We start from the raw sequence: 124,711 nt of genomic DNA, 5'->3' as shown, positions 1-124,711 counted from the left end.
TGGAGGAAAAGTATATATTGAAGTTGAATCATAGCTTGTTAGGAGTCCTTTCACTGAAAGGCTTTTGCAGCCTCAATGTGCTTGGCCCAGAGCATGTCCAAGCTCCAATGAAGAACTGAAGGCTGCGTGCATGTGACTAGCTTTTACCTTGGCCTGTGATATATACACAGTAATGGATGGGTGTTGGACAGGTAGCTGAATCTATGACATTCTCTGAAGTGGTACATGCCTGCAACAAGGGAGTAGACAAAATTGTCCTCACAAAACACTTGAACTCATGGTTGAAAGACTGATGGAGAAAAAAAGATTTTGAGTTCAGTGGTGACTGAAGATGTACCTGAGAGGTTAAGGATCTTTACAAATAGGATGGTTTATATTCATAGAAGGAGGGTACTATGGTTCTTAACTTAGACCAGTATTTAAACTAAGAGATGGGGAAGTGCATACTGCTCTCCCCCACAAGCAAAAAGAGATGAGATAAACAAGCCTTGAAGGGATAAAAGCCCAAAATAAAGCATGCATCATACAGGAGACAGCATGGAAAAGCAGACAAGAGATAACTTCCATTCTTAACAATAATAAACCCCCCACCAGACAAAAAAGAGCAGCTCATGATAACCTCCTAAACCTTTCTTTGTGGTTATAACTGAAGAACCTACTTGAATAAATTAGTTTTCTCTAATTCTCAACAACATTGTGTTGATTCTAAACAAAGACAAGAGAAGGGGAGGAACAAATTATTTTGTTCCTCTGAGTATCAGGCTTACAGCAATCGTGTGAATACCTTGGTACTCAGTCGTCCAGCAGTATGTCCACACTTTATATATTCCTTAACTGACCAATCAAAGTACATTCAGAATGTTGTTTCTAGATAAGTATAGTCCATTTCATTTGAGAATGTATCAGGCCAATCAGCTAATGGGTCTGGGGTGTTGGCTGGCTGCATTCCAGCATGTAGGCTTGGCTGCATTCCAGCACGTACACTGGGTCCTCAGTGGTCTTAAACTAAAACTAGCATTCTTGAATACAGCAGAGATGAGGTACTTTAGAAAGTCAATGCACAATATCACATACAATTGCTTGTCAAGTGAACTTCAACAGGCTCCCATAGTTTGTTCACACTACTCCACATCAAACTGATATTTTCAGTTAACAAATCCATTTTCAGTCACTTCCTTCTTTCTTCCAATCTTCAAGAGAGGGAGAGCAACTCTTTCACAAGGCTTGTGCAATGGTATTTGATGCCCTAGGTGAAACTTACAGTCTCATAAGAACATAAGAAATTGCCATGCTGGGTCAGACCAAGGGTCCATCAAGCCCAGATTCCTGTTTCCAAAAGAGGCCAAACCAGGCCACAAGAACCTGGCAATTACCCAAACACCTAGAAGATCCCATGCTACTGATGCAATTAATAGCAGTGGCTATTCCCTCTTCACGTTCTCCCCTCTTCCTCTTGGAAGCACAAGGCCATCAGCAGCTTCCACCTTCAGCCCCCTGTGGCCGAAGGGACTCTTCCTCTTACTTTTCAGGCTGCGGGGGCTAATGCTCTGCATTCTGCTTCTACTGCTGATCATGGACTGGGGTTAATGCTGCTACTTTCTGTGGCAGGCGCGGTCACACTGCTGCTGTTCTTCCTGCTCTTGAATGCCACACAGGCCTGAAGCCAATACTACCTTTTTCTGCAGCAGGGGATACTATTACTACTACTACTTAACATTTCTATAGAGCTACACGACATATGCAGTGCTGTACAAACATACAAAAAGTCCTTGCTCAACAGAGCATACAATTTAATAAGAAAAACATACAGGACAAGAGACGGGATATTTCATAAAGCAAGACAATGGTTAAAAAGAAAAAGTTAGTTAACAAGTCTAAAAGCAATCAAGCATAAGATTTAAAATTGGTTTTAAAAAGGTGGGTCTTTAGATGGGATTTAAACACGGCAAGAGAGGGAGCAAAACACACCAGTGCAGGAAGGTAGAAAGCACAGTCTGGAATTAGCAGTAGAGAAGGGTACAGATAGGAGTGACTTGTCCAATGAGCAGAGTGCACGAGGAGGGGTGTACAGAGAGATAAGAGAGGAGAAGTAGTGAGGTGCTGCAGAGTGAAGGCATTTGTAGGTGAGAAAGAGGAGCTTGAACTGTATGCAGGAGTGGATAGAGAGCCACTGCAGTGACTTCAGAAGAAGAGTTATGTGAGCATAGTGACTCTGGCTGAAATGCTGAATTTAGGATGGATTGCAGTGGAGAGAGATGGGTTATATATACTGTGATCTCAGCTTGCTCTGTCTCCCTCTGCTGGCAGAAGGAGACAGATGTCTAACCAGAGATGTGAAACATTATGCAAAATTATACACGTCATAACTGCCAAATAACTTTTAAAGATTGTCACAGAATTTGCTAACTTTTGCAACAGAATCTTGAAAAATCTGGAGGATCCGAGTATAGTCCATTTCCCTCTACTGCTTCTGCGATTATGGTGTTTTTCAGTGGGTACATTAAAAGTTTTATTTTGACATCTTCCTAACAGAGGCCTGGATTTATCAAAATGCGAAAAATATCGCATGCGATAGGAAAAGGGGCATGTTTTATGGTAATAGGCAGTTTATCACAAACTGCACTAATACCTGTGTGTGTGAGTGAGAGCGAGCGAGCCTAGCCATAATGCCCTCACACTAGATAGATATTTATATCTCTATGGGAGGCCCACCTAGTAACTCAGGGTGAAGTTTAGGTATTAGTTTAGGGGTTAGGGGCCACTTTGACATTCAAAGTGAGACCTTCGAACAGCACAGTGCTTTCTTGTGAAGATTTGAGGACCTTCGGAGTGAGGAAACTCACTCAAAGATGAGATTTGTGCGTTCAGGTGGACTTCGCATAAAGATATAAATACATATCTAGTGTGAGGGCATTATGGCTAGTCTCTCTCTCTCTCTCTGTGAGCCCAGCCCACTCCCGACCCCCAGAGAGAGTAGCTGCGTGCTTAATAAGCACACACAAATACATCTACACTGTTAGAAGTTACCGTATCTCGTAATACCCCAGCGAAACACCTGAGAAAAAAAATTACAGGACACCAAAGAACATCTAAATTAATTACTTCCAAACGTAAAGAGCTCGCAGCTTTATACCGTCAGAAAAGCATAACAACCCCTACGTCGGTCAGCCTCTTGTGGATGGGTGGCTTACGTTTTGCTGGCTTGACCCCACGCTAGCGTACCATTCGCCTTCGCGATTGGGTGTTACAGTGAAGACACGCAACAGGGTTCTGCTCCGCCGCCCAATAGGAAGCTAAGACGACCGGCGACGGCGACCTTTGCTGGCGGGAAACTGAGAATTTCGCGCCACTTTTGTACCGTGGAGAAAGAGTTTATTGTCGGAGAGCAGAGCGTGTGCACCTTTTTTTTTTTTGCTTTTCTTTCGGTGGACAGGCACAGGGGAAGTTCCGAATATGGCCGCTACAGCCTTGTTAGATGACCGGGAGATGCGAGAAGCACAGAGAGATTATCTGGATTTCTTGGATGATGAGGTGATTGGGGGCCGTTCTGTGATGTCTTCGTGAAGTTGTGTAGGGGCGTCCAGGATCAGCTGTTGGCGGGGTTTTCAGTGCTTCGTTGTTATTTTATTACTAAAAATACCTACAGTACCTGGATGTAACTCGCCTTGAGCTACAATGAAAAGGCGTGAGCTAAAATACATAAATCACTAATACTTGCGATGTGTTTTATGCATGTTCATTTGAAGGCAGTGGTGTGGGGCGGCTCGGGAAAGTTTCTCCTTTTAGCAGCTTCTCAGGGTGAGGTGACTAGCACAAGGACATTATCAGCGCATTACTTCAGTTTTCCTTTCCTAGCTATAAACTGGATTAAGTGATCTTCCAAGAAGCTGAATAGAAGTTACAGCACGCTGTAGATCGTATACGTGAAGTATTGGTTAATATACGTGAAGTATTGGTTAATATAATTTTTAGACATCTTGATACAAAAATGTTATCTCTCGGGCCTTTATTGGGTCCTTTCGCTTGCAATATCCTATAAACTAGTGTTGCGTTTGGGGGAAAAGATTTCTTAGAAAACAGTCCCTGTGTAGCAGTATTTTGTTTCGAAAAGTGTAACGGGGTGATCGTTTTAAGAATCTGTTTGCTCCAGTTATTTATTTGTGTTGACATTACGAAATGAGTCTATGAAAAAAAATATGGGCGGGTTTCTGTTTTTTTTTTAAACAGAACTGGGATGTTTGTCGTTATTTTTATTTATTTATTTATTTATTTATTTATTTTACTGGTGACTAAAAAACAAATATCCTTGCCTCGGGTCATGCTCCACATTCTTAACTAAAAGATTTTGCAGCCTGTGCTGTACAGCTGATTGACAAGTCACTTAACACACAGCGCTCTTGTTTTAAGGGATCTGTAGTTGTGGCTCTTAATCTTCATCTTTATTGGCACATTGCAGCAAAGTTTTTCTGGCAAAAATATAAGGCTTATTATAGTGTTTGCATTTTTCCAGTGTACTTTTTTGGGTACCTCCTAAGATTTTTGAAACAAGGGTTCATACAAAACTGCTCAGTGGCCTGAATGGTTTACGTTTTTAGGACTATTGACTTAAGATCTTTAACAGTAAGACCAATGTTTATGTTGCAGGAAGATCAAGGGATTTATCAGAGTAAAGTGCGGGATATGATCAGTGACAATCTGTACCGTCTCATTGTAAACATCAATGATCTTCGCAGAAAGAACGAGAAGAGAGCCAGCCAGTAAGTATAAAGGGGGATTCCCCTCTCTCTAGTGGGGTACAAAAGAATTAAGTGCTGTTACTAGTCGGTGTTCAGTTGCAGGGTTGTGATAAACCATGGAGAGTGATACATGCCCAGGCAGGGCATATTCCCTCTTCCTATTCCTGTGCAAACTTGTTTTCATTTCACTTCAGCCGAACACAGTTATGAGACGCTGTGACCCCAGTACAAGCAAAGGGGTAACAAAAGTACCACAGCACCTACAAGTCTCCAACTTTCATTCTCTTGGGGGTGATTTAGCACATCTCAGAACTCTGCCAGACCTTGCTAGTTACCCCTACCCCCAGTTGGTTTCCCATTAACTTCACTGTGGTTGTTTTAAGTTTGTCTGCAGGAATAAATAGGAAAGTTGGCACTCTGGTAAAGCATCTAGAGAGAGCTTGGCATAGAATTGAATGGGGAGAGCAGAAAAGGTGGATTTGTGACTGCCCCATGATCACAAGCAGGTTATCATGAAATGACTGGACCTACAGTTTAAAGAGAGGCTTCAAATATGGATGTATAAGCCTCTTCCCTTCACTTGTATCCATACAGAGGTATAAGAACATGCCATACTGAGTCAGACCAAGGGTCTATCAAGCCCAGCATCCTGTTTTCAACAGTGGCCAATCCAGGCCATAAGAACCTGGCAAGTACCCAAAAACTAAGTCTATTCCATGTTACCGTTGCTAGTAATAGCAGTGGCTATTTTCTAAGTCAACTTAATCAATAGTAGGTAATGGTCTTCTCCTTCAAGAACTTATCCAATCCTTTTTTTAAACACAGCTATACTAACTGTACTAACCACATCCTCTAGCAACAAATTCCAGAGTTTAATTGTGCATTGAGTAAAAAAGAACTTTCTCCGATTAGTTTTAAATGTGCCCCATGCTAACTTCATGGAGTGCCCCCTAGTCTTTCTATTATCCGAAAGAGTAAATAACTGATTCACATCTACCCGTTCTAGGCCTCTCATGATTTTAAACACATCTATCATATCCCCCCTCAGCCGTCTCTTCTCCAAGCTGAAAAGTCCTAACCTCTTTAGCCTTTCCTCATAGGGGAGCTGTTCCATTCCCCTTATCATTTTGGTAGCCCTTCTCTGTACCTTCTCCATCGCAATAATATCTTTTTTGAGATGCGGCGACCAGAATTGTACACAGTATTCAAGGTGTGGTCTCACCATGGAGCAATACAGAGGCATTATGACATTTTCCGTTTTATTCACCATTCCCTTTTCTAATAATTCCCAGCATTCTGTTTGCTTTTCTGACTGCCGCAGCACACTGAACTGACGATTTCAATGTGTTATCCACTATGACGCCTAGATCTTTCTTGGGTTGTAGCACCTAATATGGAACCTAACATTGTGTTACTATAGCATGGGTTATTTTTCCCTATATACATCACCTTGCACTTATCCATATTAAATTTCATCTGCCATTTTGATGCCCAATTTTCCAGTTACGTCATAGTGGATAACACATTGAAATAGTCAGTTCAGTGTGCTGCGGTAGTCAGAAAAGCAAACACATTGTTGGGAATTATTAGAAAGGGAATGGTGAATAAAATGGAAAATGTCATAATTCCTGCAATTTATCACAATCTGCCTGTGATTTAACTACTCTGAACAATTTTGTATCATCTGCAAATTTGATTATCTCACTCTTATTTCTTTCCAGATCATTTATAAATATATTGAAAAGTAAGGGTCCCAATACAGATCCCTGAGACACTCCACTGCCCACTCCCTTCTCATTTTATCAAAGTTTCCCTTTTGAAAGTTTAGCACAAGAGCCGTGGATTTGCATACTGTTCCTCTTCTAGTCATTAATTCAAATTTGATCATATTATGATCACTATTGCCAAGCGGCCCCACCACCATTACCTCTCTCACCAAATCCTGTGCTCCACTGAGAATTAGATCTAAAATTGCTCCCTCTCTCGTCTGTTCCTGAACCAATTGCTCCATAAAGCTACCATTTATTCCATCCAGGAACGTTATCTCTCTAGCGTGTCCCGATGATACATTTACACAGTCAATATTGGGGTAATTGAAGTCTCCCATTATTACCGCACTACCAATTTGGTTAGCTTCCCTAATTTCTCTTAGCATTTCACTGTCCATCTCACCATCTTGACCAGGTGGACGGTAGTATACTCCTATCACCTATAATCTTCCCCGACACACAAGGAATTTCTACCCATAAAGATTCAATTTTGCATTTAGTCTCAAGCAGGATGTTTATCCTGTTGGACTCTATGCCATCCCGGACATAAAGCGCCACACCTCCTCCCGACTGCTCCTCTCTGTCATTGCGATATAATTTGTACCCCGGTATAGCACTGTCCCATTGGTTATCCTCTTTCCACCATGTCTCTGAGATGCCAATTAAGTCTGTCATCATTCACTGCTATACATTCTAATTCCCCCATCTTACTTCTTAGACTTCTGGCATTAGCATACAAACATTTCAAAGTTTGTTTTTTGTTTGTATTTTCATTCTGCTTTTTAATTGATAGGGATAAGTTAGAATTTTTTAGCTCAGGTGAGTTTTTAATTACAGGCACTTGGACTACTGTTCTTATTATTGGAACCTCTCTGTTGGGATCCCCTAACTCTAATGCTTCATTAGTATCCTTTGAAGATACCTCCCTCCGAACCATGCGCTGCTGAGCGATTGTCTGCTTTCCCCTTTGTTCTAGTTTAAAAACTGCTCTATCTCCTTTTTAAAGGTTAGCGCCAGCAGCCTGATTCCACCCTGGTTAAGGTGGAGCCCATCCCTTCAGAAGAGACTCCACCCTTCCCCCAAAAGGATCCCCAGTTCCTAACAAAACTGAATCTCTCTTCCTTGCACCATCGCCTCATCCATGCATTGAGACTCTGGAGCTCTGCCTGCCTCTGGTGACCTGCGCGTGGAACAGGGAGCATTTCAGAGAATGCTACCCTGGAGGTTCTGGATTTAAGCTTTCTACCTAAGAGCCTAAATTTGGCTTCCAGAACCTCCCTCCCACATTGTCCTATGTCGTTGGTGCCCACATGTACCACGACAGCCGACTCCTCCCCAGCACTGTCTAAAATCTAGGTGATGCGTGAGGTCCGCCACCTTTGCACCAGGTAGGCATGTTACCAGGCGATCCTCACGCCCACCAGCCACCCATCTATCTACATTCCCAAGGAAAGGTGGGGAAGCCTAAGATATATGTTCAATGTTAACATATATTCTTTAGCATTCGGACAGGTTAATCCATGACCAGTCTCTTATGCACCTTTACCAGCAGATGGAGACCGAGCAAAGGTGACGTCACGGTATATAAACCTCTGCACTGATACCAGCCTGCCAGTATTCTCCACAGACTATGACTGAGGAATTGGTTGGCGAAAAAATTTCAAAGTCTAATCTTACGAAATTGCCTTTTAAAGGGCCACTCTTGTTTTGGGACTGAGTTGGAAAAAAAATGGCCTATAAGCGGGCTGAGTCCCAGGCTCCTTGGTGACCAGAGGATCAAAAACAGACACTGCGCTTGTTCGGTGCGAGAGGTTGAGCTAAAGGTTTCAAACGTTTTTGATCCTGCAGAGGAGCGTCTTCTCAGAGGGCTTGACCTTGGGTAGGTTTCAGTCCTTTGTCCCAGGCAGCCCGGATGGGGTGTGGGCTTGAGCAGCGGTGCCCCCCAACCCCCTCAATGAGGATGTGTTGCCCCAGCCCCGGGAACAGGAGATAAGATGTCACCTGCCTCTTTTTTTTTTTTTTTTTTAATTGAAGTTGGATCAAGATCACGTCAGACTAGTGGGTTCTGGAGGTGATAAGAGACAGCTATGCTCTGGAGTTTCTCTGTGTTCCTCAGGATTTTTTTAATGGAGTCTCTCTGCAGCTCTCTGCAGAAGAGACAGGCAGTGGAGTGTACGTTGTCATGGCTCCTCAGCCTGCAGGCTGTGATCCCAGTGCTCATGTCGCAAGAAAATAAGGGCTGATATTCCATTTATTTCGTTGTAGCCAAGAAGGAGAGTTCCTTTCGCCCCATTCTGAATCTCAAGGGAGTCAGCCATCATTTGCCAGTGACTTGTTTCCACATGGAAACCTTATGCTTGGTGATAATGGCAGTATCTGCATTTTCCCATCCAGCTGGAGCATCAATGTTTTTCTGCATTTTGCTGTTTTGGGACAACATTATCAGTTTCAAGTAATACCCTTCAGTTTGGCCACCACACCCAGAACCTTCTCCAAGGTTATGGTGGTGGTAGCAACAGTGTTGAGAGAGGATGGCATTCTGGTCCACCCTTACTTAGACGATTGACTAATTCGGGCCAGGAGCATGAAAGAGAGTCTTCAGGCCTCGTGCAAGGTGATGTCTTTGCTACAGGAACTAGGTTGGGTGATAAACGTGGCCAAGAGCAATCTGCAGCCATCCCAGAGACTGGAGTAGCTCGGTGTTCTTTCTTGCTAGAGATCCGCATTTGGAAACCGATGATGCAGGTGCAACTATTGATAGAAACACTATGCCCGATGGTTGGTCTTATCTACAGGTGCTCAGATTGATGACAGGGTGCATATACGTCCTCTTCAGTGCACACTGCTAAAACTTTGGATTCCACAGTCTCAGGACTACTCGATATGGCTTAATTTACCGGTAGAGATCAGCATCCAACTGCAGTGGTGGTTGCAAGTGGATCATCTAAGGAAGGGCATTCCCCTGCTAACACCGCTCTGGCTAGTTCTCACAATGGATGGCAGGCTGATGTCAGTGCAGGGGTACGTATACCATGACGTCAGCCTTGCTTCGTCTCCATCTGCTGTAGAAATGTATTATCCACTGGTCATGGATTAACCTGTCTATTAAAGAAAAGGAAATTATCAGGTAAGTAGTAATTTCTCCTTCACTCATAAACAAGAGGTGGATATCCTTCAACAAGATATTATATCTTTCACTGCACAAATGAAAAATAAAGGGATGGTTGAAGGCTTTTTAGTTTTTCCATCAGCTAAGGGAAGTGAATTTAGTGTCTACGCATATAGTAACTATAAATACAATACAAAATAGGGCTCTAATCCCTACAAACCAGTTAAAACTATAAAAAAAAATAGAAAAAATAAAATATACAAAGCAAACAAAATTAATAAAAAAAAATGAAAAATTTACAAAACAATTACATACAGAATACTATAGGGTGAAGAAACATTTCATGTAGGAAAACACTAAAGCTATGCTAATGGTTCCCACATGACTCTGAAATTATCAAATAGTATCTGCCCAGTTTTAAAAGACTTGGGTAAAGAGTCACATCTTTGTTTCCTGAACAGAAGTAGGTCTTTTATAGAACTGAGATCTCTGAGAAACGTATTCCAGAATGAGGGGGCAGCACACACAAATTCTCTGTTTTATCCACCAAGTTGACTTCCCTTAGCTGACCCACTGCTGGACAGGTAACCAGTGGAGAGATTGCAGGATGGGTGTTATGTGGCCATATGGTTTGTACCGGTAAGTTAGTCAAGCAGTGGCACTTTGTACCAATTGGAGTGGTCTGATGGTACAAAATGCCGCTGCTTGACTACTTACTGTACTTGTAGTACAGCGTACCTTAGAACAAATACCAGTTCCCACAACCTCATAAGAAAAGGGGGAAGTGACAGCCGGGATCCAGATAACCCACTGCAGAAATATGGCTGTTCCCCAGCTTAAAAGACAAAGGCAGGCAGATTTGTCTAGTCACTGTAAACCTTTCCTATTGAGACTGAGTGGAATTTGGTAGTCCTGCACCATTGGACTTTTGCAGGATGGGAGTGAGTCCGAGCTTCTTTGCGTTCCCACGTAATAGCCCAGAGACGGTGCATCTGGGCTGTTAGGGTGAAACACTGAGAGAACCAATCAGCAGGCAAGAATTTCCTTGTGCTTTCCTCCAATCGGGACCTTTTGGTTTCAGTGTTCAGTGAATAGGTGATAGAACTGGGAAAAATAGGTTTGAGTTTGGGGCATGATGGTGCAATCCACTCTGTTGTATTGACACTGGCTGTTTTGTGTTTGTCCCTGTACCAGACTCTTGAGCAATGCCTTCGAGGAGCTGGTTGCCTTCCAGCGTGCGCTGAAGGATTTCGTGGCTTCCATTGATGCCACCTATGCTAAACAGTATGAAGAGTTCTACGTTGGCCTGGAGGGCAGCTTCGGGGCGAAGCACGTCACCCCCCGCACCTTAACATCTCGCTTTCTCAGCTGTGTCGTTTGCGTAGAGGGAATTGTCACAAAATGTGAGTTTGGGGGAGGGGGTGGATGGGATTTTAAAAGAGGCAGGAGAATCCCAGGTGACTGTTAGAAAGTCAAAAGCTATAGGAGATATAAAACCGGACATGGGGGCTGTGTGTTATACAGAAAACATTCTGGAGGGAGGCGATACAGGGGAGATGTTCTTAAATTTCTTGTTTCACATCAATGGTAAGAATCCAAGGCTAATTGTGGTATCAAAAAACATTTTGCCTACGTGACCACCTTGGTTTCTGCTATGAAGCTTTTGCCAGCACTGCTTTGTTTGGTGAGATGTGCTTAATTGTTTGAATAAAATAAGGGGCTCCTGGGCTCCCCCTGCAGCGACTGGCCGTCTGACCCTGGGCATTTGGTGGGGGTTAGACTACCAAAGTTAGGTGGAGATCCTGCACTTCAGTTGAATGTGAGTTTCAGGAATAAGACCTTGGTGTCCCGGTAAAAGATTTCCTGTTCATATCCAGATCAGTCCAGACTCCTGAGTTTTGCCTCCCTTCCAGCAGATGGAGACAGAGAAAGTTTCACTGACCTTGGCATATAACCTGGTGTGCCACCTGCATTCCCTCAGTATTTCTCTGTCTTCAGCAGATGGTAGAGGTGCAATCCCTGGGGGTGGGGGAAGAAATTCAGATAATTCTTTTCGGTGCTAGGCCCTGATATTGAGGAGATTGAGCAGAGGGCCTGTCTCTCTTTTGGCGGGGGGGGGGGGGTATAGCTGGTAGGGCCAGTTCCCTCCCCCCTAGGAGAACAGTTGGAGGCCCACAGCTCTTGAGCCACAGGGAAGTACCCTTGGTGTTTTCTTCATGGCTTTTGGCAGTTAAAAAAAAAAAAAAAAGGAAGCGAGTGGAGAGCGGCAGGGTTTTAGCAGCCAGGATGGCTGCGGGGAGACCTTGCACTGCTAGATAGTTGCTGGGAAGGGAGTTCTCAGATGGCAGAGCTGGTCGACTGTGCGGTGCGGCAGTGGGTTTGCCATGCTGATGGGCTTCTTTCGTGTTGGTGCAGCATTTGGAGATGGCGCACGGCAGTGCTTTCCGCTCATACGGCTTTCCCACTCTGGGCTTTGTTCCCAATGCCTCTCTGGTGGAGAGGATGCGTTGCGGCCGGCAGAAGCCATGCCGGAGCGGCAGCCTAAACAAAAGACAGGTGCTGGAACGCCTTTGAAGTTGGCCACCCCTCCCCTGCTGGTGCAGGAAAGGCAGCCAAGTTGTCAGGGGCTGAAGGCCCTTCAGGACAGATTTGGGGGTATGAGGATTTCCGCCCCCCATCCCCCCCCATTATCTCTGGTAATGCAGGGTTCTGCTAACTGGAGGGAGCCTGATTCTGACAATGAGGGGGATCCTTCTGTGTATGGATCAGAGGATCCCGCAAATGTTTTCATCAGAGTTCATCCTACTCATGCGTGAGGCATATTTGGCGTGAAAGGCAGCTGGGAGGCAGTTGGATCGGGTTCAGGGGCTCTAAAGTCTGGTTCCTGGCAAAAGACCTGTAAGTTCCAAGGGTCCGGTTCCACGGGATGAGGATGGATCCAGGCAGGGGACGGGGCTCCGCAGGTATCTGCCACTCCGGATCCAGCGGTGTCTGACAGTAGCCTGGATGTGCCAGACCCAGATGGAAGGTTGAACCAGGTGTCTGTTGCTGAAGGGGATGACCCAAAAGTGGTGTATCTTTTCCATAAAAAAGAGTTGTGGCCCTTAATCCCTCATGTTCTCAAGGAGCCAGGGAGCTATGGATCAAGGTTCCTCAGGAGGAGTCCGATGAAGAGGGAATGGACCTAGTCATGGACGGCCTGAGGGTCCAGTGAAAGTCTTCCCTTTTTACAAGTCAGTGAAAAAGCTGATGGTCAGGGAGTGGGACACTCCAGAGATGGGCCTGAAGGTAGGCCGGGCGATGGCGAAGTTGTATCCGTTGACTGAAGATACGCTTGAGCTGTTGGCGGTCACTAAGAAGACCTCCATACCTGTGGCTGGTTCAGTGGCGCTGAAGGATTTGCAGAACAGGAAGTTGGAAATTCATCTCAAGAAGATATTTGAGGTTTTTGCGCTTGGCATTTGTGCTGCTGTGCAGCAGCTTTATGCAGAAGGCAAGTTTATGCTGGGTTCAGCAAATGCAGGCTACAAGAAAGCTATCTGCGTTTTGAGGCAGCAGCTTGTGTCACGGATACCCTGTATGACATCATCAGAACTTCTTCGAGAATTATGTCTGCAGTCTCTGCCAGACGGCTTCTTTGGTCAAGGAACTGGTCAGAAGGTGTTTGGTCTAAGTCTCGTTTTAGGAGCATTAACTTTCAAGTGAAAGCTTCTGTGTGGCGAAGACTTAGAGAAGCTTGTGAAGCATCTTGGAGAGACCAAAGGGCTATCAGAAGATAGGGGCCTTTCGGAGGAAGTGACGTCACCCGAAGCGCATGGACGGGTAGCCTCCTAGCTCCGTGTAGCTGCGGGGAATAAATGTGCTAAAATACGGCGAAACGACCCGCATCACTGCCCCGAGGCGCCCCCGACTGAGAGTAAGCAGGCTGGCTACGAGGCGCAAGAACATAGACCTCTCCGAGTTTTCTTATGGAGGCACTGCCGCGAGACCGTCGATGGCGCCGGGGGAGGAGGAAGGCAAAATGGCGGACAGCACAGCGCGAGCATCGGGATCGACGGCGGAGGCTAGCGGCAGTTCTAGTGCAGACGGGCACGACATTAGAGCCTGGCTGCAAGAGGTAAAAAAGGAGATTATCCAAACCCTGAAGGCTGAAATTAAAGAGAGCATCGGGGCGCTGCGGACCGAGGTGGATGCTCTGGGAGAAAGGATCCACGTGGTGGAGCAGAGCTCCGACGAACAGGCCACCCTTCTCATGCAGCATACCAAAGAAATTCAATCTCTCCAGCAAGACAGGGAAGAGCTACTTAACAAAATGGAGGATCTCGAGAATAGACAGCGGCGCTGCAACATACGCATCAGGGGGATCCCAGAACAGGAGGGGACTATGGACTATGTAGAATTGGTGCAGGCCATCTGCAAAGCGGTGCTCAGTATGGAGGCCCAGGAACCCTATACACGGACTATAGCAATTGAAAGAGCACACCGTACCCTAGGTAAGCCTGCTAACAACAAACCTAGAGATATTATCGCCTGTCTGCACACATTTGCAGTTAAGGAGCTTATTATGGCTAAGGCACGCACGCTTCGCCAGATGCAGTGGCGGGGGGAGACGATCCAGATATTCAATGACCTCTCATCTGTGACCCTGCAGAAGCGCAGGGAGATGAAAGCTATCACAGATGCATTGCGCGCTGAAAATGTGCGCTACAGATGGCTGTACCCGCTCGGCATCTTGTTCACCATTAGCGGAGACACCTGTGTAGCGCGGCAGCCAGGGGAAGCGGAAAAGTTCCTACGACAGCGGGGCATCGAGCCAAAAGCATCGGAAGTAGGAAAACCAACAGGAAGAACAGGGCCGGGACCCCGATGGCAACGAGCGGGCAAAGGAGGAAAGCGCCTACGAAGGCAGGACGGCGCCAAGGAGGGACCTGGGTCACCTGCAGAGTGATTGATCCAGCAGACTTGAGCTGCTAAGCTCGGGCAGGGAATGAGTTCTAGGGTGGGTGCCTCTGCTGCGGAGGGTATACGGTGTCACCAGAGGGCATAGTTCTTGCCCATCTATATACCGCGCAGCATGGGGGAAGCATACGATCATATACAGAAAATGGCGGCAATGGTGTAGGGGGGGGGTCGGGACAGGGCGGGGGAAGTTTCTAAGAAGCAGTTGTAATTCAAGTCGTTACCATGTTGTTTCATATATGCTACACGGGTTGATGTTCTTGCTCCCTATTATTGAGGGTGAGGATGCATACCTCACTAAGTATGGTTGGGGATGGTAGGGGGGGGGAGGGGAGGGTGGGATATAGGGGAGGATATGGGGCACGAATGTATGCATCGCTACAGAAGGTAGTAAGAGGGGCGGATGACACAGAGGAGGGCAGGATCAAACGCAGCCAGTTCTTCTTTTTCTTCCCTGAATATGGCTGATTTACGTCTTATATCCCTAAATGTTAAAGGCCTGAATCACCCGAGGAAACGCCAGTTGCTCTTTAACGATGCTAAGGCGCAGCGGGCCTCCATTTATTTTGTCCAGGAAACGCACTTACTGAGAAAGGATGAGAAATTACTCCGGGATAAGGAGTTCCCCACTATATTATTGGCATCTAATGGGGATGGGAAAAAGACAGGTGGGGTGGGTATTCTGTTTGCTAAATCTCTTAAGGTGGAAATCCTGGCCCGTAAAAAAGATCAGCAAGGAAGATACCTTGCGGTGGTGGCTAAACTCGATAATATACTGGTAACTTTGCTTAATATCTATGCTCCCAACCAAAACCAAGGGGCGTTCTTCACCCAACTGGAACAAGGCCTGGATGGGTTCATTCAAGGGTCCCTGCTAATGGGCGGTGACTTTAATACTATTTTAAATCCTCAATTAGATCATAGTCAGTGGCCAGGGGGAGGGAGTAAAGAGCATAGGGCCAGGCTTAAACTGGTGATGGACCATTGGGGTCTCGTAGATATCTGGCGCCAACAACATCCACGGGGAAGGGATTACTCCTTTTATTCCAGAGTGCATGGAACATACTCGCGTATCGACATGTGGCTAGGGAGTAAGCTCTGGTACCGGGGATGTAGCGAGGCTACGATTGGTAATATAATATGGTCTGACCATGCACAGGTACAGGGCACATTTCGCTTGGTGCAGGAGGTAATTGGGACTAAATACTGGCGACTGCATAATGGTTTATTAGCGGATTCTCATTTCTGTGAAACGCTTTCACAAGATATCCAGGAGTACTTTGAAATTAATGACAATGGTGAAGTAGCCTCCCGGATGGTCTGGGATTGTTTTAAGGCTGTAATACGGGGAAAGCTAATCGCCAGAGCAGCGGCCAAACAGAAGGAGAGTAGGAAGACAAGGGAGGAGTTGCTCAGGGCTATTGAGATTTTGGAAAAGAAACATAAACAATGGGGAGGGTGGCGCACATTAAGAGATCTCGATAAAAAGCGAAATGAATTACGTATTTTACTGGACGGTGAAATATTGGATAAGCTGGACAGGAATCGGGGGTTCCGCTTTCTAGAAGGGAATAAGCCGGGACGCTTTCTGGCCAGGCAGTTAAAACAACAGATAGCCCAGAGCACGATCTTTAAAATTAAAGACCCCAAGGGAACCTGTATACTGGATAATGAAGGCATCCGGAATAGGTTTGCCCAATTTTACACTGAGCTATATTCAGCGGGGCCTCGGGTCCGACCGGAGCGAATTGAGGCCTATTTGCAGGAGACCCAGATGCCCACTTTAACAGCAACCCAATCCCGAATTTTAGATATGCATATCACCAAGGGGGAGATTTCTGATGCTATTAAAGACCTCAAACCCTTTAAAGCGCCCGGTTTAGATGGCTTTACTGGCCTTTTTTACAAGAAATTTCAGGATCTTTTGATCCCCCGGTTGCAGGTAGTTTACAATGATTTGCTCACTACCCACGTCTTGCCCACTACTATGGAGCTGGCCGGCATTACGGTGATCCCTAAGCCGGGGAAGGATAAGTCTGTGTGTGGCTCCTATAGACCCATCTCCCTCCTGAATTTGGACCTGAAGATACTGGCTAAGGTCTTGGCCCATAGGTTGAATATGGTAATACAGGAGCTGATACACCCGGATCAAGCGGGGTTTATCCCGGGTAGACAAGCCGGAGACAATATTAGAAAAGTGGTCAACTTAATATGGACTGCGCGAAAGTCTAACACTCCGGCTGTGTTAATAGGAATTGATGCCGAAAAGGCATTCGATAGGGTGGACTGGGATTTCCTGTTTGGAGTGCTGCGGAAGGTGGGGATAGGGGACAATTTTCGGGCCTGGCTTGCAGCAATGTACAGGTCTCCCCAGGCCTGCATAAAAATCAATGGCTCTTACTCACCTAGTTTTGCCTTGGGTCGAGGCACTCGACAAGGGTGTCCCCTGTCTCCGCTGCTTTTTGCACTGTTCATGGAACCCTTTGCGGCCAGGGTGCGCCAAAATCAGGATATTAGAGGTATAGCGAGTGGGGGAGTTCAGTATAAGATCTCACTATTTGCAGATGACATCTTATTTGCTATTGCACAACCACAGTTGACTTTGCCCATTTTGGTACGGGAAATGGAGGGCTTTAGTACTATATCGGGATTCAAGGTCAATATGACAAAAACGGAAATCTTGAACCTTACGCTTACGGAAGCCCAGAGACTTGGCATACAAGCCCATTTTCCATTTAAATGGGCCATCAAGGGCTTAAAATATCTAGGTATTACGCTCACTGAAGACTGGAAACAGTTGTTTTCCTTAAATTATGTACCTTTGATGCTAAAAACAGCAAGGGATCTAGAGATTTGGAGCCCCTACCGGCTCTCTTGGTTGGGGAGGGTGGCCACCATTAAAATGACGGTGCTCCCGCGTTGGCTTTATTTTTTTCAGACCCTACCCATAGAACTACCCACTACTTTTCTGAAAAGATTACATACTAGGATATTTCACTTTATTTGGAAAAGGCGGCCACCCCGCATTACTAGACAGGTCCTCCACAAAGCCCGGGAGGAGGGGGGACTGGCGGTTCCGGATTTTGGCAAGTACTATTCTGCCGCCCAATTACGGGTGCTACCGGAATGGGTGGGGGGAAAGGAATTGAAACAATGGGCCAAGATTGAACAAGAGACGGGAAACGGGGTGCCATTATCGCATCAAGTATGGGGGATGCCTAGGACAACCAAGATTGCGCCCACGGTTAATCCATTCACGCAGGTGACACTAAGGCTATGGCAGAAGTCCAGAGTGCGCCTAACCGGGTCGTTCCTGGTCTCACCCCTGTTGCCCATTGGTCTATATAAGTCTAATCAGTGGGTCCTGGGTGCGGGTGGACCGGAAGATCGATGGGGGAAATGGGGACTCTGGTATTTTGGACAATTGATAAAGGATAAACAACTGAGAACTTTTCGGGACTTACAAATCCACTATGGCCTACCTGAGACAGAGTCTTATTATTATTTACAACTAAGGCATTGTATGTTGGACTTACCCCAGCGGGATGATGTGCTTAGAGACAAAACGTCCTTTGAAGCTATGTGCTGTGCCTCTGCGGGCCTGAAGGGGAATATTTCCAATATCTACATTTGGTTGGGGGCTTCAGAGGGCTCGACAGCTCGTTATCAGCGGGAGTGGGAAGGGGAATTGCAACTCAACTGGTCTGCTACGCAATGGAAGCAATGTTTTGGATTTTTGCTACGACATTCCATTTCGGCGAATATATTGGAAACTAACTATAAAGTGCTGACCAGATGGTATCTCACACCCGTTAAGTTACATAAAATCTACCCCACCCAAGGGGCGCAGTGCTGGAGGCACTGTGGTCACGAGGGGACTTTTATTCATGTATGGTGGAGTTGTCCCAAGCTTGTGCCTTTTTGGAGACAGGTACAGGCTATGATACATCAAATGCTGAACATCAGCTTGGTACTGATACCAGCAGTATGCCTGCTGTCCGCATACCCGGACTCATGGAATGCGTTGAAACGGACTTTAATTCATCATATCCTTTGTGCGGCACGACAGGAGGTGGCGGCTTGGTGGCGGTCCACTGGGGTACCGACGGTGAATACTATGTCACATAGACTTTGGCAGATGCACTGCTGGCATTATCTTCGGGCACAACAACTCGATAAGATGGAGAAACATGTTTCGATTTGGGAACCCTATCTCCGTTGGTATAAGGACTTGTGAGTGTGATGTGACACTGGGACTGAGGAGATGTACCTCACAGCTAATGGAGGACTGACCCGGGGCTGGGGTTACCGGAGGTAGTTTTGAGAAGATCTCAGGGGAATATGAGAGGGAAGATAGGTTGTGCTGTGTAGTAGGATTGGAAGTGTCGATCCACACTGTCTATGTAGCGATACTATTTAGCGGGGGAGGGAGGGGATGGGAGTACTAGGGAACAAGGGGGGGTGGAGTGGGGGTATAATAAAATGGAGGCACTCAAATATTTTCTTTATAGTTTATTGTTCAATGTTTAATTGTTTTGACATCAATTCATGATACTGTAGTGTTTATTATACAATGTGCCAATAAAAATTTTAAATAAAAAAAAAAAAAAAAAAAAAAGAAGATAGGGGCCTTTCTAGTTTTGGGTGACTAGAAGGTTTCATCAGAGTGTAGGCCCTTGGTAGGAGTTCAGAGACAAGGCACTGGGAGGCAGCAACCCTGGAACCAGCCCTTTCGAGGGGGCAGAAAACCGAGCAGAGAAAGTCTTGACCAGGGCTCTGGCAGAGCAAAGTCCTCACAATGAAGTGAGGCTGGTCCACTCTCTCTTCCTCCTTTTGGAGGGCATATGACTCTGTTGTACAAGGAATGGACCAAAATCATGACAGACCAGTGGGTCCTCAGCGTAATAAGAGATGACTATGTGTTAGAATTCTCTCATCCACTGCGGGACTTGTTTATGGTTTCCCCTTGCACTCCGTTCAGAAAGAGAAAGGTGGTCTAAGGCACCATGGAGCGGTTGCAAGAGTTGGGGGCCATAGTTCCCGTTCCTATGGGGAAACAAAAGATGGGAAAATATTCCATATATTTTGTGGTGCCAAAGAAGGAAGGGTCCTTCAGTCCCATTTTGGATTTAAAGAAAGTGAATCTGTCTCTCAGGGTTCCTCCTTTTTGAATGGAAACTCTGCATTCAGTGATCGCAGCAGTGCGCAAAGGAGAGTTCCTGGCTTCTCTAGACTTGACCAAGGCGTACCTGCACGAAGCAGTCTGCCCGGATCACCAGTGGTTTCTGCGATTCATGGTCCTCGAGGGAAACCTTTTCAGTTTTGTGCTCTGCCATTCGGTCTGGCAATGGCGCCACATACATTTACTAAGGTGATGGTAGTTGTGGCAGTGACACTCAGGAAGAAGGGCATTTTGGTTCATCCATATCTGGACGACTGGCTCATTCGGGCGAAGTTGGAAGCCCTCTGTACTCAAGCAGTGGCACAGGTCTTACAGCAGTTGAGGTCTCTAGGCTGGATGGTGAATCTGGCAAAAAGTCTTCTCACCCAGTCTCAGGTTCTGGGGTTTTTGACCGCGTGCCTCGACACCGGGTTAGGAAATCTTTTCTTGCTGAAGGTTGCATTCTCGAGCTGCGGAAGCAGGTACGCGGACTGGATACGGCAGTGCCCAGGGTCTGGGATTACCTTCAAAGTATTGGGCTTTATGGCCTCGATGTTGGAGTTAGTTACTTGGGCCTTTGTGTACAATGAAGCCTCTGCAGAGGTCTCTCCTTTCCTGATGGAATCCTTTGTTGAAACAGTTTCATCTTCCGCTGTCACTCGAGGAGTCTGCCAAGTCCAGTCTTTCATGGAGGCTTGGCCAGGATCATCTAAGTTGCAGAGCGGACTTGGAGGTCCGCTCTGCAACTCATGCCAGCCTTTCCATCTGGGGGGCAGTTTGCCAGAATCAGTTGGCCCAGGGACAAGGTCCAAGGAAGAGGTAGCCTGGTCTAGCAGTCATTTGGAGATGAAGGTGGTGGGGTTCACGATACTTGCTTTTCTGCGTCTGTAAAGCGGCCACTCATTGCACATCTTGTCCGACAACGCAACCACGGTAGCTTATATAAACCGACAAGGGGGAACCAAGAGTCAGGTGGTGGCCCAGGAAGCTCAGGAGTCTTCTCTAGGTGGAACAGCATCTAGTGCTGCTAGCAGCGTCTCACATAGCGGGGTGGACAGTGTTCAAGCAGATTTTGTTAGTTGCCAGAAGAGGGATCCTGGGAAGTGGGCGCTGTTGGAGGCGGCAATGACTCTTTTGTGTCACAGGTGGTGTACTCCCTGCCTGGACTTGATGGCTTCGCACAGGAATGCTAAGGTGCCCCGTTTCTTCAGTCACAGAAGAGAGCACTGAGCAGAAGGAGTTGATGCCCTGGTCCTACCTTGGCGATGAGGGATCTTTCTTTACGTGCTCCCTCCGTGGCCTCGGAGTGGCCACGTCACCTGAGGTTCACGGACCTAGTCCACCTGGCGGTGGACAGTCTGCTGCAGCTCATCCATTTGCTGAAGCTTCTTCGTCGGGGTCCAATATTTTCGGATCAGGTAGATTGCTTTTGTCTTGCGGCTTGGCGTTTGAGAGAGAGGATATCCAGAGGATGTCATTTCCACTTTGTTGCAGGCTAGAAAGACTTCCACTTCCTTGTCCTATGTGAGGGCCTGGTGTACTGGTCAGGGAGTAAGATCTACTCAGGCCTTGATAGTTCATATCCTAGCCTTTTTGCAGAAAGTATTGGTGAAAGGCTTGGCCTTTAACTCTCTTAAGTTTCAGGTTGCGGCTTTGGTTCGAGCAAAATATATGGAATGTCCTTGGCTGCTCACCTGGATGTGATTTGCTTCCTTCGAGGAGCAAAACATCTATGTCCTCTAGTGCAGAAAATATGTCCCTCATGGAATCTTAATTTAGTCCTAAGAAGGATGTGAGTGGCACCCTTTGAGCATTTAAAAAGGGCAACAGTAAATGATCTTACTTTGAAGGTGTTTTTTTTTGGTAGCAGTTTGTTTGGCCAGAAGAATTTCAGAACTACAAGGTTTGTTGTGTAGAGATCCTTTTCTGAAGATCTCGGATTCTGGGATCTCTTTGTGGATGGTACCCTCTTTTCTCCCGAAGGTTGTGTCAGTGTTCCATCTGAATCAGACAGTAGAACTCCCGGCTTTCCCAGATTTGGATGCATCAGCTCTGCATGCTAGAGACCTGCAAATTTTTTTTTTCTTTGGATGTGAAGCTTTCTTTGATGCATTACTTCAAGTTCACCAATAACTTCAGGGTGATTGACCATCTCTTTGTGCTATGGAGTGGGCCTAAGAAAGGGCAGAAGGCTTCAAAGTTCACGATAGCAAGGTCGTTGAAGGAGGCAATACGCTCGGCTTTTATCTGTAAGGGGCATCCTATCCCGGTGGGATTGAGAGCTCACTCAGTTCGGTCACAGGCAGCTTCTTGGGCCGAGTGCCAGCAGGTGTCACCGCAAGAAATTTGTTGGGTGACTACTTGAAAGTCGTTGAATGCTTTCGCCAGACATTCTCGTTTGGATATCCAGGGGTTTCAGTGAGAGCGTTCTTCGAGCGGGACTCTCGCAATCCTACCATAATTAGGGAAGCTTGGGTACATCTCAGGAGTCTGGACTGATCTGGGTATGAACAGGAAAGGAAAATTGGTTCTTACTTGCTAATTTTCGTTCCTGGAATACCACAGATCAGTCAGGAGTTTCACCCCGCGTGAGGAGAAGAGTCTGCTTGTATTTCTGTTGTATTCCTATTGTGTATATAGGCGGCAGAACTGCTCAACTGCTCAGGATTTCAGGTTGTTCTGGTTTGGAATTGCAAACAGATTTTTCGAGAGCGGGATTCCGCTTTTCCTCCTGCTCGTTGTGGGAAGCTGTTGTCTATTTCGTTATAATTGTTATAGGATGAATCTTGGCTTGGGTACAGGTCAATACTGAGGGACTGCAGGTGACACACCAGGTGTTATGCCAGTGTTTGGTAAAATTTTCTCTTTCGCCATCTGTTGGAAGGGAGGCAGAACCCAGGAGTCTGGACTGATCTATGGTATTCCAGGAATGAAAATTAGCAGGTAAGAACCAATTTTCCTTTTAAGTGGAGACAAAAATTGCTTTCCAAATAAAATAACTTTTGTTTCAGAGTCTGTTACCTATCAAATTAGTAATTGCTATGTTACCAGTCCTGGCCCTTGGGGTGGGTAGGTAGAGTCCTGCATGAAGTTTTTCATCCGCTTTAGAAATGTTTTGGTATTCTGCTCCTGAAAGACTAGGGTGAGGTTAGGATAGGGTCACAGGTCACCCTTGCATTAGCTTTTCGTGTCTTGCATTTGAATAGCATGGGAAACATGTTTGCTGGTATTACTTAACAGGGCTTTCCATTGAAGTATTTTTCCCTTCACTTTGTGTTGCTAGGTTCTTTGGTGCGACCTAAGATTGTTCGCAGTGTCCATTACTGCCCTGCCACCCAGAAGACCATTGAACGGCGCTACACAGACATGACCAGCCTGGAAGCCTTCCCCTCTAGTGCAGTATATCCTACTAAGGTGAGCCAAGGTTGTGGGACAGGCATTCAGACACAAAGACTCGGAGGCACACTGACCTCTAAAGCATCTCCCCAGACCCTGCACGTTAGGTGATCGAACATTTATTCTTCCTTTTTAATCCTTGTCACTTTCTTCTTTGCCTTGAGGGTGTTTCATAGGTCACCCCAGGCCATTTCTGGCTATAACTGGGAGAAGCTGTTTTGGCTGGCTTTCAGGCTGCCTCCAGGGTTGACCCTCAGCACTGCTTGTAATAAGATGAATAACTCGGGCTGCATATACTGCCTGCCTCCCTTCCGGAGGTCTATGTACATCACCCAAATGACTTGCCACTGTCCCTGCTGTCCCAGGCACACATGAGGCCTGCACTGATGCCACATGTGTTGTGGCACACTGATGCTACCAAGCTCCGCATGCTGTTATGTAGCCAGACCTCTGAGGCAGTGGTGCTAGGATTTGATCACAGCCTCTTCCCAGCATTGTTGGGTAGAATACAGGCGATAACGTTTGCAGCTTTGTTCTGCACCCCCGCACGTGGATGCATCTGTGCTGCTCATGCTGCAAGGAGATTCATTTATTTCTAAAGTGCAATATGTAAAGCTCTATGCGGTGTATTAAAGAATCAAAATGATAAACAGATATACCGACCAAAACAGAGAATAAACACGCATGGCACATGTTATAGCTATCTTAATCAAACCAGCACAGGCCCTAATATCAGTCGCGCTGCACAATCACAAAAACCTATTTATGCCACAGCTTTTAGGCAGGTACTGTAAAAATTTTAAACTGGGGCTCAACGTGGAGCACACTTGGAAGCCCTACATTCAGTATCTCTAACCTTGCTACCCAAAAGCCCAAACAAATAGCAATGCTTTGAAGACGTTTTTTCAACAGTTGCCAAACAGGTCCCCGCTCTCAGATATTGGGGAATGGAGTTCCATAGTAAGGGGCCTGCAACTGAAAATGTGTTTTCTTGTGTCTCGGATAGATATGCACATTTCAATGATGGTACATCCACAGGATTCTGTAGTGATGTCTCCTTTCCAGAGCTGGAAGGGCACGACTGGAACAGAATTGACATGGCAAGGCAAAGCTAGGAGAGGGTCTCTCCCTGGTGCCAGAAGAGCATTTTCGCAAGGAGCGATTAGGGATTAAATAGGTCTTGTGAACTCTGTATTCCTCGGATGTTGAGATGTTAATGGTTGCTTATTCAACTGCATTTTAAATTTGGATGGCATGCTTTTATGCTGCACCCCTGATATGATTGTGATTTCAGGGACTGTAAGTTGTTTTGTTAATGTACGAACTTTAGCTTCCACTGGATGATTGAGATTCTTTTTTAAGTTCTTAGATTTTGTTTAAGATCACTATTGCTGTCCCATGATTGAGTTGATTTGATATGTAGTGTCTTACCCATTTCTTGTAGCTGTGTGTATTTTTAAAGTGCTTTGTCTTTTATTTACTCATGTTTCTGTCAAGGGCTCCTCCCAAAAGTTAATTTGTATTATTCTAATTATCTGTTATCTGTAAGGGCCCCACCCAAATGTTTTTGCTTTTTGTGAACCCATGCGATGTGCGAACGGATATCGGTATAAAAGAGACGTTAAATAAATAAATAAATAAAATAAGAATAATTTTTTTTCTTGGTTTAATAAAAAAAACTCTTGTGCTTCTGTAGGATGAAGAGAACAACCCCCTGGAGACAGAGTTTGGCTTGTCCTTATACAAGGATCACCAAACTATCACCATTCAGGAGATGCCGGAGAAGGCACCCGCAGGACAGCTGCCACGCTCTGTGGACATCATTCTCGATGACGACCTCGTGGATAAGGTGAAACCGGGGGACCGAGTGCAGGTGATTGGGACATATCGCTGCCTGCCTGGGAAAAAGGGAGGCTACACCTCTGGCACATTCAGGTAAGAGGATTGTTATTCTCTCCTGTTCCTGTATTTATTGGAACTTTCTAAGAGGAATGAGCCAGGCAGGAGATCGGGGCTCAATTGTCAACCCATCATCTGTGGATCATTTGATTCTGTAGGGTGTCCCTACTGTTGCTCCTCTGGCTGGTTCGAGGGTACACTTTGTGCCAAACATTTGCAGTCCTTGTCTATCTGCAAAAGAAGCATACATGCAATGGTTGAGCTGGTGCTGGAGGAGGTGGGAGGCTTAATTGGGAAGGAAAACCCAAGCTGCTGTGGCTGCTGAGCTTCCTGCCTCCCACCCTGTCTCCATAAGCAGCAACACCATGGGCTGAAGCAGGTTCAGTTTAACTGAAAACTCTGGAGAGTGTTTTGCCCAAGCAGAGCCTGAACTGGTGTGCATTCAATATAACAGTGCTCGGAGTTTAACGAGGAATACCTTATAAGAGGGGAAGAGCCTGATCAGACTCTTTGTACAGGTCTTCTTGGGTAGCTAATTTCTGAAGGCCTCGCTTTATTGCTTGTGTTGCAGTTGAGCACAGATATGAGATTACCGTTCTTTCTCCTCTACTGAAAAACAGTGTAGGATTTTTTTTTAAATATCCAGTCAGTGGGTGGGAGCTTGGGCTTAACATCTCGTCTGAAAGTTGGCACCCTTGGGGCACATCTAACCACAATAAATATGTAAGAGAGGCATTTGCATGCACTGCCTCCAGTGTAAACTGTAATATGTATGCAGATCAGTCCAGACTCTCCTGGGTTTTGCCTCCCTTCCAGCAGATGGGACAGAGGTGTGCCACCTGCAGTCCTTCAATATTTCTCTGTCTCCAGAAGATGGAGGTGCAAACCTGCAGTCTGTTAGATTTAAAAAAAAAAAAAAAGTAAACTTGGATTAGTGTAGTGAAGTTAAAGAAAAGAAGACTGGGAGATCCAAGATGGCACGCTAGGGTGAGGACGTATGGCGACTCTCTCTTCACTTACCTTCAGAATTTTTCCTAAATGCCTCATTCGGGGCGAAAGTGGAGGGCCCGCGAGAGGCTGGTTTTGGAAGCCTCATCGCCGGGTACTATTCGAGGGCAGATGGACGCCCATTTCCTCAGACGAAATGGCTTGCCGGGTGAAGAATCGCAGGAGGAACGCCGAGGAGACGTGCAGACATCCGGCATCCTCCATGACTCCTTGACATCATTATCCCCGGCCGAGAGAATAGCCCCTGAAAATCCGGTGGTGAGTCAGACAGCCAACCTGACTCATCTGGAGTCACTCTCAGATGACATCAGGGAGGGGGTCCTGCAAGGAATGGAGGTAGCTCTGACCAGAGCGGCGACACCAGGAGAAATCGGGCTGGAAGGGGAAGACCCACATAAAGGTTCTATAGGAGCTAATATTGGGGCGAAGCAGAGGAGAACTTAAAGAAGAAACACCATGCGAATCTGGACTGGAACTGACTCCAATGGTAAGACCTGAAGTCTTTACCTTTAGAAACAATATGGAAGGCAATAGAGACATTGAATAGTAATGTAATGGCACAAATTAGCCCAATAGTAAAGAAAGTGGGGCAAATGGAGGTTCAACTACAGAAATTGAAGGAGAAGCAAGTAGAAAATAAACGGGAAGTGGACTTATTTGAAAGCAAATTATGGGGATATGAAAAGTCAGTGTCAAGACCTGATGAAGGATAATTTGTATCTTTTAAGGAAGTTGGAAAATTGGATACTCAGCAGACAGGCAGAAATCTAAGATTAATTAACTTCCCAAAGAAGAACCAGTGTCCCCAACAGAGATGTGGACAAAGAATGCATTAGAAGTTCTGAAAATACCTCAAGCAACTTTACCACCATTCTCAAAGATTTTTTACCTTCCTTCAAGAAAACAAATACCTGTTGAAGGTAAAGAGTTACAACAGTTATCCCCATTGAATCTCTCAGAGATCTTTGAATCGTCAAGTGAAGAAGAGGCCCAGCCAGCAACTCTGGTTATTTCCTTTTAATTAGATTCCGACAGAGACTGGGTGCTCAAAGTATACTTTCGAAATCAGCGAGAATTATTCATGGGAATGAAAGTACAGATCTTTCCAGATTTATCCAAAGAGACACAGTTAAGAACGAAGCAATTCTTGGAGCTGAGATCTAGTGTAATACAATTGGAAGTGATATTTTTTCTGAAATTTCCGTGCAAGTGTGTGGTTAGGTTTAAAGATTTAACTTACACTTTTTTCCAGCCTTCTCAGTTGGGTAAATTTTATAAAAGATAGATCTTCTGTTTTGCTGGAGAGTAGTCCCGTATTAGAGCCTGTATAACCTCATAATATGTGGGTAAAAGTTCTCTGAATTAGAAACCGTTTCAGGATCCAGCACTTTCAATCAATTGTAATTGTTTTTCTTTTTCCTCTTAAGTATAAATAAGTCGTCTTTTGTGGTGGGTCTCCCGTATGGTATAGAGGGCTATGGATATTTATGACAATATTGTATTTTCTTTAAAAGATTTAAGAGGTTATGTATGTTGTGGAATGTCATTATTTTCTTTTCAAATGTATACAAATGTATAATTGAAAAAAGAAGTTAATAAACAGAAAATTTAAAAAAAAAATACTGGAGCTTCTAGAGGTGTTAGGCACCTTCATAGGCCATCTCTCTGGTCAAGCAGGGTGAACAGGGGGTTGGATATCCCTGGCCAGGCTCGACCCTTGTTTCCAGGGGGAGGAAAAGCCAGGTGTCCTGGTTCTCTCACTCCCTCTGAGGGTCTTCCTCCTCATGTGGCCTACTGCAGCTTCCTGGAGAGTATCCTTTTTATTTAAAAAAAAAATCATAATAATAATTAGACCAGAGAATTCCCTCCCAGGAGGTTGATAGGTCCTGGTGGGGCCATCCCTCCTGGTTTGAGGTGGACAAGCAAGGGGTCGGGGACCCTTGGTGCTCAATTTTTTCATGCCGGGAGGCAGGAAGCTGGTGGATCCAGTAACCACCTCCAGGAGCACTAGCAGAGCATGCTGCCAATCTTCGCTTCAGGGAAGTTCTTTATTTTCTTGTTCTTTTGATAAACTTCTCTTTTTTTTGTAACTTTATTTGCTTTCCTGGTTGGTGACGTTTGCACACAGCTGCCTTTGATAGGGGCTTTGCTCCAGCGGCTGCTGCTGGTGTTGTGCTTCAGGTGTCTGCTGTGTGGTCAGCGCAGGGCCACAGCATGCCACATGGTTGCCATGCACCGCATGTGGAGAGATGTGCACACGTCTCTCGTGTTCCGGACAGTGTTACCAATGTCTCTCTGGGAGAGAGGGCACATAGGGAGCGACCGCGGCGGATGTGACTCAGCAGTGTGGGCCTGGGAGGTCTTTAGCTGCGTCGGGGGAAGTGGCCGATGTGTTCCTGGTGAGTGCGGAAATGGTGACCATTTTGTATTCCTTTGCGGCTGCTACAGAGACTGCTGCAGGGGGGAGGGATCTCCCCCACCCCCACCCACCACCACGTTTTCTGGCACAGAGCCCCCGAGGAGGCCTGGGTGTGGGGCAGTCAGAGGACTTTTTCTTCTGATTTCGTCCTCTTACTGCACGGGGCTTATTTGACCTGGAAAAACCACGGGGCGGCACATTTCCGAACAAGGAGCGTCAGAAGGTCTGCTGCCCAAGAAGAGGTCCAGGCTTTCAGGGACTTCTATGGCTACCAGGGTTCGGCGTCCTGCCTGCGCAGGGAGCGACTAAGGATGACTCCTCTGACTATTCTGAGCATGGGAGCCTGTCTGGCGGAGGTTCCCCGGAGGCAGATCCTTCCCTGGATCTAAATGCGGAGTAGGGGAAACTCCCGGCTGTGGAAGGGGTTGATCCCAAAGTGATTCAGCTGTTCCACAGAGAAGAATTGGGACCCTTGATCCCCTATGACCTTGTGGAATTAGGCATAATTATTCTGCAGGAGGAGTCTAATCAGGAGGACATGGACCCGGTTATGGATGGCTTATAGGGTCCATTTTCATGCCTGCAAGGAATTGTTTATTTTTGGCTCCTCGACCTGAAATTTACCCCTTTGTTGACGACTGTGTGGCTGGGCGGGTCGGCTCATGGCGCCCCAAGTAAAAATGCCGACATGATGTGCGTGTGTCACGGCATCACAGGCCCTGGATTCTTTTTCCCTCTGTGCGGCCTGTACTTCAGGGCAGGAGGGAACGTCATTGGGAGAGAGGCCTGGCAGGCAGGGGCTTCGTTCCTCAGGGCCAATGCATCCCGCAGCAGAGGAGGAGGGCTCGCAGCGGAGGTCACAGGAGGAGGACGCCCCTCCCATGCTATCCCTTGTAGAGCAGGTTTGCTCCTTTGGGGATGACTTTGTGCTACTGGACCCCCCTCAGCTGAGGGGGGGGGGGGTGACGACTCGGGAGTTCTGTCCTGAGTTTGTGCTGCTGCTGCTGCACCAGGCATTCCTGGCAAGGAAACAGGCGATACTGAAGAGAGCAGCATGGCCGGACATTCTGTTGGAGCCTCCACCCAAGCAGGTATCCACAGGGCCTCCGGACCTTCAGCAACCTTCAGGGGTTCGGCAGGGGGCCCGAGTCGAGGATAGGCTGCCGTTCCTGCTCGGAGATACCACAGTCACCGGAGTAGATCAGGATCCGGGGCTCACCCATGAGAAGGGTGATGGGAACCAGAACGACCCGGACCCAGATGAGCTGCCACCCTCGGAAGATGATGATCCCAGCGTGGTGCGCTTGTTTAAGCAGGAGGAGCTCCAGCCTCTCACCCCCCAGATCTTGGAGGTCCTGGGGATCAAGGTGTTGCAAGAAGAGAAAGAGTTAACCCAGTCCTGAATGGGATTTGGGGACTGGTGACTTGGTTCCCGTTGCCAAAGAAGGTCCACAAGCTGATGACCTGGGAGTGGGACTCGCCAGAAGCGATTTTGAAAGTGGGTAGAGCGATGGCAAAATTTATCCCCTTTCGCAAGATGTTTTGGATCATCTGAGGGTACCCAAGGTGGACACGGAGGTGTCTGCCGTGACTAAGAAGACCACCATTCCCGTGGCCAGCGCTGCTGCGCAGAAGGACATACAGGACCGCAAGCTGGCCATTCAGCTTAAGCGAGTCTTTGAGGTCTCCGCGCTGAGTCTCCGGGCAGTTATTTGTGCCAGCCTCATGCAGAGAGCCTGCCTTTGTTGGGTCCAGGCGGCATCCGCGTGCTGATGGTGGTGGGCCCTTGCAGGCCGTGCAGTTGGAGGCAGGTGTTGCCTATGTTGCAGGCGCTTTGTATGATTTGGTTCGGACCTCAGCGCGTAGTATGGTATCCGCTGTCACGGCTCGTAGACTCCTCTGGTTGCGGAATTGGTCAGCAGATTTATCTTCCAAGTCTCAGCTCTGTAACCTCCCTTTTAAGGACAGGCTTCTCTTCAGGGAGGACCTGGATCAATTGGTAAAATTGCTTGGGGAGTTCAAGGGCAACCAGCTTTCGGAGGATAGGAAACCTTCAGGGAAGGTTTTTCCCCCTCAAGCTCGATTTCGGGACTCTCGCAGATTTAGCACTGGTAGGTCTTCAGCTCCTTCGGGGTCCAGGCTGGCCTCTGGGCATCAACAGTCCTTTCGTGGAGGTTATCGCCCAGGCAGAGAGTCCACGGGCCAGGATGCTAGACATGGAAAATCCTCCCAATGAAGCCAGGGGCACCCATTCCGTCGAAGAAGCTGACTGAGGCAGATTGTCTAACTTTTATGCAGAGTGGGCAAGGATTACCTCGGACCGCTGGGTCTTGGAAGTGGTCTGGGAAGGTTACGCTTGCTTGCGCCTGGTGCGGGAGGCCTTTGTGGAGTCTTGCGTAGCTTCGTGGGCCAAACGTGAGGCAGTGCAGGGGACCCTACAACGGTTTTCGACCTCAGGGCCATTGTTCCAGTTCCCCTAGTGGAACAGGACAAGGGACGGTATTCGGTGTACTTTGTGGTTCCCAAGAAAGAGGGCACCTTTCATCCCATTTTGGATTTGCAGAAGTGAACCGGTGTCTGCGAGTTCCTCGTTTTTGCATGGAGACCTTGAGGACAGTGGTAGCTGCTGTGCGCAAAGGGGAGTTTCTCGCATCCTTAGACCTCACCGAGGCGTATCTCCACATCCCGATCCGCCAGGATCACCAGCAGTATCTCCAATTCAAGGTGCTGGGTCAACATTTCCAGTTTCAAGCTCTTCCTTTCGGCCTGGCGACTGCTCCGCATACCTTCACCAAGGTCATAGTGGTCGTGGCGGCGTTCCTGCATGAGGAGGGAGTCCTAGTTCACGGGAGGACTGTGAGAGATCGGTCCAGAGGGTGAAGCTCACATTGCAGTTGCTCGGCTAGGTCATAAATGTCCAGAAAAGTCACTTGGAGCCCACTCAGTTGATGGTTTACTTAGGAGCGCTTTTCAATTCCTCTCAAGGCAAGGTTTTTCTAGCATCAGACCGTGTGACGAAGTTGCAAGATCAGGTCAAGGCCCTCCTTCAGAGGAAGGATCCGACTGTTTGGCATCACTTACAAGTCCTGGGACCATGGCCTCCACCTTGGATTTGGTCCCGTGAGTGTTTACTCATTTGCAGCTGTTGCAGTGTGCGCTGTTGTCGAGGTGGAGCCCAGTGTCGGAACAGTTCCATGTACCGTACCGTTGCCTCTGCTTCCAGAGTCAGTCTATTGTGGTGGTTTTTGTGCAGCAACCTGAAGCAGGGAGTGGATTTGTATCCGCCGAATTGGGTTGTATCTCCACAGATGCCAGGCTGGGGAGCAGTTTGCCTAAACAAATCCAGTGGTCCCCAGTGGAAAGATCCTGGTCCATCAACCGCCTTGAGACGAGGGCTGTCCGATTGGCCCTGCAAGCATTTCTGCCCCTAGTCGAGAACAGAATGGTTCGAGTGTTCTCAGACAACGCGATGACAGTAGATCACATCAACCGGCAAGGCGGGACAAGGAGTCTCATGGTAGCGCTGGAAGCAAGGCTTTTGTTCGCTTGGGTGGAGCGCCTTCTCAAAGGAATCGTTACGTCGCATGTCGCGGGGGTGGAAAATGTTCAGGCGAACTTCCTCAGCAGGCAACAGCTCGATCCAGAGGAGTGGGAGCTAGTTCCCAAAGCTTGGAACCTCATTTGCGCCAGGTGGGGCATGCCTCATTTGGATCTGTTGGCAACTTGGACCAATGCGAAGACAACGCTTTTTCAGTCATCTTTGAGAGGTGGGCTCTGTAGGATTAGACGCCCTAGTGTGTCCTTGGCCCACGGGAATTCTTCTCTATGCCTTCCCCCCTGGCCTCTCATCGGTCGGTTTCTCCAACGCATAGAGAGACATCCAGGCAGCGTAGTGCTGGTGGCTCTGGAGTGGCCGCTTCGTCCATGGTTTGCGGTCCTGGTTCGAATAGTGCTGGAAGGTCCCCTGCAGTTGGCTTATCTCCCACGCCTGCTCCGTCAGGGGCCCATATTTTCGGATTGGGAGGATCACTTTCTTACGTCTTGGTTTTTGAGAGGCGATGATTGCGATTGAGGGGATATTCAGAGCAGGTCATTTCCACTCTTCTTCAGCGCGTCGATCGGCTACTTATATGGCCTGTGTTAGGGTCTGGAAGCTGTTTGAGGCATGGTGCCTCCAGCGCTCCTTGGATCCATTGTCAATGGAGGTTCCCCAGGTGTTGGATTTCCTTCACAGGGGTTGGCTAAGGGGCTGGCTTTCAATTCCCCTCTGGTCCAGGTAGCGGCCATAGGTGCCTTAAGGGGCAGGTTTCACGGTCGTTCGCTGGCGGTTCACCCAGATATTTCACGGTTCCTCAAGGGAGTCAAACATTTACGCCCGCCTGTTATGTCTGGATTGGAGCTTGAATCTGGTGCTTCTTGGGCTTTGCGGAGCCCCCTTTGAGCCTTTACGCAGGGCTCAGATTTAAGGATTTGACCTTGAAGACTGTTTTCCTGGTAACTATTTGTTTTGCGTGACGGATTTCAGAGTTTCAGGCTTTGTCGTGTCGGGATCCTTTCCTTAGGATTTACGATGATAGTTTTGCTGCGCACGGTTCCTTCTTCGTTCCCAACGTGGTGTCTGCCTTTCATGTCAATCAGGCAGTGGATCTGCCAGGATTCCCACAGTGGTCCCGGGATTCCCCTCAGGAGAAGGAGCTTCATCGTTTGGATGTGTGTTACGCTCTTTTGCGCTATTTGGAGGTTACAAATGACTTCCGGCGGTCAGACCATCTGTTTGTCTTGTTCGGTGGACCTAAGAAAGGTGACAAGTCTTCTAAGGTGATGATTTTGCGCTGGATTAAGGAGGCTATCTGCTCGTCCTACGTTGCCCGAGGGCATCAGGTCCCCTTGGGTCTGAGGGCTCATTTCACTAGGGCCCAGGCTACCTCCTGGGCTGAGTGTCAGCTTCTGTTGCCACAGGAAATCTGCAGAGCGGCGGTTTGGTCCTCCCTTCACACTTTCACCAAGCATTATTGTTTGGATGTTAGGGCGCAAGATGAATCGTCCTTCGGTGAGAGTGTTTGTGTGCGGATCTTTCGGGTTCCCGCCCAGTATAGGGTGGCTTGGATACATCCCACTGGTCTGGACTGATCTGGGTATGTTCAGGAAAGGAAAATTGGTTCTTACCTGCTAATTTTTGTTCCTGTAATACCACAGATCAGTCCAGAGCCCCACCCCCAGTTCAGATTCCGAAAGACTGCCTTGAGAGATGATATTTTCCTGAAGAAAGAAAATTGTTCTATTGCAGTTGAAGGAGCAGGTTCCAAGGTGGGCTAGTGGTTTTGTTGTTTTTTCCGTTATGGGCGACGGGTTGGCTGTTGTGTTTTTGGGTTCCAACCCCCTTCACCCTTTAGTAAGGTTAGTTATTTGGGCTTGGGTACAGGCCAGTACTGAGGGACTGCAGGTGGCACTCTCGGTTATGTAGCAGTGCCCAAAGTTTTTGTTCTCTGACTCCATCTGCTGGTAGGAATGCACAACCCCACTGGGCTGGACTGATCTGTGGTATTACACGAACGAAAATTAGCAGGTAAGAACCAATTTTCCTTTCCAGGACCTCATACTATATCTTGGTGGGTTTTTAGGAAAGGTCTGTCTTGGGCAGCTTCAGAGGGCGGTAAGTGCAATGTATTTGGGAAAGGATTTGCCTACACTATTTCTACACATGACAGAAATTAAGAACAAAAAAATCTGTAGGTTTGGATAGGGTAGAATGTGGTTGGGGGGGGCGGGACAGAGAGCAGCCAGGATTATATGCTTTATGTTGTAGCAAAAAATTCAAGTTTTTTCTGGTACAAGATTCCATGGAGCCCCATCCTCCCCTTCCCCAGTTTGAGGTTTTGGCTTGGGCTGTGATAGATCTCTGCTGGTGTTACACCCTTTAGTGGCCAGTTGCACAACTATCTGCTCCCCTGTAACAGCTAGCTCCAGGTCTCTGCCCAATGCTCCAACTTCTTGCTGCTTCTCTGGGAATTCACCATATAAACATTTTTAAATGTACACAAAATGGAGCAAAAAAAGTCTAAAGTTCCCCATCCCTCCACCCTCTCTGTTGTGCAGGACGTAGTAAGGGGGGTGGTATTTTGGTATTGGGTGCGAGGGTTAATGTGGCTTTCTGGACCTTTTCCTAGGACCATCATGATCGCCTGCAATGTGAACCAGCTGAACAAGGAGGCGCAGCCATCCTTCTCTGCTGACGATGTGGCCAAAATTAAGCGTTTCAGCAAGAGCCGCTCCAAGGTACGGGATCTCTCCCCCCCCCCCCCTCCCTCCGAATCTCTGGACAAGTTGGGAACCCAAAACCAGAGTTTAGAAATGAGCAAGCTACTGCATCACGTTGGCTGAGTGCACATGGGAGATGCTGGAGGGAGAGGACACTGCAGGAAACTTTCTTTCTAGCCGTGTGTCCTCTAGAGGACCTGAATCATCTGGGCTAGAAGAAAAAAAAAAAGGAAAAATAAATCCTCCACCCTTATAAAATAAATGTATTTTTATGACCCAGAACAATTGGAGGGATTTTTACAAAATAGAGAGTAGCCCACTGAGAGTCCTGTTTAAAACCTTGTTGAGGTTTTTATACATACAAATAAGTTGATTAATCTTCTTTGACCTTTCTAATACTCCTCCTGCGCCCCCCTCCCCCCCCCCCCCCCAGTATTTGTGCTCTCAAAGAATGGGGATTATTTGCTTTTTATCTTTTTTTTTTTTTTTTTTTTTTTTTAATGTTGTGCATCTGATTTTCTTTTTAACCCAGTATTACTTGAATGTAAAGGTTTGCTTGACCATAATGTTGAAATATTATTTTTTCTGCACTCGGGCAGACCAATCTGCACGAGTAGGTTATGCACGTCTACCAGCAGATGGAGACGGAGTGAAAGCTGATGTCACAGATGCATAGCGCTGCTCCGATATCAGCCCGCCAGTATTCTCTGTCTCCAGCAGATGGTGGCATGCATTTCCCTACTGGGGATTGCCTGTTTAAAAAATAAATTTTAAAAAAGACGACAATGGACTATTTCTGAAGAGATGAGCGATTTGGATAGCACCACTTGCCTCCTGAGGTGATACCGATGGGTCCCTCCCTCAGTTGAGAGCCTTGAGTCCGGTAGCCTGGTTCTGGCATGGACTTAAAAAAAAAAAAAAAGTGGTTAAAGGCTGAGAGAGGCTCGGCGGTGAAGGCTTTCACCACATTCCTCCCCCCCGGAGACCTGTTCCTACTTGCAGCTAGGGGAGGGCTGAACTCAGGTTAAACAGAAAAATTTTATTTTAAGAGAGCAGTTTTAGAGAGGCTCTCCTCCTGCCTTTCGAGTGGTCTTCAAGGCATTGGTGTTTGGCATCCTCTGTTCACTTCTCTGGTGAGTGTAGTGAGGTGTGGTAGCGCAGGCTTGGTGGATTGAGCTGCCTTTTGGGCTAGGCCCCGCTTCCAGGCTTCCTTTCGCTGGCTGCATGGTAGGTTGCAATGGTCCTTTGTGTGTGACGGTGTGTGCCTGTGTGCCTATTTCTGCGTCTCCTGTTGTGCAAGTACCTGGGTGGCCTATCAGTGTGTGCGCTTTGCAGTGCCTGTATTACATGTGGGACCTGTGTGTGCATTGTGTATGTGTGTTTGTGCACAGTTAAGCATGTAGCTGAGCATGTGTTGTGCGCACAGGGCTGAGTGTGTATAATGCGCCTAGTTAAGCGTGTAGCTGCGCGTGCAGTTGTGCATGAAACCTGGCTGCGTAATTGCCCACTGTGAGTGTATTTGGCGCATATCTTTCTGAGTTCACAACACACCTTGGACCTGGCACCGAAGAAAACTAAGCGCTTGGCTATCTGAGCTGCATGCTGTATAAGGATGTTCTCCTGTATGTACCCAGATCATTCCAGACTCCTGGGTTTATGCATCTGTGCCAGCAGACGGAAACAGAGAAAGTTTAACTGACATGACTTGATAAGCACTGGTGCCACCTGCAGTTCCTCAGTATTTCTCGATCTCCAGCAGATGGTGGCTGGTGCATTCATCTGCAGTTTGTAGTGATTTTTCGGTCTTTTTTTTTTCTTTTTCCATTTCTTTTTCTCAGGAGCATTTCTCCCAGGGGTCAGGTTCCCTAGGGGAACCCTTCCCTGTTTGGTTGCGGTGGACAAGCTGGAGTTGGTGACATGCCCATCTCCTCAATGACATGTAGGTGTTCCCTTCTTCAGATGATCCATTGACAGAGATGTCCTCTGCAGATTCTCGCTCCCAGGATATCAGATTTGGATCTGTGGAGTCTGATATGGAACCGGCCACCTTTTCCTGGGTGGAATTTTTTCCAGGGACTACAGCCTTCTGTAAGGGCGTCCTGCAGAGATGGTAATGCCTCATAAATCGGAGTCGCATGGTCAAGGCCCTCCTGTGTTCGCCACCGCATGCAAACACTTTGGTGCAATAATCACTGACAGTGTTCAAGTGGAAGTGGATCAGGACGACACTGATGATGATTTGAGTTGCTCCCCTCTTGAGGACGGGGAAAATCCCTCGGATTTAAAGCCACATAGAACTCTTTTCTGTTTCTTTCATAGAGGTGAGTTATTGAGTCTGGTTTCTCAGACCTTGAAAATTCTTGGGGAGGCTGGGAGTGTCTCTTCGGGTGTACAGAAGGAGGATCCCATATTAGTCACCCTCTGCAAGGCTTCATGTTTCTTTCCCCTCCAGGATGTGATTCAAGAGTTGATTGACCTTGAATGGAGTGCATCGCAGGCGAGTTTTAAAGGAGGACTGTTCTTGTCTGGGTTTATATCCCTTGGATCCGCAGGCCAGAGAATAGTTGCGTTTCCCAAAGATGGATGCCTTGGTGTGTTCTGTCACTAAGCGAACCACCATATCTGTTGCAGGATGTGCAGCTCGTAGAAGGATTGAAGCTATCCTTAAAGAAGCCTTTGGGCCATGGTGACAAATTTACATATCGCTGCATATTGTTTCCTGGTGGCTTGAGCTACTCTGTGCTTCTTCAGGAGTCTGAGAGGACTGGTTTCGGATGGCAAAGTGGTAATAGAATCTGGGGTAGCCTTTTTAGCTGATGTGGGCTGGGACCTTGTTAGCACTGGCACTAGGTCCAATCTCATCAAACTGACCATTAAGGGTTTTCTTTTGTTTGGCAGTGAGTTGGGATAGATGATGAATAAATGGGAATGCTCAGATCCCTTGTTTGCTGGAGGATCAGAAGCTGGCTGGCCACTCCCGAGATTTCAGGCAATTTCGGCCTTATCAGGGAGCTTCCTTTGAGACCCCATTCCTTTGGTAGGTCTCAGTTCTCTCACCCCAGAAGGCTTTAGAAGGACGCGGGCTCCAGAGGTGGAGCCCCTTGATCTTTCCAATGAAAGTTTGTGGAGTCTCCTGCTAGAGCAGGAGATAGGTAGCCGCCTTTCTCCTTTTTCTCAGATCCTAGAAGTGATTCGGGATGGCTGTGCTCTAGAGTTCCTTTCCATTCTCCCAGATGCTTTCATGATCTTGCCGTACAACTCCCCTCAGAAGAGGGTAGCAGTGGAATCTATATTGAGAAGACTATTAGATCTGAAAGCTGAACTTTCTGTTCCCGAATCACAAAACAATACGGGCTGCTATTCCATCTATTTTGCCATACCCAAGGAGTCAGTCATTATTTACGAGGCACCCATTTCCAAATGGAGACTGTTTGCTCCTTCATAATGGCGGTGCAATCAGGGTGATATCTCTTGTCTCCAGCTCTGATGGAGACATATCTGCATATTCCCATTCTTCAGGAACATCAAAGATTCCTGAAGTTTGCCATTTTGGGATGTCGTCGTCATTTTCAGGCCTTGCCTTCAGGCTGGCCACTGTGCCCAAGACCACCTCCAAGGTCATAGTGGTATTAGTGACAGTTTGACGCAATGACAGCATCCTAATTCATCCATATCTATACAACTGGTTGGTTGGAGCTAAGACTGTGGAAGAGAATCATTGGACATTTCGCAAAGTGGTCTCCTTGCTGCAGGATCTAGGTTGGGTTGTGAACTTGTCCAAGAGCAACTTACAGCCGGCTCAGACACTGGAGTATCTTGGTGTTTGTTTTGATATGAAGCAGGGAGTGTTTCTGCCAGAGAAGTTGATCTCTCAAGTTTAAACCCTTATGTCTTTTGTTATGAATGTCTGTATAGAAAAAAAGTCTCAAATAAATAAAAACCTCTATAAAAGCATGGTTATTTCCAATGGCTTTTCCAGTCAGGTTAAATTGTGAGAGGTAGATGTTTGTAGAGTGAAAGGAAATGGATTTAGAGTGTGGTGGCTATGGGACTGGAGGGATGGGTTTTTTAATTTGATTACATAATATATTATGTATGCTTTTGTTTTGATGAGTGTTTAGATATTATAGTCTTAGTATTAAACAAAGTAGGGATGTAAAGATATTTTGTTCAAAAAAGTATCGGAAATAATATGCAACACAAAATGATTATCCTCAAAATTTCAGACGCTATTACCAATACATAGAGGTGTCGTTATGTCATGACCATCATACTAGGCTTCATCGTGTGGGCTTTCGCATATTGAGACTCGGCCTTTATATATAATCGTAGGTCATTTCAGTTCTACCAACAAATGCAATTATAGCATATATTTTTTTTAAGAGTTTTGTTTAACTGCAATTAAAATTAGATTCTTGAAGAGCAAAATCTTGGACGTGTAAAATTCCACACTTATCTTTAAGAGTTTTTACTTCTTTCATAACGATCTTGCTGCTGTTAGCAAGAAGCTGGGTATGATGGTCATGACATAACGACACCTCTATGTATTGGTAATAGCGTCTGAAATTTTGAGGATAATCTACTGATCAGTATTGGCATTTTGTGTTGCGTAGATATTATAGTGCCATTGTTGGGTGTATTTTGCTTTTTTTTTTTGTTATGCTTATATATCGCTTTGAGTGGCTGATGGAAGCGATTAACAAATATGATGATGATAAAACATTGAATGAACAGATGATCCTTGATTTGCAAGGACATGAAGGGAAAATGTTAGTTCCCTGTACATACCCGGATCAGTCCAGACCATGGGTTGAGCCTCCTTTCCAGCAGGTGGAGACAGACCAAAACTGAAAGGGTATCCTATATGAGGACAGAGCTTACCCTGTAGCACTTCAGTATTTGTCTGTCTCCAGCAGGTGGAACAGCTCACCCTGTGGTTCCCTGTTAACTTCTACGTGTCCCTTCTGGGCGTTTTTTCCTTCTGTGTGTCTATCGTGTTTGGATCAAGCAAGTATTTATGAGTTATTGTTTAAAAAAAAAAAGTGTGAACTCTGTGGATCCTTCACAGGAGACGGTCCCAGTCTCCTCACTCTTGCGGGGGCCTAGGGGGGGGCTTGGCCCCTTGTTTTATATAGCCTAGGCTCCCTTTTCCTGGTGATCCTTGGCTGCAGGGGTGAAAATTGGTGGTGCCAGTCACTCCCCCTGTTCAGCTCCTTCTCTTCTGTACTGCTCTCCCTTCAGTGGGATCCATGGTTTTGTAGCTGCTGACAGGGACCTTTGTGTAAAAAAAACAAAAAAAACCCCCCAAAGAATAAATAAAAGGTGATTTTACACAGAGGAGTCCCTGATAAGTTTAACAGAAGGCTCCTGCCTTCCCTACTCACTTTTGCAGCTTGAGAGAGTGAATTGAGAGCGTGCACAGTTCATCCTGTGCCTCCACTCCTTCAGCACTGGCAGCTCAGCTTATCTTAGTGCTGCCCCTCCCCCACCCAGCAGCCATGCCACGATCTCTGATGTGTTTAGCCTGTGGGGATTCCTCGGTCAGGCTTTCAAGGGAGGGGCTCTGTTCACGCTGCCTACCGGGGGGGTGGGGGGGAAGGTTCCTCTGAGATCCCGATGCCTTCCGGGACCCGGACCAAGCCACTAAAACGTTTCCCCCCGCTGTTCCCGGGTCCTCAAACCGCGGGAACGGTGGCCATTTTGGGTTTTTCTCCAGTTTCTTTATCGTAGCTCCCTGAAGCCCCTGACCCGATTTTTATTTATTTATTTATTTTTCTGGTGCCCCACACACTCCTCTACCGGAACCTGCCCCCCCCCCCCCCCCCCCCCCCCGGGGCGTTGGGACCCGTTTTTCCACTGATTTTGTGCTTTTGCTGCACAAATCCTATTTAGTGAGTTTGCAGGAAGAAGCGCCCCCCCCCCCCCCCTCCAGCTAAGGTCCCTCGGCTCTCTGTCCCTCTCTCCCCTGCGGCTCCTGACGGGCAGGGGCGACCTGGGTCCGGGTGGTTCAGGGAGCACCTCAGTCTTGCCCACCGGCTCCCGCGGCCCCCCTGCCTGCCCAGGATCCAGACCAGGACCCAGATTCGGCTGACGCTCCCCCTCTCCCCCCCCCCGGAGGGAGATGACACCCGGGTTCTCCATCTCTTCCGCAGGGAGGCACTAGAGCCACTTCTCCCCTTCATCTCACAGGAATTGGGGATTGACTGTCCCTCAGTGGACGAGTTCTTGACAGCGATGCCAGCTTCCTCTGACCTGGTCCTTGTGGGGCTCAGGGCCCTCCCGTGCTCTTTTCCGTTCCATCCCATGCACAAATTAATGCTTCTAAGGGAATGGCAGGCCCCCGAGGCGGGCCTCCAGGTTGGGAGGGCCATGGAAAAACTTTATCCCCTCCCAGAGGAGTGTTTAGAATTATTAAGAATGCCTAAGGTGGACTCCTCTGTGACCGCAGTCACTAAGCATACCACTATACCAGTCCAATCCATAAACTAATCCACGATGATAAAGCCGACTGGCTTAACACGGCACTGCGCGTGCATGTACCGCAAAGAAACCTGAGATCTGCAAATAAAGCTCTACTAACTGTCCCCTCTGTCAAATCAGCACATCTCAGCAAGTAAGGGAAAGAGCACTGTCACTGGCTGGTCCTGTACTCTGGAATACCATGCCACTCGAAATAAGACTACGGACAAATCTGAAATTATTCAAAACTAATCTGAAAACCTGGCTTTTTAAACAAGCATTTTATAAAGATAAAGAAAAGGAGAAAAATAGTTGAGCGATAAGGATGCACCAAGCTAGAAATTTTTAGTAACCTACATAAGCATATTAATGTTAAAATCAAACTGCCTAATTGCAGATCAATACTGTAAAGTGCGGCTGGAGATTCCCCGTCTGTAACTCGCTGTGGGCGCACAATTCGGACACGTAAGGCGATCCTGTGATACAGTCTCCAGTTTCACGCGTCCTTAGCGCTTCTTGAAACCGACCCGTAACCCCTTCCGCACGCGGCATGTATATCTGATGTAAATGATCGAATTAGCTATTCCCTCCCATACAGTGACGCGCGCCCCGACTATCGCTACTTTACCCTGCCGTTTTGCCCCGCGTTTAACCTGCTAACTTACCGCCTACCCCTACCCCTGCGTTACAGGCAGGGGCAATGGTAGACGGCAAACTTTCCCTCAAATCATTGCACTACACATGCGATTCCTTAAATTAACTTAAAACAATAATGCTAGATTCATATATACAAACATTTGCAGTGAGCCCCGGGCGGCAGCGGGAGCCGGCGGCGAAAGCGGCCTCCAGCAGCCCCCGCCGGCAGTGAATGAATGCACGCCTGTGTACGACCGTGCAATTTCGGCGCTCAAGGCAGTCACATGCCGTGACTTCAAGCGTTGTGACGTCACGCCTTGAGCGCCGAAATTGCACGGGCGTACACATGCGTGCATTCATTCACTGCCGGCAGGGGCTGCTGGAGGCTGTTTTCGCCTCCGGCTCCCTCCGCCTGGATGAACGCACGCCCACCCGCCTGCCGCCTGGATAAGCGCCCTCCCGCCGCCGCCTGCATAAACGCGCGCCCTCCCGCCGCCGCCTGGATGAACAGGTGCCCACCAGCCCGCCGGCTCCCGCCGCCGCCTGGATAAACGCGCACCCTCCCGCCGCCTGAATGAACGGGCGCCCACCCGCCCGCTGGCTCCCGCTGCCGCCTGGATAAACGCGCGTGGATATGGGGGATTCGGAAACTGACATCTAGGTATTTATATATATATATATATATAAAACAGCTTTTCTATACAGTAAAATGGGTTGCGCGGGCCTAACGCTTCGCAGACGCGGCTTGCATTTGCAAGCAATTTAAATAGAGTATCGAGCGGTATGTGAAGAGAACTGTGCGTGCGGGGAACGAGGGTGCGCCCGGCACTGCCACACTCTTTCTAACGTGGCATAACTGTATTGACCTGTTTGTTCCTAACAATCAGGTTTAATTTACACACCTAGTTTATTATTTTAAATTGTTACCGTACTATGATGGCACACGAGTAATTTGTAATCTATACCACCCATATTTCTCTTTATCATGCCCTTCTGTAAACCGTTGTGATGGTATTTAACTTAACGATGGTACAGAAACATTTTTAAATAAATGGAGGCTACGGCCTTACGGGATGTCCAAGACCGCAAGCTGGAATTCCATCTCAAGCGCATTTTTGAAGTCCTGGCCTTGGGTGTTCAGGCATCCATCTTCAGCAGTCTCATGCAGCGGGCAAGTCTTAGGTGGGTCCAACAATTACTCAGCACCCAAGACCTCCCGTCTGCAGAGGCAGAGCAGGCTGACAGGTTGTAAGGCGCCATAGCGTATGGGGCGGATGCCCTATAAGACTTGTTCCGGGTGCAGGTGAAGGCGATGGCTTTGGCGGTATCGGCCAGACTGCTCCTCTGGCTCCGACACTAAGTGGCTGATTCGTCTTCTAAGGCACAGCTGGGAACTCTCCCCTTTAAGGGTAAGTTGCTTTTCGGCGAAGATCTGGACCAGCTTATTAAATCCTTGGGGGAGAACAAGGTCCATAAGTTGCCTGAGTACCGCCCGAAACAGGCTAGATCCTTCTTCCCTACATGTACCCGCTTCTGGGGCCAACACCGCTATAACCCTGGAGCAAGGGGCGCCTTCCCCAGGGGAAATTCTTCTCGGACCCAGTCTTGGCCGTCGGCCCTTTCCAGATGCAGCTACCCACCGTCCTGTGCCCAAGCCCGCCTCCCAATGAGAATCCGCCGGCCCATCCCTCCGTTCCCAACTTAGGTGGTAGATTGTCCCTGTTCGTGGAGGAATGGGCCAAGATCACGTCGGACCAGTGGGTCCTCTAAACCATAGCAAAGGCTACGCTTTAGAGTTTGTTCGCGACTTGTACATGGTTTCTCCGTGCGGTCACCCAGACTCTTCTCAGGCTCCAGAGGCTGGGGGCCATCTGCCCGGTTCTGGTAGCGGAGCGCGGCACCGGTCAATACTCAATCTACTTCGTGGTCCTGAAGAAGGACGACTCCTTCCGTCCCATCCTGGATCTCAGAGGGTCAACCGGGTCCTCAAAGTGCCCCATTTCTGGATGGAAACCCTTCGGGTGGCGATAGTGGCGGTACATCCCGGAGAATTCTTGGCCTCACTCGATCTGACGGAGGCCTACCTGCATATTCCAATCCGTCCCGAACATCAGCAGTTCCTCCGGTTTCACATCTTGGGTCAGCACTTCCAGTTCAGGGCCCTGCCCTTCGGTCTCGCCACGGCACCACGCACGTTTACCAAGATGGTGGTGGTGGTGGCAGCAGCCCTGCGGAAGGACAGTGTCCTGGTCCATCCGTACTTGGACGATTGGTTAATCCGGGCCAAGTTGGAGACCCTATGCTGCCAGGCGGTGGACTGCGTTCTCGCTCTCCTCTTGTCCCTAGGTTGGATAGTCAACTTCTCCAAGAGCAATCTCCATCCGTCTCAGGTCTTGGAGTTCCTGGAGCTCGCTTCGATACCCACGTCGGCAAGGTCTTTCTACCGGACTCGAGAGCTTTCAAGTTGATGGATCAGCTCCAGGGCTGCTTCTCCATGCCTCTCCCCACGGCTTGGGATTATCTGCAGGTCTTGGGGACCATGGCTTCCACAATCGACCTGGTCCCTTGGGCGTTTGCACATATGCAACTGTTACAGAGAGCCTTGCTGGCTCATTGGCAGCCGGTATCTGAGCAGTTTCAGATGCAGCTCCCGCTTTCCGACGCTATCATCAGCGAATTACAATGGTGGCTTTCTCTCAAGCATCTTCTCTGTGGAATGTCCCTTCGGACCCCGCAGTGGATGGTATTCATGACGGATGCCAGCCTGTCCGGTTGGGGAGCGGTTTGCCAGTCTCAGACCATGCAAGGGCACTGGTCCCCAGCCCAGTCTTGCTGGCACATCAACCGCCTGGAGACCCGGGCGGTTTGTCTAACACTCAAGGACTTTCTCCCCCTACTTCGGCGACGAGCAGTCCGGGTGCTCTCGGACAATTCTACCACCGTGGCGTGCATCAATCGCCAAGGGGGGGCACCAGGAGTCGACTGGTGGCTCTCGAAGCAAGTCGCCTGCTTGCGTGGGCAGAGCGGCACCTGGACTGCCTCGCGGCCTCCCACATAGCAGGCAATGAGAACGTGCAAGCCGACTTCTTGAGTCGTCAGTGCCTGGACCCCGGCGAGTGGGAGCTGTCCGCCATGTCTCTCGTCAACAGATGGGGTCCTCCGCACCTGGACTTGATGGCAACTCTGAACAACGCCAAGGCTCCCCGGTTCTTCAGCCGCTGGCAGGAACACTGCACGGAAGGGGTGGATGTCCTAGCCCTTCCGTGGCCGAGAGACGTTCTGCTGTACATGTTCCCTCCATGGCCCCTCAATGGGAAAGTTCTCAGACAGATGGAGCTTCACAGAGTCCCAGTCATTCTTGTAGCTCCCGAGTGGCCTCGCAGACCATAGTTCGTGGATCTAGTCAACCTGGTGTCGGACGGTCCTCTTTGCCTGGCCATCTTCAACACCTTCTCAGTCAAGGTCCTGTATCTTTCGACCAGGCGGATCTCTTCTGTCTTGCAGCTTTGCTTTTGAACGGCGCAGGCTAAGGCGGAGTGGATATGCTGAGGAAGTCATCTCCACCATTTTGCGGGCCCACAAAACTTCTACTTCCCTCACCTATGTCCGGGTCTGGAAGGTTTTCGAGCTGGCCTACATGGAAGCCGGCGTTACGAGATGATCCGCCCCGGTCTCGCTCGTGCTCTCATTCCTCCAGCGAAGTCTCTCTAAGGGTCTCACCTTTGGCTCACTCCATGTTCAGGTGTCTGCCCTCTGTTCTCTCTTGGGCAGCCTCGACGGTCACGCGGTTGCGTCTCATCCAGATATAATCCGTTTTCTCATAGGGGTCAAAATTTGAAGCCGCTGCTGTGTCCTACTTGTCCCTCGTGGAGTTTGAACTTGGTCCTTCGGGCGATCTGTCAAGGCTCCCTTTGAGCCCCTTCGCCGTTCCACTCTCAAGGATTTGACGCTGAAGACGGTATTCCTGGTTTCCATTTGCTCCGCCAGACGGGTGTCTGAGCTCCAAGCGTTGTCTTGCCACGAGCCCTTCTTAAGTTTTTCGGATTCCGGGGTCTCTCTCAAGATGGTTCCGGCATTTCTTACTGAAGTTCGTGTCTCCTTTTCATGTCAATCAGTCAGTCGAGCTCCCCGCGTTCTCTCGTGCGGATATTGCAAGCCCTGGTGGGGATGACCTACGCCGTCTGGATGTGAAACGCATTCTCATGCATTATCTGGAGGTCACTAATGACTTTCAAGTGTCGGATCGTCTCTTTGTGTTATGGAGTGGCCCCAACCTCTAAGACTATGATATCTCGCTGGCTGAAGGAAGCGATATCCTCTGCTTACATATGTCAGGGACGCCCGGTCCCAGAGGGCCTCAAGGCCCATTCCTTGCGTTCACAGGCGGCTTCCTGGGCTGAAAGTCAGTCGGTCTCCCTGCAGGAGATATGCAGGGCAGCTACCTGGAAGTCTCTGCATACTTTTGCTTGACATTACTGCCTTGATGTTCAAGCGCCAGTTTTTGGTTCTTTTGGGTGGCAGGTACTTCAAGCGGGCCTGTCAAGGTCCCACCCTGTCTAGGGAAGCTTTGGTACATCCCATGGTCTGGACTGATCCGGGTACGTACAGGGAAAGGAAAATTAGTTCTTACCTGTTAATTTTCGTTCCTGTAGTACCACGGATCAGTCCAGACGCCCTTCCCTCTCTATCCTGTCCGCTCGAAGATCCTTATGCTATGTATGTCCTCATTGGAGGCACCAGAAGCATCCATGTGATGATTGTGGGCATTCATGCAAGAGTGTCCATACACAGAGTTCATTTATTCACTGTTGTTCCTAGTTCAATATTTTCAGAGTTCTCTTGTGGTTTGCTCGAGTTCTTCTGTTACTTGTTTGTTCCATGGTGTTTCTTTTCTGCTTTGACAATGGTTATACTGAAGGGCTACAGGGTAGGCTCTGTCCTCATATAGGAAACCCTTTCAGTTTTGGTCTGTCTCCACCTGCTGGAAACTAGGCTCAACCCATGGTCTGGACTGATCCGTGGTACTACAGGAACAAAAATTAACAAGTAAGAACTAATTTTCCTATAAGCAGGATTTGCAGTATTGCAACGAGAAATAAAATGAACAGACAAAATGTTCCTTGGACCCTTACTGGCCATCATTGTTTAGCTGTTACTTTTTCTGCGTTCCTCAGGATATCTTCGACCAGCTCTCACGTTCTCTGGCTCCCAGCATCCATGGACATGAGTACATTAAGAAGGCGATCCTCTGCATGCTGCTTGGAGGGGTAGAAAAGATTCTGGAGAACGGGACTCGCATACGGGGGGATATCAACGTCCTCCTGATAGGTACCGTGAGGAGAGAGACCTGGGTCGTTCCGGGAAGCTGCAGTCGCCACATGACTGTGGTTATAGCTGTGTTGGGCCATCTGAGTCTTGAACTTCTTATGGGCAGATCTTCCCTAGAAATTAGGGGCTCCCCATCACAATTGGGTTTTACTCACCTATGTTTTTTCTATCTGTTTAAAAATATCCTCTCAACTGTATTTTGTTCAGAGATAAATTCTGAACCTGGATGCATGGCCAGCACGCAGGGACGAGTCCTGCATTGTGATTCTGATTAGTGAACTTGAGACCAAGTTAGTGAGAGGATGTAAAGGCTGCCTCTCTGAAAGAAAGCTCATGGACTATAGGTCCCAGGCATGCCAGGTAAAAATTTCCCATCTTAAGCCAGGGACTACCTGTAAATCTCAGAATTACTTAACACATTTGAGAGCCGAAGCCTGAAAAAATGCGCACAAGGGACACACAATAAAAGCTTGATTTGTAACTTAAAGGAAGTCGTTACCTTTTGGAGAAGAGCTTTTTTTCTCTTCACTTAGTTTGTTGATTCTCCCCCTTTTAAACCTTTTTATATGCCCTCTGTGGCGGTAGATTACCGGCAGAAAATTGATCTTGCCTCACAGTCGGGCCGATACAGTAATCCATGCGGGAGAGCGGGTGAGCACCCAGGCCACTTTCCTGTGCGCGCAATTCAGAAAGTTAATTTATTTAAATTAGGGCCCGCAGTAAAAAGAGGCGCCAGGGGCACTAACGCATCCCTAGCGCCTCTTTTTTGACGGAAGCGGCGGCTGTCAGCGAGTTTGACAGCTGACGTGCAATTTTGCCGGCATCTGTTCTCAAACTCGCTGACAGCCACGGGTTCGGAAACCGGACGCCGGCAAAATTGAGCGTCCGGTTTTCAAGCCACGGGCCCATTTAAAATTTTTTTTTTTTTTTTAAATTTGGGGGCCTCCGACTTAACATCGCCATTATATTAAGTCAGAGGGTGCACAGAAAAGCAGTTTTACTGCTTTTCTGTGCACTTCTCTGGAGCCGGCAGAAATTAACGCCTACCTTTGGGTAGGTGCTAATTTCTTAAAGTAAAATGTGCGGCTTGGCTGCACATTTTACTTTCTGTATCGCACGGGAATGACTAATAGGGCCATCAACATGCATTTGCATGTTGCGGGCGCTATTAGTCTCGGGGGGGGGGGTTTGGAAGCGCATTTTGGATGCGCTATTTCCCCTTACTGAATAAAGGGTAAAGCTAGCGCTTCGAAAACACGCGTCCAAATGCTGGTTAACAGTGCGCTCCGCCGGAGCACACTGTACTGTATCGGCCTGAGTGAGACTGGTACTTGTTAATATCCCCCTGGTTTTTCCTCTGTGTGTGTGTGCGCCCTTAGGATTCCTGTGGCTGTACACTCGTCTGCTTCTTGTTTCAGGAGACCCATCTGTTGCAAAGTCTCAGTTGTTGCGTTACGTGCTATGCACGGCACCTCGGGCCATCCCCACCACGGGCAGAGGGTCGTCTGGGGTGGGACTTACCGCTGCCGTCACCACGGACCAGGAGACAGGTGAGTAGCAGCGCAGTGCGGACCTTCAGGCTGCTTTCGTTTAATGTGGCACATGGCTTGCTCTTTCTAGTGAGGGCACTTTGTGGCAGCAAGGGGGCTCCTGTCTCTCTGTGTCCGTGCTTGGTGGAATATTAAGACTTATGGTGGGCAAGGAGCAGCTACAGGGTTGTTCTGGTGTGTGCACAGTAGTCATGAGCCAAACAGAAGACAGCTTTTTACTCGTCTGCTGCTACATTCTGAATGAAATATAAGCCTCGTGATACTGGTTTCCACCCCTCCCCCCATATAATATAAATATTTTCTGGAGTTAGGTGATGGGGGCTGACACTTCCCAGTTTACTTGCATGTAACTTTGGGGTGGAGGGAAGGGCTTAAAGAACAATGCAAAATGTCCCTCCCCTTCTGTAATATCCGCCTGTAAAATGACCCCTAAATTCTGAACATGATTTGATCTAGTTGTTGATGGTACTGTGAATGAATGAATACAAAGTGCTGGTAGTACCGAGAGCCTACACATGCTTAATATTCAGCCAGAAGGGCGGGAGGCAGGGAGATTCCCAGTGGCACTAAGGAAAGCAGGAAAAGAGAAGGGATCTCTCTGCCACTGGCCCTTATTCTTTAATTATAAACTAAAAAGGAAGGGATCCTGCAACTGCAAGATCATTTTTTCTTCAATTTAAGAATCAGATAGGATGGAGGGCAGACGCAAATGTGCACATATTACATGTATTCTTGAAGATTGCAAAAAAAAATTTTTTTGTTTGTTAAATGAAAAAGCTGGGAGGCAAGGAGTGAAATGCTTTGGCTGCTGGTGGGGCATTGTTTTCAATATTAGAGTTATGAGGGAGGGTGGCCAAATTTAAGCCTGCCAGTGCAATGCTTAAATTTGGCCTGCAAGGTGGGTGTCAAATGCTGAAAATCGGTGCCAGCTGTTTAACTTTCTCCCCTGCCCCACCCAGAATTTAACTGGCTAAATTTAGCTGCCTAGAGGAATTTAGGGGCTAAATGTATCCAGTTAGCACTGCCAGTTTCCAGAGGTATTGTTATAATATGCTAAGTCCTTACTTAGCCATATAGACCCCTTTTAAATATTGACCTTATCTACTGCTGGTCCTCTCTTGCCAGAGATGCTGAAGGAGTGGCTTACTGGTTAGAGCAGCAGGCTGATAAGCAGGAAAGCCAAGGCTCAAATCCCACTTCTCTCACTGATGATCCTTGGGCAAGTTACCTTGCCCTCCATTACCTCAGGTACCAACTTAGATGTGAGCCCTCTGGGACAGGGACCTACCAACTCTACCTGAATTTGTTACTCGCCTTGAGCTTGGGTTTGAAAAAGACAAGTAATTTAAATCTAAATCCAGCTGTGGGTGGCCTGGGCGATCTATTCACTTCTATCTGTTTCTCAGGGGAGCGGCGCTTGGAGGCAGGAGCCATGGTGCTGGCTGACCGAGGTGTAGTCTGCATCGATGAGTTTGATAAGATGTCAGATATGGACCGCACAGCCATCCACGAGGTCATGGAGCAAGGGCGTGTCACTATAGCCAAAGCCGGAATCCATGCCAGGCTGAATGCCCGCTGCAGCGTGCTTGCAGCCGCCAATCCTGTCTATGGAAGGGTGAGTGGTGCAGGGCCCAGCACAGGCAGCTCTTGGTGTAGTCCACCATGTGGAATAGGACTGGCAGAATTTGTGTACAGCAGTAAACACCTTTGGGCATCTGATTAAGAAGATCAGCTCTTAGCATGGCAGCTGGATCTGTTCCTTCACAGCCTGTCAGGACCTGGTTTAAAATCTTTGTTGTGGAAACAGGTCCCCTAGAGAGGGGAAAAACACAGAATGTGTCAGTCCATTTGTGACATGTCTCAGCTATACAAGAACTCAAATGTTTATGGTGAAGGTCTTTGTATCGGTTCTCTTGATAGTAGCATTGACCTTGGTCATGGGCATCAGGTCCCTCTTTGTATGTGACTGCTCCTGTGTCATGCTGCTGGTTCATGTTGGGTCCATGAGGGTGTTGTTATGCCGAGGAGACCTCTGACCGTGCAAGTTCTCCATAGCCAGGTACGGTTAGCTGTGAGACACCTCTGTGAGACACCTCTTCCCCCCCCCCCCCCCCCCCTTGGAGCACAGGTCGTGGTGATGGTGGTGCACCCTAGCGTAATATGAAGTCGGTGTGCTGCTGAGACAGTCCATGTGTTAAACCAAGGTCATGTCTGCTCTGGGCTCTTCATGTGAGTGGGGCTGTTAATTATCGGTGTCCTGGTTAGGTTCAGCATGCTGGACTCTACAGCCTGTGCCAGAAATTTCCCTTCGGGAGGATCAAACTAGGCCTGGAGCAGGGCAGGGATTTCTCTATCAGATAAATTTGGTTCCTTCTCCATCTCCCCCCTCCCCCGTCTTTGAACAAAAGTGTTCTGCGGAAGGGATACATGTTGGAATGTTTCTCTGATTTTTATCATTTAAACCCGCATTGTGACGCCAGACGAAATGGTCCCGCTGCTTGTTTATGGGATGGGCAATTTTTCAGAGGCATTTATCTGAGTAAATTGGCCCGGATGAAAGTACGAACTGACTTCCCACACTGCGGGTACTTGTGGACAGGTTAAACTTGGGGCATGTTTAGATCAGGGAAGGGAAACTGCATTCAGGTCTTCATTGAATTTGTTAGTAAAGGCGCTTTTTAAAATTAATAATGGTAAACAATGAAGAATAAAACAAAAGGACCATGCCAAAGAAAAGTTGAAATGAGATTTCCTGTTTGTACCCCAGATCAGTCCAGACAAGTGGGTTTTGCATCCCTACCAGCAGATGGAGGCAGAGAACTAAAAATGTTGAGGCACTGCTACATAACCAGGAGCGCCACCTGCAGTCCCTCAGTATTTCTCCAGCAGATGGTAGGGGTTCAAACCTGCAGTTAAGAAAAAAAGAAAGAAGGGACAGAAGAAGAGAAGTTAGAAGATGCTCCCTGAGGTGTTAGGTTCCTTCGTGGGCCATCCCTTAGGTTGAGTCGGGCCTCAGATTTCATTTTCAAATGTTCTTACTTATCCAGAAGTCCAGTCCAAATGGATTGGTTTTTCTCCCTTACCAAAAGATGGAGATAGAATAAAAGCTTCACTGTACTATTGGTAATTAAGGCACTGTGCCACTTGCAGTTTCTCCAGTAGATGATAAAGGAATCCATCCTGCAGTTTGATTGTTTGTAGGAAAATTACTCCCAGGGGTATTAGGTTTTGGGCCATCTTTCTGGGTGAGTAGGAGGATCAGTGGCCCTTAAGCTTGTACCCAGTCAGCATAGAAGGTTTGATAGTCGGTGGTGCTGGCTTCCTCATTCAAAATCCTTTTTCTCCCTTTCTGCCAAGATCCCTTTTTCTGCTTTCCTAGAAAAGTTCAGTAAAGAGATTTTTTTTTTTTTAAACTTCTTAAAAGGAACTTCCTAGCGTGTAGCCAGATGGACTCAGGATCAATGGGTTATGTGCTCCCCTATCAGCAGATTTCAAAGCTGACGTCACCCTAGATACACCCCTCCAGTGACCTCAGCCCTTCAGTATTTCTCCATCTCCAGCAGATGGACGTACCTCTCCCCATGGGGATTGCTGTATTTTTTGGAAGGAGAAATTCTACATTTAAATTGGAATACCTAAAGGTCCCTCCTCCAGTTGAGAATTCCTGAGGCAATTTCTGAGATCCCTCAAAGATGTGCCTTGGTCCGGTAGCCAGATCCCCGTGTGGAATTTGCTGCTTCAGCAGCTGAAAGGCAGCAGGCGCAGGAAGTCGAGTGTGGCAATGATGATCAAAGCCAGCTGTGTACTCAGCCAGTAAGCACTGAGCCCAGGTAAGTGAAAAAAGAAAGAAGAAGATTTACCTCCCGATTCAGAAACATTTGGAGGAGTTTCGGTAAGACTTCCTCCGGTCTCCTTGCTTGGTGTGCTGTACCGACATCGTTCCCAATCCCATTAGGGTAAGGGGAAGTGGGCTTCCAAGCGGGTTGAATGGCCCTCCGGTGGGCTAGGCTCCGCTTTAGGCTTGGTCGGCACACTGCGTGGTAGGCTGCGGTGGCACCATCTTGTGCACTTCTTTGTGCGTGCCATATTGCCCTCCATAGAACGCCGGTATGCGCAGTGTATTGGTTCTGCGTACTCATTGTGTGCATAACGTCACACGCGTACATACGTGCACAGCCTACTAAGCGCAGAATACAGGTACTGCTAGGCGCACGGGTGGTGTGTGCACCTCGCCGTTTCTCTAAGCGAACATCTATCCTAGTGGAGGGAAGAGCGGTCTTAAAGGATGCACACAATAGATGAATGGAGTCCATCCTTAAACAGGCCTTTGAACACAGTAGCAATGACCTTACAGATTGCTTCTTGTAGTGTCCTGGTAGCTTGTTCGTGCCTATTCCTCTCTCAGGAGGTGTATGACTTGGTAAATTCCAGAGCGGTTGTGGAACCTGCCCACCGCCTTTTTAGCTGATGTGGGCTCGGATCTAGTCTGAACTTCGGCCAGAGGAGTGGCCTCAGTGGTGGTGGCTGCGGAATTGATCAGCAGAGGCAAATACCAAGGCAAATCTTACAAAGATGCCCTTTTAAAGGATCACTCCTTTTCGGAAGTGAATTGGAAAAGCTAGCTAGTAAATGGGGTGAATCTCCAATTCCCTGTATGTATCCGGATCAGTGCGGGAACAGAAGCCATTTTGTCTTTATTTCGCGTGGTGACGCAAGCAGCGATGGGGGGAGGGGAATCTCCTCCTCTTTCCCCACAGCATACTGCCCCCGAGGAGGGTGGCTCAGGCGATGCAAATGTTGGGGTGGCGGAGGAGAGCCCCAAGAGGGCCTCAGACTCCTCATCATCCTTTTCCTAAGATTTCATCCTGCTGCATAGAGCTTTCAAGGCCAGAAGGGTTAGCTAGGAAGCACTCAGGGGGCAGCGGTCGCTCCTGCGCAGTTCCGTCTTCGGGAAAATTGGGAACTCAGCCTGTTAAGTGAACAAGATCTTCGGAAGGCACGGGGGCTCCAAAACCTAAGCTCCTCCTCAGAACCAGCTCCTCCTGTCCATGGCAGGATTCTTCCTCTGAGGCCTCTGAGCTGGAGGATCTAGAGCCAGGGGCACGGCCTCCTCAGGGCGCAGCTGTAGAGGAGGTCCAGAGTCTTTCTTCCAATCCCGGCTCCCACGTGGTGGAAGGTGTTGATCCTAAGGTGGTCCGTCTCTTTCGGAAGGACAGCTTGGCCTTCTTACCCTATATAGTTTTGGTTTGGGGTCTGAGTATGGCTTTCAGGAACTTCTTGGTGAAGGGGTGTCAGGCCTCCTTTCTGGTTCACTGATGTTTGTTTTCTTCCTCCTACTCGTTTTGGAGAAGCTGGTTTAGCTTTGTTACAGGATTACTGAAAGACTGCAGGTGGCACAGTGCCTTAAGTTACCAGTAGTGAAGCTTTTATTCTCTGCAACTGCTGATAGGGGTGAAAAAACCCCATCCTTCTGGACTGGTTAAGTTAGGACTCAAAGAAAGAAAATTAGCATGTTTGACTGACAACACAAATAGCAGGTGCAAATGTACACACATGATATAGATGGGTACTTTTAAGGCTGTGTATTTTCATAGGAAATTAGTTGGGTAGTTTCCCTTTTTAAAATGAGCTGCCAGGTAAGCACATACAAAAGTCCACGCGGACATTTAGTTAGCCGCCCTACTCAGAATTATTTCTAACGCTCCAGCAGTTAAGCTGCTGCTAATATTTCCAAACTGATATTGATCCATTCTTCAGTTGCCACCTGAAGGCCTCTGCTGTGGGAATTCCCATCACAGTACACTTTCCTAGCTGTAAATGCTTCTTTCCTGCAGATTTGCAGTCTCATCTGGGGAAGGAACCACTGTGGTCTCACAAGCTCATCACCTACATTTTCTCTCTAATTCTTATCTTGGACCAATAAGATTTCACCACCAGGGGGCACTCCAGTTTTCTGCAGGTTCAGCGTGACTACTGGAACTGTGCATTAATCTCTCTTGCCAAACGAGTACATTTTATTTGGTAGTAACAAGTCAAAGACAAGGCTGTTGCTCCAGGTTAATGCCCTGAGTGTGGTTGAATAATTTGTTCTAGTCCAAGCCGGGTTGGTTCAGTATTGGCATGTCTGTACCTCGGCACTCCTTGGTGGTGGTAACAGTAGGAGTGGCTAAGCAGGAGGAGGAGTTAGAAGCTTTAATCACTAGTGTCTTTGGATTGAAATGAGTCAGAACAGTAAAGGGGGATCTTAATGTTTTTCCTAATACAGATGCAAGCAGAAATTATTTTAGAGAAATAAAAGCAAAATGTTAGCTAATAGTGGTGTCATGACCTTTGGTGCTGAGTGATGTATTTAATTTTTTTTGTGACTCCTCTCCTCCCAGTATGACCAGTATAAGACTCCCATGGAGAACATTGGGTTGCAGGACTCCTTGCTGTCTCGCTTTGACCTGCTCTTCATCGTGCTGGATCAGATGGACCCAGAGCAAGACCGGGAGATCTCTGACCACGTCTTGCGGATGCACCGATTCCGTGCTGCTGGGGAGCAGGATGGCGATGGTGAGCTCATTCCTCTTCACCCCTCCCCCACCCTTTATTGGTTGGTGAAGTCTCTTATGCTGACCTGTTGCTTCCTCACCTCTCTTCTTCATCATATGCATTACGGCAATCACATTACCCTCCATTCCAGACATATTGGTATTTTGGGTCCTGGCCTACATTGTCATGAAAAGCCTGTCTAGCTACAGACAGTTGGTAGCCCTGGGGATTGTGGGAACTAGGGAAAAGGCGGGAGTAGGAGGCTTGTTTTCTGCGCAAAAGCAGGAATAGATTTCCTAGAAGCCCTCTTTCTTTGTAATTTTTCTGAACTCATTCAGCAAGGTAATGTTCAAATAGTAACAGGTTGCCAGGTGATAGTTTAGTTTAAAAAGAAAAGTCTATAAAAATAATTTCTTGTAAGTAAAAATGTCATGAGTGACTCTTCTGTAACATAGGTTTAGGCTCTGCGAAGCAGTCGTGGAATAAGCCCTTTCAAGGCCACCGGCTTGGCAGAAGCAGGATGCCCCAAGGAAAGGTAGCAGCAAAATCTTCCCAATGAGGCAATGCCGGTCCACTCCTATGTTCCGTTAATAGGAGACCGGTTGGCTCTTTTTTACGAGGAGTGGGCCAAAATTACTTCCGACCAGTGGGTCTTAGACATTGTAAGCCACGACTACGCTTTAGAATTTGCTCGGCCTCTCAGAGATCGTTTCCTCGCCTCCCTGTGCTCTTATGAACTGAAGAAGCTGGTGGTGCAAGCCACCGTACATTGCCTCTATGATCTGGGGACCGTTGTGCCGGTGCCACTGGCAGTGCGAAGGACAGGCAAGTATTCAATCTACTTCATAGTGCCAAAAAAGGAGGGCACGTTCCGGCTCATTCTCAACTTGAAGGTAAACAAGGTACTCTGGGTCCCGCGTTTTCCCATGGAAGACCTTGCGGTCAGTAATTGCAGTGGTTAACAAGGGAGGGTACCTGGCGTCCTTGGACTTGACAGAGGCTTACTTGCACATAGGAATTTGGCTCGACCACCAAAGGTTCCTGAGGTTCATGATCCTAGGGGAACATTATCAGTTTTGCGCCCTACCCTTCGGCCTCGTAACTGTGCCCAGGACTTTCACCAAGGTGACGGTGGCGCAGCAGCTCTCCAGATGGAGGGAATGCTGGTGCACCCTTATCTGAACAACTGGCTAATTCGAGCAGAGACTCTCTGTCAGGAGGCGGTCGATCGTGTCCTACGTCTCCTGCGATCTTTGGGGTGGATAGTCAATTGGCCCAAGAGTCACCTTGTCCCCTCCTAGACCCTGGAGTTCTTAGCAGCTGTGTTCGACATGCGGTTGGGCAAGGTGTCCCTCACCGTGGAGCGGATTCAGAAGTTGCAATCTCAGGTTCGCTCGTTGCTGACAGTCTGTATACCCAGGGTCTGGGATTACCTGCAAGTCCTTGGATCAATGACTTCCACCCTGGAACTAGTTCAACAGGTCTTTGTGCATATGATACCTCGTCAATCAGCTTTGCTTTCCGGATGAGATCCACTCTCCAAGCGCAGGTCCAGCTACTGCTCCCTCTTACAGAGTCTGCACGGGTGGCTCCTCCCAGACAAGCTTCACCGGGGGATGGACCTGGACGTCCCCTCTTGGACAGTGGTAACGACGGATGCGAGCATTTCCTTTTTTTTTTTTAAATTTATGCATTTTCACATTACAAATAAGGATTTAAACTCATGAATACAGAGTATTCTTATCAAGGTAAATAGTAAACATTTAAGGTTGTCTTAGTATTCATAGTTAATTGAAAAAGGTAGTAGTAATATTATCACATGAAGAGTACGTAAAGGAGCACATCAAGAAAAAATAGTAGATTGAACCCTACTATATGAACAATTGAAATACTTGAGACTACCAACAGACATTATTTCTTTTAAGCCACAAGATCTACTGCCGCATTTTCTTGGGGTCTAGAATCTAAAAATATTCGTAACTGTGAAACCTCAAAAAATACATTTTTCTGTTGTATTTCCATCTCACATTTGCAGGGGAATTTCAACAGCATTTTCCCTCCTTTTCTTTCTACCTCTGCTCTTAAATCTAGGAATTTTCTTCTTCTATCCTGAGTTTGTTTGGATAAATCTGGATAAATCCAAATTCTACAACCATGAAATAAATTCATTCTATTCCTCATATATGATCTAAACACATTATCTCTGTCTATAGCAAAAGAAAATGATACATGTAATACAGACCTAGTAGATATAACTGTGTCTATAGTTGACTATCACTCCTGTTAGGAATTAGGATTCTGCTGTAATACTAATCCTTTCGGGTCAACATAATACATTTTAGAAGTGGTAGGAATAGCTTGTTGTGGGATTTTCAAAATTTCCAACAAGTATTCTTTAAACATATCATAAGGGGAGATTAGATTATGTTTTGGGAAATGTAATATTCTTAAATTCAAATATTGAAACGAATTTTCCAAAATTTCCAGCTTTTTATCATAAACTATTTCTGCTCTAGCAAACTTTTGCTGCCACACTTCTAAATTTTCAAACCTCTTCTCTACACGTTCAGATTGTAAATTAAATTTAGACATCTCTGATTCTATTTTATTGAACCGCAGATTAGAGTCCGTAGTTATCTTCGTCAAATTTAAAACAGCGACTTCTAATGCTTTGATGGCATCCCATAGAATTTCCATTGTTATTGAGGATGGTTTTTCCAAATGTAAAGATAATTTCACTGATGTTCCAGAGTCTAGCTCGCCAAATGCGGCAGATGCTCCTTCCCCTTGCCGCTGATTATCAGACTATAATCTTAAAAAAATCTGTGGAAATCTGTAGTGGAGGAGGAGGAGTACTTGGGGCACAGGGACTTAAAAGTTGTTTCTGCCAGGGAGGCAGGTATTTGCTCCATATCACTGCCTCCAGCGGCCCGTTCCACCGGTTCTATACCCATTGCAGGGGCAAAGAAAGCTGGAATCAGAGGTTGGGAGGCATTCAGTACAGGGGACGACGTGGACATCTCCCTGATTCTTGCCTTACACTTGGTATGAGGCATTAATATGGAGGAAATTAATAAAAAGTTTACCTCGGATGTACGTTCCTTTGACCCAACTTCTCAGATATAATATTTTTCTTCATGCAATGGAGGCGGGTGGAGGAATCGAAATTAATTTTAGTTACTCACTTTTTAGGAATTTATATCCTTCTCTTGTTTTGTGGCTTCCTGCGGGACTAAGCCGCGCGCCCCTTTGGTGCACGTGGCTTCAGCGCTGGCGTTGATCTTTATGCGCTTCGTTGGTCCCTCCTCCTGACGTCAGGTACCCGGAAGTGTCTCACAGCTATTCTCTCGGTGCAAAATCACCTGAAAATTTCTCAGTCCACTACGTTCAAGGAAAGTGAGTTCAGGAAATGTAGGTACTCAAATAATTCGCAAGCAGTCTTTCCTCCACCTCCACCTCGCGAGCATTTCCAGTTGGGGTGCGGTCTGTTAGGACAGATCGGTGCAGGGCCATTGGTCCGTGGTGGAGACCTCATGGTCCATCAACCGGTGGGAGACCAGAGCCGTGCACCTTGTTCTTCAGGCTCTTCTCCCCTTGGTGCAAGGGAGATCAGTACGGATTCTGTGTGACAATGCGACGGCAGTGGCTTACATAAATCGCCAAGGGGGCACCAAGAGCTGACTAGTCGCCCTGGAAGTCCAGGAGCTAATCCACTGGGCAGAACTACATCTAGAGAGGATCGCAGCTTCACACATCGCAGGCAAGGAGAACGTTCAGGTGGACTTCCTGAGCCATCACCAGCTGGATCCCAGAGAGAGGGAGCTGTCGGAGGCAGCTTTCCTACTCATCTGCCGCAGGTGGGCCACACAGTGCATGGATCTCATGGCGACATTCCACAACACCAAGGCTCTGAGATTCTTCAGCTGACGTCGGGAGCCAGGAGCAGAAGGGGTGGACATCCTAGTTCTCCCTTGGCTGTCGGATGTGCTCCTGTACATTTTTCCTTCATGGCCCTTGATCGGCAAGGTATTAAACCACATAGAGCTTCATCCAAGCATTGTAATTCTGGTGGCTCCGGAGTGGCTGAGACGGCCCTGGTTCGCGGATCTTGTCAACCTGGTGGCAGACGGGCCCTTGCGGTTTTACCGGATGCCACAGCTACAGTGTCAGGGCCCCGTTTGTTTAGAAAGGGCGGATCGCTTTTTTCCTAGCAGCCTAGCTTTTGAGAGGGAACGTTTGAAGAATAAGGGATATTCGGATGCAGTTGTAACCACTCTCTTGCAGCCCAGGAAGACCTCCTCTTCCTTGGCATATGTCAGGGCGTGGTGCACGGAGCGCAAAGTGGTGCCTATCAAGGCCACGGTGGCGGATGTTTTGGCCTTTTTACAGGAAAGGTTTGTCCTTTTAATTCTCTGAGGGTTCAGGTGGCGGCCCTTTGCTGTCTGCTGTAAAGCTTAGCAGCAAGGTGTGGGGGGTTGCCCTGTTGGCACATCTGGACGTGGTGCATTTTCTTCAGGGGGTAAAGCATTTGCGTCCTCCGGTCCAGAATCCCTTTCCCTCGTGGATCCTTAATGTGATCCTGAAGGCAATGTGTGCTCCCCTGTTTGTACCGCGGACGCAGACAATGTTAAAGGACCTTACTTTGAAAGTGATTTTCTTGGTGGCTATCTCTTCTGCTAGGAGGGGATTGGAGCTCCAAGCCTTGTCGTGTAGGGGAAACCTTCTTGCTGATCACAAATTCAGGAGAGTCCTTGAGAACAGTTCCCTCCTTTCTTCCTAAGGTGGTGTCATCTTTTCATCTGAATCAGTCGGTGGAGCTCCCTTCCCGGATTTGAATTCTTCCTCTCCTCTTGCTAAGGATTTACGGAAATTGGACGTCAGGCGGGCTCTGTTGCGTACTTAGGGGTGACTAATAGTTTCCGCCTCTCAGATCATCTTTTTGTCTTGTGGAGCGGCCCCAGGAGGGGGCACAAGACCTCTAGGGCCACCATTGTGCGCTTGTTGAAGGAAGCTATTAGCTCTGCCTACATTGTTCAGGCCGTCTGGTCCCGGTCGGTCTTCGGGCACATTCTGCCCATTCACAAGCAGCCTCTTGGGCCGAGTGTCAGCAGGTTTCACCCCAGGAGATTTGTAGAGCTGTGACGTGGAAATCTTTGCACGCATTCACGAGACATTACTATTTGGATGTCCAGGCCCCAGATTCTGAGGGTTTTGGGGGAAATGTGCTTCGAGTGGGACTCTCAGGGTCCCATCCCATGTAGGGAGGCTGGATACATCCCAACAATCTGGACTGATCCTGGTACGTACAAGGAAAGAAAAACTGGTTCTTACCTGCTAATTTTCGTTACTGCTGTACCACGGATCAATTCAGAGGCCCGCCCAATTCAGACTAGAGTGTTTGGAGAGTCCCTTGAACAGTTCTTCTTTACCAGGAGGATATACTCAGGTCAAGTCCTGCGCAGGATGAGTGTGTGGGCATGATTTTTATTATTATTATTATTATTTTTTTTTTTTTTAAGGTTCCTTATCCCTCTGCTCAGGGGAAAAAACAGTTTCTCATAATTGTTGATGTTCATTGTCTTTTTAATGAGTTCCTTCTTATATGGCTTGGGTACAGTTCAATAAGGACAGACTGCAGGTGGCACCTCAGGGTATAGGGCAGTGTCAGTCAAAAACTTCTCTGACTCCATCTGCTGGACGGGAGGCAAAACCCAAGAGTCTGGACTGATCCGTGGTACTAAAGAATGAAAATTAGCAGGTAAGAACCAATTTTCCTGTCTTCCTCCGTGTAGCTGGATTTGGGGTTATTTAAAATCCTGGATAGAATGTTTGAGGATTTTTTAAGACTTGGTTATGTTGCTGCTGTTTAGTCCACATGATTTTGGCCTGAGTTGAAGTAGTTATTCCATAAGGAGTTCCAATCCTGCTCACCTGCTAATGTATGACCAAGTCACTCTCCCCTGTTCATTCTCCTAACAGGCCGATACAGTAGAGTGCGCGCCGGCGGAGCGCACTGTTAACCCGTGGTTGGACGCGTGTTTTCGACGCGTTAGCTTTACCCCTTATTCAGTAAGGGGTAATAGCGCATCGAAAACGCGCGTCCAACCTCCCAAAACTAATAGCGCCCGCAACATGCAAATGCATGTTGATGGCCCTATTAGTTATTCCCGTGCGATTCAGTAAGTAAAATGTGCAGCCAAGCCGCAAACTTTACTTTCAGGAATTAGTGCCTACCCAAATGTAGGCGTTAATTTCTCTTGGCACCGGGAAAGTGTACAGAAAAGCTGTAAAACCTGCTTTTCTGTACACCCTCCGACTTAATATCATGGCGATATTAAGTCAGAGATCCCAAAAGTAAAAAAATAATTAAAAATTAAAAAATGTAAAATTAGCCCGCAGCTCGTGTGTTGAAAACTGGATGCTCAATTTTGCCGGCGTCCGGTTTCCGAACCCGTGGCTGTCAGTGGGTCCGAGAATTGACGCCAGCAAAATTGAGCGTCTGCTGTCAAACCCGCTGACAGCCGCCGCTCCTGTCAAAAAGGAGGCGCTAGGGACGTGCCTCCTTTTTGACAGGAGCGTGTCCCTAGCGGGCCCTAATTAACATATTTTTATTTACTGGATTGCGCACACAGGACACTGGCATGTGCGCGCGCCGGGAGAGCAGGCGCTCTCCCGCGTTTCTTTCTGTATGTGGGAATCATTTTACTGTCTTCCCTATCCTTTTTCTGCTCTGTCTTTAAAAATTGGACACCAAAATTTAGCCACAATTTCTGCAGTGGAGGTAGTAGCATGTCTGTTTTCGCCCTTTCACTATTTAAGTATTTTATTCTGTTTGGTTGAAAGAAGCCATGTATTATCCTTTCTTGAGATGCATGTATGTGTTTAACTGTTCAGCTTGTTATGCAGCCCTGCTGACAGCACTCTTTTAGCTCACTATAGACTGGACAGAGGATGGCTGAACTCTTGCCTAGGGCCGTCCTGGAAGTTTGGCATTTGTGAATCTAGTGCTGAAGGCCTCACGACTGTAGCCATTCTTATGCAGCCTGCTCTCTTTGCAGCCATGCCTCTGGGCAGCGCAGTGGAGGTTCTGGCCACAGATGACCCCAACGTGATACAAGAGGAACAGCAGGAGCTGCAGGTGTATGAGAAGCACGACAACCTCCTGCACGGAGCCAAGCGGCGCAAGTATGTTTTGGCATCTACCCCCAGGGAGGGAGGGAAAGGTGGGGATAGAGTGGTGGCACTATGGTACTGATATTTGTTTGGTACATTTCTTCATGGTCTGAAATTCATGAACTCCCAGCACTGAAAATCCAGTAACCCTCACTGGAGTAAGTTCTGCAGTAGTTCAGTTGCAAATTGACTGAAGGCTTGCCATGTTCTCAGAATGTAAAACATCTCTACCCATCTTGGGAAAGGGATGCATATCTGTTGCCCAGCAGGGTCTGTCCAAAAAGCTAAGGAATTGCAGGTCCTGTTGCCTGGAGTGACTGCTGGCACACCAGGAAGCTCAATAGCTTTGCCTCGTTTCATGCTATCACTTGGTGGTGTCTTTGTTTGTTTGTGTTTTTGTTTTTGCAGCATTGAGGTTACTTCTCTGTCTCTCTTGTTGGGGCTTGATTCTCGTGGGTGATTTAGGTATTGGAGCAGGAAGACAATATCTGGCTGTTGGGAAGAAGTGTGCTTTGTGCTGGGTGCCTCTGCTGTGTGCATGGTCCGAGTGCAATGGTTCTTGTGTTCCAGAGATCATCATCATCTAGCTAAACCTGCAGAGAGATTCTCTCTTTTTACATTTAGCTGCCATGGATAGCGATGCCATGGGGCAGTTGACAGGCTGGCATGTTCAGCTGATTGGATTACTCCAGCTCTTTCCTCTTCTGGTTGCAGTTTAGGTTTTCAAGTGTGTCAGATTAGTAAAATCCCTCTTCCACCTCCAGGAAGCTGTAGGCATGAGCTAGTCATTCTGCTACCCAGCACTGCCATCGTTTATCTACTGAGACTGCTGCACTGAAAGCCAGCAGCGGTTTCTTTGAGTTGCCAAACTGGGTCAGAGCAAAGGTCCATGTAGAGGAAGCTTTTATAAGAAATGTGTAGAGTTGTCTGTCTGCCACATCTTTTCGGTTTCTAACAATCATGGTTTCCTGGAGGAAAATTGGGAAAGGCAATGCTTATCCCTGGGAGCGAGCAACAAGAAATGGATCTGCTTTTTTGGATCTTCTCATTGGTACTTGTGACCACCGTAGGTGATAGGATGCTGCACCTTTGAATCGGCCCACCGTGACATGTTATGATGTGCAGATCACAGTATGACATTTCTGATTTACGCTAAGCAGCCCGGGATTGCTCAGTTTTCCACAAATTTGTCTAATCCATTTTTAAGTTTTGTAGTGTCCCTTGTTAGTAGCTTCCACAAGCTAACAAACGCCTGCCATCTGATAGTTTCTTCTTTATTTCATCTATATGAGACATTGTGAATAAAAGTTCCTAAATGTATCTTCTCTACTCCCTTTCATGATTCAATATACTTCTGTCATGTTTCCTCAAATGCTTTGTTTTCTAAGCTGAAAATTTCTCAGTTTTTGAGTCTCTCTTCATGTAGAAGTTGCTGCATACCCTAATTCTTACTGCCTTTCTCTTTATCTTTTCTATTCGTGCTGTTTTGGTTTTTTTATGTTTAAATATCTTTATTTCCTGCTCATATCCAGATCAGTCCAGACTAGTGAGTTTATGCATCCCTACCTGCAGATGGTGGCAGAGAACAAAACTTTGAGGCCCTGCTAGATAACCAAGAGTGCCACTTGCAGTCCCTCAGAATTTCTCTGTCTCCAGCAGATGGTAGAGAAGCATACCTGCAGTCCTGACTGATCTGGAGTTGGAGATTTGGAGCTGCTCCCCAAGGTGCCAGGTTCCTTAGTGGGCCATTCCTAGGGTTGAGGTGGGCGAACGGGGGGTTAGATACCCCTGGCTATAGCTGCCCGCTGGTTCTGTGGCCCCTGAAAGCCAGGATATTGGCTCTCTCTTCGTGCCCTGAGACCCCCTCCTGTCCTCTACTGGCTCCCTGAGAGAAGTATCCCCTTTGGGGATTTCTTCTAGTCCTTTTGTTCCTTTTGTAATGTTTTGTTTAAAATCCTTTATTTTTTTTTTTTTTAATTTTTATCTTATAAGGATCATAGAGGGAGAGCCAGGAGAGTCTGCCTGTGGTGAAGTGCCTGGGCGGTCGACTTCTATAAGTGTCGGGGTCGCTGAGGGAGTGGGAGCTGCGTGTGCTGGCATGATTTCTGTGAACTCCCTGCAGGGATCTGTACATAACATAACATAAGATATGCCATACTGGGTCAGACCAAGGGTCCATCAAGCCCTGTGCGCCGCGGATTGACTTTGGTCTAGGCAGCCGTTTCTTTTTTTAGCGTGCCCGTTTTCTCGTCTCTTCTGATCTGGCCTCGCGATTAGGGAAGTCTCCCCAGCGGGGAATAGTCGTTTTGGTGTTCCGCAGTCTTGGTGTTTTGGAGCCATTTTCGCACACATGTTTTTCCTGCAGCTGCTGCTCCTGCAACGTGCCTTTGGAGAGTGTATGGCGACGCGGCCTAGCTCAAATTGGAAAGGGGAGTGCGGCCACGTGGTACAGCCTATCTCTGTATGGAGCGCACATTTGAGCCCACGCGGTCTGGATGGAGAAACAGTATGTGGAGACCTGTAGGGCCTGCAGCACTTGGTCGGCCCACCTAAATTCCCTCTGTCTGTGCACAGGGTGTGCCTCAGGGGGAGAGGGATCCTCCACTAAGGGTCCTAGAGCCCTGAGGGCCTCTTGCTCGGCAGGGTCCACGGTAGGGTCTAAGTTGGGGGTATCCATCCTCACTGCTCCTGAGGGGTATCGCAGGCAGGGGGGCTCCAACAGGCCACGAATCTGGTGACTCCCCTCCACCTCTCTCTCTTGCAGGGCAGGGTCGCGAAGATGCTGACGATGAGGGACGGTCTCAGAGCCCAGTAGTCCTGAGAGGGTAGCTGTGGGCCCGCGGGGTTTTTCTCCCAAATTATTTTTTTGTTAATGCACAAGGCCTTTCTGGCAAGGAAGGCAACTAAGTGGAGACCCAAGGAGAACTCTTCAGGCCCGTACAAAAGATCTCGTGTGGCCTCAGGGGTTCCCTTGGGGATGGCGGACAAGCATTGCAGGTCCCGAGCTGTGGGAGTTGGACCTCAGAGATCTGGATGACTCCAATGAGCAGCAAGAGGATGTGGCGTCCTCTCCAGCTGCAGATCTGGAGGGAGATCCAGATGCTGAGCAGAACATGAACTGGACTATGTTGAAGGAGCTGGGGCGGGTGGTACACCTGTTTTAAGAAAGAGGAGCTGCGGCCTCTTATTCCTCAGTTGTTGGAGGAGTTGGGGGAGTAAAGCAGCTCAGGAGGAATCTGACAACAAGGGCGTCAATCCGGTCCTTGATGGTCGGGGGGGGGGGGGGGAGAGTCTATCTAGTGCCTTTCCCGTTCCTAAGAAGATTCAGAAGCTGCTTAGCTGGAAGTAGGACACCCTGGAAGTGGTCTTGAAGGTTGGATGAGCAATGGCTAAGCTATATCCTTTTTTGGAGGAGTATTTGGATCACCTTAAAATGCCTAAGGTGGATGCGGCGGTCTTGGCAGGGACCAAGAAGACCATGATTCTGGTGGCAGGAGCCACTGATCTCAAGGATATTCAGGATCTCAAGCTGGAAGTTCAATTGAAGTGCATGTTTGAGGTGTCAGCTTTGAGTCTCTGGGCTGCAGTAAGTGCTAGCATGATGCAGCGCGCCTGTTTATGTTGCATCCAAAAGCCGCAGGAGCAGGGGGCTCCAGGAGTCCTGTCCCCCACACATGCGGCTTGTCTGGAAGCAAGGGTGGCTTATGTGACAGATGCTCTATATGATCTGGTCTGCACTTTGGCTAGGAGCATAGTCTTGTGGTGGCTGTGTAGTGGCTCCTATGGCTGCACAATTGGTTGGTGAACATGTGGGCTAAGACTTTCCTTTTAAGGGAAAACTTCTCTTCGGGGAGGACCCGAATCAGGTAATGAAGTCCTTGGGGGGGGGGGGGGAAACCAAGGGCAATAGGCTACTGGAGGATAAGAAAAGTATTAAGAAGAACTTTCCTGCTCGTCCTTGTTTCCGGGGGTCGAGGAGATTTTGGTCCAGTAGAGGTTCTTCCTCCTCGGGACCTAAGCAGTCGAATGGTCAGCATTTCTTTTGAGGGGCCAGCAGGTCCTTCAGAGGCTGTTCTGGTCAGGGGACCGGAGGAAGTAAGCCATCCCAATAAAGCCAGGGTCACCCACTCCTCATTGGTAGCAGTCGGGGGCAGGTTATCCTGTTTTTACGAGGAGTGGGTCAAGATTACCTCCGACCGGTGGGTTCTGGAGGTGGTAAGGGACGGTTACGCCTTAGAATTTGCTCGCCCGCTCAGAGACGCCTTCCCTGGAGTCGGACTGTTCTTCTCGAAACAAATGGGAAGCGCTAGAAGGGAATCTGCACAGGTTGATAAGCTTGGAAGCTATCCTGGAACCTCTTGAGTGGGCAGGGAAGGTATTTTCATCTATTTTGTGGTGCCAAAAAAAGAGGGCACCTTCTGTCCCATCTTGGATTTGCGGAAGGTGAACTGGAGTTTACGGGTTCCACGCTTCTGGATGGAGATGTATACAGTAATTGCGGCAGTTTGCAAAGGAGAGTTCCTGGTGTTGTTGGATCTTACAAAGGCTTATCTGCATATTCCCATTCGAAAGGACCATCAGATGTTCCTACCATTCAAGGTGCTGGGTCAGCATTTCCAGATTCTGGCCCTTCCCTTCGGTCTGGTCACAGTTCCTCGAACCTTCACAAAAGGTGATGGTGGTAGCGGCAGCCTTGAAGAGGAAAGGGTCGTTGGTTCACCCATACCTGGACGATTGGCTCGTCTGGGCAAAGACGGAAGAGTAGTGCATTCGTTCAGGTCAGTGAGTGAGGCATCTCCTGAGCTCCTTGGGATGGGTGATCAATATTGCAAAGAGCCACCTGGTCCCATCTCAATCTCTGGATTGCCTAGGAGCTCATTTCGATACCCGGGGTGGCAAGGTATATCTGACAGCAAACATGTTGGCGAAGTTGCAGGAGCAAGTTTTTCGACTTCTACATCTCCCAGTTCTGAAGGTCTGGGATTACCTGCAGGTCCTGGGGTCCATGGCCTTTGACGTTGGACCTGGTTCCGTGGGCCTTTGGTCGTAATGCGGCCGCTGCAAAGGGTGTTGTCCTGATGGGATCCGAGGGTTGGAAAAGCATTTTGTCTCCTTGCCTCTGCGAAGGGATGCCAAGTCCAGCCTGGCATGGTGGCTGTCAAGGAGCAATTTGGAAAGGGGCGTGGACTTTGAAGTTCCAGATTAGGTGGTGCTGACCACAGATGCCAGTCTAAAGGGCTGGGGAGCAGTATGCCTGGGATGTTTGGCCCGGGGTCTCTGCTCGATGGCAGAGAAGGTCTGCTCCATCAATTGCCTGGAAATGAGAGCGGTGCTAAGAGCTCTGGAAGTGTTTCTTTTTTTTTTATTTACTGTTTATTAAATTTATAACATTGTTTACAATGAAATATTTAAGCATTTAAAGGAAAATCAATCAGAAAAAAGAAACCAATATATACCCACATATGTAATAATTTAGTCCATGTCCAGAGGGAGGATAGAGAACAATCCTGTAAAGCAGCATCCTAATTACATTTGCAACCTGTATTAATCTTCAACACAACATTGCTGCATAACTGTTTTATCCCTTATAAATTGCTCTAAATGTAGAGGATCATAAAACACAAATTTATTACTACGATACATCATCAAGCATTTGCAGGGATATTTTAAGAAAGAAACTGGCTCCCAAACTTAGAACCCTTTGCTTGTATTCTAAGAAAAGCTTCCTACGTGCCTGAGTGGCTCGGGAAATATCCTGGAAAATCTGCACTCTCTAACCACAAAACCGTAAATTATCAGACCTCATTTTGTTTTCCAGCATTTCAATTTGATTATAAAGGAATAATTTATCCTTAATAAAAGATGTACTAGCAACCTGTAACTGTGCTAATTGAGTGCTTAAACTGGAAATAGAGGCCTCTACATTCCTTATCCTAGTGTCTTAGCTCTAGTTTGTACAGAAAAATTATGTACTTGAGATAAAGAGCTTGACACTTTATCTACTTTGGCAACAAGTTTCCATACATCCTTTAAAGAGACAGTTTCTGGTTCCATATCATTATCAGGTAAATCTATCATATCTGGGATTATAGAGGGAAGAGGAAACATTAACATATTACTATCTTTGGCCTCCATGGTATTAACCTCTGAATGATAGATCCCTTATGTCTCTCCGTCCTACCAATTCCTTCTCCAGCTATACACTGTGAGTTATCAATGGTAACAGGAGGAATCCCCCTTGCTGCCCCAGATAATGTCCCAATATCCATATGCAATGATGCAGGCTGAAGAGGAGGTTGCTGGGGCCCGGGACTTAAAGAAGTCCCCGAGGGTGAATTAACCTCTGCATTGTCCCTCATGGAAGACTCACCCAGATGAAAGATGTGGTCGTCCATCAGCCCAATCTTCATGGATGTTGAGGGCAAGGTGGAAGAAGTCCAGGTTTTTGATTTCCTCTTCTTCCCCATTTTTTACCCAGGGGCGCGCCCCTTTGGTGCGCGGCTTCGGCTGCGTGCCGCCGGTCCCTGATTTTATCAGATCTTCCGGGCTCCCGGGCTCCCGGGCTCCCGGGCTCCGGGAGGAGAAAGAGAGAGGGGCATGCCCCTCTCTCTTTCTCCCTTGGCGTCTCAGCAGCCTGCAGCAAAAAAAAAAACCTCACTGGCAGCTTTCAGTAAGTCTTTCTGGGGTCCTCTCTGCTCACAGGGCTTTCTTTCCTCCCTCTCTGGAGGTGTTTCTGTTGCTGGTCCAAGGTTGAATGGTGCGAGTGTTCTCAGCCAATGCGACAACAGTAGCTTACATCAACTGCCTTACCCAAGGTTACAAGGAGCAACAGCAGGATTTGAACCCTGGTTTCTGGAAGTACTTTTGTCTGTCTGAAGCCTGCAAGCATCGGAAGGGGCTCATCCCTGTCCTATCTTTTTTTTTTTTCCTGTTTGCAGGGAGAAGGCGGTGAGTGTGGAGTTCATGAGGAAGTACATCCACGTGGCAAAGATCATCAAACCCATCTTGACTCAAGAGTCTGCCAACTACATTGCAGATGAGTACTCCCGCCTGCGCAGCCAAGACCAGATTAGTACGGACGTTGCCAGAGTGAGTGCACCAGCATGAGGAGGAGCAATTCACATCTGTCTAGCAAACTTTTACTTAGCTTTCGTTGGAAGCTGGGAGAGGGATGGTATTCACAAATTTGTTTTACAAGTTCCACAAATACTTGATACGCTTTCTTCACCGTGCATAAGACATACAGCTTGTTCCAGTCTTTTCTTGTGGTGGATCGCCAGCTTGGTAGAAAAAAGTGGCTTCAAAGCCATCTGAGCAGACTCATCCTATGGTTGCTTTTAAACTGAGGCATTTCTGCATGCCCGGGAATGTAGTTCTGATTTCCTTAAGTCTTTGCCTGCCCTCCCTAGACATGGAGCTTCATGGTCACCCTTGATATATAGCTTATTGTAAACTTTACATTCTAGCTATGGGAAACATTTTCATTCTGGGAGGCAAATTTGTACCCTTGATAATTTGTCTTACGCATGATAGACTGACCCTCTCTCCCTCCTCCCCCCCCCCCCCCCCCCCCAACCCCTGCACTTTTTATTGTCTGCCCTACTGGGCGGTAAAGCATTGATGAATAAGCTGCCATGGTTGGAAGAGATTGAAATTTAGGAGGTTGTCAGGCTGGTGCCGGTGGAGTCAGTGTGGGCCAGTTACATACCAAGGTGGGAGTGAATACTGTGTGACTCTCTGTAATACAACTGCATGCCGGGGCCCTGGTAACAGGGTGGTAATTGTGGCCTGGGCACAGGCTACATCTTAGCTGTTTGCTGGCAGCAGGTTTCAACTACTTGGTTAGCTGCAGCTTTCTTCTGATAATTTGTGCTGCAGGATTTTGGTTGGGGTTTCTCTCCACAGGGCAACACTGTCTTTATCACGTAACTGGCAAAGCAGGAGTTGTTCATCCTGCTTAATGTGAACATATGGGTTTCTGCACTGTCTTATTCATTTGCTGTGGACGAAGAAGTGGAGAAGACTGCAGTGACAATCTCTGCTTTCTACCATAACTGTTTGCAGACTGCTCCTGTCACTGCCCGGAGTCTAGAGACACTGATTCGTCTGTCCACGGCCCATGCCAAGGCACGAATGAGCAAAACGATTGACCTCCAAGATGCCGAGGCAGCTGTCGAGCTAGTGCAATACGCGTACTTCAAGAAGGTGAGCACCGGTCGGTGGGTTTTTGTTCCTTAGCAAGGCTTCTGCTGCTTGGGGCTATAGATGCGTGGGGCAGTCCAGCCGCAGCTCAACATCTGCATGTATAAGCCAGGCTTGGGGAATGCATATAGTCGGGTTCTGAAGGGAGCTGTAGGACTCCTATTGCAGTGTCTGGGCTATAGGGAGAAGGGTTTAAAAATGTGGGAAAGACCTTGTGATTAAGAGCGAATACAAGGAAGAACTGGTGGGAGAAGGCAATTGGCTGCTCGCTCTACAATGGGTGGAACAGTAGAGAAGAAACTATGGTGGGACGTGGGTTTCTCTTCTGCTCCTGCTTTTTTTTTTGGGCATGTCATGAGAGTGGCCTGACTTTGGTTTTGAAGGTACTGGAGAAAGAGAAGAAGCGCCGCAGGCAGGAGGACTCTGACACAGAGGGTGAGGTGGAGCAGTCCCAGACGGATGCAGGGTCTGAGAAGAAGAGGTGAGTGGGGATATCAGTGTGAGGTGTAACACAGGCACTTAAGCACATTGGGCCTTTACAGCAAGTAAGGTACATAGATAGATCTTGATGAAAACTTTGTTAACTTTTCTGGGTCTGGGGATTATCTGCCTCATTTCTGGCAAAGTTTTAGTTTCCGCTGCACTGAGTGTTGTAACCTGTGGCTTTAAAATTGTGAGTGCAATTTTTGCCTTCTCAGCTGACTGCCAGTCGTTTGAAGTTTTTATAAGTCTAAATCTCTTTTGTCATGCTGGCATAGGTGGAAGGGGGTAAGGGAGGAAGTGCATCATTTGGGATCTGCTCCTGGAGGCAGGGCCACGTCTGGAACATGGACTCGCCAGTTTCTCCCATTTTGTCTGTGAACTGTGGGCAGCAAACATCTACTACACTGGTTTCTCTTTTACTTTTCCATTTCCCTGTACGTACCCGGATCACTCCAGACTGTGGGTTGAGCCTCCTGTCCAGCAGATGGAGACAGACCAAAACTGAAAGGTCTATATCAGAATAGAGCCTACCCTGCAGCCCTTCAGTATTTGTCTGTCTCCAGCAGATGCAGGCAGCTCACCCTGCAGTTCCCTGGTTTCTTCCTTAGCCCTTTCTTGTGGGGCTTTTCTTATTCTAATTCTGACAGGATCAAGCAAGTATTATTGTTCTTGACTTTAAGTTTAAAAAAAAAAAAAAGTTGGATTCTCTTCAGGAGACAGTTCTGTCTCCTCGCTCTTGGGGAGCCTAGGGGGGCTTGGCCCCTTGTTTGATACAGCCTAGGCTCCCTATTCCCGGTGTACCTCAGCTGTGGGGCGATACTGGTGGTCCAGTCACTCCCCCTACACAGCTGTCTCTCTCCCGGGACGTTTTATTCCCCGGCGCTGCCAGCAGGGACGATTCTTTCCCCTGCACTACTCAGTTAAACCAAAAAAAAAAACAGTTAAAGTTGATCAGGTGCCCGTCTTACTTCGGCAGCTGTATTTGAGAGACAGGAGCGAGCAGAGTTCAGTCTCCTGCTCCCGCTCCCTCAGGCACTGCAGCTCAGCTGATTTAACTTTTTTTTTTTCTTTCCTCTATCTGCCTCGCGGTTTCTTTCATGCTGCGTTCTAACTCATGCCTTGCCTGCGAGAAGCCTTCGATTCGGCTCTCCCGTGAAAGGCTGTGTTCGGGGTGTCTGCCGGGGGGAGAGGGCCCCTCCTCGGCAGCGAATAGATCAGTACCCCAGGGCAGGTCTATCAAACGCATGGCCAGGCTGTTCCCGGGTTGGCAAACCGTGGGAACGGCGGCCATCTTGGGGATATCGGCAGTTCCTGTGACTGGGCTGCAGGACACAGTGGAGCTTGATTTTACTGTTTCACCCCCTGATTTGAGCCCCGTGCAGACTCCTGATGCAGGTACTGACCCTTCCCCCTTCTCATGCACAAATCTTACTTAGCTTGCAAGAGGAGGTAGACCCCAGGTCCCCCTCCTCCCTCGGATGCCTTCCCAGCCCGCTCCCGCGGCTACGGATGCGCAGGGGTCTATCGGAGTGCGGATGGTCCCTGGGAGCCTCCCCCTGCTCCTTTGGCGGTTCTGGATCCGGATGCGGATTTGACAGGGGCACCCCACCTCCCCTGGAGGGGGATGACACACGAGTTCTTCGCCTATTTCTTTTTTTTTTTTTTTTTTTTTTAATTTTTTATTTATGCTGATTTTGACAATCTTACATAGAAGAAAATAAACAAATGGTTACAGATTTTCCATATTATTATATCAATAATAACTGAAGTATATATCTCTAATCTGCAATAAGAAATGTAAGAGGTAGTGCTCCAGGATTGAGAGAGAAATTTGAGCGGTTTAAGGAAAACAGGAATTACCTTTTACAATTCGTTCCTGTTGCTAATTTTCACGGGGGGGGGGAAGATTCAAGAAACTTTTTTAACTGTGTTATCTCAAAATAAACATATTTTTGACCATTTCTCCAAACTTCACACCTACATGGATATTTTACAATCATTTTCCCACCTTTACTTTCCACATCTGTTCTTAATTCTAAGAATTTTTTTCTCTTTAATTGAGTTGTTCTGGAAAGATCTGGGTAAATCCAGATCTTTCCACCGTGGAAAAGTTCTGTTCTCTTCTTCATAAACAATCTGAATATAGCATCCCTATCTGTTGCAAAAACAAAACTAACATGTAAGGTAGTTCTATCCTCAATTTTTGATTCTAATGTCATTTCTAACACTTCTGATAAATTTAATGACAATCCCTCCTCTTTCTTTCCCTCAGCTGTGTTACTCTTAATATCCACATAGTATATTTTAGATATAGTAGGCATTGATTTCTCAGGCCATTTCAATATACATGATAAATATTCCTTAAACATGTCCAAGGGTGAGACTAGATTGAGCTTTAGAAAATTGAGTACTCTTAAGTTTAAGTACTTTTGTTGATTCTCAATCATCTCTAATCTCTTGTTGTGTAATATCTCTGTTTTTGTAAATCTTTGATGGCAGGTTTCAAGCGCATTCAATCTTAGTTCCACTCCTTGTTTTTCCTTGTTCATTTTTTCTAATGAAAATTCCAAATTTTTTGTTTGCAGATTCGCATCTGTGGTTTGCTGTGTTAGTTTTATTATTGCAGTTTCGAGAGAGACAATAGCAGACCATAGGGAATCAAGTGATATTTTGCTTGGTTTAGGTGGTAAAACTTTCAAATCTGTTCCTGTTCCTGATTCTTCTTTGCCCTTATTAGCCAGGACCTCTCCACTGCCTTCACTTAAAGATAAGGAAACTTTTGATACTTCCAAAGAATTTACTTGTGGCGGTGGAGGGGTACACGGAGCTCCGGGGCTCAAAGATGTTTCGGTCGGTAGATTAAGCGCCCGCTCAGTGCTTTGATCTACAATGACCACCTCCTCCGGCTCTATTCTAGGAGTGGATGAAAAGAATGCTGGTATCTGAGATTGATATGGCTCAGATAGAGAGGGTGTTGTTGCCTTTCTTTTTGTATGCGGCATTTTTTTAAGAATTTATATAATGATACCAGATATTACTTTTCTCCAAGTCTTCTCCAATTTAAGACTCTAACCTGGGCGGGTTGGGAGCAGGGAGAAAATATAAAGAGTGATTACTCACTTTACTTGTGTCCAATCAAGTCCAAATATTCCCTGGTAGCGACACGCGCCGGGACAGCGACAAGCGCCGAGGGAGACTGGCTTTTAAGCTCCAGCCCCTAGCTGCTGACGTCAACGTTGCTGTTCAGTGGGCGTCACACCAGGAAGCAAGCAGTCTTTACCTTCTCCAAGAAAGTATTCAGGCACAGACGAGAGGTAATTGTTACAAAGAAATCTTTTGTCCCCCTGCTCCTTCTCCAACAAACGCCGAGGGAGACTGACTTTTAAGCTCCAGCCCGTAGCTGCTGACGTCGACGTTGCTGTTCAGTGGGCGTCACCCCAGGAACCAGGAAGCAAGCAGTCTTTACCTTCTCCAAGAAAGTATTCAGGCACAGACGAGAGGTAATTGTTACAAAGAAATCTTTTGTCCCCCTGCTCCTCAGGCACAGACGAGAGGTAATTGTTACAAAGAAATCTTTTGTCTCCCTGCTCCTCTTCGCCTATTTCTAAGGGAGGAATTGGATCCGCTTATTCCTTTCATCATTCAGGAGCTGGGAATTGAGTCCTTCAGTGGATGCATTCACGGCCGCAATGCCGGCTTGCGTGGACCCGGTCCTGGCGGGATTCAGGGCTCTTCCGCGCACTTCCCCTTCCATCCCATGCACAAGCTGATGCTCCTCCGGGAATGGGAAGCTCCCGAGTTGGGGCTTCGAGTGGGGAAGGGCTATGAACAAGCTCTATCCTCTCCCCGAGGTGTGCCTGGACATGCTAAAAATCCCTAAGGTGGATTCTTCGGTGTCGGCAGTCACTAAGCACACCACCATCCCGGTGGTGGGTGTTACGGCCCTGAAGGAAGTTCAAGACCGCAAGCTTGAATTCTATCTCAAGCGCATCTTTGAATTCTTGGCCTTGGGAGTTCGGGCGTCGATCTGCTGCAGTCTCATGCAGCGGGCAAGCATTAGGTGGGTTCCGCAGAGGCAGAGCAGGCTGAAAGTTTGGAAGACGCTATAGTGTATGGGGCGGATGCCCTTTACGACTTGTTCCGCGTCCAGGTGAAAGCGATGGCTTCAGCGATCTCGGCCAGACAGCTCCACTGGCTCTGGAATTGGTCGGCTGACTCCTCTTCAAAGACGCAGTTGGGCATGCTTCCTTTTAAGGGTAAGTTGCTTTTTGGCGAGGACCTGGAGCAGCTTATTAAATCCTTGGGTGAGAACAAGGTTCATAAAGTGCCTGAGGACCGCCTGAAACAGTCACGAGCCTTCTTCCCTACACCTACTCGCTTCCAGGGTCAGCGGAGATATAATGCTTGGGCGAGAGGGGCTTTCTCTAGGGGAAACTCCTCCAGATCTCAGTCCTGGTCTCAGTCCTTTCGAGGACGCCGCGCCTTCCGAGATAGCATCCCACAGCGTCCCACTGCCAAACCCGCCTCCCAATGAGATTCGGCTGGCCCATTCCTCCGTTCCAAACTTAGGTGGTCGTCTATCTCTCTTCCTCGAGGAATGGGCCAAAATCACGTCTGATCAGTGGGTCCTTGAGATAATCGAGAGAGGCTACGCTTTAGAATTTGTTCGAGACCTACTGGATCTGCACATAGTGTCCCCATGCGGACATCGGAAGCTGGCTGCCGTATCCCAGACTCTCTCCAGACTGCAAGGGCTGGGGGCCATAGTTCCAGTCCCCACGGAGGAACAAGGCGCCGGCCAGTATTCCATCTACTTCGTGGTACCGAAAAAGGACAGTTCTTTCCGCCCCGTCTTAGACCTCAAGAGAGTCAATCGAGCCCTCAAGATGCCTCATTTTCGGATGGAGACCCTGAGGGCGGTAATAGTGGCTGTTCACCCCAGAGAATTTTTGGCCACCCTGGACTTGACCGAGGCCTACTTACACATCCCAATCCGGGCCGAGCATCAGAGGTATCTCCGTTTCGAGATCTTGGGCCAGCACTTTCAGTTCCGGGCTCTGCACTTCGGTCTCGCCACAGCTCCACGCACATTTACCAAGGTCGTGGTGGTGGTGGCCGCTCTCCGGGAAGGAGTTCGGGACGATTGGCTAGTGCGGGCCAAGTCGGAGACTCTATGCCAGCTGGCAGTCGACAAAGTCCTAGCTCTACTCACTTCGCTGGGGTGGATAGTCAACTTTCCCAAAAGCAATCTGTGGCCCTCCCAGGCCTTGGAATTCCTGGGGGCTCACTTCGATACCAGTTGGCAAGGTATTCCTTCCGGATGTTCGAGCGTTCAAGCTGATGGACCAGGTCCGGAATTTCTTTTTCATGCCTCTTCCTACAGCGTGGGATTACCTTCAAGTTCTAGGGTCCATGGCTTCCACTATTGACCTGGTCCCCTGGGCTTTTGCGCATATTGTGTCCATTACAGAAAGCTTTGCTATCCCGTTGGAAACTGGTCTCGGAACAGTTTCGGATGACTCTCCCGCTCTCCGACTCTAACATCAGTGACATACAGTGGTGGCTATCGCTCAAGCACCTTCTGAAAGTAATATCCCTACAGACTCCGCAGTGGATTGTAGTAACGACGGATGCCAGCCTCTCCAGGTGGGGACAAGTCTGCCAGTCTCAATCTCATCAGTGACAGTGGTCCCCGGTCCAATCCCGCTGGCACATCAATCGCCTGGAGGCATGGGTTGGAGAGTCTGGAGGCTCTCCAAGCCTTCCTCCCGCTGATTTTTCGCAGGGCGGTGCGCGTGCTCTCGGACAATTCCACCATGGTGGCTTATATCAATCGACAGGGGGGCACCAAGAGTCGCCTGGTGGCCCTAGAAGCCAGCAAGCTCTTCGCCTGGGCGGAGAGCCACCTGGAGTGCCTGGCAGCTTCTCACATAGAGGGCAAAGAGAATGTGCAAGCCGATTTCTTGAGTCGACAGCGTCTCGATCCGGGCGAGTGGGAGTTGTCCGGAGCAATGGAGCTGATTGTCAGCAGGTGGGGCCCTCCTCACCTGGACCTGATGGCAACCTTGGGCAATGCAAAGGCTCCCAGGTTCTTCAGCCGCTGGAGGGAGCACTGCTCGGAAGGAGTAGATGCTCTAGTCCTTCCTTGGCCACACGATGTCCTTCTTTGTGTTCCCTCCTTGACCCCTAGTGGGAAAGGTCCTCAGAAGAGTAGAACTTCACAGGGGTCCGGTCATCCTCGTGGCTCCCAAATGGCCCTGCAGACAGTGGTTCGCGGATCTGGTAAATCTGGCGACGGACAGCCCTCTTCGTCTCGGTCATTTTTTGTGTCTGCTCCGGCAGGGTCCCCTATTTTTCGACCAGGCGGATTGCTTCTGTCTAGCGGCCTGGCTTTTGAACGGCAGAGATTAAGAAGGAAGGGATAAAAGGAAGAAGTTATATCCACTCTACTGCGCGCCCGCAAGACTTCTATCTCGCTCGCCTATGTCCGTGTTTGGAAGGTCTTTGAAAATGTTTGTGCAGAATCGGGTGCCTCGGCTCGTTCTGCTCTGGTTTCTATGATTCTTTCCTTCCTCTAGAAGGGCTTCACCAAGGGTCTCTCTCTCTCAGCTCGTTGCGCGTCCAAGTGTCCGTTCTCGGCTCTCTTTTAGATAACGTTGATGGTCACGCCCTGGTGTCTCACCCGGATGTTGTCCGTTTTCTCAAGGGTGTCAAGCATTTGAAGCCGCCCGTCCAGGCCATTTGTCCTTTGTGGAGTCTTAATTTAGTCCTTCGGGCTCTCTGTGAGACTCCTTTCGAACCTCTCCATCAGGCTACCCTTAAGGACCTGATGCTCAAGACAGTTTTCCTGGTTTCTATCTGCTCTGCCAGACAAGGGTCGGAGATCCAAGCATTGTCCTGTCAGGAGCCCTTTTTGCGGTTCTCTGATTCTGGAGTTTCTCTCAAGACTTGTACCCTCCTTCTTGCCGAAGGTTGTTTCTTCCTTTCATGTCAATCAGTCGGTGGAGCTTCCCGTGTTCTCTCCTGAGGATATAGCGGGTCCCGTCGGGAGCGATCATTGCCACCTTGATGTAAAACGCGTCCTCTTGCGTTACCTCCAGGCCACAAATGAGTTTCGGGTCTCCGACCACCGCTTTGTCCTGTGGAGTGGAGTGGTCCAAATAGGGGTAACCAGGCTTCTAAGACCACAATCGCTCGGTAGTTGAAGGAGGCGATCTTGTCGGCCTATATCTGCCAAGGCCGGGCGGTTCCGGAGGACCTAAAGGCTCATTCCTTGCATTCTCAGGCTACTTCTTGGGCAGAGAGTCAATCTGTTTCTCCGCAGGAAATATGCAGGGCCATTATATGGAAATCTCTGCATACCTTTGCTCATCATTACCACCTGGATGTCCAGGCGCCAGTTTTTGGTTCCTTTGGTCGGCAGGTGCTTCGAGTGGGACTGTCTCTGTCCCACCCTGTTTAGGGAAGCTTTGGTACATCCCACGGTCTGGACTGATCCAGGTACGTACAGGGAAAGGAAAATTTAGTTTTTACCTGTTAATTTTCATTCCTGTAGTACCACGGATCAGTCCAGACACCCTTCCCTATACTGCCTGCCGTCTGCTCGAAGCTTCCTTCCTCTTTTTGCAGGATGCGGCATGTGGTTCATCCGTGATTCTAATTAGAGGCACCGGAAGCGTCTCTTTGACAATGGACATTCAGACAAGAGTGTTCTTCTACAGGGTCCATTCAATGTTTGCAATTGTTAGTTTCTGAGTTCCCTTGTTACTTGCTTGAGTTCTCTCGTTACTTGCTTCATCCATTACTGTTTATCTTTATGCTTTTCTGCTTTGACAATGGTTATACTGTAGGGCTGCAGGGTAGGCTCTGTCCTGATATAGGATACCCTTTCAGTTTTGGTCTGTCTCCATCTGCTGGACAGGAGGCTCAACCCATGGTCTGGAGTGATCCGTGGTACCACAGGAACGAAAATTAACAGGTAAGAACTAATTTTCCTTTTTTTTTCTCGCGAGTTCCCTGTGCTTATGAATCTTTAGTAGTTATCTGTTGGTGGAAAGGAATTTCTAGAGTTTTACTGGAAAAGTAAAGTAAGTCCAATAACATTCTCTAGGGGAATGTTATTGGACTTACAGTCACAGGTAGCATCTTGCTTTATCTCTGGCATGGTCACGCTGGCAAAACTTAGTCTGCAACAAATTGGGAGCGATCCTGCAGGTGACATGTTGTGGCTAAACCCCCATACAGGAGGAAGCTGCGCCGAAAGGACGGGACGGGTCAGGCAGCTGAGACGAAGGACGGGGACTCTTATGACCCCTACGATTTCAGCGATGCAGAGGGTGAAACGCCAGATGGTAAGGCTTCCTGCTGAATCTTCAATTGAGAATAATAAATTTAATTTAAAAAAGGAAAGTTGCATAAAATTTAACAAATTTCTGGGCAGGAAGTTTAGGATGAGATGCATTTTTCAGCCCATCGTTGTTTTTTTTTTCTTTGAGTATGTGTTGTGCATAGCCCGGTTTTAATCCTTGAGGTGTGTATGTTGTAGGTTACATCAGTTGTTTGCACTTCCACCTTTCACAGGATTTGTAGGAAAGGGTGTTGTGTAAGTAGGGACCTTCTTTGTTTTCAAATTGTATTTAATTTTTCCTGAGAATTTCAGTCTTTATTACAAACAAGAACAAAAAATGTTTATTCCCTGTACGTACCCGGATCAGTCCAGACTCCTGGGTTTTGCCCTCCTCCTCTAGCAGATGGAGACAGAAGTTTAACAAACAAAACTCCGCCTTATCTAGGCTGGTGCCAGCTACAGTCTGGCAGTATTCTTCTGTCTTCCAGCAGGTGGAGGAGGTGCAAAACTTAGTCTGTGCTGAGGCCTAGTTTTTCAGTTCTACATAGTATTGTTAGCTGGAAAAATTAAAAAAAAGAAAGATAGAATAGGGTATAGGACCGCAGTGGTTTGCCTGCAGGTCCAGTCTCCCGCCTTCCAGGGGGTTGTGAGGTCCTGAGGGGACCATCCCCCCTGGTTTCCGAGGCCGCTGAGGTGTGGGGTGCTTTGCCTCCCTGCCAGCTTGACTTCATCACTGGGGGTGATACCGGGGAGCCTGGCTCACTCCCCCCAGTTGGTCCAGGACCCGGAAGCTATTGGCTAACTATATTTAAAACAAACAAAAAAAAAAGTTAAAATAATTTTTTTTGTGTGTTTTGTTGGGGTTTGATTCTCCTTCCCTTCCAGTCGCGTTCGGGGTGCTTGCGCTCCATTTTCGCTGCTGTCCGAGCGATTTTCGGGGCCGTCTTTCGCTGCAGCATGCCGCGTCGAGCCGCTTGAAGGGCCTGCGGCGCCGCACGGGCACGACTGTCTTGGGACAATTTGTGTTCCGATTGCCTCTCCGGAGGCGAGGGAGTCTCTGCGGCCCCGGGCAGGGTCCTGGTGAGGGTCCAAACAGTCACCGGAGCATTTGGGGACTTGCAGTCTTCAGGTGCTGACCCGTTCCTGCGGAGCTCGGGAACGGGCGCCATTTTGGGTTCAGTAGGGTCAGCTTCGGCGGAAGCGGCCGCCATTTTGGCCCCACTGTTATCTGCAGCTGCCAAAGCGCTGGCGGCACGGGGGGAGGACGACCCCCCACTGCGATTGTCACTACAATGCAGAGTCCCTGAGGGGGACGGACCTGCGAGACCCGGCTGCGCTGCCAATCCAGAGGTCCCTGAGGGGGATCAGACTGATCTCTTCTTTTTCGTCTGATTTTGTTTTACTTATGCATAAAGCCTTCAAGGCCCGCAAAGCGGGCAGGAAAAGAGCACACGGACCGGACCCCACTAGGATCTGGGAAACGGGCCAAGCCCGCTCAGGACCCAGATCTCACGGAGGGGCCACGCCCTTTCAGATTGCCGACCCCTCTGGTGGATCCAGATTCCTCTTTGGATCCGGAGGACCAGCCGGGGGACCAGGACCTGCCGTCACAACCCCCGAGAGGGGTTGAAGGGGATGGTGACCAGCTGTCCGGAAATCTGAGAGGTGCCCATGGGGCAGACGGTGATGACCCGAAGGTGGTCCATCTCTTTCAACGGGATGAACTGGGTCCCCTCATCCCGGCAATACTCGGGGAATTAGGGATACAGCCGCCTCAGGAAGAGTCCAGGCTTGGGGCTACGGACCCGGTGGTATTGGGTCTGAGGGGTCCTCCCTCAGCTTTTCCCTTTCATTTTTCAGTGACTGATTTGCTCTTCGAGGAATGGGATACCCCAGACTTAGGCCTCAAGGTGGCTAAAGCGATGGACAAGCTCTACCCCCTGCCAGAGGAGGCCTTGGAGCTGCTAAGGGTCCCTAAGGTAGATTCGGCTGTGGCGGCTGTCACGAAGAAGACCACCATTCCGGTTACTGGGGGGATGGCTCTTAAAGACTTGCAGGACCGTAAGCTGGAGATCCAGCTTAAGAAGATATTTTGAGGTCTCTGTGCTAGGGATTCGTGCAGCTATCTGCAGTAATTTCTCCTTGCGAGCAGGGCTTCGTTGGGTGCAACAGCTACTAACCAACGACTCGCTTTTCTCAAAGGAAGCGCGCCAGGCGGGACATCTGGATGTGGTGATTGCTTACAGTGCGGATGCCTTTTATGATTTGCTTCGAACATCGGCCAGATCCATGGTGCCGGCGGTTTCAGCGCGGCACTTGTGGCTCCGCCATTGGGCAGCAGATGTGTCCTCTAAATCACGGCTGGGTTCGTTGCCGTTTAAGGGCAAGTTGCTGTTTGGAAAGGAATTGGAGGATCTGATTGAGTCCCTAGATGAGAACAAGGTGCATAGTTTGCCAGAGGATAGACCAAAGTCAAGAAGTGCTTTGTCTTCCTGTTCACGATATAGGGGATGTCGGAGGCCTCTGACTTCTCGGGGGTCAGTTTCCTCCTTCCGCCATAGTGCCAACAGGCAGCAGATGTACTCTCAGTCCTTTCGCGGGCGCTGCTTCGGCCAACTGGGGGCTGGTCAGAATGTGCAGGGTGGAAAGCCCTCACAATGATGTGCAGCCGGTCCATTCCTCCGTACCAGTAGTCAGAGGCAGGTTGTCTCGGTTTTACGAGGGTGGACCCCTCGTAAAACCATTCTGCTTTGACATTAAATAATACTGCCAGACTGTAGGTGGCACCAGCCTAGATAAGGCGGAGTTTTTTGTTTGTTAAACTTCTGTCTCCATATGCTAGAGGGGGCGCAAAACCGAGGAGTCTGGACTGATCCATGGTACTACAGTAACGAAAATTAGCAGGTAAGAACCAATTTTTTTTTTTACTTGGAAAAATAACAACTCATTTTGTTTGTACTGATTCTCCCATTATTGCACTTGTTTTAATAAATGTTGATAAATTCCCAGGAAAATAAAATAAGATAACTGCAAATGAAGGTCCCTGTATGTACAAAATGGTGTACTGCACCTTACTTTATCCCAGGGGCGTGCAAGGTGGATGTCCTGTTACATGCCATAGGCAAGAGGGATGGTAAAGGAAAGTGGGGGAGGAGAGGGAGAGAAGCCGGCTAGTGCAGCCTCCACCAGAGTCCCACTTCTGTTTTGTTTAAGTGACAGGGAGAAGGCTCCTGCACAGTGTGCAAGTGACCCCTCCCCACTGCTGCTAAATGTGTTATTCGCCGTTCGTAGGATAAGCCTAGAGTGGCGAGGAATTCCTAGTCTAGGCATGTGCATTTCCGAGGGAACAGGCAATTTTTTTCCAGGCGATTTTTCCTGCCTCGGGGAGGAGCAGTCCTACAACCAGTCCTTTTGAGGGTGAAAGCCCGGTCGAGACGGCTCCGGACAGAATAGTTCTGGGGCTGAGTCAGTGCAATGAAGTGAGGCCGGTCCACTCCTCTGTCCCGCTTTTTGGGGATTGACTGATTCTCTTTTACAGGGAGTGGGCCAGAATCACTACGGATCAGTGGGTCTTAAGCATGAATAGAACAAGGTTAAGCTTTAGAAGTTTCTCATCCGCTTCAGGACCGGTTCATGGTCTCCCCTTGCGATTACGCAGAAAAAAGGTGGATAGTACCAACAGACTCTCAACCATCTGCGGATACTTGGTACCATTGTTTCCTTACCCGTAAACAGGGGCAGGTCATTATTCCATTAACTTCGTGGTTCCAAAGAAAGAGGGGACTTTTCATCCAGTTCTGGATTTGAAGAATGTCAACAAGGCCCTCAAGCTTCCTAATTTTTGCATGGAAACTCTCTCCGTTCAGTCATCGCAGCAATGTGCAAGGGAGAGTTTTTAGTGTCCCTGGATCTAACCAAAGCATACTTGCATTTAGGCATCTAGCCCGACCATCAGAGATTTCTGAGGTTCAAGATTCTGGACATGCATTTTCAATTTTGCGCTCTGCCGTTTGTTTTAGTGACGGCTCCAAGGACTTTCACCAAGATGATGGTGGTGGTCGCACCTGCGGAAGGAGGGGGGTCCTGGTGCACCCGTATCTGGACAATTGGCTCATTCGCCGAAGTCGAAGACCACTGCAAGCAAGCGGTAGATCTGGTACTACAGCACTTACGGTCGCTCAGCTAGATAGTAAATTGGGCCAAGAGTCAGCTCGTCCCCTCTCGGGAGCTGGAGTTTCTGGGAGTACGTTTCAATACCAAATTGGGGAAGATTTTTCTGACAGAGGAGCGCATCGTCAAGTTGCAGTCACAAGTTCATCGTTTATTGGAGAGCGAGATACCCAGGGTCTTGGATTATTTATTTATTTATTTATTTCGAATTTTTATATACCGACATTCTCAATACAAGTATCGAATCAGGTCGGTTTACATAGAACAAAACTGTCGCAATAAAGGCGTTACATTAAACAGCGTTTCTTAACATATGAGTAACATATAACATATAACATCTACCTTATAAATGGGCTCTGACCGACGGCCCGCAAATGCGCAGTAGAGAGCAGCTCTACCGCGCATGTGCGGGCCAGCACGTTGGTCAGAGCCGTGCGTGCCCGGAAAAAAAAATGGCGGTGGGGCCGCAGGAGCGGGAGGAGAAGCAGCGGCGCCACGCGCGCGAGTGACAACCCCCCCCCCCCCCCGAGATCTGCCGGCAGGAGTGGGAGGAGAAGTGGCGCCGCGTGCGCGGGAGTAACACCGCCCCCCCGAGATCTGCAGGCAAGAGCGGGAGGAGAAGTGGCGGCGGCGCCGCGCGCGGGACACCCCCCCCCCCCCCCCCCCCTCGAGATCTGCCGGTTGTGGACGATCGTAAAGGGGAGGGGATCGAGAGAGGGGGGAGGGGAAGGTGAGAGAGGGGGGAGGGTGAGGGGAAGGGGAGAGGGAGGAGAGGGAGAGGGGGGTGGGAGGAGAGGGAAGGGGAGAGGGAGGAGAGGGAGGGGGAAATGAGAGGGAGGGGGGAGAGAGTGAAGGAGGAGGGAGAATGAGGGGGAGGGAGTGGGAAGGAAACGGACCGAGCCCGTTGTTACGGGCTTAACGGCTAGTATAAATATAAATAATACAAATTAAATATTACGTACAAGGTTGTTGGCTCCATGGCATCCACATTGGAACTTGTGTCTTGGATGTTTGCCCATATGAGGCCTCTGCAGGTGGCATTCCTTTCCCGGTGGGATCTTTTGTCAGAGCAATTTCAACTCCTGCTACCGCTGACAGATTGTGCCATATCCAGTCTCTCATGGTGGCTTGTTTGGGACCAGTTGTGTCAAGGGGTGGACTTGGAGGTCCCGGAATGGACAGTGGTCACCACGGACGCCAGTCTCTCTGGTGGGGAGCTGTCTGTCAAGATCAGATGGTACAAGCTCAATGGTTGCCAGAGGAGGCATCATTGTCGCACCGCCTAGGGACGAGGGAGGTGCGGCTGGCACTGGCTGCATTTCTCCTTCTTGTGTGTGGCTTTCCGGTCAGGATCTTGTCTGACAGTGTGACCACAGTGGCTTATATCAGCCATCAGGGTGTGATACCAGGAGTCGAGCAGAGCTCAGGAGCTGATTCACTGGGCAGAACACCACCTATCGTTGCTTTGGCATCTCACATCTGACAATGTGCAGGCGGATTTCCTCAGTCATCAGAATCTGGATCCCGGGGAGTGGAAGCTGTCAGAGGAGGCAATGTCTCTCATCAGTGCCAGATGGGGCAAACCCTGCATGGACTTGACGGTAACGCAGCGAAATGCCAAGGTGACCCGTTTCTTCAGTCGCAGAAGAGAGCACAGGGCAGGAGGAGTCGATGTCTTAATTCTTCCTTGGCTGAAGGATGTTCTGCTTTATGAATTCCTGCTGTGGCCTCTGATGGGCAAAATATTGTGGCATGGGGAGGTCCATCAAGGAGACATGATTCTAGTGGCTCTGGAATGGCCTCTGAGGCCTTGGTTTGCAGACCTGGTGAATTGGGGGGTAGACGGCCTGTTGCGGCTTGCTCATCTTCCGAAACTCCTATGGCATGGTCCTATATTTTCGGATCAGGTGGATCGTTTCTATCCCGTGGCTTGGCTTTTGAGAGGAAACACTTAAGGGACAAAGGCTACTCTGAAGAGGTTAGTGCTACTCTGTTACAGGCTAGGAAGTCTTCCACCTCCTTGGTGTATGTGAGGGTCTGGAAGGCATTTGAGGATTGATGCTTGGGGCAAGGTGGTGTTCTTATGCGAGCCTCCATAGCGAATATTTTTACTTTTTTGCAAAGAGGTTTGGTAAAGGGTTTGTCCTTCAATTCTCTGAGTACAAGTGGCAGCCTTGTGATGTCTCCAGGGCAAAGTGCATAGAGTGACGCTGTCCACACACCCGGATGTGGTACATTATCTCCGTGAAACGAAGCAATTGCATCCTCCGGTTCAGAAGCTGTATCCCTCATGGAGCCTCAATGTGGTTTTGAAGGGCATATGTTCGGCACCGTTCCAGCCTCTCAAAAGGTCTACCATAAAGAATCTGACGTTGAAGGTGGTTTTCTCAGTGGCGATTTGTTCCACCAGAAGGATTTTGGAGCTTCGAGCCTTGTTATGTAGGGAGCCTTTCTTCAGAATTTCAGATTCGGGGGTTTCCTTGAGGACGGTTGGAGATTGTGATAGGAGGTGACTTGGAGCTTTGTTCTAAAAGTTGTGGAGCCCGCCTGAGGCAGTTATCCAAAATGGTTTCATTAGCTGAAAACCCAGGTTTAGGAACCATGTCGCTGGGAAAAAATGAGTGAAACTGCTGACTTTATTGCCGCATGGTGGTGATTATTGTCCTTTTTCTTTATTAAAGTTTTTAAAGCATCCTTTGAGATTTTTTTATAGACATTTCATTTTTTTTCCATCCTGGTCTCTGGGTTTTCTCTTTTCCTATGTCACAGAGCAATTTGAGAAGGGAATAATTGAGCAATGAATATTGGGCATATTGCTGAGCAGATATGCCCAGGTGAAAGGCTGTCATGATCCAAAGTGCAGAAACTCCCTTCTAACAGTGAATGTGGGAAGTGGGGGAAAAACAATTCATTCTCTCTGTTGGGTTTTGTGGCTTCATATATGTGCCAGTTGGTAGCAGGCAGGAAGGAAATGGCTTAGCACTTCTCGTCATTGCCCCGGCACTGTATGGGCAGACAGGTTTTTCTGTAATTTTTTTGCAGCTCAGTCATAATGTAGATTGTCTAGTACAGTGGCCCTGAAAGTTTGTTAGGGGGAGCCCCGTGCACAGGGTTTCACTGCTGCTTGCTGGTCCCTTTTTGTGTAGAGGCTTTCGTGGCGGGCACCCTTTTTTAAACACTTTGTTTTGCATATTTCAGGAAAGGCTTTAAAAGTTGATTTTTATTCCCCCCCCCCCCTTTTTTTTTTTTGAAAAACATTATCTTGAGGGTGGCTTCTTGATTCTCTCTCTCGCGAGTCTTTCTGCTCAAGTCAGGGTCCCAGAAAATATGATGGCACCGTATCTTGTGTCTAAATGTGTGTTTTTTCTTTTGAACTTCCAGTCCAAGCCCATCCTGTAAAGACACCTGAACGAGAGGAGCCAATGGAAACGGGAGAGGCCAAGAAGTCTGTTCTGACCGATGGGAGGTGAGATGTGGCCTTCCCCCTTTCTGTTCCTGCAGTGCCACAAGATATCACGATAGAGCTCGCTCTCAGGAGAGGTCCTGGGTTGTGGCCGTCATGATGATTCTGACTGTGCCAGCAAGCGCCCGCGGAACTCCAAGAAACCCCATAACTAGCAAAGCGAATATGTTGTGGTGTGTTTTTTTTTTTTTTTTTTCTTCAGTATGTGATCGGTATGTGGTGATTTTTGCTCAGTGGAAAAACCATTGCAGCAGACGCAGAGCTTATGACTGAAGAACGGGACCTGTAGTAGCAGGACGGGGGTTTGCTTTCTCTCTTATGGTGTTAATCTTTCTCCTCCTTGTATGGCAGGTTGAAAGAGTTTAAGGCTGCGCTGCTGGGGGCCTTCAAATCTGCCCGCGCCCAGAGCATCGGCCTGCAGAGCCTGATGGAAGCCATCAACCGGGACAACCAGGCTCCCTTCTCCCCAGCGGAGGTGCAGGTGGCCCTGGGCCATATGCAAGACCAGAACCAGATCATGCTGTCCGATGAAATTGTCTTCTTAATCTGAACTGCCACAGGCTAAATCTTTTTTTTTTTTTTGCCTTTCTAGGACTTTATTCCTTTTCTGTCTGTACAGTATTTCTACACAGTGGCGCAGGACAGCCTGGGATTGTCTGCTAAGAGTATGAAAGGTCCTCTTTGCTTTATGCTTGAGGGGGGAACGAGAACTTTACTGACAGGCCACCATGGCTTCTTAGCCCAAGGGAAAGCTACAGGAGTTCAGTCCCAGGCAGTACTGAATTTCTTCAGTCACCTAAAGGAGATCTTCCGTCCCCCTTCCCTTTTTTTTTTTTTTAAATATCCCTAGGAAAAGACTGTTTTGGCTCTCCATTAAGAAAATAGAGGGTAAACAAGGTGGTACACATAACACACACAGAAAACTAGGAATGCCATACAAATACTGCCAGTTTAGTTCAAATAAATAATAAATAAATAAAATCTGTTATCAAACCTGCTGCATTCTTTGAAAATACTGACGAGATTTTAGTGGATCAAAAATGGCTCTTTGAGACCAAGAAAAGTTTGTAGAGGTTAGCTGTTTCCACTAGCTTCCTTTTAGAGGTTTTTGGAAGAGGGAAATCTCCAGTTACATGTCATGCTTATCCCCAAAAGCGGAGAAGATCTGTGTCCAACTGGAATGCATTTGGCCCGTCACTGAGCTTCCACTCTGGAGAGCTTTTTCTAAAACTGTAAAGTTTGTGGGGGTGTTTTATTTAATTTCTTGGAGTATTTTTAGCCTAGTTTTTTCATTTGTGATTCCCATGTATTGCCTGTCCCCTGTGATGTCTGAGAGTTGCCTTTTAGTTGTGTTTTGAGTTCTGGTTTGGAGCTCCAGTGGGCAGGGAATACTTGAAGTCTGCTCCATCTTGAGTGGTTTTTGAGACTTTTCCAGCATTTCCCAGGAAGATAGGTCGGTAGAAGGCCTGTAAGTCTGCCTACAGGAGAAGTGGGAGGTTGCTGGAGGTTTAAAACCAGCCCTTCACTACTGGGGACTCCCATTTGGAGGAGAAGGCCCAGTCCCAGGACGCAGTTGCTGGTGATCCTACCTGTATGCGGTGTTGCCTCTGTATTGTATGTTACGGAAACCAATGTGAGGTGCATTTGAGGCAGACAGAGGAAAAACTTCCACATAAGCCCAGGAAAGTGACATTTTCTTTAATGGGTTGAGTGTTTGATAGAATATTTGTTGAAGAAATCTGTATATTCCTGTCTGAATGCTGCTAGATAGTTTGCTGGAGCCTTGACTGTAGCTAGGCTTTGCCTTTATAAATTGTTGTTGGTGCGACTTTTTATCAGTGTCTTGGAGCTGCTGTGGCGAACATCTTAACAGAGAAGTTTTAAGATCTTGTCTTGACCTTTTTTTTTTTTTTTGTTTACACTTTTTTTTTTTTTCCCCTTCGGCCAGACCCTCTTTCCTTAAGCACAGAGCCTGAGACTGCCATACATACAGGTAAAGTGCAGTACATAGCATCTCTGCCTGGAAGATCAAGAGTATGGAAACCGTCCTCTGAGCAGAGGGTTTTCAGAGTTACTTGGGTGCAGATTTGCTCGCTTTATCCATCCATGCAGTGAAGTTGTGAATCTGGTTGGACAGGAGGGACCTAGTCTAGTGGTTCCTGGGTAAGGTGGTGCACTGCCACATGGAGGGATCTGGGCTTTTAGCTGTGGTGGCCGCATGTGCAGTACCTGGGGTGGAGCTCATGATTGTGCGGTGATTTGACTTGGGGGCTTGACATGGGGGCCTGTGATTAAAGGATTCTGCAAGGAGCTGAAGATTATTGCTGTAATAGCTGGGGAGATAGGGGAGGATCCCCAAGTAGTTGCAATTAATGATCATGGTGCTGGATCCCAGCCCCAGTTCTGACAAAATGGAAGCCCTAAGGAGCAGAAGAAAACTACCAAGCCAAAAAAAAAAACAAAACAAATAAAGGAACAGGTAAGGGGCAAGGTTAAGGAAGGGTGGCTCAAAACATTTTTACTTGGGAGCTGTAAAACATCCTCCCTTTTAGAGGCATTAAATTCAGTGCATAACTTGCATCAGCTCTTGGTTTTGTGTTTGCATATGGTGGCCCTGCCAGTTTAATAGCTCTTTGGGCTAAGCTACTGGAGACTGTATGTACTAGGATGTTCTTCGTCAGATGCAGTTTAGCCTCTGGTTACTGAGCTCTGCTGACAGGTAGACCTTCAAAATCCTTCTCATCTGAGAGCTACCTACAGCCTTGCCCCTGCATTTCAGAGCTTTTTGGTTTTGTTTCTTCCATGTTTTCTAGCCCAGGTGTGTGCTTCTAATGTGACCACTCCAGATCATGCTCCCTGGTCCTCTTGAGTTTTCTCTGCTTCCTATACTGTGTATATACAGATGTCCAGTTTTGTAATGATCCATGTTTGGCAAAGGCTTTAGACCCTTGTAATGTTTTCTATGTAGAATACACAAATAAATGGACAAGTACATAATGTGCAGAAAGTTAGGATTGCATTTTACACTTTTCTGTTTTTAAATTGTGAAACAGGTTTTTGTGTAGAAGTAAAGTGAGCGTGTCTCAGCAGCTTGAAAACAAATGTTTGGAAGTATTTTGCACTGCAGCACTCATCAATAAAGACTGCTCAAAACTGGGCCAGGCGGAGGTTCATATCATGTTAAAAGGAGGGGGGTTGAAGTTTTTTGCTGATTTTTTTTTTCCTTTTCCTCTAGCTCTGCAGGTGCAGTGCTGATAACACTGTGCTGGTCTGCTTCTTTAGGCCTCCTGGCCCACGCTATGGAAGTTGATGGGGCCAGGGCTATAGAGGGAGGAGTCTGTGGGGGTTCCCCATGAACTAGCTGGGATGTCTGACCTTTTTGCCCAGTTACTTTGTGGGTGGGTGTAAATGAATGTCATCAGCATTAAACTTGAAGCGTAAGAAACCTAATGGAAAGGTAGCGAACTCTTAAAATTTGAGAATATAGGAACACTTGTGAACAAGAAGAGATGAAACATGAAGGGAGCAGGAGGGATGAAGCAGAAGCTGAAAATTTAGATTGGAGAATATTATAGTCAAAATAATTGAACAGTTGAGTGAGATGAGAAAACTGCTTTTGCTTTTTCAGGGCCATGAGCAGGGTGCCAAGTGCCCTTTTCAGCCCCAGTACAGCATGGCGAGACTTGTACCTAAATATACTGGCTCAAGGGACTGACCTGATGGGGTCAGCTGCAGCTCTGCTATGTAGTTTGATTCCTGATCTGGGCTCAGAGGCTGGGGATGCTGTGGAGGTAGCACTCAGAATCTGGGATGAGGCAGAAGGGAGTCCAAGCAATTACGGTAGGCAAGCGTGAATCTGGCTCAAGAAGGTATTGGCACTGATGTCTGGAGCAGACCTTTAGTTTGCTCTCTGGTGGCTGCAGGACAGTTGCAGGGATGGGGAGTGGAGCAAAATCAGTTGGGTAGGTGTGAATGAAGGCTCAAGCTGCTGTAACCAAATTTTGGGTGGGTTGGGTTTGAGCTGAAGATGTATAAAAAGGAGGAAGAAGTCACTACCCAAATAAAATAGAGGACCCAGTAGGTGTATTCTGTAGAGTTCTGGCTCATGTGTGCATACAATCAGGTGGATGCAATACAGTGCGCTCAGCTGAGCGCAGTTTACTACGTGGTTGGACGCGGGTTTTGAACACATGTCCACAACCCCTTATTCTATAAGGTGATAAGCGCTTCCAAAACATGCATCCAACCCCCCTCCCCTGTGAAACTAATAGCGCTCATCACATGCAAATGCATGTAGATGAGGCTTTTAGCAATTCTCTGATTTAAAAAAAAAAAAATGCACCCCATGCGCACATTTTTACCCTCAGAAATTGTCTGCCCAGAGCAGGCCAAAAAGTGTACAGAAAAGCAGAAAATACTGTTCTTCTGTACTTCTTCCAACTTAATATCATGGTGATATTAAGTCTGAGAAACAAAAAGGACATCCTTTAAAAAAAATAAATAAATAAATAAAAAATGTGCCAGCTTTCAGGTTAGGAAAACAGACACTCGTAAAAATTGAGCGTCTGTTTTCCTAACTGGCTGACAGTCTACCTTCTGGGCACCCACAGCTGAGGAGACGCTAGGGGTGCACAGTTTCCTTAGCGCCTCCTTTTTACTGCAGCACCCGATTTAAATATTAAATTGGGCATTCCTGAGAGGTTGATCGGTGTGCGTTGGGAGAGCGGGTGCTCAATCTTGAGTGCCTGTTTCCCCCGCACTGATATTGCATCGGCCTGAATATGTTTCACAAGTGTGTTCTGTCCATATCCCTGCTTGCAGATTGTTAAAATAGGGATTAGAGACTTGGGGGAAACAAAAGAACATAAGACATTTTTGCACTCTTGTTGCCTTATATCCAATGCTAGTTTAATGTTATTCAGCAGGTCCATAAATAAAACTAAATTAATAATAAATTAAACACTAAATGCCTGAAGTGGTTAAAAAGGTTTCACATTTCACTCACATTTGTGTGAAAACTAAAATTAGCAAGACATGGAAATAAATATAGAAACAGCATGAGGACAGATGAGGACCTTAAGGCATTGGAGTAGGTCCTGTTTAATTCCTGCTCCAATGTCTTATATTCCGGTTGCTTCTTGCTTTTCCCCTCCCTTTTTCACACCCGTGAATTCTCTGTGCTTCTGACAGGTTTTCTTGCATTCTAGAACTGCTTTTGTCTCTTCTACCTCCCCTGCTGGCAGGAAGGAAGGGGAGAGGAGGAAGAGAAAGGTGTAGCTGTTGGTTTCCCTCAGGTCTGTGCTTTGAGCTGTGAGCTGGCCCTTCTCTGGAAGTAACGCATGCAGACTCCTGCCTGGTTCTGTATGAAAGAAAACAATGCATGTGAGAGTAAGTATATGGATACCACTAGTGAACATCGTGTAACTCCTATCTTGCCACTTTCTGGCACAGAAGCTTTCTCCCTTGCAAATTTCCTGACCCTGCATTAGTGGCAGAACAGCTGGAAATAGTTTGGCCTGTGGAAGTTTTTCTCCTGCTGTACAGGACCGCAGTATGCATATCTGATTCTGGGTTAAAAACGTTCCTGCATGTAATATTCTGCACCGCCTTTGCTGTTCTCAGACTGGAGGACAGCCTGAAGAGGGGAAAGGCCGAGATGTGTGCAGTGATTAGATTAAGGTCACAGGTTCGCCCAGTGCCCATCCTGGATGATAACAGTAACAGTATCCTTATTTATTTTTCATTCCTGTTCGAACCCGGATCCGTCCAGATGAGTAGGTTTATGCATCTCTACCAGTAGATGGAGGCAGAGAACAAAACTTTGAGGCACTGCTACCGTATATAGCCTAGAGTGTCACCTGCAGTCTGTCTATTTCTCTGTTTCCAGCAATCTGGAGTTGTTTGAAGAAAAATATCAGATAACAAGAGGATTCCGCTTCCCGAAGTGTTAGGTTCCTTAAAGGGCCATCCCTCAGATGGCGTAGGGTGAGCGGGGGGTTGGTGATTCCTGTCTGGATTCGGCCCTTCTTGCCGGGGGGGATAGCCAGGGGACCTGGTTCCCTCACCCTCTGGGCCCTTTACTCCCTCGGTGGGTCTGACTCCTCAGCCTCCTATTTCCAGAAGCAGGGGAGCAGTTCTTCCCCCTTATTTGTGGCCTGTTGAAGCAACCAGACAGCTGTGGGAGCGTTTGTATCGGCATTGTTTATTTTTAGGCCTGACCGCCCTTACCTGTCGGCTCCCGCACAGCACGGCAAACTTTGCCGTGGCTGCAGTTTGAGGCAAGCTCACCTTGATGTGGCCTTGTTTTGTTCGAATGTGGGTCTGGACCCCTGGGGAGTGGCAAGAAGTTGCAGGCAGCAGGGATGGCTCTGGAGGCTCTGGGGGTGGGGGGAGTCAGAGGAGCCGGTGGCCATTTTGGCAGCACATGCTGAAGTGAAGGCTGCCATTTCTAAACCCCGGGACTCCCACACTCTTGCCCGTAGGAAAGGACCCTGCTGGTGGCAGGGGACAGGGATGGGCTCTTGAGGGAGCGGATCAGGACTCATCCTCCTTTGACCTGGAGGTGTTTTCCACGGGGTTCATACTTCTCCTTTATAAGGCTTATTTAGTCAGGAAGGAGTTGGGGCAAAGAGCCCTTTGCCTAGGAAGTCCCGGACAGCCAAAAAGGCTAGAGGCTGGTGGAGTCGGGAAGGTTCCTGTGTATGCTGGGTCTTGGAAGAGCCCTGGAGGAGGACTATTTGTTGGATAGCCTGGATGATCCTGATCAGCTTCAAGTGGATCTGGTGAGACCGGACAAAGACCCTGTTGGTGCCCTGGGAGATCCAAGGCAGGACCTGGATCGGGATCCATTAGATACTTTGGGGGATCTCATGCAGGATCCGGATGCTCAGGCCCCAGATGCAATTCCGGTCACGGACGGAGATGACCTGCGAGTGGTCCAGCTGTTCCGGAGGGAGGAACTGGGTCCATTGATTCCCCAGGTGCTGGAGGAGCTGGGGATTAAAGACGCCCAGGAAGACTCGGACAAGGAAAGGGTGAAACCCACACCTGGAGGGATTGCAGAGCCCCCTACCACTTTCCTGTTGCCGATGCAGGTGAAGAATTTGGTGGATCGGGAGTGGGAATCTCCCAAGGTGGGCCTGAAGGTCGTTAGGACTATGGGGAAACTATATCTCTTGCCGGAACAGACCTTGGAGTTGTGGAGAATTCCCAAGGTGGATGCGGCAATGTCGGAGATTACCAAAAAGACGACCATCCCGGTAGCAGGAGCAGCAGCACTCAACGATGTCCAGGATAGGAAGCTGGAGATCCTACTCAAGTCAGCTTTGACCCTTTGGGCAGCAGTGTGCAGAAGTCTGATGCAGAGAGCCTGTTTGTCCTGGGTGCACAAGGCACATAACATTTCAGGAATGGCATCTAACGCAGTGCAGGCAGCCCATTTATTTGGCTGATGCTCTGTATGACATGGTCCAGACTTCTGCCAGGCATATGGTCTCAGCAGTGGCAACGCGAAGGCTCCTGTGGCTGAAAAATTAGCGGACATGTAGTCTAAAGCCCAGCTGTCTAACCTCCCCTTCAGGGGGACGTTCCTCTTTGGGGAGGACTTGGAGCAGCTCATGAAACAGTTGGGAGAGTCGAAAGGTAATAAATTACCTGAGGACAGAAAGGGTCCTAGGAAGTCCTTCCGCCGTGAGCCATTTTCGAGAGGCTAAGAGATTTCAAGCATAGAGGATGCCTGCACCAGCATCACAGAAACAGAGTTTGGGCAGACAGCAGCCCTTTCGGATTCAGTGCAGATCCCAGAGGGGATGGTGGGTCCCAAGGAGGGAGCGGAAACAAAATTGGGCAGTGAAGGTGAGTTGGTAGCTTCCCTCTGATAGCTTCCAGGGAGAAGCATATCTCTTTTTACAAGGAGTGGACCAGAATCATGTCGGACTGGTGGGTCCTGGAGGAGATAAGAGATGGTTACACCTTAGAATTTTCTTGACTGCTCAGGGACACCTTTGTAGTCCTCCCGCTGCATCTCCCAGTGCAAACGGGAAGTCGTGTGGGCATAATATAGCACTTACAGTTTCTGCACGCCATTGTTCCTGTGCTACCTCAGGAGAGGGGGCAAGGCAGGTATTCCAAGTATTCCATGGTGCCAAAGAAAGAGGGGACTTTTTGACCCATTCTCGATCTGCAGGTGAACGCTGCCCTCCAGGTGCCACGTTTTTGGATGGAGATGCTGTGCACAGTAAATAGTGGTGGTGTGCAAAGGGGAGTTTCTAGCTTCCTTGGACTTGTCAGAGGCCTATCATCATATCCCCATTTGGCCCAAGCATCAGAGGTTTCTGAGATTCATGGTTCTGGGAAAACATTTCCAGTTTCAAGCTCTTCCCTTTGGGTTGGCAACAGTGCTGTGCCCATTCACAAAGATGATGGTGGTAGTGGCGGCAGCTCTCAGGGAGGAGGGTGTCCTGGTCCATCTGTACCTGGACGATTGGCAGATATGAGCTAAGTTAGAGGTAGAGTGTGATCGCTCAGTCCAGCGTGTACTTCAGCTTCTGGGGGCGTTGGGCTGGGTGATGAATCTCGCAGAGTGTCATCTGAAGCTGACCCAATTCTTGGAGTATCTGGGCGCATGTTTCGATACGTGGCTGGGGAAGGTGTTCCTGACTTCGGAGAGAGTCCTCAAGTTGTAGAGTTAGGTTCTTCGGTTGCTGAGCCTGCCGGTGCCCAAGATCTGGGATTGCCTGCAGGTTTTGGAGTGCATGGCTTCTATGCTGGATTTAGTACCATGGACTTTTGCTCACATGCGTACTCTGCAGGGGACTCTGTTATCCTGTTGGAATCCTCTGTCTGAGGAATTTCAGCTTCTTTTAACGTTGCCAGAGGATGCCAGGTTCAGTCTTTCATGGTGGCTGTCTCGGCACAATTTGGAGAAGGGAATGGATATGGAAATACCTGACTGGGTACTGGTGACCATGGATGCCAGCCTCTCTGGATGGGGGCGAATTGTCAAGGAAAATCAGCCCAGGGTCGGTGGAGGAGGCAGCTTGGTCGATCAATCGGCTGGAAACCAGGGCTGTGTGCAAGGCCTTGTTGGCGTTTCTTCCGCTTGTTAGGGACAAGTCAGTACAAGTATTCTTGGACAATGTGACGACAGTAGCGTACATCAAGCGTCAAGGCTGAATGAAAAGTTTTCTAGTGGCGCTGGAGATGCAGGAGCTGTTTGTGTGGGCGGAGAAACATCTGGTGAGACTAGCTACTCATGTGGCCAGAGTGGACAATGTACAGGCGGACTTCCTCAGCAGACAGCATCTGGATCCAGGGGAATGGGAGTTGTTGGTGGAAATCTTCGCCTTGCTGCAAGCAAGGTGGGGCAGACCGGTGATAGACCTCATGGCGACTCCAGCAAATGATATAATCAAAGTAATCAGAAGTGCACATAGTTTGGTATATGTTTGTGTTAAATCAAGGGGACCTAGTTTGCAGGGTCTCCAACTTTCTCTGTTTGCCCAAAGTTTATTGGGGTTTGTTAAGGTAGACATCTTGGCTTGGGTATAGGTCAACACTGAGGGGACCGCAGGTGTCACTCTGTTATGTAGCAGTGCCTCAAAGTTTTCTTCTCTGCCCCCATCTGCTTGTGGGATGTATAAACCCACTTGTCTGGACTGATCCGTGGTACTTTGGGAATAAAAATTAGCAGGTAAGAACCAATTTTCCTTTAAGTGTGAACAGTTATTCACATACAATATCCAAATTAAGAAATCAAGAAAGTAATAACATGTATTGAAATTGATCCCCACCAGTAGCCTCCACTCCATCCATGACCATTTACACCAAGAACTAGAGGAGGAGATACAACACTATGATGGTGCCATTATTAAATTCAAAATTTTACAAAATCATTTTTAAAATGTTTTCTTTCTGTGGTTGTGAGACACAAACTCTATGTTTACAGTATTATTCCAAGAGTAGATAACTTCAGAAAGTAATAGGCTTTCCTGATCTATGTAATGTTTTTTCATAGTGAGTGCAGCCCCACCCAGTAAAAAAGATGACAGAAGGCATGCAAGCATAACCGGCCAGGCTGAGACCACAGAATCATCAGCAGTCTCTTATATAAGCAATCAGTGAGAGCTGTTGCAGGCTTGTGACCTGAGTAATACATCAAAAGGATCCAAAGTCCATGACGGACGTACAGGGGCACCTGTCTGACCATGATGACTACACGATTGGCCCTTGGCATTAGATCAGGGTGCTGCCCTTGGAAAGGGAGGGAGGTAAAAAGAATTAGCTCAGTGGGACACTGTCTTACATGAGGGAGAGTGGTACTATGCAAATAATACATGGCAGCATTCAGTAAAGCTCTTCAAAACGAGCATTTCCCATGTGATGGCTGCCCTGTTCTAGCAACCTCTTAAATCGGCTAGTGCTTTAAGTGTGATGCATCTCCCCAAGAAGGATCCCTTTTCTGTCACTAAGAATCCTTGGAGCTGGTTCTGGGTGGGAGAGAATACTTTAACCTAAGCTGAACTTGTGGAATGAAGAGAGTGGTTATACTATAGGAAAGCAGAAGCTGTCAGTTACTATTCAGTGGAACATATGGGAGTGTGGTATCTTGAACAGCCAGTAGATGGCATCCCATTTGGTAAAATTACACTCTGCATTTGCACTGTGTACATATGGGAAAAGTGATTCATGTTTTGTATGGGGAATGTCTCTTAAGAAAGATGGGAAGAGAAGTCCTGTAGAGCAGCAATTCTCAACTGGGGTGTTGCCACACACCAGCAGGTGTCGAAGACCGGAGCCGCTAGCCACCGCTGGTGGGGTCAAAGACCAGAACTGCTGACCTCTGCTAGAAGCCAGGCTGGCAGGGCTGAAGACCCGAAGATTGCTGCTGATGGCTCCCACCCAAGATCAGAGTCGCTGCTGCCTGAGACCAGGCCGGCGGGGCTGAAGACGAGCTGTTCAGCTGGGTGCTGGTGTGTATGTGTGGTGTGAGAGTATTTGAGATTGTAAGGGTGCTTTTGTGTGCGTGTGATGTGTATGTGAGACAGGGAGGGTGCTACTGAATGTGTGTGTGGTGTGTATGTGAGACAGGGGAGGGTGCTACTGAATGTGTGTGTGGTGTGTATGTGAGACTGGGAGGGTGCTACTGAATGTGTGTGTGGTGTGTATGTGAGACTGGGAGGGTGCTACTGAATGTGTGTGTGGTGTGTATGTGAGACTGGGAGGGTGCTACTGAATGTGTGTGTGGTGTGTATGTGAGACTGGGAGGGTGCTACTGAATGTGTGTGTGGTGTGTATGAGAGACTGGGAGGGTGCTACTGAATGTGTGTGTGGTGTGTATGTGAGACTGGGAGGGTGCTACTGAATGTGTGTGTGGTGTGTATGTGAGACTGGGAGGGTGCTACTGAATGTGTGTGTGGTGTGTATGTGAGACTGGGAGGGTGCTACTGAATGTGTGTGTGGTGTGTATGTGAGACTGGGAGGGTGCTCCTGTGTGTGTGTGTGTGAGAGACTGGGAGGGTGCTCCTGTGTGTGTGTGTGTGTGTGTGTGTGAGTGAGAGACTGGGAGGGTGCTCATGTGTGTGGGTGGGTGGGTGGAGTGTATGTGAGACTAGGAGGGTGCTCCTGTGTGTGTGTGTGAGAGAGAGACTGGGAAGGGTGCTCCTGTGGGTGGTGTGTGTGAGACAGTGGAGGATACTCCTGTGTGTGTGTGAGACAGTGGAGGGTGCTCGTGGTGAGAGTGGATGGTGTGTGTGAGACAGTGGAGGGTGCTGGTGTGTGTGTGAGATATTGGAGGGTGCTTCTGTGTGTATGGTGTGTATGTGAGACAGTGGAGGGTGCCTCAGTGTGTGTGAGACAGTAGAGGGTGCTTCTGTGTGTGTGTGTGTGGTGTGTGAGAGACAGTGGAAGGTGCTTGTGTGTGTCTGTGTGTGGTGTGTGAGACAGTGGAGGGTGCTTGTGTGTGTCTGTGTGTGGTGTGTGAGAGACAGTGGAGGGTGCTTCTGTGTGTATGTGTGTGTGTGTGTGTGTGGTGTGTGAGAAACAGTGGAGGTTACTCCTGTGTGTGTGTGTGTGACAGTGAAGGGTGCTTCTATGTGTGTGTGAGACAGTGAAGGGTGCTTCTATGTGTGTGGTGTGTGTATGAGAGACAGTGGAGGGTACTCCTGTGTGTGGGTGTGTGGTGTGTGTATGAGAGACAGTGGAGGGTACTCCTGTGTGTGTGTGTGGTATGTGTGAGAGACAGTGGAGGGTGCTTCTGTGTATGTGTGTGACAGTGAAGGGTGCTTCTATGTGTGTGAGAAACAGGAGGGTGCTCCTGTGTGTGTGGTGTGTGTGTGGGACAGGAGGGTGCTCTTGTGTGTGTGTGTGGTGTATATGTGGGACAGGAGGATGCTCGTGTGTGTGTGTGTGGTGTGTGTGTGTGTGTGTGGGGGGGGGGGGGGGGGTGTATGTGAGAGAGAAGAGACTGGTTGTGTCCCTAAGGAAGAGGACCTTGAGGACAGCTTCAGCAAATACTGCTGCTTCTGGTGTCGCCCTGCAAGGGAAAGGAGTAGGAGAACTGCTGGAGAGGGTAAGTAAACGTGGCTTTTTAAGTTCAGTTTTCTTGATTGCCATTTTAATTATTAGGTATTATGTGATGTCTCTGCTGTTTTGAAATATTTTATTGATGTTTGGATAATTTTTAAGAGTTTTTAATTGTTAGATATTCGGTTCACCAGCTGTTTTGAAACATATTCATATAGGAGTAAACATTTAAAGGCCCACATGTGGTTCCCGGCGCGCACACGTTATTAAATTATATACCTGCACGCACATGCGAGCCCAATTTTGTATCAGCATGTGCATGTGCAGACGGGTGCCCACTCGCACATGCAGGGAGGGAGCTTTTTAAACTCACTTGCGGTGATGCGATTGGGCCTTTGTCTATTTCCCTCTCAGTCTGCTCCTATTAAGTAGAGTCGTAGCCTAGTGGTCAGAGCAATGGGCCCTGAACCAGGGAAGCCAGGGTTCAGTTCCCACTCAGGGACTGCTAAGGCAAATTACCTCTCCTATTAAGGAGCAGACTGGGCAGGAACTTCCCTATCCCCCTTAACTTCCCTTCCTCCCTTTTCCCCTCTCCACCCCCGGACCCTAAACCCTCCCAGCTACCCTATATTTTTATCAAAACTTACCTACTCCTTTGAGCAACGCAAAATGGCGCTGTTCCAGCTGGGCCCCTGCCCCGCCCATTTTCCACATCCCGGCACTTCTGCACATAACAGCAGACACGCGTGTGGCCGGGCCGCTACAAAAATGTGTTCGGTGCGGCCACGCATGTATCTCTCAGTATTTGCGTGCACCAGGTTTTGAAAATTTTACCCAATAGTTTTACAATTATTTCTGTGTGAGAATATATAACAACTTGGCTTTTTCTGTTTCCTAATTGGAGGTATATTGGTGTTTAGGGCCTCCTTTAATATTTGTAGTGTTGCCATTTTACAGGTAGGGTTGTTCCATTTGAGTGCATTCCATAATGCAGGTGTAACTTTGTGCGGATTAGTTTGTGTGCATTATTGCAGATCCTGGGACTATGTTAGCTGCTATATTTCTGTTTCCATTTCTCCAGTTTTGCACTGCATTCAGAGAGGCATTTTTGGGTTTCCATTCCAGTTTGTCTCCATATTTGTAATTTGTGGTCTTTCTGTACTTGATGAAGGTCGACCTTGTGTGTATGACTGAGGTAAGGTATTTAACCAGCATGTAGGTTAGTAAAATACCTCACCTTATTTGTTGTGTTTTCTCAATAGGACATGCATTGGTGGTGAGGGACTGCCTCTTCAAGGGGCAAATAGGGTTTTCTCAAGGGGAAGCAACCATGGGCCCAAGCTGAATCCCGGAAGTGGAGGAGAGTCTGGAGCTCCCACAGTGGCTGGGAGACCATGGAGTGAAGGATCCTCAGAAGGCTGAGAGCCAGGGACACTAGGAAAGTCCCTTGCTCGTGTATCGAGAAGAAACTTCTGAAAGATTACAGAGTTTCTGTTGTCCAGTGAGTGAGTACTGATGCACCTAATGTGGTATATTTTATGCTTAGACTGTGAGAACCATGGTCTTCTAAGAGAAGGGAGGAACTTTGTCTGAAGTGAGAGGAGGGGAGAGTTGGGAAGATTTTTGTAAGTTTTCCTAATGAAGGGGAAGGTGTATATAATGAGGAGCCAGCACATTACCCTCTCTTGCTTTCCTGAAACTGCTGCAACCTAGCTGTGCAAGCCTATGCACCCTGATTCAGTCAGTGGCTTTCACTTTGTTACATATTCTGACTGCTGCTGTCACCAGAAAAACAAGTTTTGTTGACAGGTATTTTTGGACTGAGTCCCTATTTCATTTATTGGGACAACCAGGAGAGCAGTCAGAGGCTGGGCCCTAGAGGGAATTCTTATTCGGTGAGCTTCATGCAGCTCAGAAAGTTTTAGCCGTGTTTCCTTCAGGGCCCAATCCTCCACACCATCTGTTCGATTCAAATTCTTTTGAACCCTACCCTGAGACTGGAATTTGGCTCACTCAAGCACCAGGCCCTCTCACATATTCTGTGCCCCTTCTGGGAGGGTTTGCACAATAGCCAGAGCCATACAGAAGCGGTAACTTGAATGCTTGCTCTCTTTAAAGGGGCTGATGTAATAAGAGGCGCTAGCATTAGCACAGGTTTTTACTCCTGTTTTAGCTCACATGTTGCAGGACTAAGTTAACTGTTATGGAATGGATATTAATCCCTAAAAAATATGTGCTAAAACAGGCATAAAGCCCGTGCTGCGATTAGCGCGGCTGCATGCAAATCCCATGTAAAAGATGGCATTCGCTATTCCCCACCAATGCAGGGAGGTGCATTAATGGGCAGACAGCTTAAAGAATATTTCCTTATCACTGGAAATTTAACTCCTGGGTCAGAGCAGGAGTAAAACTTAACTCATTTTTCTGGTGGCCACATTATACTATTGCTATGCCCAGTGTGGTAGTGTCTAGCCGCTTCTACCACATTGGGCACAGCAATAGAATAATTTTGGCCACCAGAAATGTGAGTTTACTCCTCCTTGGAGCCAGGAATCTTATATCCGGTGCTCTCTGGCAGGGCTCCTGCAGTTGCATAGTTCACCGGCACCATGCATCCAACTTTTTTGTATTGCTTATCTGAAGATGCCCATCCCAGGGAGCTTTATACTTTTGTTCAGCTGTAAGTACCCGCTCCAAAGAGCAATTCTTGTATCCAGGACCCTTTTGGCAGAGAATGGCAATTAAAATCGAAGCATGAACTCTCTGGGGAAGGTGGCTGGTGCTGGGTGGGGGGCACCAACAGTCCACACTTCAGCACTACATGTGCATGTGCTGTTCAGGAAAACAAACAAAACCTGTGAGTGGTGCCTTCCTCAGAGAGTTTGCATTGGAAATGTAGCTCCTGAGACTGAAGAGGAATAAACTCACATTTCTGGTGGTAAATGTCTATTGTGCTCAGTGTGTAACCACACCTCAGACCTAGGAGGATTTACAGTTCCAATACAAGTTCTCTGGGGTGGGCACTTACAGCTTAGCAGTACTTCAAAGTTGGAATCATAATACCGACTGAATACCATTCCGCCGCAGGTGCCTTCCCTATAGAGCTGATAGTTTGTTCAGCTTTTGGTGCAAGCCCCAGAGAGCTTACATCTTCTTTGGTCCGAGGTGACGTGCGGTCACATTTCTGGTGGCCAAAGTTATTCTGTTGCTGTGCACAGTCTTGTAGAAAAATATTACCACGTGAGCAAAGCAAATAGAATATCATGGCCACAGAAATGTGAGTTTACTTTTGCTCCACCTCATGGTCCACTTAAGTGCATTAAATCAGGAGTACGGAGGTAAGCACTTGGAGTATGACCAAAATGGACTTGCATACAAGATTGTACCCAAGTTGGGATGCCCAATGCCAATCTCGCATGCAAGCTCACTATGGTCATCACTCTCCTTCCAACTTCAAGCACTTATTTCTTTATTCTTGTTTTAAAGCACTGTTCTCCATTAGCGTACATTTTTCAAGGTAACTCACATTTTAGTGTGCTTTGTTTTTTCACTGAATGCACTTTTTAAACCCCTGTTTGATTTTTGTATCCCACTAGCTTCCTTTTTTTTTTGTGTGTGCGTTAAATAAAACCCATGCCAAAATTAAACTCCAGTTTTAGTGTAGGTTTTATTACATCGGTCCCTTTGTGTCTGCTCTGCTGAAGAGTAACAGAGGTGTCGTCCTGATGCTACTGTCCTTTTTCTGTGAGCTGACAGTCAGAGCGATGCCTTCTGCAGCAAGGCTCCCTGTGCCTCCGTGTCTTTGCTCTTGCTGCTATTCCCGTGTCCATGCGGCTTGTTGGCAGTTGTGAATCTGCTTGACTTGTTGTTCTGCATTACCCTGCAAAAGGTGCCCCTCCCCCCCCCCCCCCCCCCCAGCGGAGTATGGCTTGTGGTTGCCCGCTGATTTGTAGTTCAACTTTCTCGTGGTGGAGGCAAAATGCAAATACATGGCGCGTCCGGTTACTTCTAGAAATGTCTGGATTATTGTCACAAAAGGGGCACGGATTGTAAAAGCAAACCCACTTTGGTTCTGAGGGTAGGTTACGCACCTTAATTTGAGTGTGACGTGTACGTCTAGTCTGGCGTGACACAGGTGCACCCAACAGTGACCATCATTTTCTCCAAGGTATGGGTGCAGGTGTCTGCCTTTTTCTTCAGCACATAGATTTGCTGCTCAATGGGAGCGGAGTTGAAACGATTGCCAAGGCCAACACAATAGTCAGTCTTGCACTGGGCCTGGAAGACGACAGATGGGAATCTCAAGTTGTCGCTGTCCTTTCTGTAAACATACAAAAGAGAGGTTAGGAAATAAATACCCATCAGCTTAGAGGAGGAGCACGATTATGAGGTATTTGTATAAAACATGTGGAAAAAGGTGCATGGTGCTGGAAGAAAGTGTAAACTACAGTTTCTGCCTCCAATGTACTTTTAAGCCTCTAGTGTAGCTTGTTGTCAGAATGTTCACTGGATCATCTGGAGCAGGTAAGTTTGGACCCTGCTCCTGCCAAATATATATATAATTTTTTTCTTGTTATGGGATGGGGGAAAGTGTACAGTGGCAGCATTATATAATAAAGAACTGGGGTAGAGGAGGGGCTGGAACTTTTTTTTTTAAATTTAAGAGAGGATTAAGGGGTCGGGGGGGGGGGGGGGGGGGGTTCATAGCCTGACAAGGCCATATATCGATTTTTGGGATGGAAGAGAAAAGGAATGGGCCCTAGGTTCTGTATCTCTATCTATATAATTAATTTTTTTTCTATTTACCATGCTTCTAAACTGGATATCTTTTGAAAAAAAGACATCTGAACCCATATGGTATTAGGCCTATTGTAAGGTACATTGGGTGTTGGCTTAGTCCTCAGAAAGCCATTAGTAAACAAATTACAATATTGTAATTCTACCATGCCAAAACAGCACTAAGTGCCAGCACTCAAACAGTAACAACCCTACCTCTGAAAAGGCAACACTACAAATATACCAGGCCCTAAAATACCAACACACCTATTAGGAAAACAGATCAAGCCAGGCTGCTATAGATCCCTAAACAGAAACTACACACTACTGCCCGGACAGTGTATCTCATTACATATAACCAAAAACACCTCTCCAACTGACTTGGGAATTAATTTATTTATAATATACAACCAGACCTCATATGTTATGTAGGAGAGTCTTCAAAATCTTACACGATTACTCTCACTAAGAAATTACCACATGTTATATATTCATCTGTGGTTCCTCTATTCTTATAATCATCGGTCTTGGTTGCACTTTTTTAAAAATTTATATAGTGAATGCCACTTATCTTTTATGTTGAGTGACCGAAACGCTGGAGGAGTGATCGTGTGCCCTTTAATGCTTCATCAGGGGCAATGTTTCAACTTTTGTTTGCTTTTCTGTGCTGACAGTTTTGGGAAACGCTGAACGGAACGGGTGACAGCACAGAAAAGCAAACAAAAGTTGAAACATTGCCCCTGACGAAGCATTAAAGGGCACAAGATCACTCCTCCAGCGTTTCGGTCCCTCAACATAAAAGATAAGTGGCATTCACTATATAAATTTTAAAAAACGTGCAACCAAGACCGATGATTATAAGAATAGAGGAACCACAGATGAATATATAACATGTGGTAATTTCTTAGTGAGAGTAATCGTGCAAGATTTTGAAGACTCTCTTACATAACATATGAGGTCTGGTTGTATATTATAAATAAATGAATTCCCAATTCATTTGGAGAGGAGTTTTTGGTTATAAGAAACTACACACTAGCAGATAGGGATGTGCAGCAGGGATGGATTCGTCCCATTCGGTATTCGTATTCGTCGGGACCCAAATCCGTTACATCCATTCTTGGGGGACCCCGATCCGTTCATTAGTTACATATGTATTCATTTCCCAAAAAATCTCCCATTCCAACCCTTTAAATTTAATTAACTACAACCCCCCACCCTCCTGACCCCCGCAAGAGTTGCCAAAAGTCCATGGTGGTCCAGCGGGGTTCTTGGAGCGATCTCCTACACTCGGGCTGCCAGTATTCAAAATGGCGCCGATAGTCTTTGCCCTTACTATGTCACAGGGGCTACCGGTGCCATTAGTTGACCCCTGTCACATGGTAGGAGCAATGGACAGCCGGCGCCATCTTGTGCTCCTACCATGTGACGGGGTCAACCAATGGCACCGGTAGCCCCTGTGACATAGTAAGGGCAAAGGCTATCGGTGCCATTTTGAATACTGGCAGCCGACGGCCTGAGTGCAGGATATGGCTCCAGGACCCCCGCTGGACCACCAGGGACTTTTGTCAAGTTCGGAGGGGGGGGGGTTTATTCGTTAGTGATACATTGTATTCGTGGGGGTTCGTCATACGTTTCGAGACCCCCACGAATACAACGAATATGGCACATACGTTGCGGATTGCCAATACGTTGCAAACGAATGATCACCCCTACTAGCAGAATACCTCTCCTCAATCACACATGCAGAACACAGACATACTCTCACCAAATACAAAATAGAGATACCATAAATTATAAATGGAAACGTGCAGACAAAATATTGAAGTGGAAACCGCAAACCACACTCTGTATGCAGTGCGACAATGGGGAAATAGAAAAAAATATTTCTCATAAAACAAAATCAAGAAATACAAAACAAATCATAACAGTTCTTACACAAAAAATTTCCAAAACAGCTGACACACAGAATTATATCCAATTAAACTCATGAGCATTTTTTTAAATTTCCCAAAATCCAATAGAATATTTTAAAACAGCAGACATACCAAGTAACACCCAATAATCAAACCAAAAATAAAAAGATAATTTTCCTGCTCTCCATACCTAGCAACTGTTGATTTCCAGTCACCTTGAGATTGTCATATAATAGTGGGGGGATGAAGGGGAGCAAAAACTTTCTCCTTTCTCTCACACACTCGCACCCCTACCCACACCCCCCCCTCTCTCTCTCTCTCTCTCTGAAATACACACACACACACACACACACACACACACTCTCCTTCTCTTCTTTCCATTCACACCCCTTCCATTCCTTCTGTCACTCTCTCCCTTTATGTCTTACTCTCAAACCATCTACCTTCCTCTTTTTGGATTCAAACCACAACTCCCCCCCCCCCCCCCCCCCCCATTTTTCTACTTCTACCGGCAGTATGACACCATTAGGAACAGTTGTGCGAGTTGTCTTGCTGGCAGGATGTGAGAACCCCCCCCAGCATGTCATTTTGAGCTGCTGCATGGGGTCAGTCCCTTTTTGCTGTCAGGGAGTGGAAAACCTGCCAGTGTCATTCTTTCACGCTGCCTACTGCCTGCTGCTGAAGGGTTTGCTTCTTGCTGGTGAGGAATAGGAACCCTGCCACCGTTGTTCTGCTGCATTGCGGGGTTTTCTTGTTGGTGGGGAGTGGGAACCCTGCCAGTGTCATTATTCCCTGCTGATGGGGTGTAGGAATGCTGTTGCCATTAAAATTTAAAAGGGACTGTGAGGTGGTCACTGCAGCAGCTTTTTTTGGGAGCCAGTTGTTGCAGATCCCACAATTTGGCCTCCTGAAGTGAAGCAGCCACTTCACCCTGCTTCATTATAGAACCACCAGTTCTCCGGCATAAGAGGTTGTAAACCAAACTCTAGGTAAAGAGCATAATAGGTAGTGTTACAGGAAGAAATGCCCAAAAAGTTATACAGGGGAATAACCAAATTTAGTATGTTGGTTAAGGTTAGAAGCAGGGGGAATAGAATATGGAAGACCAGCAATGTAATTACCATAAACGCAGGCTGCAGAAGAAGAAATAAGGGAAAAGACTTGTGCAGAGGCACCAGCAGTAGGGCAAGCATGAGGATGATAAAAACAAGTATGGTGCACTTGGCTGAGCGCACCGTTTAACATCTGTTTGGATGCGCGTTTTCGACCCAGTCCTATTACCCCTTATATTGTAAGGGGTGTAATAGTGCTTCAAACGTGCGGCCAAACCCCCCAAAACTAATAGCACTCATCACATGCAAATGCATGTTGATGAGCCTATTAGACAGTCACCTGGGATACTTTTGGTTTATTTTGGTCTAAATCTCCCTTCTACAGTATTCTGAGGGGTTATCTAGAGTAAGTGATTTTGCTAGTGTTGCTTTGCTGGGAAATTTTGTGGCAAAGCTTAGGAGAGGAGAGACTTAGGGTGGTGGTGGTAGTAAATTGATTGTGTGTATGTGATTCTTTAAAAAGAGAAATGCTAAGCTAATTTTCAGTGTCTTCCCCCCCCCCCCCCCCCCCACACACACACCCATCCCGAGCACATTCTTTCATTTATAGATTGTTATCCAAATTAAGAGGACAACAGGGATCCTTTTTCTCAATTCAATCAGGGATTTAGATAAAAGAAGGGCATAAGACAGCCCTTATCACAAAACAGTTATTGTCCCTTTCCAGGTAATTGCCAAACTAATATAAAATAAGAAAATTACTTCCTTACCTGCTAATTTTCGTTCCTGTAGTACCAAGGATCAGTCCAGATGGTGGGTTATGTTCCCCGTCCAACAGATGGAGTCAGACAAAGCTTCGGAGGGTGCTGACATATCAACCAGTACACCCTCCCTAGATCCTCAGTATAGAGAATATCAAAGCCAGAATAACAAACTAGAAAGGATTGGATCAAGTGTATCTGAAAGTAGATCAAATGATACTAACAATTGAAACTTGCAAAGAGAACTGTCGAACAGCCTCGAGGAACGGAGGTGAAAGACCAATAGAAAACCAAAAATAGCAATGTAATGGCAGATCGAGCAGGCAAACCCCAGTATCCCAGCAGTAACCGGGAGGGCGTCTGGACTGATCCTTGGTACTACAGGAACGAAAATTAGCAGGTAAGGAAGTAATTTTCTTTTCCCTGTACGTACCAGGATCAGTCCAGACGATGGGATGTACCAAAGTTTCCCTAAATCGGGTGGGCCCCTGAAAGCCCTGCTCGAATGACCCAGTCGCCAAAGTATCTGGAGGTTGACGACTGTAGATGCAGACGGTAATGTCTTGCAAAGGTATGCAGTGTCTTCCAAGTCACAGCCCAACAAATTTCCTGAGATGAGATGGACTGGGATTCCACCCAGGAGGTTGCCTGTGAACGGAGTGAATGGACCTTGACCCCCACTGGAGGAGTCCGACCCGCACCGACATATGCGGTCACTATTGCTTCCTTGAGCCATCTCGCGATCGTGGTCTTTGTGGCCTGCGACCCTTTTCGTGGCCCCGACCAGAGGACGAGCAAGCAGTCAGAAGTCCTGAAGTCGTTAGTAACTTCTAAGTATCGGATTAGGCTGCGCTTGACGTCCAAATGTCATAGAGATCTTGGCTCGCCGGCTGCGAAGGACAGGAGCTCTATCGTCTGATTCACATGGAAAGTTGAGACAACCTTGGGAAGGAAGGAAGGCACTGTACATAAGGATACCCTGGTGTCCGTAAAATGGAGGAATGGTTCCCTGCACTAGAGTGCTTGGAGTTCCGAGATGCGGCGTGCGGAGCTAATGGCCTCCAGGAAGACTGTCTTCAGGGTGAGGTCCTTGATGGTGGTGTGGCGAAGGGGCTCGAAAGGAGGACCTGCGAGAATCCTGAGGACCAGGTTAAGACTGCAAGAGGGGCAAGGGTCCTGGACCGGAGGCCGTAGATGTTTCGCCCCCTTGAGGAAATGGGTGATATCCAGATGAGAAGAGAGAAGGGTGATCGGTTGACAGAATGAACGAACCCAACGTGGAAACTTGTACTTGCAGAGAATTGTAGGCGAGTCCTTTGTCCAGGTCGTCCAGTAGGAATGCGAGGACCTGGGGTATTGAAACCCTGCTAGTATGAGTGTTGTGGTCAGTGCACCATGACTCAAAGACCTTCCAGACCCTCACATAGGCGACCGAAGTGGAGGTCCTCCTAGCCTGTAGAAGGGTTGAGACTACCGCGTTAGGGTAACCTTCAGGCCGCAAGACAGACACATTCTGCCTGGTTGAAAAATACCGGCCCTTGATGGAGTAGACAAGGAAGATGTCTGAAGCGCAGCGGGCCGTCCTCTGCGAGGTTGAGCAAGTTCGCAAACCACGGTCGTCGCAGCCACTCCGGGGCTACCAGGATGACGGGCCCCCCGATGTATCTCTATTCTTCGTAGCACCTTGCCCACTAGAGGCCAGGGCAAGAATACGTAGAGGAGGAGATGACCCGGCCAGGGGAGGACCAGTGCGTATACATCCTCCGCCCCGTGTTCCCGCCTGCGACTGAAGAATCGTGGCGCCTTGGTGTTTTGAGGCATCGCCATGAGGTCCAGGCAGGGTGTCCCCCAGTGACTGATAAGGAGCTGCATTGCCTCATCGGAGAGACACCACTCCCTGGGATCCAGAGTCTGTCTGCTCAAGTAGTCCGCCTGAATGTTGTCTACACCTGTGATGTGGGAAGCTGCCAGGCGTGTGAGGAACCGCTCTGCCCATGCCATCAGGCGGGCTGCTTCGAGAGCCACATGTCGGCTCCTCGTTCCGCCTTGGCGGTTGATGTCGGCTACAGTGGTCGCGTTGTCCGACAGGATCTGCACTGCTCGATTTCTCACGAGAGGCAGGAAATGAATAAGCGCCAAACGCACCGCCCTCGTTTCCAGGCGATTGATTGGCCAGACGGCTTGTGCCTTTGTCCACTGCCCCTGGGCGGAGCTCCATTGACACATTGCTCCCCAACCTATCAGGCTGGCGTCGGTGGTGACCCAATCCGGCATTTCGAGTGAGGTGCCTTGTGCGAGATGCAGTGGATCCAACCACCAAAGGAGGCTGGATCTGGCAATCGAGGGGAGAGGGAGGACGAGTTGGTAGTCCTGTGATACTGGTTTCCAGCGCGAGAGTAGTGCTGCTTGTAAGGGACGCAGATGCGCAAATGCCCATGGTACTAGATCGATGGTGGAGGCCATGGATCCCAGGATCTGCAGATGATCCCAAGATGTGGGCTCCAGAAGCTCGGCGAAGCATTGGATCTGGTCTCAGAGAGATTGCGCCTTGTCTGGGTGTAGAAAACCTTGCCCTGAACTGTCGAAGTGTGCGCCCAAGAAATCCAAATGCTGCGAAGGCCTAAGACTGCTCTTGGCGAAGTTCACCACCCAGCTGAGAGATTGAAGGAGTTGAACGACCCGAGAGACTGCCCGCTGTCCCTGGGAGAAGGTCTTCGCCCAGATGAGCCAATCGTCCAGGTAGGGATGGACTAGGATTCCCTCCCTTCAGAGAGCTACTGCCACTACAATCATGATCTTTGTGAACGTCCGTGGTGCGGTCGCCAATCCGAAGGGGAGAGCCTGGAATTGAAAGTGCTGGTTGAGAATCTTGAAACGCAGAAATCTGATGAGCCTTGCGGATTGGAATGTGGAGATAGGCCTCTGTCAGGTCCAGAGAGGCGAGGAACTCTCCCTGATGTACCGCTGCGATCACAGAGCGCAGGGTCTCCATTCGGAAGCGAAGGATCCAGAGGGACTTGTTGACCTCCTTGAGATCCAAGATTGGGCAGAAGGCTCCGTCCTTTTTGGGTAAGATGAAGTAGATTGAATAATGGCCTGAACCTACCTCTCCGGAGGGGATGGGCGAGATGGCCCCGAGATCCAGGAGCCTGTCGAGGGTTTGTTGCACAACCTGTCGCTTGTGACTCGGACTGCACGGTGAGAAGAGAAATCTGTCCCTTGGGGTGCGAGCAAACTCCAATGCATAGCCGTTCCTTAGGATGTCTAGGACCCACTGGTCCGAGGTAATTTGAACCCACTCCTCATAGAAGAGGGATAGTCGTCCTCCGATCCGGGGGGTCGAGGAGTGGGTGAGCCTGGCATCATTGGGGGGATTTGGAGGAAACCCCTTGCAGAGCCCCCTCCCTGGGTGGTCTGCGCCACAAAAGGAACGGGGCCACGACTGTGTTCTGGTGGATGGAGCCCGGGGCACTGTCTGCCGGGGTCCACGATAGCGGCGTTGAGTGCGGGGCTGACTCCGGAAAGAAGTGAACGATCGATTAGGCCGCTGGCAGTCCTCGGGCAGACGATGGAACGCATTTTCCCCCAAAGACTTAATGATCTGGTCGAAGTCGTCTCTGAAGAGAAACTTGCCCTTGAAAGGAAGAGATTACAGGCTGGATTTGGAAGAGGAATCTGCCAACCAGTTGCGAAGCCAGAGGAGATGCCTTGCCGAGACCATGGACCATGCTAAGACCCGGAGCAGATCGTACAGAGCATCCGCTCCGTAGGCTATGATGCCCTCCAGGCGGTCCGCTTGGACTGCGTCCTCCGGCGGTGATTCCTGGGAGGTGAGAAGTTGTTGGACCCAACAGAGTCCAGCCCTCTGTGCGAAAGAACTACAAATGGCAGTGCGAACACCTAGGGCCGAGACCTCAAAAACCTGGAAGATGTAGTAGGCCAGATTGACAAACTAAAGAGTAGCAAATCACCTGGACTGGATGGTATGCATCCTAGGGTTCTGAAGGAACCCAAAAATGAAATTTCTGATCTATTAGTTAAAATTTGTAACCTATCATTAAAATCATCCATTGTACCTGAAGACTGGAGGGTGGCCAATGTAACCCCAATATTTAAAAAAGGCTCCAGGGGCGATCCAGGTAACTATAGACCAGTGAGCCTGACTTCAGTGCCGGGAAAAATAGTGGAAACTATTCTCAAGAACAAAATTGTAAAGCATATAGAAAGACATGATTTAATGGAACATAGTCAACATGGATTTACCCAAGGGAAGTCTTGCCTAACAAATCTGCTTCATTTTTTTGAAGGGGTTAATAAACATGTGGATAAAGGTGAACCGGTAGATGTAGTGTATTTGGATTTTCAGAAGGCGTTTGACAAAGTCCCTCATGAGAGGCTTCTACGAAAACTAAAAAGTCATGGGATAGGAGGCGATGTCCTTTCGTGGATTACAAGCTGGTTAAAAGACAGGAAACAGAGAGTAGGATTAAATGGTCAATTTTCTCAGTGGAAAAGGGTAAACAGTGGAGTGTCTCAGGGATCTGTACTTGGACCTGTGCTTTTCAATATATATATAAATGATCTGGAAAGGAATACGAGTGAGGTTATCAAATTTGCGGATGATACAAAATTATTCAGAGTAGTTAAATCACAAGCAGACTGTGATACATTACAGGATGACCTTGCAAGACTGGAAGATTGGGCATCCAAATGGCAGATGAAATTTAATGTGGACAAGTGCAAGGTGTTGCATATAGGGAAAAATAACCGTTGCTGTAGTTACACGATGTTAGGTTCCATATTAGGAGCTACCACCCAGGAAAAAGATCTAGGCATCATAGTGGATAATACTTTAAAATCGTCAGCTCAGTTTGCTGCAGCAGTCAAAAAAGCAAATAGAATGTTAGGAATTATTAGGATGGGAATGGTTAATAGAACGGAAAATGTCATAATGCCTCTATATCGCTCCATGGTGAGACCACACCTTGAATACTGTGTACAATTCTGGTCGCTGCATCTCAAAAAAGATATAGTTGCGATGGAGAAGGTACAGAGAAGGGCAACCAAAATGATAAAGGGGATGGAACAGCTTCCCTATGAGGAAAGGCTGAAGAGGTTAGGGCTGTTCAGCTTGGAGAAGAGACGGCTGAGGGGGGATATGATAGAGGTCTTTAAGATCATGAGAGGTCTTGAACAAGTAGATGTGACTCGGTTATTTTCACTTTCGAATAATAGAAGGACTAGGGGGCATTCCATGAAGTTAGCAAGTAGCACATTTTTTTTTCAATTTATTTTTTATTGAATTTCATTTAAAATCAATTTAAACAAAATATACAGATAGCAATTTACAGATCATAATTATCCAACATTTGCACAAAACACATTTATGTCTGTAATTACTGAACCCATAATTGGAGGAGAGAAAACAAAAAATATTTGTTCCATATTAACAAAGATTCAATGAGAGAGATTATCTACCTTAGCAAGTAGCACATTTAAGACTAATCGGAGAAAATTCTTTTTCACTCAACGCACAATAAAGCTCTGGAATTTGTTGCCAGAGGATGTGGTTAGTGCAGTTAGTGTAGCTGGGTTCAAAAAAGGTTTGGATAAGTTCTTGGAGAAGTCCATTAATGGCTATTAATCAATTTTACTTAGGGAATAGCCACTGCTATTAATTGCATCAGTAGCATGGGATCTTCTTAGTGTTTGGGTAATTGCCAGGTTCTTGTGGCCTGGTTTTGGCCTCTGTTGGAAACAGGATGCTGGGCTTGATGGACCCTTGGTCTGACCCAGCATGGCAATTTCTTATGTTCTTATGTTCCAGCTTCCTATCCTGCAGGTCACGCAGGGCCGTCCCACCAGTGACCGGTATTGTAGTCCGTTTGGTAACCGCCGACACCGCTGAATCCACCTTAGGAACCCTGAGGAGCTCCAGGAAGTCCTCTGGAAGCGGATAAAGTTTTTCCATTGCCCGGCCGACCCTGAGGGAGACTTCGGGAATATCCCATTCCCTGGACAGGAGCTGTAGGAAGGTGGCATGGGTGGGAAAGGCCCGGGATGAGGGGCGCAGGCCAGCCAGAACTGGATCCCCTTTCTTGCTAGAAGAGGCGACGACTGGCATGGGGGGTCTAGGGGAGGCTTGAGGTCCAGCTCCTGCAGGACATGAGGGATTAGGTCCTCTAGCTCCTCCTTTTGAAAGATGCGAAGGACCCGCGGATCATCTCCTTCCAGTTGCTTAGCGAGGAGCGGATCATCCCCAAGTGAAGATGGCAGATCTCCCCCCGGATCCGGGAGAGGGGCTGCCCCTCCCCCCTAGGGGAGAGCAAAATGTATCCTGGGTGCCCCCTGGTCCGGCCCTGGGCCCCCATGGGTGTCTCCGATAGCCGGGGAGCCTTGGCTGGTAGTGGCTTGAACCCGGAAACCCTAGGATTCTCCAGGCGCTGCAGGTAAGCATTGTGCATAAGCACAATGAACTCCGCCGAGAACGCGGGGGGTCCCGGGGGGGGGGGGGGTGTCAGTAAGGGAGTCCCCCGGGGGTACCGGGAGAGCTAGCAAGGGAACTGGGGTAAGCATCAGTGGGGGTATGTCAAAGAAATCCTCCCTTGCATCTCCTGATGGCTGCTGCACGTTGTCCCCTGCTTCCAAAATGGCCACCGTTCCTGCTGAAAGCGGGGACGGGGCCAGCTCCTGTAGTCCACGGCGCACTGGAGTGGGCGAAGAAGCTTTATCCCGCGGCAGGGAGGTGTCCTCGCCATCAGGGAGGCACCTTTCACAAAGACCCTCGTGTGACCCTCGCGACCCCGGGCCGCCGCACGCCGAGCAGCGGGACCGCAGCATGCTCAGGGGCGACCAGGGGTGGGGGAGAGGAGGGAGGTGAGCCACTCGGAGCCGACAAACGAAGAGTGCCGCGGGGAGCAGGACAGACGCCTCTGCTGTACCCTTATCCCTGGCAAGTGACAGCAGAGGAATGTGCCTCTCTGCTGAAGCGGCCCCAGGGAATGCATGTCTCGGGGCCACTGGGGAAAGCGCGGCGAGGGGGGGAGGGGCTGGCACCACCAGCATCCACCGCCCTAACAGTAAAGAGGCTAGAACCTGTAGGAGGAAACAGGAGAAAAATAACAGAAAAGCCCGAAGGAGCCACTTACCCCACCGAAGGACAGATGGGGGAAGGGAAGGTGCCCACACAGCACTGCTTGCAAGAGATGAGAAAACTCCCACACAGAGCTTCTTTCTTAAAACTCTTTTTTTTTTTTTTTTTTAAACAAACTTGATCCAACCTTGAGAACAGAAGAAGAAAAAATAGAATTGTGGAGAAAAGTCCACCAAACAGGGGAAGCACACGGTTCCCCTACTCCTATCTGCTGGAGTCAGAAAGATACTGAGGATCTAGGGAGGGTGCACTGGTTGATATGTCAGCACCCTCCGAAGCTTTGTCTGACTCCATCTGCTGGACGGGGGACATAACCCACTGGACTGATCCTGGTACGTACAGGGAAAAACCAAATAAATTTTCAAGGTCTTTACATTAGATCAAGCATCCCTACTCCCTTAGCAACCTTAATTAACTAACAAATCAACAATATAAAGACGCAGACAGCAGTCCGCCAGTGAAATAGGGACTTTCCAGTCTTTTCTTGCACTGAGTTTCACATGTATGGTTATCAGTTAGAGAGAGGTTGTATGTGTGTGTGCTTGATGCAACGAGGTCCTAGTTCTCAGAGAATGAGTCCAAGCTCTGGAGGCTAGAGTGAGTGGCAGACCTAGAGGATTTGAAGCAGACAGAGGTATATAGGGGAAACCTTCAGAAACATAGTAGAACAGTCCCAGTCTAGCAGCATTGGGCTGCTTTGAAGGAGCAAAGTTGTCTGGAAGGAAAGCCTCACTTTGATGTGGCAGGAAGTGATTCTGTAGCTAGGATCTACATCCTGCCCCCCCCCCCCCCCCCAGGAATTGCAGTATCATCTTGCACTGAGGATTTCCCCAGAGCCTATGCCCAGGAGGGAAGGGTTAGGATGGCCATTATAGTTGACAATTGGATCATTAGGAATGCAGATAGCTGAGTGGCTGGTGCTCACGAGGATCGTTTGGAAATCTGCCTGGAGTGAAGGTGGCAGATATCACCTGTCACAACATAGGATTTTAGACAATGCTGGGAGGGAGCCGGCAGTCATGGAATATGTAGGTACCAGTGCCATAGGGAAGGGGGTGGCAGGGAGGTCGTGAAAGCCACATTTTTAGGCTTCCAAATAGAAAGTTGAAATCCAGAACTTCCAGTGTAGCATTCTCATTACACACATGGAGAGAGGACCCCAGCAGCAGGCAGGACACCGAAATCTCAATATGGGGATGAGTTGTTGGTGTGGGAAAGAAGGCTTTAGGTTTGTTAGCAACTGGGCAATGTTTTGGGGAAGGGGGAAGCCTATTCTAAAAAGATGAGCTCTAACTTCACCAAGGTGGAGCCAGGCTGCTGCTGCTGCTAACATTTAAAAAGGAGAGAGATCATGGGGAAAGCATACAATCATTCAGGAGCACAGGGTTTGGAGTAAACTATCTTCAAAGGACACTGGCACAATGGGGAAGTTAGAATATCCCAACAGAGAGGTTGGTATAAAGGCAAAAATAGCCCAGGTGCAAAAGAGCAGCAGAGAGGAATGATTCCAAATTATCCATCTCAACTGCTAGGCAGGCTATCAATGCAATTAAAAATCATACTTTGAGTTGTCTATATGTGACTTCCAGAAGTTTAAAAAGAGAAACTGTAGATTTAGAATGTATGGCACTGAATGAAGATGAGCGATATTGTGGAAGGGGAAAGAAGGTAAAGTTTGTCTATTTGTGGATGATACTAAGATCTGCAACAGAGTGGACACGCCGGAAGGAGTACGGAGAATGAGACTGGGATTTAAGGATGCTGGAAGAGTGGTCGAAGATATGGCAGCTGGGATTCAATGCCAAGAAATGCAGAGACATGCATGTGGGGTATGGTAATCTGAAAGAACTATATGCGTTGGGGGCGGGGGGGGGGGGGGGGGGTGAAGGACTGATGTGCACGGAGCAGGAGAGAGACCTTGGGGTGATAGTGTCTAATGACTTGAAGTCGATGAAGCAGTGTGACACAGCGATAGCTAATGCCAGAAGAATTTTGGGCTGCATAGAGAGAGGAATATCTAGTAAGAAAAGGGAAGTGATAATCCCCTTGTACAGGTCTTTGGTGAGGCCCCACCTGGAGTATTGTGTTCAGTTCTGGAGACCGTATCTCAAAGGAGACAGAGACAGGATGGAGGTGGTCCAGAGAAGGGAGACCAAAATAGTGGGTGGTCTCCATCGAATGACTTATGAGGAGAGGTTGAAGAACCTGAATATTTATACCCTGGAGGAGAAGAGGAGCAAGGGTGATATCAGGGCCGGAGGAACCACTAGGCGAGCTAGGCCTGTGCCTAGGGCGCCGAGACTTAGGGGGCGCCGCGGCAGGCAGCAGAATTTTGAAAGGGCAAAAAGTGCCCTTTCAAAATTCTGCCAGCCTTCGACTCGCCTAGACGGAGACCAAGCGCCGAGACTTAGGGGGCGCCGCGGCAGGCAGCCAGCTCCCGACTCGCCCTGCCTCCCCACCAGTGCCACCCTCCCGACACCCCCCTAGTGGTCCAGCGGAGGTCCCGGGAGCGATCTGCCGCTCCCGGGGCCTCGGCTGCCACTAAGCAAAATGGCGCCGGTGGCCTTCAGCTCCTACCATGTGACAGGGGCTACCGGTGCCATTTTGCTTAGTGGCAGCCGAGGCCCCGGGAGCGGCAGATCACTCCCGGGACCTCCACTGGACCACTAGGGGGGTGTCGGGAGGGTGGCACTGGCGGGGAGTCAGGGCGAGTCGGGAGCTGGCTGCCTGCCACGGCGCCCCCTAAGTCTCGGTGCCAATCTTCTTTCTGTGAGTGTGTGTATGTACGTGAAAAAGGAATCTACCAGTTTAAAAAAATGAAATATGATAATACATATATCTGAACTTTTGAAAAGTTGGATGAAAGATAAAATTACTGAATTTTTTTTTTTGTAAACAATTTTATTGGTCTTTCCAAAAACATAGTACAAACGTCCTGGGAGGGTTGGTCACTTCACCCTTCCCAGGCCTACCACAGCATTTCCCTACACATATGGTCCCGCAACCCCCCCCCCCTCCCTCCCTTCCTATAAACATTTACAATGGATCTCCCGTGTATTCCATAAAGCAAAAGCAGAACATCAAAAACTGTCAAATCAAGTCTTTGAAAGGTCACCACAAAGCTTAGGCAGCTGAAAGCTATACGCACTCGTTAAGAATCCGACTTCTGGCAGGGTGTGGAAGAGTTTGAATATAAGGGTCCCATATACTCAGAAATCGCCTTCTAGCTGTTGGAGAATGTCTAGTTGACATTTGTTCCATATGCATCATGACATAAAAAAAAGATTCCTCCAGGTCCAGAAAGAGGGCGAATCTGTACCACGCCAGCCCATAAGTATCACCCGCTTCCCCACCACACCGGCCTTTTGCAGCAATAAACGTGTGCCAGGATCCCGTATTCTTAAAGGGGGTATACACCCAAATAGGAGCCATAGGGGCGCTACCGGGATTGAGATATGCAAAATTGTCGCTAAATAGTGAGCCATCTTGGCCCAGAAAGCTTTAATAACTGGGCATGCCCAGAAAGCGTGCGCCAAGGTGCTCTGCTCCTTATGGCATCGGGCACAAGAGCCCGAATGAGCAATCTGTTGCCTCTGCGCCATCAAAATTACTGAATTTTAAGCATCCCTCTTCTGGAAAATAAAATTTAACTTAAAGTGGGTAGAGACAAATACTAAAGCAAAAAAAATAAAGTATTTAAAATGTTCATCTCAGCAAAATCACAAATTTAAGATACTGATGCCAGGTGGGTTTTGTTTTTTTTTTTAAAGCATAATTTAAGCATGAAGACTAGAATAGAATCTGAAATGGTTTTGCTTTTTTTTTTTTTTTTTTTAAAGCCTTTAGAAAATGTATATTTTTAAATAACTAAGACTGGAATCTTCCCATTTAAAAGGGAAGCCGGCTAAGGATGTCTTTCTGTTCCATATCTCCCACATGAATAATCATACGACTGATAGTTTGAAGAAAGACACTTGCTTTATTGCCTGGAAGCGTAAAACAAGAGAAGCTGTACTGTGTGGGTGGCTGTCCCTTGGAAGGACAGAACCTGAAGGAAGGGTGTCATTTTACCTTTTGATAGGAATGTGGTTTTCTTATTTAACGGTTGGGAACATCACTTTCACTTTTAGTAAAAGTGAAAAATGCTGCAAGTCTGAAAGCAAGGTGCTTCTGTGAGAGTGTAATGTGTATGTGAGACAGGGAGGGTGCTTCTGTGTGTGTGTGGTGTATATGTGAGTCAGGGAGGGTGCTTCTGGGTGCTTCTGTGCATCAATGTGTGTGTGCGAGAGAGATGGAGCATGTTTTTGGCTGTCTTGTGGCTGTGAAAGAGGGCATGTGTGTGATTGAGCCTGTTTGTAAGTGAAATAGAGCATGTGTGTGATTGAAAGCCTGTGTGTAAGTAAGAGAGAGCGAGAGCATGTGTGATTGAGAGAGACTGGCCAGAGAGGTGACGTGTTTATGTGTGAGAGAGGCTGATCAGGGAGATGACTGGTGTGTGTGTGTGTGTGAGAGAGAGAGAGAGAGAGACTGGTTGGGGAGATGATTGGTGTGTGAGAGAGAGAAACTGGTCCTGAGGGTGTGACTGGTGTGTGTGTGTGTGAGAGAGAGAAGAGACTGGTTGTGGTCCCTAAGGAAGAGGTCTGTGAGGACAGTTTCAGCAGCTACTTCTGCTTCTGGTATGGCCTGCAAGGGAAAGGAGTAGGAGAACTGCTGGAGAGGGTAAGTAAAGGTGGCTTTTTAAGTTCATTTTTCTTGATTGACTATCATTTTAATTATTGGATAGTATGTGATGTGTCTGCTGTTTGAAATATTTTATTGGTGTTTGGTAAAGCTTTCAAAATTTGCACGAGTCTTTAATTATTGGATATTCTATTCATCAGCTGTTTTGAAATTATTTTATGTGTATGATTTTATAATTATGATTAATGATTTATATATCTTTATTTTATTGATTTGTTTCACGAGGAATGGTGAAATTTTTGTTTTTCCATTATTACACTGTATAGAGTCTGGCGTGATGCGTTTTACAGTTTAGTTTTTGTCTGCACATTTCTATTTATACTTTGTGTCTTTATTCTGTATTTGGTGAGGGTTTGTGTTCTGCATGCAAAGACTGAGATGAAGCATTCTTTTAGCATGTGGTTTCTCTGTAGGGATCTGTAGTAGCTTAGCCTGTTCTGTTTTCCTGATAGGAGGAGTATTGATATTTTAGATTCTGGTGTAATATTTTTGGTATTCTTTTTCATAGGTAGGGTTGTTATTCTTTGAGTGTTGGCAGATAGTATTGTGTTGATATGGGAGGACCATGCCGAAATATATCATACTAGGTATGATGCCAATGAATTCCAAGATGCAAAGTTTTCTTGTTGGCATCACAATAGTGCATGAAATTATCACAACAACTTGTATATTAATTTTACCTCAGAATGTAATTTTTCATGTAAAATATGTTATAAATGCATAATTTAAAATTGTGTATGGGGAGGGGGTGCCAGACTGTAAGGTTTGCCTAGGGTGCCTAATACCCTTGCACTGGCCCTGGGTGATATGATTCGGACCTTCAGATACTTGAAAGGTTTTAATGATCCATGGTCATCAACAAACCTTTTCCATTGGAAACAATTTAGTAGAACTAGGGGTCACAATTTGAAACTCCAGGGAGGAAGACTTAGAACCAATGTCAGGAAATATTTCTTCACTGAGAGGGTGGTGGATGCTTGGAATGCCCTTCCAGAGGAAGTGGTGAAGATTAAAACTGTGAAGGATTTCAAAGGGGCATGGGATAGACACTGTGGATCCCTAAAAGACTAGAGGGTGGGAATAAATAAAAAAGCTTAACCGGCATGGAGTGGCAGTTACTACCCTTAAGAGAAACATGGGGGTAACCTGCACGGAGTTGACTGCCTTGGGAAGCTTGCTGGGCAGACTAGATGGATCATTTTGGTCTTTTTCTGCCATCATTACTATATTACTATGACATAATAGGCCTCTTGGAGACCAGACCGAAGGAGGATGACCAATGGGACAGTGTGACTACAAATTATATCGAAATAAACCACAGGTCAAAATTGGTGAAACGTGGTGCTATATGTTAAAGATGGCATAGAGTCAAGCAGGATCAAAGTCCTACAGGAAACAAAATGTGCTGTGGAATTTGTATGGATATAAATTCCCTGTGTGATGGGGAAAAATATAGCTGTGGGGGTACACTGCTGCCCCCTTGGCCAGAATGAAGAGACATTGACATGCTAAGAGAAATTAGAAAAGCTAACAAATTAGACAACACAATAATGGGATATTGCAGCTATTCCCATAATAACTGAGTGAATGTCTCATTGGGATATGCTAAGGAGGTAAAGTTTCAGATACTACAAATGACTGATTCATGGAACAGCTGGGCCTGGAACCGAGTGGAAGGGAATGCTGTAGATCTCATCCTCATTATGATGCAAGATCTGATGCAATAGATAAAAATGATCATAATGTAATCAAATTTAACATAAATCACTGAAGAGAAGACATCAAGGAAAACTAGTGTGGTGGCATTTATCTTTACGCAAGGAGACTATGATAACATAAAGAAATTAGAAAAAACTAAAAGGAGCAGTACAAAGGTTACATTTGCATGAGGCATGGATGCTGTTTAAAAATACCATCTTGGAAACCCAGACAAGATATGTTTCATGGCACATTATTGTTTAAATCACAAATAAGCAATGTAATCAGGGGTGCATTTTATTAATTGTAGATTCTATGCAGATTAAAGCCACTTTATCTACCAAGGCCTTTCGAATTGAATTGCAAACCCTTTTTATATTGTCTTGATTGTTTGTTTGTTTGTTTATAAGATAATTTTTGTTCTTTTAAGTTTTCTTGACTTTTATGGTATTGTTTTATTTTTATTTTTATGACACTGTAAACTGTTTTGATGGAACCTCTCTAAATGATGGTATATACAATTTTATAAATAATTTTTAAAGTTTTAATTTGTGTTCATGATTTTATCTTATTTTGGATTTGTTAGATAAGTGAGTCATAAATATTTAAAATAAATTAATAAAATGACTTCCATGCATAACAAAAGGTAGAAAGAAGTCCAAACAACTGCCATCATGGTTAAATGGGGAGGAGAAAGAGGGTATTAAAGCCAAAAGGATATCTTTCCAAAACCAGAACATGGATCCAAAGGAAGAAAAAGGAAAGAGCATAAGGCCTGGCAAGTTACCTGTAAAGAATTAATAAGGCAAGCCAAAAGTAAATTTGAAAAGAAGCTTGCCAGAGATGCAAAAACTCAAAATAAAAAGTTTTCAAATAAAGGTGGACAATTCATACTCGGATTAATGGCCAGAATTATCAGTTTTGGGATCCAGAGCAGTTGAGAGCACTACTGGGGAGAGAGATAAGCAAAGGTGGATTAAATTAAATTTAAGGGGGCTTCCTTACTACACAAGGTATTGTGTAATACCTTGTTAGTATAATCATTCATATTCAGTATGCTTCTCTAAATTTTCCTTTAAATATAACAGAATATGAAACAAATTTAAGATTGCACTATTTCATTTAATGTTGTAAAAACATGTATCTATTTCTATTTCTGTAAAATTCCATTTTGCAAGATATATTTGCAATGTTAGCTAAACATTTAATAAACAGAGAATTAAAAAAAAAAAAAAGGTTTTCAAATATATTCGAAGCAAGAGGCCTATACGGGAGCTTGTTGGACCACTAGAAGGCTGAGGGGTAAAAGGGCTTTCTGCGAAGACTAGGCCATAGCAGAAAAACTAAATGAATGCTTTTCACACCCATTCTTTGAGGGGGTTGATTCAGAGGAACTTACGCAAAGCACAATGAACTGGGAAGACGTAATAGAATCTAATCCTCAACTGCCATAGTCTGAATATCCATAATGAATAGGCTATATATATATATATATATATATATATATATATATATATATATATATATATATATATATAGATATATACACACATACCATGGAGACGAATATCTCTTGCCTATTCATTATGGAAATCCTGAAAACCAGGCTGAATTTTTTGAAGGGGGTTAATAAATATGAGGACAAAGATGAGTGAGTTGATTATAGTGGCTTGGATTTTCAGAAGACATTTGATAAAATCGCTTAGGAGAGGCTTATCAGAAAAAGTCATGTGATAGGCAGCAATGTGGATTGGTAACTGTCTAAAAGATAGGAAATAGAAAATAGGACTGAATGGTCATTTCTCTCCATGGAGAAAAGTAAATAGTGGAGTGTTTCTGAGATCTGGACTGGGACAGATGCTTTTTTTTTTTTTGTGCCAATACTTTTTATTGTCAACCGAATATTATATACCAGGCACTGCTTCAGAAATCTCTAATACAGAGTGTGTACAACAGCAGCATTTCAACAGCATTACAGAAAAAAAAGACATATACACTTGATAAAGAAGGGATCTAATCTGCTAACATTTGCCTAGAGTACAAACTTTTTTTTTCTTTAACTACTAAGCCCCCCCACCTCACCCTTTAAGAATAGCACCTGAAATTTAAATGAGATTAAATTTTGCGAAGATTACATTTCAGGAACATGGTATCCAAAACATATTACAGATTTAAACATATGAAATAGGCTAGTGTACATGTAACATAGCTGAGTATTTGACTATTTGTTACCTAATCATAAGAGTGATTTAAGGTTATAGCTGTTGATGTGAATCCAGTGATCAGCTGAGAATAGTTATCCAATAAGGGCAGTAACATAAAGAGAAAGTAAGATACCCATCTGAAAAGCTCTTTGGGGTGGGGGGTGGGGGGGGTAGAACACTTGATGTAAAAAGCTAAATTGTCTGCCCCTTAGGGTGACATTTTCGGAAATAGAAGGGATTTTTGCAAAACAAGAATGAAGATCAGAAACTGTTAGAGCTAAAGAAGGTATAGTGTTCCATTTAGTTGTTAAAGAAACAAGATGCAAATCTTCTGAAATAGACATTAATGCCTGGTAAAACTGGGCACATTTGTATCGCCCCCCCATCAGTACCCACCAGAGCTTCTTGCAGAGTCTGGAAATTAAATAATTTTGGGTTAATATTCAGCATTTTCTCTTGTATATCCTGAAAGCTAATAACATGGCCGCCTGTTTGGCCAGCAGTAATCAATTGAGAAATCCTCACAAGCCCCCGTCTGCTCCACCTAAGGGAAAGAGCATTGTCTATCCCTGGTGAGAAATAAGGATCGTCTCTAATAGAAAAGCAAGCAGTTACCCTATGCGGAATATGGAGCATGGCATAAAGAGTATTCCAAGCTTTACGTAAGGGTTTGAGAATGTAGCTGGAATGAAGACTAGCAGGCAGTAATTTCTTGTCTACATGTAAGGCCGCACTTAGAGATAAAGAGGCAGCCCAGTGCTAGAGATAAGCTAAAGGAGAGGTGCAGGACCTATCGAAAATCCAATCTCAGATATGACTTAAGAGGCAAGCTA

The 124,711-nt window shown here is 47.5% G+C and overlaps 1 protein-coding gene across 1 annotated transcript; it reads left to right on the top strand.

Annotated features, from left to right (window-relative positions):
* The first annotated feature begins 3,280 nt into the window (after window positions 1-3,280).
* On the top strand, window positions 3,281-90,217 carry LOC115088139 (DNA replication licensing factor MCM3-like). Its single transcript, XM_029596116.1, has 17 exons — window positions 3,281-3,531; window positions 4,645-4,757; window positions 10,809-11,017; window positions 23,018-23,148; window positions 24,827-25,065; window positions 34,624-34,732; window positions 46,984-47,137; window positions 48,556-48,687; window positions 50,094-50,302; window positions 55,068-55,242; window positions 62,280-62,406; window positions 69,333-69,483; window positions 70,459-70,599; window positions 70,980-71,077; window positions 79,324-79,430; window positions 86,978-87,062; window positions 87,411-90,217. Exons 1-17 carry the CDS (start codon window positions 3,454-3,456, stop codon window positions 87,607-87,609), a joined length of 2,457 nt encoding a protein of 818 aa, XP_029451976.1. The 5' UTR covers window positions 3,281-3,453; the 3' UTR covers window positions 87,610-90,217.
* The last annotated feature ends 34,494 nt before the right edge of the window (window positions 90,218-124,711 follow it).

The sequence above is a fragment of the Rhinatrema bivittatum genome, chromosome 3 (assembly GCF_901001135.1).
Source record: "Rhinatrema bivittatum chromosome 3, aRhiBiv1.1, whole genome shotgun sequence".
In the NCBI taxonomy this organism is placed as follows: domain Eukaryota; kingdom Metazoa; phylum Chordata; class Amphibia; order Gymnophiona; family Rhinatrematidae; genus Rhinatrema; species Rhinatrema bivittatum.
This window is presented reverse-complemented; position numbering and strand designations above follow the sequence as displayed.

What these genes read in the sequence shown, in the direction of transcription:
- LOC115088139 (XM_029596116.1), top strand. Translation starts at nt 3,454, where the DNA reads ATGGCCGCTACAGCCTTGTTAGATGACCGGGAGATGCGAGAAGCACAG. An exon ending in AACGAGAAGAGAGCCAGCCA is followed by an intron (nt 4,758 to 10,808) that starts GTAAGTATAAAG and finishes TCCCTGTACCAG; the next exon opens with ACTCTTGAGCAATGCCTTCG. An exon ending in TCAGCAAGAGCCGCTCCAAG is followed by an intron (nt 34,733 to 46,983) that starts GTACGGGATCTC and finishes TGCGTTCCTCAG; the next exon opens with GATATCTTCGACCAGCTCTC.